The sequence below is a fragment of the Nematostella vectensis genome, chromosome 10 (assembly GCF_932526225.1).
Source record: "Nematostella vectensis chromosome 10, jaNemVect1.1, whole genome shotgun sequence".
In the NCBI taxonomy this organism is placed as follows: Eukaryota; Metazoa; Cnidaria; class Anthozoa; order Actiniaria; family Edwardsiidae; genus Nematostella; species Nematostella vectensis.
The window spans coordinates 1,507,804-1,629,998 of record NC_064043.1 but is presented as its reverse complement, the minus strand read 5'-3'; the positions used below and the strand labels follow the sequence as shown (position 1 = coordinate 1,629,998).

The 122,195-nt window shown below is 40.5% G+C and overlaps 9 protein-coding genes and 1 long non-coding RNA gene across 11 annotated transcripts; 7 read left to right on the top strand and 3 right to left on the bottom strand.

Annotated features, from left to right (window-relative positions):
- The first annotated feature begins 1,248 nt into the window (after positions 1–1,248).
- Positions 1,249–29,863, top strand: LOC116618159 (coiled-coil domain-containing protein 138). Of its 2 annotated transcripts, XM_032381564.2 has the most exons (18): positions 1,249–1,385; positions 2,335–2,569; positions 2,841–2,911; positions 3,133–3,207; positions 22,480–22,632; positions 22,721–22,840; positions 23,321–23,398; positions 23,559–23,664; positions 23,767–23,801; positions 24,090–24,251; positions 24,707–24,832; positions 25,322–25,378; positions 25,872–26,010; positions 26,263–26,318; positions 27,241–27,309; positions 27,414–27,465; positions 27,778–27,916; positions 28,490–29,863. In XM_032381564.2, the coding sequence occupies exons 2-18, from the start codon at positions 2,335–2,337 to the stop codon at positions 28,623–28,625; spliced, it is 1,809 nt and encodes a 602-aa protein (XP_032237455.2). In that variant the 5' UTR covers positions 1,249–1,385; the 3' UTR covers positions 28,626–29,863. The 2 variants fall into 2 exon arrangements, with proteins under 2 accessions (XP_032237455.2, XP_032237456.2); XM_032381565.2 differs by lacking the exon at positions 2,335–2,569 and having other exon boundaries at positions 1,255–1,385.
- Positions 29,864–31,155: 1,292 nt separating this feature from the next.
- LOC5512183 (dachshund homolog 1-like) lies at positions 31,156–43,841 on the top strand. The gene is made up of 8 exons (XM_032381566.2): positions 31,156–32,846; positions 38,634–39,273; positions 39,436–39,550; positions 39,908–39,991; positions 40,642–40,707; positions 42,331–42,405; positions 42,751–42,816; positions 43,040–43,841. Exons 1-8 carry the CDS (start codon positions 32,440–32,442, stop codon positions 43,177–43,179), a joined length of 1,593 nt encoding a protein of 530 aa, XP_032237457.2. The 5' UTR covers positions 31,156–32,439; the 3' UTR covers positions 43,180–43,841.
- Positions 43,842–44,903: 1,062 nt separating this feature from the next.
- Positions 44,904–54,317, top strand: LOC5512150 (transmembrane protein 33). Its single transcript, XM_032381574.2, has 9 exons — positions 44,904–45,193; positions 45,714–45,808; positions 51,163–51,247; positions 51,575–51,677; positions 51,985–52,052; positions 52,233–52,273; positions 52,365–52,475; positions 53,016–53,099; positions 53,588–54,317. Exons 1-9 carry the CDS (start codon positions 45,080–45,082, stop codon positions 53,742–53,744), a joined length of 858 nt encoding a protein of 285 aa, XP_032237465.1. The 5' UTR covers positions 44,904–45,079; the 3' UTR covers positions 53,745–54,317.
- A 1,452-nt stretch (positions 54,318–55,769) lies between these two features.
- On the bottom strand, positions 55,770–57,262 carry LOC5512149 (polymerase delta-interacting protein 3). The gene has a single exon (XM_032381573.2). It carries the CDS (start codon positions 57,168–57,170, stop codon positions 56,130–56,132), a length of 1,041 nt encoding a protein of 346 aa, XP_032237464.1. The 5' UTR covers positions 57,171–57,262; the 3' UTR covers positions 55,770–56,129.
- A 3,421-nt stretch (positions 57,263–60,683) lies between these two features.
- On the bottom strand, positions 60,684–67,888 carry LOC5512141 (myosin-1). Its single transcript, XM_032381588.2, has 5 exons — positions 67,619–67,888; positions 63,036–63,156; positions 61,991–62,135; positions 61,541–61,676; positions 60,684–61,383 (listed from the first exon to the last, which is right to left on the bottom strand). Exons 1-5 carry the CDS (start codon positions 67,784–67,786, stop codon positions 61,294–61,296), a joined length of 660 nt encoding a protein of 219 aa, XP_032237479.2. The 5' UTR covers positions 67,787–67,888; the 3' UTR covers positions 60,684–61,293.
- A 2,548-nt stretch (positions 67,889–70,436) lies between these two features.
- LOC125573306 lies at positions 70,437–71,091 on the bottom strand. Its single transcript, XR_007314062.1, has 2 exons — positions 70,992–71,091; positions 70,437–70,724 (listed from the first exon to the last, which is right to left on the bottom strand). It is a non-coding gene; the product is annotated as an uncharacterized LOC125573306 (long non-coding RNA).
- Positions 71,092–74,128: 3,037 nt separating this feature from the next.
- On the top strand, positions 74,129–81,300 carry LOC116618169. Its single transcript, XM_032381610.2, has 6 exons — positions 74,129–74,222; positions 75,292–75,513; positions 76,606–76,778; positions 78,448–78,554; positions 79,304–79,459; positions 80,389–81,300. Exons 2-6 carry the CDS (start codon positions 75,317–75,319, stop codon positions 80,605–80,607), a joined length of 852 nt encoding a protein of 283 aa, XP_032237501.2. The 5' UTR covers positions 74,129–74,222; positions 75,292–75,316; the 3' UTR covers positions 80,608–81,300.
- A 2,847-nt stretch (positions 81,301–84,147) lies between these two features.
- LOC5512127 (E3 ubiquitin-protein ligase UHRF1) lies at positions 84,148–115,045 on the top strand. Its single transcript, XM_001632478.3, has 24 exons — positions 84,148–84,253; positions 86,764–86,930; positions 87,255–87,437; positions 87,515–87,571; positions 87,682–87,806; positions 90,994–91,174; positions 91,446–91,513; positions 92,662–92,747; positions 92,818–92,874; positions 92,984–93,057; positions 93,163–93,275; positions 93,368–93,401; positions 94,190–94,279; positions 94,645–94,752; positions 95,153–95,257; positions 95,749–95,855; positions 96,198–96,285; positions 106,941–107,015; positions 107,221–107,295; positions 107,624–107,686; positions 108,781–108,877; positions 109,234–109,379; positions 109,860–109,958; positions 114,621–115,045. The coding sequence occupies exons 2-24, from the start codon at positions 86,778–86,780 to the stop codon at positions 114,765–114,767; spliced, it is 2,331 nt and encodes a 776-aa protein (XP_001632528.2). The 5' UTR covers positions 84,148–84,253; positions 86,764–86,777; the 3' UTR covers positions 114,768–115,045.
- Positions 115,046–117,187: 2,142 nt separating this feature from the next.
- On the top strand, positions 117,188–118,198 carry LOC5512126 (melanocortin receptor 3). The gene has a single exon (XM_032381551.2). The coding sequence runs from the start codon at positions 117,188–117,190 to the stop codon at positions 118,196–118,198; it is 1,011 nt and encodes a 336-aa protein (XP_032237442.2).
- A 226-nt stretch (positions 118,199–118,424) lies between these two features.
- On the top strand, positions 118,425–120,885 carry LOC5512133 (alpha-1D adrenergic receptor). Its single transcript, XM_001632476.3, has 2 exons — positions 118,425–119,249; positions 119,685–120,885. Exon 2 carries the CDS (start codon positions 119,707–119,709, stop codon positions 120,883–120,885), a length of 1,179 nt encoding a protein of 392 aa, XP_001632526.2. The 5' UTR covers positions 118,425–119,249; positions 119,685–119,706.
- Positions 120,886–122,195: the final 1,310 nt, after the last annotated feature.

Here is a 122,195-nt window from a genome sequence, read left to right as displayed (position 1 = left end):
CTTAAGGGACCATTCAACCCCAAGGCGCCCAAATAGACCGGTTTTGATGTCCTGTACACAATAAAAGACAATGCGCCCGTGCGTTACGATGCCACGCACCGACATAGGCAGCCCCCAATTGACCCAAGACGCCCAAATAGACCTGAATTTTTTTTCATCCTATATCTAAGCAAACTGTGCGTGGCGTAACCGTATTACAGGCCTGGGATCCTGGTTATTGCCTCCCCATTTATGTGCGGTTTGGAATACCTTGCAAGAGTGTTGTACAGCATATTCGCCGGAAATATCGGTGCTTGTGGCCTTCGGGTTCTTTACAGCCTTCCGTAAAAGGCCATGACCTTTTTTTCAATTATTTTTTCCCAATTATTGCTTTTTTTTTTTAGCTTTCTAGCGACCACCCTATTAAATTGCACAAACAATCTAAAATGAAATATTCACACATTCAAAAGTTTTTTTAAAAATACTACAGTATTTAAAAATACTGTAGTTACAGATTTCTACGGGTTATTGCCTACTCTTTGCATTAAGCTAGCAAGAATTTTCAAATAAGTGGTAGGCGCGTACTAAGGGGGGGTGCTCAGGGTACGCGCACACCCCCCCCCCCCCCACCCCCCACCTTGGCGGCCAAAAAGTGGGTCTATTTTTCGTAATAGTTATGATCACATAATAATAATGCTCTAGTCATTTCGTCTATCCCTCTGAGACTACAAAAACGTAGGAAGAAACCACCGGACAGCCTCTATCTGCTGGTGTGCGTCGGACCTTGTGGTCTGCGTCGACAGTTGATTAATTAATAAAACCTTTAAAAAAAAAGTCGACAACAACGCAGATTTATGTTTTTTAGAACGATATTTCGGCAGGCCAATACCTGCCTTCCTCAGGTTATAAATGAGTTACAATGGCATGTTAAACTAGTATATGTACAAAGTTCATTGATGATTAACTAACAAAAGGTAAAAATAGTAATTGAGTAAGGAGTGACTTATGGAAGATGGTAAATAGGGTGGTGTGGATTACTAAGTAGCTAAACGGTTTCTTCACGCCGGTTAAGGCCACCGGGTTCAAGAGTGCCAGCGCGAGCTATCAGTGTGGCTTCTCTTGCTTTGCGGATGGAGTCGCGGTTATTTCTTATTTTTTCAATAGGTATGAGCTCTATGTCAGAAGCGGAGTGGTTAGGTTTTAGGAAGTGTTCAGCGGCGTGGGTTGGTATGAGACTGAGACTGACAGGCGTTCTTTGCTTTGAAGGCTCGGTAGCTCAGCTTCCATTTTAGCGCCATCTTTGATTTCCTTGACCTAAAATTTGGTGTTTCTAACCATTTGGGCTGAATTATGTTGGAGCTTAACATCATGTATTCCTGAAGTGATGAAGGAGTAGCTTTTCAAAGGTAGGGTAGTATTGCTATTTTATTTATAAGGCTGAAAAAAATATTGCACACAAAAAAGATCACTAACTTAACTTTTTAGATGGGTACAAGTTTACATTTTTCGTGGTAACAGACTTCTTTCATATTCTTTAAATAAATGTCATGGGTGAAATAGAATCATTCTCCTATTTTTTTCTAGTAAGATTCTTCTGTTTACAGAGTAGTTTAAATTATTGGCAAAAATTAAGTTAAAGAAGACAGCTTAGAGTCCAGATATCAGCATATCAGCATGATACAAATAAATACAAAAAGCCCAAATAGTCGTGTTCGTGAACCAGAAGAATGAATACAATACATCATGATATATCATGATATGATGATACAGATACACCTATTTCAAAAGAAGGTTGCACCTGATAAATTTTCCGTAAATTTTCAGTACGCGTTTATAAGCTTACAACTTTTCCTGATGTATAAACCTATTTCAAATAAGGTTGGACCCAAGAATCCATGTATCGTAGCCCGCAGTGGTTCATGGGTAGTGTATAAACAGCTGAATCCTTGGAAGTCATGTGAATAATCATAAGAACATAAAAATAAATTCTACATAAATTCTACCTGTATTTGTATTTTATTAACGCTTATTTGCTTTTCTACTTGATACCCATGAAGCAATGCGGATTACGATGCACAAATTCTCAGAGTGCAACCTTATTTGAAATAGGTGTATACATAAGGAAAAGTTGTAAGCTTATAAACTCTTACTGAAAATATGAATTTCCTTCGGTTTTGTTAAAATCCATGATTCTTTGTCAATAAATGACAATTATCCTAAACCTAAAATAAATGTTGGGGGAGAGGAATGCCTTACTGTGTAGTTACCTTAAAGCAAAGCTGTTTTTTACTCATTTGTAGCTGTTTGTGTCACTTAAAAAGCATGTAAAGATCAGGAATGTATTAATATTCCTAGATGGATGGAATAGGAGCCAGCTCACCACCATCAGTGTCACCATGGAGACAGATGAATACTTCCAACATCTCTGATGTTGATGGGTTGTCTAGTGTTGAGAGGCAGCAATACAACAAGGCATTAAAGGCCATGTATCAGATCGTCCGACTGGGTGTAGGAAGACGGGATGCGTCTCAGATAGATAAAGAAATTATTAGCGAGACTACAGAGTCCTCAGATGAGGTCGCAGATCCAAGTACTTAAACTATTCCCTGCCTTCTTTTGTAAATTTGTTCTTTCTAGTTTTTGGATGAATCAATTGTTTCCCTGGGGAATTTGGAGTACAGTAGAATTTTTTTAACTGGACAACCATCCGATTTTTAGTTCAAAATTCTTCTAGGGCTACCTTCCCTTCATCTCTCATGCTTTGCACTGAAGTTATAACTCCATAAGTTCCGAGTTATTTGTGACCATTAACAATATAATCATTTGAACTAAATGCAAATGTTTTCTTTTCTTTTTCATAGTTGATTCTAGAATTGCTGAATTGGCTTCAATGAAGTTTGGTAACTCTAAGTCTCGGAAGAGTTTTCATGAGGTATGTAATGTGGGGAATCCAATCATCATGAGTTTTGGTTAAGTTATCGACATTTATTCCATTATTCAAGAAGCAAAATAATAATTTATTTACTGTAATGTAATTTCTTTTCAAATAATTAAAATAGAAAGGAAGCTGAATAAAAAATCTTATTTGAATGTCCCAAATTAATACAGGTAATCATAATCATTTGTTTTTGTTGTTGTCATGATTTGTGATAGATGTACCCTTCCGCCAGTGATGTGGATGTGAAGAAGATATACAGAGAACTTATGCAAATCAATAGCAAACTACAGGTAAAATATAGACAAGGGTCATCCAGCAGGTTATTGTGAGTTTTGAGGTGGTTGACCAAGACAATCACTTACAAAACAAAAATAATATATTTTCTGTCTGGATCCAAATAAGGCGGTTTTGTTGAGCCCGTAGCCGGCTGGTTTTGAGAACATCATCCAGGAGAGGAAGGGGGGGGGGGGGGTGGACAAGTTGTCTGTAATAGTGGGAAGTTCTTAGTACCAGGGTGTGTGTAATAGTAGGGTGTTCTTGATACCAGTGTGTGTATAATGATAGGGTGTTCTTGATACCAGGGTGTGTATAATAGTAGGGTGTTCTTGATACCAGGGTGTGTGTAATAGTAGGGTGTTCTTGATACAAGGGTGGTATAATAGTAGGGTGTTCTTGATACCATTGTGGTATAATAGTAGGGTGTTCTTGATACCAGGGTGTGTGTAAAAGTAGGGTGTTCTTGATACCAGGGTGTGTGTAATAGTAGGGTGTTCTTGATACCTGGGTGGTATAATAGTAGGGTGTTCTTTATACCAGGGTGTGTGTAATAGTAGGGTGTTCTTTATACCAGGGTGTGTGTAATAGTAGGGTGTTCTTGATACCAGGGTGTGTATAATAGTGTGGTGTTCTTGATACCAGGGTGTGTATAATAGTAGGGTGTTCTTGATACCAGGGTGTGTGTAATAGTAGGGTGTTCTTGATACAAGGGTGGTATAATAGTGGGGTGTTTTTGATACCAGGGTGTGTGTAAAAGTAGGGTGTCCTTGATACCAGGGTGCTATAACAGTAGGGTGTCCTTGATAGCAGGGTGTATAATAGTAGGGTGTTCTTTATACCAGGGTGTGTGTAATAGTGGGGTGTCCTTGATACCAGGGTGCTATAACAGTAGGGTGTCCTTGATAGCAGGGTGTTCTTGATAGCAGGGTGTGTAATAGAAGGGTGTTCTTGATACCAGGGTGTGTGTAATAGTAGGGTGTTCTTGATACCAGGGTGTGTAAAAGTAGGGTGTTTTTGAGACCAGGGTGTGTGTAATAGTAGGGTGTTCTTGAGACCAGGGTGTGTGTAATAGTAGGGTGTTCTTGATACCAGGGTGTTTATAATAGTAGGGTGTTCTTGATACCAGGGTGTTTGTAATAGTAGGGTGTTCTTGATACCAGGGTGGTATAATAGTAGGGTGCTCTTGATACAAGGGTGTGTGTAATAGTAGGGTGTTCTTGATACCAGGGTGTGTGTAATAGTAGGGTGTTCTTGATAACCAGGGTGTGTATAATAGTAGGGTGTTCTTGATATCAGGGTGTGTGTAATAGTAGGGTGTTCTTGATACCAGGGTGTGTGTAATAGTAGGGTGTTCTCGATACCAGGGTGTGTGTAATAGTAGGGTGTTCTCGATACCAGGGTGTGTGTAATAGTAGGGTGTTCTTGATACCAGGGTGTGTGTAATAGTAGGGTGTACTTGATACCAGGGTGTGTATAATAGTAGGGTGTTCTTGATACCAGGGTGTGTATAATAGTAGGGTGTTCTTGATACCAGGGTGTGTGTAATAGTAGGGTGTTCTCGATACCAGGGTGTGTGTAATAGTAGGGTGTTCTTGATACCAGGGTGTGTGTAATAGTAGGGTGTACTTGATACCAGGGTGTGTATAATAGTAGGGTGTTCTTGATAACCAGGGTGTGTATAATAGTAGGGTGTTCTTGATACCAGGGTGTGTATAATAGTAGGGTGTTCTTGATACCAGGGTCTGTGTAATAGTAGGATGTTTTTGATACCAGGGTGTGTATAATAGTAGGGTGTTCTTGATACCAGGGTGTGTGTAATAGTAGGGTGTTCTTGATACAAGGGTGGTATAATAGTGGGGTGTTTTTGATACCAGGGTGTGTGTAAAAGTAGGGTGTCCTTGATACCAGGGTGCTATAACAGTAGGGTGTCCTTGATAGCAGGGTGTATAATAGTAGGGTGTTCTTTATACCAGGGTGTGTGTAATAGTGGGGTGTCCTTGATACCAGGGTGCTATAACAGTAGGGTGTCCTTGATAGCAGGGTGTTCTTGATAGCAGGGTGTGTAATAGAAGGGTGTTCTTGATACCAGGGTGTGTGTAATAGTAGGGTGTTCTTGATACCAGGGTGTGTAAAAGTAGGGTGTTTTTGAGACCAGGGTGTGTGTAATAGTAGGGTGTTCTTGAGACCAGGGTGTGTGTAATAGTAGGGTGTTCTTGATACCAGGGTGTTTATAATAGTAGGGTGTTCTTGATACCAGGGTGTTTGCAATAGTAGGGTGTTCTTGATACCAGGGTGGTATAATAGTAAGGTGCTCTTGATACAAGGGTGTGTGTAATAGTAGGGTGTTCTTGATACCAGGGTGTGTAAAAGTAGGGTGTTTTTGAGACCAGGGTGTGTGTAATAGTAGGGTGTTCTTGATACTAGGGTGGTATAATAGTAGGGTGTTCTTGATACCAGGGTGTGTGTAATAGTAGGGTGTTCTTGAGACCAGGGTGTGTGTAATAGTAGGGTGTTCTTGATACCAGGGTGTGTATAATAGTAGGGTGTTCTTGAGACCAGGGTGTGTATAATAGTACGGTGTTCTTGATATCAGGGTGTGTATAATAGTAGGGTGTTCTTGATACCAGGGTGTGTGTAATAGTAGGGTGTTCTTGATACCAGGGTGTGTATAATAGTAGAGTATTCTTGATACCAGGGTGTGTGTAATAGTAGGGTGTTCTTGATACCAGGGTGTGTGTAATAGTAGGGTGTTCTTGATACAAGGGTGTGTGTAATAGTAGGGTGTCCTAGATACCAGGGTGGTATAATAGTAGGGTGTACTTGATACCAAGGTGTGTGTAATAGTAGGGTGTTCTTGATACCAGGGTGTGTGTAATAGTAGGGTGTCCTAGATACCAGGGTGTTATAATAGTAGGGTGTTCTTGATACCAGGGTGTGTGTAATAGTAGGGTGTTCTTGATACCAGGGTGTGTGTAATAGTAGGGTGTTCTCGATACAAGGGTGTGTGTAATAGTAGGGTGTCCTTGATACCAGGGTGTGTGTAATAGGAGGGTGTTTAGATACCAGGGTGTGTGTAATAGTAGGGTGTTCTTGATACCAGGGTGCGTATAATAGTAGGGTGTTCTTGATACCAGGGTGTGTGTAATAGTAGGGTGTCCTTGATACTTGGGTGTGTATAATAGTGGGGTGTTTTTGATACCAGGGTGTGTGTAAAAGTAGGGTGTCCTAGATACCAGGGTGTTATAATAGTAGGGCGTTCTTGATACCAGGGTGTGTGTAATAGTAGGGTGTCCTTGATACCAGGGTGTGTATGATAGTAGGGTGTTCTTGATACCAGGGTGTGTGTAATAGTAGGGTGTTCTTGATACCAGGGTGGTATAATAGTAGGGTGTTTTTGATACCAGGGTGTGTGTAATAGTAGGGTGTCCTTGATACCAGGGTGTGTATAATAGTAGGGTGTTCTTGATACCAGGGTGTGTATAATAGTAGGGTGTTCTTGATACCAGGATGTGTGTGATAGTAGGGTGTTCTTGATACCAGGGTGGTATAATAGTAGGGTGTTCTCGATACCAGGGTGTGTGTAATAGTAGGGTGTTCTTGTTACCAGGGTGTGTGTAATAGTAGGGTGTTCTTGATACCAGGGTGGTATAATAGTGTGGTGTTTTTGATACCAGGGTGTGTATAATAGTAGGGTGTTCTTGATACCAGGGTGGTATAATAGTGTGGTGTTTTTGATACCAGGGTGTGTATAATAGTAGGGTGTCCTTGATACCAGGGTGTGTGTAATATTAGGGTGTTTTTGATACCAGGGTGTGTGTAATAGAAGGGTGTTCTTGATACCAGGATGTGTGTGATAGTAGGGTGTTCTTGATAGCAGGGTGTGTGTAATAGTAGGGTGTTTTTGATACCAGGGTGTGTGTAATAGAAGGGTGTTCTTGATACCAGGATGTGTGTGATAGTAGGGTGTTCTTGATAGCAGGGTGTGTGTAATAGTAGGGTGTTCTTGATACAAGGGTGGTATAATAGTTGGTTGTCCTTGATACCAGGGTGTGTATAATAGTAGGGTGTTCTTAATAACCAGGGTGTGTATAATAGTAGGGTGTTCTTGAGACGAGGGTGTGTGTAATAGTAGGGTGTTCTTGATACCAGGGTGTGTGTAATAGTAGGGTGTTCTTGATACCAGGGTGTGTGTAATAGTAGGGTGTTCTTGATACCAGGGTGTGTGTAATTGTAGGGTGTTCTTGATACCAGGGTGTGTGTAATAGTAGGGTGTTCTTGATACAAGGGTGGTATAATAGTAGGGTGTTCTTGATACCATTGTGGTATAATAGTAGGGTGTTCTTGATACCAGGGTGGTATAATAGTAGGGTGTTCTTGATACCAGGGTGTGTGTAATAGAAGGGTGTTCTTGATACCAGGGTGTGTGTAATAGTAGGGTGTTCTTGATACCAGGGTGTGTGTAATAGTAGGGTGTCCTTGATACCAGGGTGTGTATGATAGTAGGGTGTTCTTGATACCAGGGTGTGTGTAATAGTAGGGTGTTCTTGATACCAGGGTGGTATAATAGTAGGGTGTTTTTGATACCAGGGTGTGTGTAATAGTAGGGTGTCCTTGATACCAGGGTGTGTATAATAGTAGGGTGTTCTTGATACCAGGGTGTGTATAATAGTAGGGTGTTCTTGATACCAGGATGTGTGTGATAGTAGGGTGTTTTTGATACCAGGGTGGTATAATAGTAGGGTGTTCTCGATACCAGGGTGTGTGTAATAGTAGGGTGTTCTTGATACCAGGGTGTGTGTAATAGTAGGGTGTTCTTGATACCAGGGTGGTATAATAGTGTGGTGTTTTTGATACCAGGGTGTGTATAATAGTAGGGTGTTCTTGATACCAGGGTGGTATAATAGTGTGGTGTTTTTGATACCAGGGTGTGTGTAATAGTAGGGTGTCCTTGATACCAGGGTGTGTGTAATATTAGGGTGTTTTTGATACCAGGCTGTGTGTAATAGAAGGGTGTTCTTGATACCAGGATGTGTGTGATAGTAGGGTGTTCTTGATAGCAGGGTGTGTGTAATAGTAGGGTGTTTTTGATACCAGGGTGTGTGTAATAGAAGGGTGTTCTTGATACCAGGATGTGTGTGATAGTAGGGTGTTCTTGATAGCAGGGTGTGTGTAATAGTAGGGTGTTCTTGATACAAGGGTGGTATAATAGTAGGTTGTCCTTGATACCAGGGTGTGTATAATAGTAGGGTGTTCTTAATAACCAGGGTGTGTGTAATAGTAGGGTGTTCTTGAGACCAGGGTGTGTGTAATAGTAGGGTGTTCTCGATACCAGGGTGTGTGTAATAGTAGGGTGTTCTTAATAACCAGGGTGTGTGTAATAGTAGGGTGTTCTTGATACCAGGGTGTGTGTAATTGTAGGGTGTTCTTGATACCAGGGTGTGTGTAATAGTAGGGTGTTCTTGATACAAGGGTGGTATAATAGTGGGGTGTTTTTGATACCAGGTTGTGTGTAAAAGTAGGGTGTCCTTGATACCAGGGTGCTATAACAGTAGGGTGTCCTTGATAGCAGGGTGTATAATAGTAGGGTGTTCTTTATACCAGGGTGTGTGTAATAGTGGGGTGTCCTTGATACCAGGGTGCTATAACAGTAGGGTGTCCTTGATAGCAGGGTGTTCTTTATATCAGGGTGTTTGTAATAGTGGGGTGTTTTTGATACCAGGGAGTGTGTAATAGTAGGGTGTTTTTGATACCAAAGTGTGTGTAATAGTAGGGTGTTCTTGAGACCAGGTTGTTTATAATAGTAGGGTGTTCTTGATACCAGGGTGGTATAATAGTAGGATGTTCTTGATACAAGGGTGTGTGTAATAGTAGGGTGTTCTTGATACCAGGGTGTGTATAATAGTGGGGTGTTTTTGATACCAGGGTGTGTGTAAAAGTAGGGTGTCCTAGATACCAGGGTGTTATAATAGTAGGGTGTTCTTGATACCAGGGTGTGTGTAATAGTAGGGTGTCCTTGATACCAGGGTGTGTATGATAGTAGGGTGTTCTTGATACCAGGGTGTGTGTAATAGTAGGGTGTTCTTGATACCAGGGTGGTATAATAGTAGGGTGTTTTTGATACCAGGGTGTGTGTAATAGTAGGGTGTCCTTGATACCAGGGTGTGTATAATAGTAGGGTGTTCTTGATACCAGGGTGTGTATAATAGTAGGGTGTTCTTGATACCAGGATGTGTGTGATAGTAGGGTGTTCTTGATACCAGGGTGGTATAATAGTAGGGTGTTCTCGATACCAGGGTGTGTGTAATAGTAGGGTGTTCTTGATACCAGGGTGTGTGTAATAGTAGGGTGTTCTTGATACCAGGGTGGTATAATAGTGTGGTGTTTTTGATACCAGGGTGTGTATAATAGTAGTGTGTTCTTGATACCAGGGTGGTATAATAGTGTGGTGTTTTTGATACCAGGGTGTGTGTAATAGTAGGGTGTCCTTGATACCAGGGTGTGTGTAATATTAGGGTGTTTTTGATACCAGGGTGTGTGTAATAGAAGGGTGTTCTTGATACCAGGATGTGTGTGATAGTAGGGTGTTCTTGATAGCAGGGTGTGTGTAATAGTAGGGTGTTTTTGATACCAGGGTGTGTGTAATAGAAGGGTGTTCTTGATACCAGGATGTGTGTGATAGTAGGGTGTTCTTGATAGCAGGGTGTGTGTAATAGTAGGGTGTTCTTGATACAAGGGTGGTATAATAGTAGGTTGTCCTTGATACCAGGGTGTGTATAATAGTAGGGTGTTCTTAATAACCAGGGTGTGTGTAATAGTAGGGTGTTCTTGATACCAGGGTGTGTATAATAGTAGGGTTTTCTTGATACCAGGGTGTGTGTAATAGTAGGGTGTTCTTGAGACCAGGGTTTGTGTAATAGTAGGGTGTTCTCGATACCAGGGTGTGTGTAATAGTAGGGTGTTCTTGATACCAGGGTGTGTGTAATAGTAGGGTGTTCTTGATACCAGGGTGTGTGTAATTGTAGGGTGTTCTTGATACCAGGGTGTGTGTAATTGTAGGGTGTTCTTGATACCAGGGTGTGTGTAATAGTAGGGTGTTCTTGATACAAGGGTGGTATAATAGTGGGGTGTTTTTGATACCAGGTTGTGTGTAAAAGTAGGGTGTCCTTGATACCAGGGTGCTATAACAGTAGGGTGTCCTTGATAGCAGGGTGTATAATAGTAGGGTGTTCTTTATACCAGGGTGTGTGTAATAGTGGGGTGTCCTTGATACCAGGGTGCTATAACAGTAGGGTGTCCTTGATAGCAGGGTGTTCTTTATATCAGGGTGTTTGTAATAGTGGGGTGTTTTTGATACCAGGGAGTGTGTAATAGTAGGGTGTTTTTGATACCAAAGTGTGTGTAATAGTAGGGTGTTCTTGAGACCAGGTTGTTTATAATAGTAGGGTGTTCTTGATACCAGGGTGGTATAATAGTAGGATGTTCTTGATACAAGGGTGTGTGTAATAGTAGGGTGTTCTTGATACCAGGGTGTGTATAATAGTGGGGTGTTTTTGATACCAGGGTGTGTGTAAAAGTAGGGTGTCCTAGATACCAGGGTGTTATAATAGTAGGGTGTTCTTGATACCAGGGTGTGTGTAATAGTAGGGTGTCCTTGATACCAGGGTGTGTATGATAGTAGGGTGTTCTTGATACCAGGGTGTGTGTAATAGTAGGGTGTTCTTGATACCAGGGTGGTATAATAGTAGGGTGTTTTTGATACCAGGGTGTGTGTAATAGTAGGGTGTCCTTGATACCAGGGTGTGTATAATAGTAGGGTGTTCTTGATACCAGGGTGTGTATAATAGTAGGGTGTTCTTGATACCAGGATGTGTGTGATAGTAGGGTGTTCTTGATACCAGGGTGGTATAATAGTAGGGTGTTCTCGATACCAGGGTGTGTGTAATAGTAGGGTGTTCTTGATACCAGGGTGTGTGTAATAGTAGGGTGTTCTTGATACCAGGGTGGTATAATAGTGTGGTGTTTTTGATACCAGGGTGTGTATAATAGTAGTGTGTTCTTGATACCAGGGTGGTATAATAGTGTGGTGTTTTTGATACCAGGGTGTGTGTAATAGTAGGGTGTCCTTGATACCAGGGTGTGTGTAATATTAGGGTGTTTTTGATACCAGGGTGTGTGTAATAGAAGGGTGTTCTTGATACCAGGATGTGTGTGATAGTAGGGTGTTCTTGATAGCAGGGTGTGTGTAATAGTAGGGTGTTTTTGATACCAGGGTGTGTGTAATAGAAGGGTGTTCTTGATACCAGGATGTGTGTGATAGTAGGGTGTTCTTGATAGCAGGGTGTGTGTAATAGTAGGGTGTTCTTGATACAAGGGTGGTATAATAGTAGGTTGTCCTTGATACCAGGGTGTGTATAATAGTAGGGTGTTCTTAATAACCAGGGTGTGTGTAATAGTAGGGTGTTCTTGATACCAGGGTGTGTATAATAGTAGGGTTTTCTTGATACCAGGGTGTGTGTAATAGTAGGGTGTTCTTGAGACCAGGGTTTGTGTAATAGTAGGGTGTTCTCGATACCAGGGTGTGTGTAATAGTAGGGTGTTCTTGATACCAGGGTGTGTGTAATAGTAGGGTGTTCTTGATACCAGGGTGTGTGTAATTGTAGGGTGTTCTTGATACCAGGGTGTGTGTAATAGTAGGGTGTTCTTGATACAAGGGTGGTATAATAGTATGGTGTTCTTGATACCATTGTGGTATAATAGTAGGGTGTTCTTGATACCAGGGTGGTATAATAGTAGGGTGTTCTTGATACCAGGGTGTGTATAATAGTAGGGTGTTCTTGATACCAGGGTGTGTGTAATAGTAGGGTGTTCTTGATACCAGGGTGTGTGTAATAGTAGGGTGTTCTTGATACCAGGGTGTGTGTAATAGTAGGGTGTTCTTGATACCAGGGTGTGTGTAATTGTAGGGTGTTGTTGATACCAGGGTGTGTGTAATAGTAGGGTGTTCTTGATACAAGGGTGGTATAATAGTATGGTGTTCTTGATACCATTGTGGTATAATAGTAGGGTGTTCTTGATACCAGGGTTGTATAATAGTAGGGTGTTCTTGATACCAGGGTGTGTATAATAGTAGGGTGTTCTTGATACCAGGGTGTGTGTAATAGTAGGGTGTTCTTGATACAAGGGTGGTATAATAGTGGGGTGTTTTTGATACCAGGTTGTGTGTTAAAGTAGGGTGTCCTTGATACCAGGGTGCTATAACATTAGGGTGTCCTTGATAGCAGGGTGTATAATAGTAGGGTGTTCTTTATACCAGGGTGTGTGTAATAGTGGGGTGTCCTTGATACCAGGGTGCTATAACAGTAGGGTGTCCTTGATAGCAGGGTGTTCTTTATATCAGGGTGTTTGTAATAGTGGGGTGTTTTTGATACCAGGGAGTGTGTAATAGTAGGGTGTTTTTGATACCAAAGTGTGTGTAATAGTAGGGTGTTCTTGAGACCAGGGAGTTTATAATAGTAGGGTGTTCTTGATACCAGGGTGGTATAATAGTAGGATGTTCTTGATACAAGGGTGTGTTTAATAGTAGGGTGTTCTTGATACCAGGGTGTGTATAATAGTAGGGTGTTCTTGATAGCAGGGTGTGTAATAGAAGGGTGTTCTTGATACCAGGGTGTGTGTAATAGTAGGGTGTTCTTGATACCAGGGTGTGTAATAGAAGGGTGTTCTTGATAACCAGGGTGTGTGTAATAGTAGGGTGTTCTTGATATCAGGGTGTGTGTAATAGTAGGGTATTCTTGATACCAGGGTGTGTATAATAGTAGGGTGTCCTTGATACCAGGGTGTGTATAATAGTAGGGTGTTCTTGAGACCAGGGTGTGTATAATAGTAGGGTGTTCTTGAGACCAGGGTGTGTATAATAGTAGGGTGTTCTTGATACCAGGGTGTGTATGATAGTAGGGTGTCCTTGATACCAGGGTGTGTGTAATAGTAGGGTGTTCTTGATACAAGGGTGTGTATAATAGTAGGGTGTCCTAGATACCAGGGTGTGTATAATAGTAGGGTGTTCTTAATAACCAGGGTGTGTGTAATAGTAGGGTGTTCTTGAGACCAGGGTGTGTGTAATAGTAGGGTGTTCTTGATACCAGGGTGTGTGTAATAGTAGGTGTTCTTGATACCAGGTTGTGTGTAATAGTAGGGTGTTCTTGATACCAGGGTGTGTGTAATAGTAGGGTGTTCTTGATACAAGGGTGGTATAATAGTAGGGTGTTCTTGATACCAGGGTGTGTGTAATAGTAGGGTGTTCTTGATACCAGGGTGTGTGTAATAGTAGGGTGTTCTTGATACCAGGGTGTGTATAACAGTAGGGTGTTCTTGATACCAGGGTGTGTGTAATAGTAGGGTGTTCTTGATACCAGGGTGGTATAATAGTAGAGTGTTCTTGATACCAGGGTGGTATAATAGTAGGATGTTCTTGATACCAGGGTGTGTATAATAGTAGGGTGTCCTTGATACCAGGGTGGTATAATAGTGGGGTGTTTTTGATACCAGGGTGTGTGTAAAAGTAGGGTGTCCTTGATACCAGGGTGCTATAACAGTAGGGTGTCCTTGATAGCAGGGTGTATAATAGTAGGGTGTTCTTTATACCAGGGTGTGTGTAATAGTGGGGTGTCCTAGATACCAGGGTGTGTATAATAGTAGGGTGTTCTTAATAACCAGGGTGTGTGTAATAGTAGGGTGTTCTTGAGACCAGGGTGTGTGTAATAGTAGGGTGTTCTTGATACCAGGGTGTGTGTAATAGTAGGGTGTTCTTGATACCAGGGTGTGTGTAATAGTAGGGTGTTCTTGATACCAGGGTGTGTGTAATAGTAGGGTGTTCTTGATACAAGGGTGGTATAATAGTAGGGTGTTCTTGATACCAGGGTGTGTGTAATAGTAGGGTGTTCTTGATACCAGGGTGTGTGTAATAGTAGGGTGTTCTTGATACCAGGGTGTGTGTAATAGTAGGGTGTTCTTGATACCAGGGTGTGTGTAATAGTAGGGTGTTCTTGATACCAGGGTGTGTATAATAGTAGGGTGTTCTTGATAACCAGGGTGTGTGTAATAGTAGGGTGTTCTTGATACCAGGGTGTGTGTAATAGTAGGGTGTTCTTGATACCAGGGTGTGTGTAATAGTAGGGTGTTGTTGATACCAGGGTGTGTGTAATTGTAGGGTGTTCTTGATACCAGGGTGTGTGTAATAGTAGGGTGTTCTTGATACAAGGGTGGTATAATAGTAGGGTGTTCTTGATACCATTGTGGTATAATAGTAGGGTGTTTTTGATACCAGGGTGGTATAATAGTAGGGTGTTCTTGATACCAGGGTGTGTATAACAGTAGGGTGTTCTTGATACCAGGGTGTGTGTAATAGTAGGGTGTTCTTGATACAAGGGTGGTATAATAGTGGGGTGTTTTTGATACCAGGGTGTGTGTAAAAGTAGGGTGTCCTTGATACCAGGGTGCTATAACAGTAGGGTGTCCTTGATAGCAGGGTGTATAATAGTAGGGTGTTCTTTATAACAGGGTGTGTGTAATAGTGGGGTGTCCTTGATACCAGGGTGCTATAACAGTAGGGTGTCCTTGATAGCAGGGTGTTCTTGATAGCAGGGTGTGTAATAGAAGGGTGTTCTTGATACCAGGGTGTGTGTAATAGTAGGGTGTTCTTGATATCAGGGTGTGTAAAAGTAGGGTGTTTTTGAGACCAGGGTGTGTGTAATAGTAGGGTGTTCTTGATACCAGGGTGGTATAATAGTAGGGTGTTCTTGATACCAGGTTGTGTGTAATAGTAGGGTGTTCTTGATACCAGGGTGGTATAATAGTAGGGTGTTCTTGATACCAGGGTGTGTATAATAGTAGGGTGTTCTTGATACCAGGGTGTGTGTAATAGTAGGGTGTTCTTGATACCAGGGTGTGTGTAATAGTAGGGTGTTCTTGATACCAGGGTGTGTGTAATAGTAGGGTGTTCTTGAGACCAGGGTGTTTATAATAGTAGGGTGTTCTTGATACCAGGGTGTTTGTAATAGTAGGGTGTTCTTGATACCAGGGTGGTATAATAGTAGGGTGCTCTTGATACAAGGGTGTGTGTAATAGTAGGGTGTTCTTGATACCAGGGTGTGTAAAAGTAGGGTGTTTTTGAGACCAGTGTGTATGTAATAGTAGGGTGTTCTTGATACCAGGGTGTGTATAATAGTAGGGTGTTCTTGAGACCAGGGTGTGTATAATAGTAGGGTGTTCTTGATATCAGGGTGTGTGTAATAGTAGGGTGTTCTTGATACCAGGGTGGTATAATAGTAGGGTGTTCTTGATAGCAGGGTGTGTGTAATAGTAGGGTGTTCTTGATACAAGGGTGGTATAATAGTAGAGTGTTTTTGATACCAGGGTGTGTGTAATAGTAGGATGTTCTTGATACCAGGGTGTGTGTAATAGTAGGGTGTTCTTGATACCAGGGTGCGTATAATAGTAGGGTGTTCTTGACACCAGGGTGTGTGTAATAGTAGGGTGTTCTTGATACCAGGGTGTGTTTAATAGTAGGGTGTTCTTGATACGAGGGTGTGTATAATAGTAGGGTGTTCTTGATACCAGGGTGTGTGTAATAGTAGGGTGTTCTTGATATCAGGGTGTGTGTAATAGTAGGGTGTTTTTGATACCAGGGTGTGTGTAATATTAGGGTGTTCTTAATACAAGGGTGGTATAATAGTAGGGTGTTCTTGATACTAGGGTGTGTGTAATAGTAGGGTGTTCTTGATACCAGGGTGCTATAATAGTAGGGTGTTCTTGATACCAGGGTGTATGTAATAGTAGGGTGTTCTTGATACCAGGGTGTATGTAATAGTAGGGTGTTCTTGATACAAGGGTGGTATAATAGTAGGGTTTTCTTGATACCAGGGTGTGTGTAATAGTAGGGTGTTCTTGATACAAGGGTGGTATAATAGTAGGGTGTTTTTGATACCAGGGTGTGTGTAATAGTAGGATGTTCTTGATACCAGGGTGTGTGTAATAGTAGGGTGTTCTTGATCCCAGGGTGTGTGTAATAGTAGAGTGTTCTTGAGACCAGGGTGTTTATAATAGTAGGGTGTTCTTGATACCAGGGTGTGTGTAATAGTAGGGTGTTCTTGATACCAGGGTGTGTGTAATAGGAGGGTGTTTTTGATACCAGGGTGTGTGTAATAGTAGGGTGTTCTCGATACCAGGGTGTTCTTGATACCAGGGTGTGTTTAATAGTAGGGTGTTCTTGATACGAGGGTGTGTATAATAGTAGGGTGTTCTTGATACCAGGGTGTGTGTAATAGTAGGGTGTTCTTGATATCAGGGTGTGTGTAATAGTAGGGTGTTTTTGATACCAGGGTGTGTGTAATATTAGGGTGTTCTTAATACAAGGGTGGTATAATAGTAGGGTGTTCTTGATACTAGGGTGTGTGTAATAGTAGGGTGTTCTTGATACCAGGGTGCTATAATAGTAGGGTGTTCTTGATACCAGGGTGTATGTAATAGTAGGGTGTTCTTGATACCAGGGTGTATGTAATAGTAGGGTGTTCTTGATACAAGGGTGGTATAATAGTAGGGTTTTCTTGATACCAGGGTGTGTGTAATAGTAGGGTGTTCTTGATACAAGGGTGGTATAATAGTAGGGTGTTTTTGATACCAGGGTGTGTGTAATAGTAGGATGTTCTTGATACCAGGGTGTGTGTAATAGTAGGGTGTTCTTGATCCCAGGGTGTGTGTAATAGTAGAGTGTTCTTGAGACCAGGGTGTTTATAATAGTAGGGTGTTCTTGATACCAGGGTGTGTGTAATAGTAGGGTGTTCTTGATACCAGGGTGTGTGTAATAGGAGGGTGTTTTTGATACCAGGGTGTGTGTAATAGTAGGGTGTTCTCGATACCAGGGTGTTCTTGATACCAGGGTGTGTGTAATAGTAGGGTGTTGTTGATACCAGGGTGTGTGTAATAGTAGGGTGTTCTTGATACCAGGGTGTGTGTAATAGGAGGGTGTTTTCGATACCAGGGTGTGTGTAATAGTAGGGTGTTCTTGATCCCAGGGTGTGTGTAATAGTAGGGTGTTCTTGAGACCAGGGTGTTTATAATAGTAGGGTGTTCTTGATACCAGGGTGTGTGTAATAGTAGGGTGTTCTTGATACCAGGGTGTGTGTAATAGGAGGGTGTTTTTGATACCAGGGTGTGTGTAATAGTAGGGTGTTCTCGATACCAGGGTGTTCTTGATACCAGGGTGTGTGTAATAGTAGGGTGTTGTTGATACCAGGGTGTGTGTAATAGTAGGGTGTTCTTGATACCAGGGTGTGTGTAATAGGAGGGTGATTTTGATACCAGGGTGTGTATAATAGTAGGGTGTTCTTGATACCAGGGTGTGTGTAATAGTAGGATGTTTTTGATACAAGGGTGTGTATAATAGTAGGGTGTTCTTGATACCAGGGTGTGTGTAATAGTAGGGTGTTTTTTATACCAGGGTGTGTGTAATAGTAGGGTGTTCTTGAGACCAGGGTGTGTATAATAGTAGGGTGTTCTTGAGACCAAGGTGTGTGTAATAGTAGGGTGTTCTTGATACCAGGGTGTGTGTAATAGTAGGGTGTTGTTGATACCAGGGTGTGTGTAATAGTAGGGTGTTCTCGATACCAGGGTGTTCTTGATACCAGGGTGTGTGTAATAGTAGGGTGTTCTTGATACCAGGGTGTGTGTAATAGTAGGGTGTTCTTGATACCAGGGTGTGTGTAATAGTAGGGTGTTCTTGATACCAGGGTGTGTATAATAGTAGGGTGTTCTTGATAACCAGGGTGTGTGTAATAGTAGGGTGTTCTTGATACCAGGGTGTGTGTAATAGTAGGGTGTTCTTGATACCAGGGTGTGTGTAATAGTAGGGTGTTGTTGATACCAGGGTGTGTGTAATTGTAGGGTGTTCTTGATACCAGGGTGTGTGTAATAGTAGGGTGTTCTTGATACAAGGGTGGTATAATAGTAGGGTGTTCTTGATACCATTGTGGTATAATAGTAGGGTGTTTTTGATACCAGGGTGGTATAATAGTAGGGTGTTCTTGATACCAGGGTGTGTATAACAGTAGGGTGTTCTTGATACCAGGGTGTGTGTAATAGTAGGGTGTTCTTGATACGAGGGTGGTATAATAGTGGGGTGTTTTTGATACCAGGGTGTGTGTAAAAGTAGGGTGTCCTTGATACCAGGGTGCTATAACAGTAGGGTGTCCTTGATAGCAGGGTGTATAATAGTAGGGTGTTCTTTATAACAGGGTGTGTGTAATAGTGGGGTGTCCTTGATACCAGGGTGCTATAACAGTAGGGTGTCCTTGATAGCAGGGTGTTCTTGATAGCAGGGTGTGTAATAGAAGGGTGTTCTTGATACCAGGGTGTGTGTAATAGTAGGGTGTTCTTGATATCAGGGTGTGTAAAAGTAGGGTGTTTTTGAGACCAGGGTGTGTGTAATAGTAGGGTGTTCTTGATACCAGGGTGGTATAATAGTAGGGTGTTCTTGATACCAGGTTGTGTGTAATAGTAGGGTGTTCTTGATACCAGGGTGGTATAATAGTAGGGTGTTCTTGATACCAGGGTGTGTATAATAGTAGGGTGTTCTTGATACCAGGGTGTGTGTAATAGTAGGGTGTTCTTGATACCAGGGTGTGTGTAATAGTAGGGTGTTCTTGATACCAGGGTGTGTGTAATAGTAGGGTGTTCTTGAGACCAGGGTGTTTATAATAGTAGGGTGTTCTTGATACCAGGGTGTTTGTAATAGTAGGGTGTTCTTGATACCAGGGTGGTATAATAGTAGGGTGCTCTTGATACAAGGGTGTGTGTAATAGTAGGGTGTTCTTGATACCAGGGTGTGTAAAAGTAGGGTGTTTTTGAGACCAGTGTGTATGTAATAGTAGGGTGTTCTTGATACCAGGGTGTGTATAATAGTAGGGTGTTCTTGAGACCAGGGTGTGTATAATAGTAGGGTGTTCTTGATATCAGGGTGTGTGTAATAGTAGGGTGTTCTTGATACCAGGGTGGTATAATAGTAGGGTGTTCTTGATAGCAGGGTGTGTGTAATAGTAGGGTGTTCTTGATACAAGGGTGGTATAATAGTAGAGTGTTTTTGATACCAGGGTGTGTGTAATAGTAGGATGTTCTTGATACCAGGGTGTGTGTAATAGTAGGGTGTTCTTGATACCAGGGTGCGTATAATAGTAGGGTGTTCTTGACACCAGGGTGTGTGTAATAGTAGGGTGTTCTTGATACCAGGGTGTGTTTAATAGTAGGGTGTTCTTGATACGAGGGTGTGTATAATAGTAGGGTGTTCTTGATACCAGGGTGTGTGTAATAGTAGGGTGTTCTTGATATCAGGGTGTGTGTAATAGTAGGGTGTTTTTGATACCAGGGTGTGTGTAATATTAGGGTGTTCTTAATACAAGGGTGGTATAATAGTAGGGTGTTCTTGATACTAGGGTGTGTGTAATAGTAGGGTGTTCTTGATACCAGGGTGCTATAATAGTAGGGTGTTCTTGATACCAGGGTGTATGTAATAGTAGGGTGTTCTTGATACCAGGGTGTATGTAATAGTAGGGTATTCTTGATACAAGGGTGGTATAATAGTAGGGTTTTCTTGATACCAGGGTGTGTGTAATAGTAGGGTGTTCTTGATACAAGGGTGGTATAATAGTAGGGTGTTTTTGATACCAGGGTGTGTGTAATAGTAGGATGTTCTTGATACCAGGGTGTGTGTAATAGTAGGGTGTTCTTGATCCCAGGGTGTGTGTAATAGTAGAGTGTTCTTGAGACCAGGGTGTTTATAATAGTAGGGTGTTCTTGATACCAGGGTGTGTGTAATAGTAGGGTGTTCTTGATACCAGGGTGTGTGTAATAGGAGGGTGTTTTTGATACCAGGGTGTGTGTAATAGTAGGGTGTTCTCGATACCAGGGTGTTCTTGATACCAGGGTGTGTGTAATAGTAGGGTGTTGTTGATACCAGGGTGTGTGTAATAGTAGGGTGTTCTTGATACCAGGGTGTGTGTAATAGGAGGGTGTTTTTGATACCAGGGTGTGTGTAATAGTAGGGTGTTCTTGATCCCAGGGTGTGTGTAATAGTAGGGTGTTCTTGAGACCAGGGTGTTTATAATAGTAGGGTGTTCTTGATACCAGGGTGTGTGTAATAGTAGGGTGTTCTTGATACCAGGGTGTGTGTAATAGGAGGGTGTTTTTGATACCAGGGTGTGTGTAATAGTAGGGTGTTCTCGATACCAGGGTGTTCTTGATACCAGGGTGTGTGTAATAGTAGGGTGTTGTTGATACCAGGGTGTGTGTAATAGTAGGGTGTTCTTGATACCAGGGTGTGTGTAATAGGAGGGTGATTTTGATACCAGGGTGTGTATAATAGTAGGGTGTTCTTGATACCAGGGTGTGTGTAATAGTAGGATGTTTTTGATACAAGGGTGTGTATAATAGTAGGGTGTTCTTGATACCAGGGTGTGTGTAATAGTAGGGTGTTTTTTATACCAGGGTGTGTGTAATAGTAGGGTGTTCTTGAGACCAGGGTGTGTATAATAGTAGGGTGTTCTTGAGACCAGGGTGTGTATAATAGTAGGGTGTTCTTGATATCAGGGTGTGTGTAATAGTAGGGTGTTTTTAATACCAGGGTGTGTGTAATATTAGGGTGTTCTTGATACAAGGGTGGTATAATAGTAGGGTGTTCTTGATACTAGGGTGTGTGTAATAGTAGGGTGTTCTTGATACCAGGGTGCTATAATAGTAGGGTGTTCTTGATACCAGGGTGTATGTAATAGTAGGGTGTTCTTGATACCAGGGTGTATGTAATAGTAGGGTGTTCTTGTTACAAGGGTGGTATAATAGTAGGGTTTTCTTGATACCAGGGTGTGTGTAATAGTACGGTGTTCTTGATACCAGGGTGTGTGTAATAGGAGGGTGTTTTTGATACCAGGGTGTGTGTAATAGTAGGGTGTTCTCGATACCAGGGTGTGTGTAATAGTAGGGTGTTCTTGATACCAGGGTGTGTGTAATAGTAGGATGTTTTTGATACCAGGGTGGTATAATAGTAGGGTGTTCTTGATCCCAGGGTGGTATAATAGTAGGGTGTTCTTGATACCAGGGTGTGTGTAATAGTAGGGTGTTCTTGAGACCAGGGTGTGTATAATAGTAGGGTGTTCTTGATACCAGGGTGTGTGTAATAGTAGGGTGTTGTTGATACCAGGGTGTGTGTAATAGTAGGGTGTTCTTGATACCAGGGTGTGTGTAATAGTAGGGTGTTTTTGATACAAGGGTGGTATAATAGTAGGGTGTTCTTGATAACCAGGGTGTGTATAATAGTAGGGTGTTCTTGATACAAGGGTGTGTATATTAGTAGGGTGTCCTTGATACCAGGGTGTGTATAATAGTAGGGTGTTCTTGATAACCAGGGTGTGTATAATAGTAGGGTGTTCTTGATACAAGGGTGTGTATATTAGTAGGGTGTCCTTGATACCAGGGTGTGTATAATAGTAGGGTATTCTTAATAACCAGGGTGTGTGTAATAGTAGGGTGTTCTTGAGACCAGGGTGTGTATAATAGTAGGGTGTTCTTGAGACCAGGGTGTGTATAATAGTAGGGTGTTCTTGAGACCAGGGTGTGTATAATAGTAGGGTGTTCTTGATATCAGGGTGTGTGTAATAGTAGGGTGTTCTTGAGACCAGGGTGTTTATAATAGTAGGGTGTTCTTGAGACCAGGGTGTGTATAATAGTAGGTTGTCCTTGATACCAGTGTGTGTATAATAGTAGGGTGTTTTTGATACCAGGGTGTGTGTAATAGTAGGGTGTTCTTGAGACCAGGGTGGTATAATAGTAGGGTGTTCTTGAGACCAGGGTGTGTATAATAGTAGGGTGTTCTTGATATCAGGGTGTGTGTAATAGTAGGGTGTTCTTGAGACCAGGGTGTGTATAATAGTAGGGTGTTCTTGATACCAGGGTGTGTGTAATAGTAGGGTGTTCTTGATACCAGGGTGTGTATAATAGTAGGATGTTCTTGATACCAGGGTGTGTGTAATAGTAGGATGTTCTTGATACCAGGGTGTGTGTAATAGTAGGGTGTTCTTGATACAAGGGTGTGTGTAATAGTAGGGTGTTCTTGATACCAGGGTGTGTAATAGAACGGTGTTCTTCTAGGGTAGGGTGGTCTCAGTTGTTTGTCAACACATTTGATTGGGAGAAAATTATTCAACTATCATTTTTTTATGCAATTTACTATGCCCTGTTTTCCTCAGAGGGAAAATGCAGCTCTCCAAGAGCGTGAGCAGCGGCTGCGAGAAAGAGAGAGAAACCTAAGAGAAGCGGAACAACTTAGTGAGACCACAGATGTTGTGATTGATAAGATCGTGGACAACGAAGTGGAGGCAAGAGTCAGGGAGATCACACAGGTAATACCTTATTTACCTATGGATATGGATAGAGTACTCCCCTGCTAATGTCTTTGCTTTTGCTAGTAAAGTTTACTTTTCATCACAGAGTTATGATGATCAGATTTTCGTTCTGGAGGAGGAGCTCAAAGGCAGAACTGTAGAGTTGAAGAGAGTGAGAGATTCCTTTAACACTATCAAGACAGCAAATGACAACCTAAAGAAACAGGTCAGAGGCTTACAGCGAAGATAGTATGCTCTTTTGTATAGCATACATTAGCCCTGAAGAGACAGGTAGAGGCTTACAGCGAAGATGCTATGCATTTTTGTATAGAATACGCTAGCAACTAACATAGGCCCAGCTATACTTTGCTTTTCCTAGGTTCCCCAAAACAGATTGTCTGGTATAACCCTCCTTGCCCAAGAGGCCCAGCTATACTTTGCTTTTCCTAGGTTCCCCAAAACAGATTCTCTGGTAAAATCCTCCTTGCCCAAGGGGCCCAGGGCTTTCCTAAATATAGGCAGGAGGGTGCGTTTTTTAAGGATTCCGAGAAGCCACTTTTCCACATAGCATAATCTTAAGTTGCTCTTGCCTTGGCTTGAGTCGTCAACAACATCGCATCCATCACCCCCACCCCCCCCCCCCCACCCTCCCACCAGCCTACATATAATAATTTCTTGGAACTGAAATAAATTGAAATTAATTTAGCTGACAGAGTTACAGGAACAGAACAGAGTACTTGAGGCACAGGCAATCAGTGTACAGCACCGCTTGGCCAATCTTCAGGTAAAAATTGAGAGCAATAATTTTTTTATCGGCCCATAATTCAGTATAAGAAAAAAGAAATTTAAAAAAATCATTGCAACTATAATGTCTTTTTCTCCTGTTTTGAAAATTAGAATTTGGCTTGAAGTAAGAAAAAAAATGTTTGACATAATTTTTTTAGAGGAAAAGCGAGTTTGCCTCCCGCCAGGTGACGAGCGAGGAGAAACAGATACAACAAGATAGATACAACAAAGATACAACAAAGAGCAGACCAGCTTCAAGGCCTGGTAAGTCTCAAAGCTTGTAATTACAAATATTGGATGGCTGTGGTAATGGATATATGGAAATCGCTTTACCACTAAAGCAAAATATTTGTATTTGTGTTTCAGATAGTAACAAAGCAGTGTCGTTCACACTCAATAAGGTATTTCCTGTCTAATGGCCAACATCTTCCTAATGATACCTTGCCTGGTGACTTGAAAATTGTGTTTTATGATTAAGGTCATTCAAGTCACCTGCCAGTCGTCCTGGTCTCTGTCACGCAATGTGCCCGAGCTCAAGAGCCTTGCGTGACAGAGACCAGGACGACTGCATAGAAGTCTAGGGTGACTCTTGGTTCAAGTTACTTCGAGAGCGCCACACCCATAGTGCCTTTGCCTTGTAGTTCAACTTGTCTGGTACGCTTGATGTCCTTGCTGTCTTTGCCTTGTAGTTCAACTTCTCTGGTACGCTTGATGTCCTCGCTGTCTTACTGGAATGGATAGCAGAAGCACACTTGAGGTCACCACCCACTTTCCAGGAAACTCTAGAGGGTAGTTTACAGGAACAAGTACTGGACTTCACCTCTGCACTGGTTCATGAGAAGTGCCTGAAGGTTTGAGCAATAGCCTTTTCTTCTCAGGATGGGTTTTGGGATTGTATAATCTTTTAATGAGACCCGTGAGTTGCGTTTAGATCCGTTCAGCCCCTTGTTTGTCGCAAGCCTTTAACAGCAAGCGTTAGTGTGTACGCCCATGTCACGGCGATCTTGACTAACACGTTTACCAAGCTCAAGCTTGTCTTGTAAAACTTTGAGTAAAGACATTCTGTTTCTAAGACTTGCACTAAGAAATCACGTGGCTCTTTGCCTAGCAAACTCGCACGCGCTCCAAAATAACAACAAAAAGCAACTTATTCAACACTTACTTGTCAGAAAGGGCCTATTCTATGCTAGAAAGGGTCTATTCTATGCTAGAAAGAGCCAATTCTATGTCAGAAAGGGCCTTTTTTTTGTCGCTCTCTGGCTTGACGGCAGTCATTTTTTAATGCAAGTCGCCCTTTTATGTTTAGATTCTTCCCGCTATGGCGGATATCTTGACCTACCTCCCCGCAGTAAACCTTCGAGTTCAGGAACCCTGTTTACAGTTTACCTACTGGTGTATACTATACATGGAAAAGTCTGTTACCGGATCTCAGGTATCGTATTGTCGCTTCGATCTTACGGTTACAACGCCTGTCTTCGGTATACCTATTGATCATACTATACTAGGGAAAGTCTGTCACTATCTTATTGTCGCTAGGATCGTACGGTTACAACCCCTGTTTTCGGAATACCTATTGATCATACTATACCAGGGAAGGTCTGACACTGTATCTCAGGTGTCGTATTATCGCTGCGATCTTACGAGTGAAACCCATGTCTTCTTTATTTTTATGTCTTCGTTTTCTCTGTTGGCGTTTACTAGTCAGTATGAGGCATACAGTCGCACTTTTAACCTAGATTGCCTCTGTCATACTTGATATTGCACCGCCACTGTCCTTCTTATTACCTGTAGGCAAAGAGCACCTCAAAAAAACTAAGCTCATTATTAATATCAGGCATTTTCAAGTGCCGATTTTATTTATATGGATGTAAAATGATTTATTAGGATGTAGGAATATTTATGTCAGTTGTGATAATTTCAGAGGACGACGTTGGCATCGACCTTCCGTCACATCGGCGAGAACCTGTACAAACCCCAGGTATGAGACATAAGACTCGCAAAAACAACCCGATAAATCCTACGTATGGAAGACATTATACTCGCAAAAAAAGAAACTTAACAAACGCAAGTGCTTCGGCTTGGGTGCACCAGTCTTGAACATTTCATACTTATGAAAAAGATTGGAGTTGTAGAGTTTTATCTTTGCATGTAACCCTTCTATTCTTACACCTCCCTAAACTACACTAATTGCAACCAGCTGGCTCAGTGCCCAGGAAAAACCTGAGATGTTTGATGCAATTTTCGTATGAATGTTGAAATCAAATCTCAGCGTCCCATGTGCTACTACTCATGCACCGGCTTCTAGATTAGTGAAAAATATTTATAATATAGATGTTTGATATTCTTAGCAAACGAGGACTGCCTGGTTATCGTTATCGCTCATAGTATAAAATCGCACCCTGAATAAGCTAATACTGACTATCAACATCCCACAATATCTTGTTCAACAATGTGTAATTGTTTCTACTCAGCCAATCAGGTTTACCGAGGACGGCCTAGTGACAGGTCTGTCCCGCACTGATAGAGGGAAGAGCGACCTTTACTTCCACAGCCCTAACCTCGGCGTCAGACTGTTGTCTTCACTTATCATTCTCAAGACGCTTTCACAAGGTAAGATGAACAAGTGTACACCTTTCAAATAAATGCGTATTGCCAGCTTCCATACGATGCAAGCAAGCGCGTTCCCAGGTTGGAGCTTCAGAATACCCTGCTTCCATTATTCTACTAAGGAACTTCACAACTTTTGGGGTTTTCGGGGTTCACCCTACGTAGCCCCTGTTTACGCGCCTTGCAATATTAACACTATTACAGACAACCTAATGAAATACGGTATTCCGTACTCCGTCGTTTATTCTCTTTCAGTCGACCACCTTGCTCATGTATTTGATGTCCTCAAAAATGACTTGCGTGATGACATGGTAAGTCACACTTGACTCTATATAGTCACGCTGGACTCGCCTCGCGTGACCTTATGATGTCACGATTCACACCACTCAGCTATGCTACACTCCACGTCACACCAGACGCTACCCGGTCACGCTAGAATGCACTTGTCTTACTAGACTAGACAGACTCTTACCAGTGACTGTAGACTCCATATGTCACCCTAAACACATGTTGCGTGACGGAGATATGTGACATTCGACTTAGCCATGCTACACTCTCCTGTCACGCTAGACTCTACCTTGGTTACCTATATACAGTATTACTCTATTGAGCCACGTTCAACTTGCGTGACGACGTTGAGCACTCTCTCTAGTTGTCACGCTAATTTCTCGCTAGACTTAAACACGAGGTTCCGCTATAAAAGGGAAAGCTCCTCCCACCCCCGGGCTCAAAAACAATCAGTTATCAATCAGCCGTAAATGAGTCACTATGTCAGGACAATTGCTCTGAGCGCTAAATTCAAATTTCATATTCAAAACCAAAATAAATATCATTCATAGAGTTGTCCATCTAAAAATGTTTCTATCTATCATAAAATAATGCTATACCAAGCTGTGTGCGCTCTAAATACGAGCATTTCTATCACAGCGCGAGAATAATTTATGCAGGTGCGCTAGATAATGGATAGCGCAAAATGTAAAATTTTGCACCGAAAACGTGAGTGGACAGCAAATAACTAATTTATCAATCTCTTAAGACAACTGTCTTGTTACCAGTGCAAAATGTTATCCCATCCGACTTAGACTCAGAGATAATCAATTTTACAGGAGACTTGGAATTTGTGACAGCTAGCGTGGCCGTATTCTGATTATAATTGCAAATTTGAGCCAGGGGATGGGAGGAGCTTTCCCTTTTATAGCGGAACCTCCTGCATATGTTTATGTCGCTTTTCAGGGTAAACAGCTTTTCCTGACATTCGAAGGAGTCAATGTCATCCTCCCCTACATGAAACCGGCACAAAAGGTGACTTCATTTTCCCGTTTTCGTCCTTATTCTTCCTAGCCAAACGTCAAATGCGATTTGTTAATTTTCATTATGATATGTTGTCTATGTGCACTCTTCCTCAGGCATTGCTGAATAGCAGCATAGATGTCATGTTACAAATGTCGATGGACTCACGTAAGTTATCCCAGTGTTCTGTCCATCTTTCAACACCACGAGACTTTACACAGACACCGAGGTCAAGCACGTGACCCGTTCACATTCACTTAATGTGAGATGAACATACTGCAATATTATATTTATCTTACAGATTAACTCATTTATCTAACCTGAATGGCTATTTTGATTGATTGATATGATCTCAACTGCGTTTTTTAAAGCTTTTCTTTCGACAGTATAAATTACTCGCCTCCCTATATTTCTACACACCTTTTTGTATCATTACTTCTTTACATTTTTCCATTTACGCGATTATTGCTTCTATTTTAGCATTTCTCCAGGCGTTTCTGGAGAGCTGTTGTAACGAGCCTTGGTTCCGCGCATGCGTGGCTCTGCTGCAGTTCAAAGGGACAGGAGTCAAGGCCATCGAGAAGCTGAGCATTGTACTTCAGCGACTTTCCAAGAACAAGTATGTATCAGAGTATCTAGTAAGAACTAGTATATATCAGTTTGTGTATGTATAATGTTGCCATGTATATGTATAAGGTATGTCAGACCTTTCCAAGAACAAAAATGTATCAGTATGTGTATGCATAGGGTTTCTCAGACCTTTCCAAGAACAAGTATGTATCAGTATGTGTATGTATAAGGTTTCTCAGACCTTTCCAAGAACAAGTATGTATCCATACATATTGATAACCATTTCTATTGCAGGGGTATAACCATTGATGACCATTCCTATTGCAGGGGTATAACCATTGATAACCATTCCTATTGCAGGGGTATAACCATTGATAACCATTTCTATTGCAGGGGTATAACCATTGATGACCATTCCTATTGCAGGGGTGTAACCATTGATAACCATTCCTATTGCAGGGGTATAACCATTGATAACCATTTCTATTGCAGGGGTATAACCATTGATAACCATTTCTATTGCAGGGGTATAACCATTGATAACCATTCCTATTGCAGGTGTATAACCATTAATAACCATTCCTTTTGCAGGGGTAACCATTGATAACCATTCCTATTGCAGGGGTAACCGCCGATATTTCGAAGCGTTCCAGATCCAACCGATAATCCAAGAGCTACTGCGTAACAGTGACCCCGGCAACGCCTTCCTCGCACTCAACCTGCGCTCAATCGTGTTTAACCTTGGCGGTAAAACATGAGGAGGAGCTACAATCTGTATCAGGCATAAAGGTCAGGACCTCGATCTAAAATATGGTATCTCTTGAAAGGAGAACAACTGGTAATCATTCGTGTTTTACCAAGGAAAACCTGACTAACACTACCGTCACATAACAAGAAGAGGAATATCCTGCCGTCAATCGTGTTTAATCTAGAAAAGCCTGTTTTATGTCTACGATTTATTTGGAGCCATCAGGATCACGATTACAAGGAGGTTATAATTAAAGGAATACTGCAGCCAATCGTGCTTACTGTGCCGTGAATTCTGATGGAGCAACATGTTCTGGAAGACTATTCGTGAAAAAGAGGTTTTAAATCAATTGAAGATGAAGGTTGATCCTGCTCGAACATCAATCTCAGGATCAAGAATAATTTGTAGGTTGTTTTTTTAAACCATCAGCAATAAAGCCTCCTCGGGTTCGGGAAAGCACGATTCGTTATAAGGTTGCATAACAATCGGTTTGATCCATCGGCACCTTTATAAAAATCCGTTTCACCTCTACGATAGGAGATACACTTATTTCAAGTAAGGTTAAACTCGGAGAATCTGTGTATCGTAACCCGCAGTACTCCATGGGTACGAAATAACTAATGAAATAAGCGTAAATAAAATACAAATGCAGGTTTTAAAAGCTGTAGATTTCTTGTTCATGTTCTTATGAACATTCACATAGCTTTCACATACAAGGATTTAGTCGTTGATACGCTACCCATGAACCACCGTGGGCTACGACACATGGATTCTCGACGGTGCAACCTTATTCGAAAAGTCATGACATCTATCGAGAATTGACAATTTCAGCGGGCATTGTTTTTCCTATGGCGCCTTCCTGAAGTTTATGTTGAAAACATAAATTGTTAAGAGATAGAAAATCAAAGTATGTCTATATAGTATTGTATATAAAAAAACTATATCGTTTCTGCATTTCCTCAAAACGATGTATTAACATCTAAATCAGTTAACTTAGAATTGGAGAAGTTTATAGTACGCGTATTGTTAAAAAAACGTATTTTCGACTTACACTTGAGAAACAAAAAAATGTCAAACTGTCAAACGATGTTAATGTATATTGATATGCTATTGGTTTATTCTTGAAATCATTGCTTAAACCACCTGTTAGAAAAAAAAGCATATTAGGCTTTCAAATTCATCAAGTCTAAAAAGCGTCCATGTTTTAGATAAAAGCTGTTTGTTATGAAGTAAAATAACACCACAAAAGATACGCCATTTGTTTCTCCAAGGAGGAAAAGCGTCTTGGTTTCTGTAAGTTCCTATTTTGTGCTTATTAGAAACCTAAATGTTTCTTTGAATTTTTACCCTAAAAGATAAGATTTGCATCGAACCTAACAGTATTTTTTTTTCTCGGACCCCCAACTCACCAAACCTCTAGGCGCAAAAGTGACCGTGGCGTGCGGGTGTGATAATGCTTTAAACGTATGATTCCTGAGTTCGAAAATGGTCATGACGTTTCACGATAAATGAGCGTATGCTAGACCAGGAAAAATCTATACGCGGAATTCACAATACGGTGATGTTTAAGGGTGCACATCACGATGCTTCCTTGCCATCGTCAGCATTTCCTACATCGTCATCTATTTTGGTCATAAATAACAGAGTAACTCAGTTATATAAAATAACATGTGCTGTCATAAAATAACATGTGCCGTCATTAGTCTAAGTATGTCTTAATCTCTTCAATGGGTGCAAGTTCACAGGTTCACAGTTAATTTTAGCGTTATTTTAACAAGGTTACGCAGAAATTTCTGGATTAATCAAAAAGGCAACGAAGTCTAGAAAGGCTCGCAAAACTCGAATTTCATATTTGCAGAAAAATAAAAACACAAGAATTGAAACCTCATACTGAATTACAGGTACGCTGAAATTTCTATGCGAAAAATGTTCGCGTTTATAAATACTAGTATTTGTTGTCTTGTTCATTTTTCGACTCTTTTGCCATCGGATATTGAGCTCATAATATAACACTGTGTCCAAAGTCCATTATTTAATTGCTGAATTGTTCATTATCAGTTCACTTACTAAACCAGCTTTTGTACGAGTTGACATTTGAGAACAGAATGCAGTGAAAATAATAAGATTCAAGATTTACTCTTAATCCGACACGTCAAACATCAACATATCGGAATGTCTCTTGTAGATATACACTAATTTTTATAAGAACGTTTTTATGAACATGCTAAGGACATGATATATGCTATTGATTATCTGTGTAATTCTCTTCCTGATGTTTAATTTAATTTAAAATTATTTAAATGTTAAGAATATTTTGGGACTTAAAATATTCCAAAAATAAGGAATGGCCCTGCCTCATTGAAAATTAGACGTTCTTATAAAAGAATGAGTGCAGACTCCCCGGAAACCGTAATAAAACGCATCAAGACCAAAGAAAGACATTTTATAAATAGAAATGGAATGAAAAAGAATTTTGGTTTTAGCTATGACAAACGTACTTCCTGTTATCAACTGTGCTTAAAGTAGGTCCTTTTTTGCCAGGCTGAGTAAACAGCAATATATAATCCTAAATTGTGAAAAGTGTAATGGTATTTTTTTATTTATTAATTGCCACTGAGCATTTGTTCGCTGAAAATCTTACACAAAGATTAAAAGCTGTTAAACCTGGTTGGTTGGACAGCTTAGATTTAGCTTATCGCTTGAGGCCGTCTGCGAGCCAGAAATAACACCTCTCTAATAGAAAACAAAATAAACTTTGTTGAAAGAGCCAAGAGTTGAAGAGCTGATGAATATCGGATTTCAAGTTTTCCTTGTAGGCTATAAATCTATACTGGCTACACTCTGACAAACATTGGTTAACTGACTAACCAAGAAACTCACTTAGTTGAACGCATAATGTGGTCATTATACAAGATACAGTTATCATCTTTATCAAATTAGTTTCGTGAAAGCCGTGCTCTTTTTATTATCTGTTCTATTTGTCGGATGGTCGAGTGACACTGTAATATCGGAATGCTTTGTAGGCAAACAAAGCGATTTCCACTATCCAATCAATCATGCGCCTGAAAGCAACACAAGAGGAATATTCATTTAATGCTAACAGAAAGTGATTAATACCTTTGTAAACTAGAGACGAAAGAACATTCCTTCACATCTCGCGCGGATACAACATCACAATGCTATATTATTATCATTATTATTATGCTTTGTACCGGTGGTAGTAAGACAAAAAGAGTGAAGCATTTAAAGCGCATTGTGTTAATATTAAATATCGGCTTTGCAGTAATTTTATTTTATGAAACAGTATAGTTTTTAAGTTTCGAAATTGTGTGACCTAGATTAAATTTCGGAAAATTTGTTATGTTGGTATTAACTGTGTAATTAAATCTAATCTTTGTGACTGTTTTTGATCAAAGGATAGTTTTGAATTAGGATCCCTTGCTGAGACAATTCGTTTTCAAGCTGGTATCCTCATTTCCTGCAAACTAATAAAGAAGATTGCCTTACAGTATCCGAAGCCGCGAGCGAAATGCTGGCTATCAGCGAAAACGCGGCATTCTCAAGGACTCAATCCCCTCTCTTCAAAAGCCTGAAACGTAATTAACAATCTTCATATTTTTTGATTGACTCCGAGATATACGTCACGATGTAGCCAATGAGAAGCGCGGAATTGACGATGGGGAGTGGCCTCTTACTACAAATGGGCAATGGAAGATTAACACCAGGTCCCACGTGGTCAATAACATTGTCAAAATTTAACAACCTTGTTGATTTTTGAAGTTTGTTATTTGAAGTTTTGCATTTCAAACAGAGTCTAATCCAACATGGAGTCGCCTACTGCAGTGTACTCGCCTCCTCCTCACCATCCACAAACTCCACAAACTTCTGACTACAGCTTCATCGAGCACGACACACCTTCGTTACCCCTCGGAAAAGAGTACAAGCTAAAGACAGTCACCGTGAATGGCATTGATATTGCCGCGTTTAACGTCGATGGCGAAGACTTGTTGTGTTTCCCGCAAGTCTATGAATACTTTCTCAAAGATCTGGTATCTGGAATGCACACAGTGTACACGAAACTCAAGCGCATGAATATCCAGGGAAGGAATTGTAACGTTGAGCAAGTAAGAATGATGCGAAGTGTTGGAGCAATCGGACAAGTGGTGAATCGATGCAAGCTCATCTCCAAAGAAGACTTTAATAAAATCTACGAAGACTGCATTCTCTATAGGTATGCAAACATCACTATCTCGTACTCACCAAAACCCCACGAATTCATCCAATATCCTTAAGACTTCTAAGCACATTCTTGGTTTAATGGTAATACTTGGCGTGGCTAATTAATTTCCCCTGGTCCCGGAGATAATGAACATTTTAGGAATTTCTTTAGTTACAAAGTTGACCCCCAAACCCCGACAATGTTAATTGCAGTTTGAGAATCAGCCATTGTTGAGATTACTTCCCGATCAGATTTCCTTGCTGACATTCTCAACATCACAAAAAAAAATCACTTAGGTTTACTAGCTAAACATAGTTTTACACATTTCTATATATATATTTTTTTTTTACAAAAAAATCAGACTTTTAAAAACTCCAAATGTTAATGTGTCGGTTGCTCCTTATGAATTTTGGTATTGTTTACATTTCAATAAAGAAAATCTAAATTTCGCGTCGCGGTTTATGTAAATGATTTTAATCTCTCCAAACGCGTAGACGTCTTCAAGTCCAATTGTGCTATCGGCCAAACACGCGCATTTCATTATCCTTAAAAAGTGTGTGCCGATGGTAAAAATATTTGTCATTTTTAGGCTGATTTACCGAAAAGAAAATGAGTATTTGAACACTATTCTTTGAAGGTAAAAGTTGAAGTATTTGAGACAATGGATCAATTAAGTAAAATGAGTTTATTACTCATTTTCGCAGCGCTACTATCTTGGAGTCGTGAAATTGTGCCAAATGCTGCTTGGAAGTACTGTGTGTCGGTTGACCTTTCACAGAAAACAAAAACCTGTTAAGGCATTGGCTATTTCTTACTATAAAGAAAATGTTTGGCGTTCTTTAAGATTGTAGTTTGAATCACATTGATTCGGTGATCCTTTCGGTGATTAAGTTTCGTAATTTTTTATTGCGTAGAAAAGCTCGCCTTTGACCAGTACTTGAAGTTATTTCCGGTGAAGCGACAGGAAGAAAATATTTATCGCCGAAAAGACAAAATATTACATTGGGCCAAAGAAACATGTGTGCAAAAACACACGTGCTAGACATGAAAAAAAAAACGTTCTTTGGTTTGCACCCAGCTTTATGAATAAAACGTTGTCGTGTGACCAAACAATCTTTTTTTTATCGCCGATCGCCCTGGTTTTGGGCGTTTTAAAACAGTACGATATAGTTACACTGTTTCTTTTTATCAAAATTCCAATAGCACGAATCTACAAGAGAAATAAGGGAAAGAGAACGAACAATGATGTGTTTATACACCTTTTTTCAAAATAAATGCAAACGGCGAATAAAAACAAAACGATTGGTTGCGAGACAACCTGGAAATTCGTTTTTCTATGTTCGGGATTTTTATTTTAGTGTTTTTCGGTAGTACGATTTCTGCATGTTTACGATGGAGATAAAGACTATATAACATGAGTTCCTGACGTCTCCCATTTTTTGTCGGTAATCGGTTATTTTATATTAGTTATTAGTCTGTAGTACGATTTCTGCATGTTTACGATGGAGATAAAGACTATACAATACGATTACCGGCGTCTTCCATTTTTTTCGGTAGTCGGTTATTTTTGCTCAAAGGGAGCGCAGCGACCTAATCTTGGTATCGCATATGATTTTTCGTGTCCACACCACAGGCTTCCCAGTCGGTTGATTTGTATTTTTATTTCATGCAGATCAGCGGTCTTTTTAGCGCATGCGCGAGTTTCATATAGTGTATGAGATTTTTCGTGTCCACACCAAAGGTTTCCCAGTCGGCTGATTTGTATATTGATTTCATCAGGGGCTCATAAGTAGGGGCAATCAACTTCCCCACATTCTGGTACTATATAGGTGTCACGGCGTTTCCTAGGATCAGGCTATTTTTAGACGCGCGGATTAGCCAATCAGATGACAGGGCGGAAAAAATGACTTTGTCTCAAGGAATCCAAAATGGCGGCCGAGAAGGGGTAAAACGACGCTTGCTTTTCAAAGTCTACCTACGTCGTCATATGCCTTCTTATTTCTGAATCCTTTTTGTCGCAGAGAAAGAAACATTCTGTTACTAGCCTTGGACTATTTATTTCTCCATAAGTGGACTCAAACGTTGTTACGAGGACATTTTTTCTTGCTCTTGCAAAAAATAAGTGATCATTTGTATCGATCTCGAAATTCTGTCGCTGAGAGGCGATATTATCATCCATAAGGTTTTTGATACTAACTAACAATAGTGTAAGAAGTCGTTTTCCCCCTTCTCGTCCGCCATTTTGGATTCCTTGAGACAAAGTCAATTTTTCCGCCCTGCCATCTGATTGGCTAATCCGTGCGTCTAAAAATAGCCTGATCCTAGGAAACGCCGTGACACTTATATAATACAGATGATTACCCCTACTTATGAGCCCCTGATGATACAGATGATTGCCCCTACTTATGAGCCCCTGTTTCATATCGATCAGCGTTGTTTTAACGCATGCGCGAGTTTCATGTAGTGGATAACCTGAGTATCAGGCCCTCTAGTCGGGTCGCTTAGCGCACAAAAAGAGCTCAATCTATACACAGCGGACAAAAGCACCGAACTTGGTATAATTATAGTCTATGAGATGGTAATTAATATTGTGACCGGTGCCCACCGGTACTATTAGCGGATCCATAGATAAAGAGCAATTCTTTTTTTTAGAAATCTGGTGTTGCGGGCACCCTGTGGTCAGATTTTCATACCTTTTCATGAGGCAAAAAAAGATAAAAATGCACATATTTGAAAACGATTTCTATCATTTAAGCTGTACTCTATCGAATTCCGAACAAAAAAAAACGCTATAAAAAATAGCTATAAAAAGCTACATTTGAGGAAGAAGGAAATCTACTGGAACCCAGGCTCCGCGCGGCCTTTTTTTACATCCCTCTTGCCAACATATAAATATAATAATATGACTGATTTCCGTCCATCAAATAAGCACAATAGGTGGTACACATGCATTTCACCAGAAATTTTCTTTCAACGAGCTGTCTAAGCATTATATTAAGAAAACCTTTAAAAGAAAAAGTCGACAACAACGCAGATTTATGTTTTTTAGAACGATGTTTCGGCAGGCCAATACCTGCCTTCTTCAGGTTATAAATGAGTTACAATGGCATGTTACAGCTAGTATATGTACAAAGTTCATTGATGATTAACTAACAAAAGGTAAAAATAGTAATTGAGTAAGGAGTGACTTATGGTAAATAGGGTGGTGTGGATTACTAAGAAGCTAAACGGTTTCTTCACGCCGGTTGAGGCCACCGGGTTCAAGAGTGCCAGCGCGAGCTATCAGTGTGGCTTCTCTTGCTTTGCGGATGGAGTCGCGGTTATTTCTTATTTTTTCAATAGGTATGAGCTCTGTGTCAGAAGCGGAGTGGTTAGGTTTTAGGAAGTGTTCAGCGGCGTGTGTTGGTATGGACCGAGCTTGGGAGTCTACAGTTCTGCGGTGGTCATTAAAGCGTTCTTTCAATTTGCGTTTAGTTTCCCCAATATATTGAAGATTACAGCGGTTACATTGAATCATATAAATATCGTTTTTAGTATTGCAGGTTATGTGGGAGGTTTTAAGGGTTTTATTAATTAATCAACTGTCGACGCAGACCACAAGGTCCGACGCACACCAGCAGATAGAGATAGAGGCTGTCCGGTGGTTTCTTCCTACGTTTTTGTTAATTATATTAAGGGTTACAGAGCTTTGATTCAACCAGCGCGGCTGTAATTAATAGGCCAGTCACCAGGAAAAAAATCAGCTACCGATGAGGGAGATTTTTCATAGGCTGTTGTGCGTTGATAAAATATGCCATGACAACTCGGATCATTTGTTTATCTTTCCATTACGGCCCTATGTTATTTTTTAAATCAAATTATCACAATTGTTACCGAGGCGAGAGCCTCGCTCTACCCCATGCTAGTTACGGGCCAAAGCGGCCAGTATATAAATCGGCAGGGTTGGCTGGCGTTTACGGGTATGGCGCTCAAAACCATCTGATCGTTTATAACTTACATAGAATAATTCTGGCTTACGTCAGGTTTGGGCCTAAACGTGTCCTCCTAAGGTTGACGCTAGTACCGTTGACACTAGAGTTTTTGTACACTTGTTTATAGCACGTCGAAGAAAAAATCTTCTGTTTGGAAAAGAAATCCCAGCAGACCCTGCACACAAGCTAGCGTACGTGCATCATTCTGAAAAGTCTCTTTCAGTTTGTTTCAGAATAACTTTCTCCCCTTTATTACAATAACGGTCCGCCGATCACTGATCGTGCGCCTTAGAAAAAGCCTCTAAAAATCTGTCCTTTAGTAAAAATCGGTTAAACGTTAAAGGATTTCTCATTCCCGAAATCTCCCAAGCGTGTCTCATGCGCATTGTGGAGCTTGGACATCACAAAAAAGGTACGTACCATTTTCAACAGCTTCCACTTATATATTCTGATAATATATTATATTCTATGAGCCTGACAAAAGCTGTACACTTTTTTTATCATCCTCCCTCGCTTCCTGGAGACCTTTCCTTTACTTATGCTCCACGGCTTTTTCCATCCCAGAGGTCATCATTATAACATCGTCCTCTATTGCTGCGGCGATTCGTTGGAGGTTGGTTGCTATCCTGTTTTTTTTTTTTTCGCAGTTCCTCTTCTAGTCACCTTTTTTCGTTCTTAAAGGCTTTCGAGCATTGATACCGCAAATTTATGATAATTCCTGTGCCATTTTGCACTATTTGCGACAAAGAGTTTCTATAGATGTTTCTTTTGCAGAACATCTAAATCCTTTAATATTCTCAAGAAAAGATTCACAAACTAATTACTTTGATTGAGAAGGCATATCTAAAGCATCTCGTTGTTCTGTGGTGTCTAGTTGACATACATTTACAACGCCCCCTATAAAATCCAGCTCTACCTCTTTTTAGCCAACGTCAAAATACCCGATAATTGCGATAATCGAAGATTTAGGAGGAAAGACATTTACATTCAAGACAAAAGTTCATATTTGGTAGGTTATTGACATTTTAAGTCCTTAATAAATAGAGTATGGGCCTTTTTTCACCTAAAATACGCGATTTTATGAGGTACTTACAGCGTATACTATGCCAATATAAGCCGCCATCTTGGATGGTGAGGGGAATTGGGTCTAGCCTTGAAAACTTTTTCTCTTAGATAAAGCGTTTTAATGCAGCCGACGACAGTTTTATCTTGAAATATTAACAAATAGCGTTATATTTCCCCTACTAGAATAAAACAATTAGATATTTCGCCTTAGTTTTGGAAATGCAAGGTTTTTTATATTTCACCACAGGAAGCCCGTGATGGACTCTTTTTTCTAATTTTTATTCCGTTATTACACAAAATCCTCAAGTGGTACCGGTGGGCACCGGTCTCAATATTAATTAGCAACCTCTTAGCTATCTTTGTGCCAAGTTTGGTGCTTTTGTCCGCTATGTATAGATTGAAACACTAAGCGACCGGACTACTCCTATGTTTCTATCGCGCCAGCGAGAAACTTTTGAAAAATAAAATCGCCAGATACTCAGGCTATGTAGTGGATGCAATTTTTCGTGTCCACACCACAGGCTTCCCAGTTGGCTGATTTGTATTTTGATATCATGCTGATTAGCGGTCTTTTTCGAGAACCCCTGTACTGAAACATGTTCGTCCCGTCCTCTATTAGACTTTCTATTAGAAACTTCTAGTTATTAGTTATTAGTCGGTATTTTAGGCTGTTTGTCGCTAGTCGGTTATCCCTATTCAGACTCTATCGTCATCACCTACGTCATCACTATAAACTTGGTCACCACCCGATTTTCTTCCACAGGGGGCCCGGAAGACGTAAAAAGAACCCTGACATTCCCCCTGAGCTGATGAACTACCCGTTCAAACACTTCAAGGTCGACCCTGAACGTCAACCATCCGACCACATCTCCATGGAGACTGGTGACGTCAAATCCACAAATCACGCCTCCAAGGACGACACACGTGATAATAATAACAATGGCGAGAGCGTGACACCCTTCAAGATGCCATTGAGCCAGCACGTGACTTCACCCCGTTACCATGGTAATACGCACGTGTCTTCACTTACGTCACGCAATTCAACATCACCCGTCATGAATGGCACGGGAACCGGAAGTCGAGGCTCGCCCTCAGGCAACCCGCTTTCGTTCTCATTCAGCGCGAGGCCTTCATCGCTGTCCAACCTACCTACTATGGTGAACATACGCGGACATATGCCGCACCCAAACCCAAGCCCCGCTCTATCCCTTTCTTCACAGGGAGCTCGCAGCCCTGTAATACAGCCTACCCATAGTCCCGTGCGATGCTCATCTGGGGGTGACTTAGTCATAGTCGAGCCGTCGGTGCAGCATGTCAGCAGTACTGGCACAATGGAGCATGCAGAACAGCGAGTAACAAGTGACGCCGGCTCTGATACTTCAATCCGAATTATGTCACGAGAGGTAATGCATTTTTCCACAAATATAGACAGTGTGTAGAGTAAAGGCAATCTAATCCGAGTCCGGGTTGCGTTATGGCGGATGAGTCGAGACTACTATAAGGAATATCCATTGATTACTTGATTATGGTAGTTGATTGGTTTGCTTTCGTGGTGTTATTGGCAGATGGAGGCACGAGAGGGCGGGTCTATCGAGACTCTACTGAGGAACATACAGGGGCTACTAAACGTGGCTGCGGAGAATGCACGGCAGCAACAGCGCCAAGCACTGACCGAGAAAGGTAGAGTGACATGTAATCATATAAAAGCCCTGAGCGAGAAAGGTAGAGTGACATGTAATCATATACAAGCCCTGAACGAGAAAGGTAGAGTGACATGCAATCATATACAAGCCCTGAACGAGAAAGGTATAATCATATACTTTTAAGCTGACGCGAGGTCGACACTTGGAGCGTGAGCATCCCCCTTCTCCTCCCCTGTCCCCCCCCCCCCCACCTCCGGATTTTACACCTTATGGTATATTACCCATGTCTGCGCACCCCTCTCAGTGAATCTGTCACGAAACGCTACCTCTTTGAGATGATAGTCAACTCAAATAACTAATTTTACAAACGGTTTTGTGTGTTTTGTCTGTGTAGAGGAGCTGAGAAGACAGCTGATGAGGGAGAGAGAAGCTCTTCAGAGGTCTGAGCGACTTTGTGCATCATTACAGCGAGGCAAAAGTATGGTTCACTGCCAGCACTATCATTATGACCTGCCAGCACTATCATTATGGCCTGCCAGCACTATCATTATGACCTGCCAGAACTATCATTATGGCCTGCCAGCACTATCATTATGACCTGCCAGCACTATCATTATGACCTGCCAGCACTATCATTATGGCCTGCCAGCACTATCATTATGACCTGCCAGCACTATCATTATGACCTGCCAGCACTATCATTATGACCTGCCAGAACTATCATTATGACCTGCAAGCACTATCATTATGACCTGCCAGAACTATCATTATGGCCTGCCAGCACTATCATTATGACCTGCCAGCACTATCATTATGGCCTGCCAGCACTATCATTATGACCTGCCAGCACTATCATTATGACCTGTACAACAACTTAACCAAACACCATAACCACTATCACATTCCTCGCCATGATCTATATTGTTAACATTGGCATGATCGTTATGGATAATGTCATCATCCATCATCATCACCATCACTACCACAAATATAAGCATTTTTATTTTCTTTGTTAGGTTAGTCATTATTATTGTAGTCGTTATCATATTAAACATCATCACGAATCGTCATCAGCAGCATATCGTCGTCATCCTAATCAATATCTCACTTGCCTCTTCTCCTTGCTAGCATTTTTGCAGAAGAAGCTCAAACGTGAGAAGAAAGCAAAACGAAAGTTGAACGAGAAGTTCGTCGGTGAGTGTTTTTGAGATCGAGGTGACGTTTTTATGGTATAATTACACCATGAATAATATGGTATACCGTAATGATTACGCCATGAATAATATGGTATAATTACGCCCTGGATAATATGGTATAATCACACCATGGATAATATGGTTTGATTACGCAATGGATAATATGTTATAATGACGCCATGGATAATATGGTATGATCACGCCATGGATAATATGGTATGATCACGCCATGGATAATATGGTATGATTAAGCCATTGATAATATGGTATAATTACGCCATGGATAATATGGCATGATTACGCCATGGATAATATGGTATGATTACGCCCTGGATAATATGGTATAATCACACCATGGATAATATGGTTTGATTACGCAATGGATAATATGTTATAATGACGCCATGGATAATATGGTATGATTACGCCATGGATAATATGGTATGATTACGCCATGGATAATATGGTATGATTACGCCATTGATAATATGGTATAATTACGCCATGGATAATATGGCATGATTACGCCATGGATAATATGGCATGATTACGCCATGGATAATATGGTATGATTACGCCATGGATAATATAGCATGATTACGCCATGGATAATATGGTATGATTACGCCATGGATAATATGGTATGATTACGCCATTGATAATATGGTATAATTACGCCATGGATAATATGGCATGATTACGCCATGGATAATATGGCATGATTACGCCATGGATAATATGGTATGATTACGCCATGGATAATATAGCATGATTACGCCATGGATAATATTGCATGATTACGCCATGGATAATATGGCATGATTACGCCATTGATAATATGGTATGATTACGCCATGGATAATATAGCATGGTTACGCCATGGATAATATAGCATGATTACGCCATGGATAATATAGCATGGTTACGCCATGGATAATATAGCATGGTTACGCCATGGATAATATGGTATGATTACGCCATGGATAATATAGCATGATTACGCCATGGATAATATAGCATGATTACGCCATGGATAATATAGCATGATTACGCCATGGATAATATGGTATAATTACGCCATGGATAATATGGCATGATTACGCCATGGATAATATAGTATAATTACGCCATGGATAATATGGTATAATTACGCCATGGATAATATGGTATGATTACGCCATGGATAATATGGTATGATTACGCCATTGATAATATGGTATAATTACGCCATGGATAATATGGCATGATTACGCCATGGATAATATGGCATGATTACGCCATGGATAATATGGTATGATTACGCCATGGATAATATAGCATGATTACGCCATGGATAATATTGCATGATTACGCCATGGATAATATGGCATGATTACGCCATGGATAATATAGCATGATTACGCCATGGATAATATAGCATGATTACGCCATGGATAATATAGCATGGTTACGCCATGGATAATATAGCACGATTACGCCATGGATAATATAGCATGGTTACGCCATGGATAATATGGTATGATTACGCCATTGATAATATGGCATGATTACGCCATGGATAATATAGCATGGTTACGCCATGGATAATATTGCTAATCACGTTTCTGATTCATACTGTCAGAGGAGCAGCAGCGCTGTGTTATGCTTCAGCAGGAAATGAGCGGAACCTCTCAGGAAGCAATGAAGCAGTTGAACGGTACATGCCAAATATTTGGTCAAAGCCACTGCATTGCCTACCCACCCACCCACCCACCATCCCTACCCTACCCTACCCTACCCTACCCTACCCTACCCTACCCTACCCTACCCTACCCTACCCTACCCTACCCTACCCTACCCTACCCTACCCTACCCTACCCTACCCTACCCTACCCTACCCTACCCTATCCTACCCTACCCTACCCTACCCTACCCTACCCTACCCTAAAAAGAATTAGCCAGCAATGCTGGTTGGCGCTGGCGCAGTTTGCACGGGGCTTAACACATTCTACAAACTTTTTGATAGAATGAATATCTAATATACCCTTTCTTTTTTTCATAGAATCATTGATCGAAGAGTTGGACCGAGAAAGAGCTGGCAAGGACGAGGCGGAGCGCAAGCTTAAAGGTAGGAGTCTGGGTACAAGTCCGAAGTCATACGCTTTCGGTCGCTGAAATGGGGGAAAATAAATCGGTTGACGAGGCAGGTGTGCAAAGGGTTTGTTTTTTTGGTGCGCAATGCTTCCTTGGAAGGACGGTCACCATAATCCTTTGCGCGCCTGGTTGTGGGGCAAAACAAAAGCTCACTTTTAAACTTATCTTTCTCTGAACTACATCTTATTTGTCATCAGAGGCAAGAGGCGAGATTCAGAACTTCATGCAAAACTTCTTGGAAAATCCGACCACCGTCCAACCGCAGCCGCCCAGGGACGAAATTATTATCGAGCAAGAACACAACGTCAAGGAAGAACAGCTGATGAACATCAACTAGGCACGCGGGCTAACAACAGGGAGCCAATAATCAACAATTAGGCACGTGGACTCAAATAGGGGAGCTAATGAACATCATTAACGCACGTGAACTCAAATAAGGGAGCCAATAAACATCATTAAGGCACGTGAACTCAAATAGGGGAGCCAATGAACATCAATAAGGCACGTGAACTCAAATAGGGGAGCCAATGAACATCAATAAGGCACGTGAACTCAAATAGGGGAGGCAATGAACATCAATAAGGCACGTGAACTCAAATAGGGAAGCCAATGAACATCAATAAGGCACGTGAACGTTCAAGGAGAACTAGTTTGCCTTAACTGAAATAAATTAATTTGATATATCATATAATTTTGGGTAAACGTTCTATTTTGGAAGGTAGTGATATTATTTTTAAGTATTCCTTAATTTGCTAGCTATGCTTTTTATTCTTTCTTCGACGTTGTTGCAGATTTTTGTGCGCGGCTACAACCTACGTGACATAGTATGTTTGACATACCACATGGATGCATACGCCTGTACGCAACAACTCTGTTGTTTAATACTTTGTATATAATTTATACCTTGATTGTATAACATATACTATTTTTGTAGCTGATAAACTTATTGGAGAATATTTTGAATAATATATATTGAAAATAAATTGCCTATTTTTGCAAGTACGTCTCTTTCCATATCCTCATGTTGAGGTACATCGGAGAGTCAAACTTGTGTACCTCCCCCATCGTAAAAAATGATGATAATATAATGGTAACCTCAACCACGCCCCCATTACAAGCACTCGCTTTCCTTCCTTGGCCGTAAAAAAAAATCACGCTGAAAATTTGGCCTTAAACCCTTAGATATCGATCACCAGTTCTCTCGGGTAAACCCTCTATTTAAGTAGGATTTCTTTATGACTGGCTGAATGTTGAAACTTAATTTTCATTTTATAACTATTCATGAATAGATCTAGAAAATATATCTTAGGCTAAAGGCCCTGCTGTAACACTTAGATTTTTCGGCTGAAACTTGTCTCGCAATGAAATTGTTGCAGGTCGCACGCACCATGTCACACGTGAAGTTTTTCCTGCGACTTGAAGCAATTTGTTTCAGAAAGTAGAAGAGCGTTCTACTTTTCGTGCGACTTTGAGAAATGCAAAACAAGTTGCAAAGGGGGTGTCACACGCAAAAAAAACCGTGCGACTTGCAATTATTTTTTTTTTGCGCGACAGGTCACTGAGGGCACGCGTTCCCCCCCCCCCCCCCCCAAATATTTTCAAAAATTTTAAGGAAATGACCAGTAAGGGTGTGGCTGGCCCCCAATGTTTTACGATTTCTCCCCGTCCAATTCCTCCCCCAATAATCCGAGCGCCTCACCTGAGAGGGAAGATATGAATAAGCGAGTCGATTAAGCGTGTTGCACAATAGACCTCGAAGACGTTAGAAAGGAAAACAAAAAACAACAAAGCGGACAGTTTTTTTTTAAACATTGAAAGACCGTTTTGTTATGCGTTTATGGAATATTTTAATCCTTGTACTCCTTGAGCGTTAAAAAAAAGACTAGATAAAACGGACTTTGAAATTAGCTCCTCCACGAATATGCGCCTTCTTTGGGTCATGAACAAATAAATAAGAGCCGAGTCGCTTACTAATTATGGTAGTTTGTCCATGAAAGTCTCCTATTTGTTTCGAGGTTAGAACTCCGAGAGACTAGGGTCTAGCTGAGCCTCATTGTCAGGGCCATTGTCAGCGGAAGGTTTCATCATCATCACCTGCGATGTTGTAAACTGCCATCTTGAAGACAGACACACAAAAATCGGTTATAACGTGTACGATTGAGCCCAAATAATTGCAGCATCCAAACTAGCATAATCGGTTATTATTCTATTTATTCCTTACTGTGAAATCTCATAAAATGCCGCCTCACGAAAGCACAGAAGGAGCACATGACACTACTGGGCCGACGGTGCCTCCAAATAGCGCCGGAGACGAAGGGGCGACGACTACGACAAACTGGACCGCTTTACGGGTAAGGAGAGCTTTCAGATTATTAACAAAGTAGGCCAGTACCGAGGGTCATGATCTATGAGTTTAACGTCGATGATAGGTTGCTCTACTTTGATAATATAGCCGAGAATTAGCTATTCAAATCTGGAATAAGCAAGCGAATCCATCGCAAACTGTATAAAACTTAAGCTTATATAGCGATTGTCATAATAGATTTATTTTATTTAAACAATCAATGTTTTATTTCTTCTTTTGTATTTGTGTGAAATACTTATCTCTCCGGGGAATTTATTTGAGGAATCAAATGTAGTATTTTATTTTGTTTACGTTTTAAGTTTTCATTTACCTAAGTACTTACATTAGAAAGGGAAAACCTATTGTAACTTAATACCAAAGTTCTATATTTATTGACGAGTTTTCATTCATCAGTGTCTCCTAGAAGAACAGCAATTTACTCTATTTATTGTGTGTTTTTAAGTAATTGAAAAAATACTAATCATCTTTTAGTTTCTTATATTATTGTGGTTGCCATTATTATGCAGAATCATCTCACAGAGAAAAAGATCGATACTGCTTTGTGGTTCACTCGAGTCTTCACCATAATCAACTCTTTACTCTTCCTTCTTCCTCTATTTAGGTGAGTTATACCTAACTCTAATATTGTCTTATAGAGACCTCAAGTAAATGTTATGACAATTAGAACATGAAAAGTGCTGAATATTTCATGGTTATTTGATAATCATATTGATTATGTTGTTGCTGATTATGATTATTTTTGTTTGTATCAATTTCCATTGCCTGGTTTAGCAAACCTGGTTATATCTCCTTGCTGCCATTGGCTAACAACTTATAAGATCATCTAACATAGATTACAGTGGTTTATCAAAGTCATACTATTAGCCTGAGCATCGATGAGTTAAAGTGCATCTAAAGAAATAAAAGCAATATCCTCCGAAACGGTTCATCCATCGATATCTAATATCTGCTATGATGGAAAAATCTTTATTACCAAAAATCCCAGATTTCCCATAATCCCCGATTTTTCACAGCCTTTTGAATATACCAGTCTGTAAAACACCTACTTGCCCAGTCCCCTCACGGATAAAGCTCGAGTTGGCGCAAAATGATCACCATATAAGGAGAAGCATGGGTGGCCTAGTGTGTTAGCGCATCGGCCTCTCACCGCTGTGGCCCAGGTTCGAATCCTGGCTCAAACTGGGGATTTTTCTGGGTTCCTGCCTTGAATCGAATTTGTCACAAGTGAGTTGAAGTTATTCTCCCGTGTTTCCAGTCTTCTCGGATAAGGATACTAAACCGGAGGTCCCGTCTCTTCAAGCTGCACTACATTAACCTGAACCGAAGGGACGTAAAAGAACCACTGGGGACGCAATAAACCCTCTGGCAGTGACCACCCCCAGTGACAGTGCTTACTAACCGAGGGCCATATGTTAGAAAACTGTATATTCGGTTAAATATGCTACCCTCGATAAACAAAGATTACAAAGTACAAAGAATTGCGAGAGCTTGCGTGAATGTGCGTGAGAGAAAACAATTTTGGCTACATGGGGCGTCTTTACCTTGCAACTTTATTACACGTGGAAATAAAAGGCTTTTCCTCTTGGTAGCTGGTTTAAATGTAAATATAACCTTATACACATATAAAACCTATATCCTGCTTGTATTTTAAGGTAGCCACTTATTGATAATTTAAATGATTTGCAACTTTGAGGCCATTTACTTTGCATTACTTGACTCAAAGTGGTGCCATTGCCGCTATCATAGTTTACCAAAGTAGTTGTACGAAATGCTGATTATCTCGCTAAAAGATGGGTCCTTTAGATATCGATTTAGCTTACATATAATTTAGATAATGTATAACCCCCAAATCCTGGATGGAATGCTAAAGGACACACATTTTTTTGCACAAACAGTAATATAATTTGCTTTGATATTTTTGCTGTGTAGGATGTAGAGATTTAGTTATCGCTAAATCCTTCTTTTAGTCTTTGTCCTCTCAGTGCTCTGACTAAATATCAATATAAAGCATTCAATATGCATTTTTTAGACTAGTCGTAAATGAAAATGAAGACCCTTTGAACAGTCTTATTTTTTCTAACCAATTAATCTCATCGTACTGGCGTGACAAAGACACAGCACCATTTTGGTGTGGGTAACAGGAATTCCACCTCAGACTAAATGCTTGCTATCTTGCTCAAAGTTGGGTCCTTGAGGTATTCGTATAGATCACATATAATTTCAATGATACGCGATCCTCAAAACCTAGATGAAATGCTAAAGGACCCATATTTTTTCCCACAAACAGTGATCATATTTTCTGTCTTGTGTAGGACATCGTATTTTGTGAGCTGTGCGCTCTCTGCCTTTTAAAATGTAAACATTGCTGAACTCCATGACAAAAGAATGCAAAAAGGCATTTGTTATATACAGTATGTATGTGCCTTTCCAAGGGTACTAGATTTTCAATCGGGGTGGTTTGAGTAACTTTTTTTGCCAATCTCATAGCATCATTTGCTTTGGCCACAAAAAGTTCAATTTCACCTCGCACAAAATGCTTTATATCTTGCTCAATGTAGGGTACTTTATGTATTCGTATAGGTCACTGATAATTTCAGTGATATACGATCCTCAAAACCTAGGTAAAAAGCTAAAGGATCCACATATAAGATTTGCTTATAAATTTTCATTTTTTTGTAAGTGCTCATATAAACATCTTACATTACAAAATACTCATGTCAAGTCAGAAAAAGACGAGTGACAAAAACGGCAAACAGTTAAATCGTTTAATTTTATGTCAGGGTTGTTTATCCAACATTTTAGAGACGGTATCTAAATGTAAAACTTGCTGTGTTCAAACAAAACAAACAAAAAAAGGAGCGTAGAATCGAAGACCGAAGCGAACAAGTTCTTAAAAAAATTCTCAAAAACAACAAAATATAGCGACCACTTGTACTCACATGATGTAACCATGAAATAAGACAACAATAAACTTTATGATGTAAGTTAACGGATATAATTCCTTTTGTTCGTATCTACAGATATCACTCACGATTCTACTGTTGTCAAACCATTTAGATGGCTGACAAGCTTCTCCTCCAGTTACCTTCCTGTATTTTTCGATAATTCGACATCCATGTATCATTTGTCTGCAAATGCCTCGTCTTGGTATGGCAAAAATATGTTGCTGTGTTGTTGTTGAGTCGCTTTCTCTGTCTCGATGTCACTGGCATCGCTTTCTCACTCAGCAGAGCTTGTTGATTAACAGGGAGAAGCACTCATTTTCGTGAATGAAGATGCAGACTTTGCGCGAGCTGACAAGTTTGATTTTCGTGTCACGCGCCCGCAATAGGTTTGTCGGTCAGGGACAAAGGTGTTTTACAGACTGGTATATTGAAAGGGCTGTAAAAAAATCGTGGAATATGGGAAATCAGGGATTTTTGTTAATGAAGATTCTTTTAGCACAGGAGATGTTAGATATCAATGATTGAGTTGTTTTGAAGGATATCGCTTTTATTCCTTCAGATGCACTTTAAATAGTGAAAATATTTGAGCAATATGGCACATGTTTGAAGAAATAACACCTATAATAAAGAAGGCTAATCTGAAAATCCATGTGTTTCCATCCAGAGTGCTTTATGGGTATAAATGCATTAAAAAATATACCATTTTTTATCTGCCTTCTACTGTTCTCAGCATTCAGAGATATTGATGTATTACCCTTGAACCACTGAAGCTTAAGACACATGGATTCTCAATTGCAACCTTGCTTGAAATAGGTGTATATTATCTTTTTGCTTGAATATAATATAAAATTTTTGATGGCGTCCATAGAAGGTACATATTCAATACCCTTTTTGTTGAAGGAAGGGGGCTGGTGGTACCCCTCTTATTGAAGGGAGGGGGTCGGTGATGCCCCTCTTATTGAAGGAAGGGGGCTTGTGGTATCCCTCTTATTGAAGGAAGGGGGCTGGTGGTACCCCTCTTATTGAAGGGAGGGGGTCGGTGATGCCTCTCTTATTGAAGGAAGGGGGCTGGTTGTATACCTCTTTTAGGAGGAAGGGGGCCGGTGATACCCCTCTTTTTGTAGGGAGGGGGTTGGTGATACCCCTCTCATTGAAGGGAGGGGGTCGTTGATGCCCCTCTCATTGAAGGGAGGGGGCTGGTGGTACCCCTCTTATTGAAGGGAGGGGGTCGGTGATGCCCCTCTTATTGAAGGAAGGGGGCTGGTTGTATACCTCTTATTGAAGGGGGGGGGCTGGTGGTACCCCTCTTATTGAAGGGAGGGGGTCGGTAATACCCCTCTTATTGAAGGGAGGGGGTCGGTGATACCCCTCTTATTGAAGGGAGGGAGCTGGTGGTACCCCTCTTATTGAAGGGAGGGGGTCGGTGATACCCCTCTTATTGAAGGGCGGGGGTCGGTGATGCCCCTCTTATTGAAGGGAGGGGGCTGGTGGTACCCCTCTTATTGAAGGGAGGGGGTCGGTGATACCCCTCTTATTGAAGGGAGGGGGCTGGTGGTACCCCTCTTATTGAAGGGAGGGGGTCGGTGATACCCCTCTTATTGAAGGGAGGGGGCTGGTGGTATCCCTCTTATTGAAGAAAGGGGGCTGGCGATACCCCTCTTATTGAAGGAAGGGGGCTGGTGGTATCCCTCTTATTGAAGGAAGGAGGTTAGTGGTATCCCTCTTATTGAAGGGAGGGGGCTGGTGGTACCCCTCTTATTGAAGGGAGGGGGTCGGTGATACCCCTCTTATTGAAGGGAGGGGGCTGGTGGTATCCCTCTTATTGAAGAAAGGGGGCTGGTGATACCCCTCTTATTGAAGGAAGGGGGCTGGTGGTATCCCTCTTATTGAAGGAAGGGGGTTGGTGGTATCCCTCTTATTGAAGGAAGGGGGTTGGTGGTATCCCTCTTATTGAAGGAAGGGGGCTGGTGGTATCCCTCTTATTGAAGGAAGGGGGCTGGTGATACCCCTCTTATTGAAGGAAGGGGGCTGGTGGTGTCCCTCTTATTGAAGGAGGGGGGCTGGTGATACCCCTCTTATTGAAGGAAGGGGGCTGGTGATACCCCACTTATTGAAGGAAGGGGGCTGGTGATACCCCCCTTATTGAAGGAAGGGGGCTGGTGATACCCCTCTTATTGAAGGAAGGGGGCTGGTGGTATCCCACTTATTGAAGGAAGGGGGCTGGTGATACCCCTCTTATTGAAGGAAGGGGGCTGGTGATACCCCTCTTATTGAAGGATGGGGGCTGGTGATACCCCTCTTATTGAAGGAAGGGGGCTGGTGATACCCCTCTTATTGAAGGAAGGGGGCTGGTAGTATCCCTCTTATTGAAGGAAGGGGGCTGGTGGTATCCCTCTTATTGAAGGAAGGGGGCTGGTGATACCCCTCTTATTGAAGGAAGGGGCTGGTAGTATCCCTCTTATTGAAGGAAGGGGGCTGGTGGTATCCCTCTTATTGAAGGAAGGGGGCTGGTGATTCCCCCTTTTATTGAAGGAAGGGGGCTGGTGGTATCCCTCTTGTTGAAGGAAGGGGGCTGGTGGTATCCCTCTTATTGAAGGAAGGGGGCTGGTGGTATCCCTCTTATTGAAGGAAGGGGGCTGGTGATACCCCTCTTATTGTAGGGAGGGGGTTGGTGATACCCCTCTCATTGAAGGGAGGGGGTCATTGATACCCCTCTCATTGAAGGGAGGGGGTCGGTGATACTCCTCTTATTGAAGGGAGGGGGTCGGTGATACTCCTCTTATTGAAGGGAGGGGGTTGGTGATACTCCTCTTATTGAAGGGAGGGGGTCTGTGATATCCCTCTTATTGAAGAGAGGGGGCTGGTGATACCCCTCTTATTGAAGGGAGGGGGCTGGTGATACCCCTCTGATTGAAGGAAGGGTGCCGAGATGGCATCCACAAGATGCTTTATGGTTATGATTCATGTTATAATTCATCATTCTGATTATTTATTTATTTATTTTTTGCAGTCCCCAGTTTAGTTATAGCTGTTATAAAAGAGCATTAATCAGCTCAGCTGCAACATCTGCTCTGCGTCTGCATCAAAGACTACCAGTAAGTGTATAATCCAAGCAAGAATTATTTTTCCAAATATATCTTTTTTAGACTTGATTCCTGTCTGGGAAAAATGTTTTTCCACAAATTGTGGTTTTCCTTCCCTAAAAGAACTAAAAAGGAAACTAAAAGGGTTATTTATAATGCTAAATTTGTATGCCTGATTGAGTCAGAATGTGTTTCAAACTTTTTAGTTAAAACTATTTTGATCCTATGGTAAGAGCTTCACTTTGAATGGACTTTTTCATCTGCTTCACCTGGTTAGGCTTGAAGAACTTCCCTGAACATTTGTTGTGTCCCTGACTTTTTTCTTTTCTTTTTTTTCAGCGTTTCCAGTTCAGCAGGGAATTTATGGCTCAGCTTTTCTTGGAAGATAGTTGCCATTATCTGATCTTCAGTGTGATGTTTATCAACTCTTACCCAGTGACAAGTATCCTTTTCTAGCTTTTAAACTTACTCATCCCCATACTGACCTAGGCAGGACTTGAGATGTTCTGTAGCCACGAGAGGTACAAGCCAAAAATGTAAAAGAAACACCACAAAAATCACATAACTCAATCATCATTCTAATGGATATGCCCATCAGTCTAAGGAATATGCCCTTACAAAATACTTAAAGAGCAATATAAAAAATAAATAAAGAGAATTGTATGTTTAGGTATTCTCTTCAAATCAATTTTATCAAAGCTACCTTTACACTAACTATATAGAATCTTTTGACCTTGACATTTGTCTAGTGATTCTAATTCCTGTTGTCCTCTTTGCCATCCTTCATACTGTCTCATTTACTAAGAAACTTCTTGATGTAAGTGCCTAAATTAAACTACTCAACAGAAAGACAGGTAGACAGCACAGAGCTTGACAGAAAGACAGACAGAAACATTATTAAGCATGTTTATGTATTTTATGCTGCATTTTATGTCTTTGTTTTTTGTATGCACAAGTTCATATGCATATATTTATTGAGTTCCCTGTTTTTCTACAGATTCTCGGATCAGGGGGCATGCTGGCAATGTCGCTAGTGAGGTACAGTAAAACCATCAGAACAATCAATATTTATATCTTTATTGACCCTCTGTTTGCACAGCACTTTATCTTTGTTTGTGAACCTATGCAGGTCTGCGCGTCAGGCCATCTGCAAGGTTGAACTTTATCAGCAGGGTCTATTACGTTTCATCGCATGCACAGAGATTATGCTGATGCCTGCTATCATCCTCATGACCTTAAGGTATGGCAACTTGAACAACTAATAAAAAGCTTTACTTTGTAAATAAGATTTGTTGCTTCTCTATAGCACAAGTATCTGAAATTCACAGTACTACAACTGACTATAGAAATGATCACCCATTAGCATATACCTACCACTCCACACAGTTCACCATCATGGGTGTGTTGAGCATTGCTACTTGAAATCCACAGGCCCTCCCAATACAGGTCAATGCAGTGTGTTAAGAGATAAAGGATTCCCAGCCACCAATGTAGTGTTTAACGTTTCTAACACAAGCTATCTTATGACCACAGACTGAAACTGGGTCCTCTGGCTTGAGAAATGAAGTTTTATCAATGAGCTATTTATTATACACAATAGATGGATATGTAGTATTACTTTGTGCCTCTCTACATAATGTGTAATTGAGTTGTAAACATGATCAATTGGCTTGCTCCTATATACGTCCAGACTAAAATATGGTCACAGTAGTCCTCTCTAGTAGACTCTCCCTGTGATGTTGATAAATGATTATATTATTATGCCCAATTTGTTTTATAGTGGACAAGCTGGCATCGTCATCCCATTTGTGTATTACAGGTTTTTAAGCCTAAGATATTCTTCCAGAAGAAACCCATATTGCAGGTACAATACTACAATATGCTTTGTGGTAAACTGAAGTTGATTATTTAAAGTCCAATGAATAATCCATACGTACTTGTCCCCTCTATTGAACCACTTTTTTTTTGTTTATATACTTTTTGTGGTGGAACAAGACGACTGGTTACACCTGGATTCAAGTTAGGGATGGAGTGTTAGATGTTTGGGGATGATGGTGGTTTTTTTATGGCTAAAAGTGATGCCCATGTTTTTAATCACCTGTTTTTTTTTTTGTTTGTTAGTTTTTTGGAGAGGCAGGGGTATTTTCCTCAGTATTCTTGGTACTAGTGTTCACACCCCTGGCAGGGGAGGAAGGGCTTTTAATCTCAGCTGAGCCACTGAGCCTTTTTATTCAATGTACATTGATCCAGCGGTTTTGTGAGGGCTCAAGGCCATTAATTGTGCTCCAGTATATCTGAATATTTATTATTTTCTTTAAAAATGACAATGTCAAGTTATGTCTTTGTTCTCAGACTTCTGTTTGCTGAGCTGAGACAAGGAATACAGGGCTTGGCCTACCACCAGCGCTGCCCTGTTTTTGTACGCTCCTTTGTTCTCAGTGCCATCAATTTCATTTCCCGCCTTGCTCCGACAATAGAACCTCCCACTGCCCAGTCTGGATCTTCTTGAAGTGGACAATATCTTCTCACTTCCATATTTTTCTAAAGCTATTGAAAAGGAACAATATAACAAAGATGTTTAAAGCACCCAATTTACAATACTTGGAATGGATTTATTGTTTATGGAATTATTGTGATGCAATCACAGTTTGTTATATATTCACTAATATGTCTTGCAAAAAGACAGAACTATTATGTTATTAAAGCATTTACATGCTTTTTCTTTACGTTGTTTGTTAATGTTCTAAAAATATGTCTATAAAGTGTATCATCTGCTTGCCCTAAAGCAAGGCAGTAAAATGAAATGTGCACTTTAGCTGTATGCTTTAATGAATGCTATAATCAGAATAGCTTTGCCAAGATATTAACATGTGTTTTGTTAAATACCTCTGCAAGTTTAGGAAGATAAAAGTTGTGTGCAATTTAAAATGGGCTACATTTATTATACAAACCTGTTTTTATCATCTCATCTCATTTATCTTATGGAAAATTTTACATTATTCATGTAACAGGGAAACAGTTATGCTTCTCCTTGTATGTATTACATTGCAGGCTGTTACAAATTAAAATACTTATGCATCCATTTTCTCACAATTAATATGTTTGACATGTCTAGCTCTCTCCCTGCATTTTTTTTTATGTTTGTCCTCAGCCCCCAATTTGAACAAATTGTGTTTTTAAGGGTTCCCTTGCTCCCCCCTTTATCACAACCTTTATCAAATATCACAAATAAGCTTAACCAAGTTTATTACCTTATCATAGACCAATTTGTACCATGATACAGTGCAATGTGACTGGATATTCTATGGTAGTGAGGACTTAAATCACAGAGACCTTTAGGAAGAGAAACAAATTAACAATTATACAAGGTAATACCACAGACAGTGTCAATAAACTAAAGTGATGTTTCCAGCCGCTTTCAGCCCCCGCAGTAGTGAAGGAGTTAAAGGAAAGGCAGTCCTAGAATCTTGCTACCTTAGAAAACCTTTTTTGTATAACCTAGCCTACACAGTATGGATTATCATTAAGGGGTACGGTTCTGCTAGCTCAATCAATCAAGATGAAGAATCTGTTATTGTTTGCTTAAAAAAATGAAACAAACCCTTTAGACAATTAGATTTGCCTCTAGTCTATGCAAAAATAACAATCAAGCTATTTAATGTCCTTATCGGAGAAGTCAAGGATTTCACAGTCCCCAATGTATTGAGCCAGGTTTAAACATTTCAGAAAAAATACCAAGTTAATCTAGCCTGGGTTCAAACCCTTTTCCTCTTGTTTGGGAAGCCTGTCCCTCTGCGCAATGGAGCCTTATGCTTTTTATGCTTCCCTTGGTACATACTGCAGATAAAAAGCCTATTATTGAGTTGAAAACGTTGAGTTGATGACTAAATATCAAAAAGAACCAGAATAATATGCCGTAGACTTATGTGCAACTCTACTGGAAATCCCACAGGCTTACCATCCTTCCATTGTTATCATCAGAATTATTTCCCTTAAACAATTACAAAATAAAGGTCCAATGAAATCTCATTAAGTTGCCATTGATGTCAATAAATTGTAAAAAATTGAAATCTTATGGATTTCAAGGGAAAGGGGGGAGAAGAGAGAAAGAGTCTGATTCTGATGATAACAACGGAGGGATGGTAAGCCTGTTGCTATCCTCTGCTTTTCTATTGTTAAGTCAACAGTGGACAACAGAGAACTCGTATATACATCAGTTAGCTGATATGTAAAGTAACTCATATATACATCAGTTAGCTGATATGTAAAGTAACTCGTATGTAAAGTAACTCATATATACATCAGTTAGCTGATATGTAAAGTAACTCGTATGTAAAGTAACTCATACGTAAAGTACTCTCCTGCACACAGCTTTTTGTGTTGCTCTTTTTACTTTGCTCCACACCCAGTGGAGGGAAGTAAACGAGCGACACAGAGAGGTTGCTGATATTTAAAGTAGCTGATATGCAAGGTAGTTCATATATAAGATAGCTTTCATTCCTACTAGATAACAACAGCAAGATGAAGAGCACACTGATCTGTGAACTTTTTATTCATTTCTAAAATGTTCTTTTGAATATAGCACAACAAAACTTGTATGCATACCAGTATTCCAACTGTGGGTCCTGATACAATAGTACCAAGTATATAAGCTAACATATATACAGCAGTGTATACAATCTGTCCAATGTCTTTAACTGCACTTTGCTTTTATGGTGCAAATAATTTACACTGTATGACTAACTATTAGTCCTACAATACTAAAAGAAATTATACTGCAGTTCAATAAAACCATTTTTTCTAGATAATTCCTGGAGCACTGTTATTTGTTGTATAGAAAAAGGTATGTTATTTCAATGCTTTCAGAACAAGTTCCCATGAATCCATCATAACTTTAAATCTTAACTTTGAAAACCACTGGGCGTGATGGCTTTGCACTTGGCATTCCGATCTGAGGAATGTATGGTTCTTGTTTGACAACAGGTTGGTATTTAGGGACCGCTGGGCGGAGCGGAGGTAGCGGCATGGCACTGGGAGGGGTGTATACTGCGGAGGATGGCATGACAGACAGCTTACACTGCATCGGCTGTCCATCCAGGTTCCTATTATGATAACGAGCATAAGCTGTGACAGCATCCTCTTTAGTGGTATACACTACCTCGGCCATACCAGCTCGCAGCATCTTGCAACTCTTCAACACCCCAATGGCACCAAACAACTCCTCAATATCTTGCCGTGAAACTGCAGGGTGAAGATTGGATATTGTAACTCTAGTTGAGGTCTGCGGCGTTGTGGAAGGTACCTCATAAGTATCTAACCTGTCAAATGGTGTAGAAGTTACAGGTCGTATAGGGGAAAGCTCTATGATGTTTTCTGCTGGTGTATAGGGCTTATTGACTTGAAGTTTGATCTCCTTTCTCCTGGCATTCTGGCCTCTTCGGCTGCTTCTAGGAGTTTCGCGTTGGTTCCTAGAAGTAGGAGTTCTAGATGTAGGGGTAGTTGTCGTCTTTGATTTGGTTTTAGTCGCAATTGCAGTAATCTGGATGGATTGTCCAGCGAACTGGGCAGACCTACTTGGCGGTACGTTCTGTTTTGCTGTAATTCTAATTGATTCTCCATCTAACGTCAGAGAACGATTTTTGGCAATTATGTCCGATCTCGACTCTTTCCTGCGAGCATCCATATGTAGGCTAGTTTTCTTGGGCAGCTCTTCAACAGATCTGTTACTCAAAATCTTCTCCCGAGCGTCAAACTTCGTAGTCCTGTTTTGTGACTTCAAGCCGACTTTCTTTTCAAGATTTTGTCTCAAATCTTTCTTCTTAAAGCTACCTTCTCTCGCGGCTTTTCTATTTCTTAGATGGAAAGTAGTAAGTCCAACAGTTCGTTGCTGTGTCTGGCCATGAAATGGCTTTTTTTTGCCAATTCTTCTATCCATTTTAAGCCAATTTCCGACAGAAAGTCGACGTCGAAACTACACAAACTATCACGTTTACCACATCGCAGGGTGACGCTGGTGCATCACGGTTATATCTTTATAAACAGTTATTCCATTGGCTACTAGTAAATTGACCAATGAAAAAGCGTTTTAGTTTTGAAAACCCAACAGAAACAAGGGCAGTAGGAACAGACATTTTGGACCATCAGGTACCAAACATTTGATATTCGACGACTCAACACGGAAACCCTTCCCGAACATTGACGCAAAGGCTCAGCGAAAGAGTATTAGAAGAATACTATCGAGCAACATAGCGCCGAGAAAATAAAGGAGCGTACAGGAACAATTATTACTTTTCCCCATTTTATTTTAGCACTCGTGTAGCGAGAGAACGTCTGTATGTAGCATATAAATTTCCGCGTTTTACTTTTCTTTTGTTTTGAGAAATAGAACAAATCCTAAGCTCGGCATTAAACATGGTGGTCACGAGGTATATGGAGGGGAGGATTGTTGGGGGGGGGGGGGCAAGTGTAGCGGGTGGGGCACTAATAGTGGACGTGTGGTGTCGGCCGTGGGATTGGAGTTTTTATATCAAGTTTTTATGTAACTCCCATGCAACTCGGGAATTGATATAGAAAATCCTTAAAAATATTGTCGTCGTCCGGGTCCAGAATTTGTGCCGCATGCAACTTTTTATTTTAAGGCTTTACTTTAAGTCTTTCTCTGAAAAACCTCCAGAATCAGGTGAGTTTTGCGGCTTTTGCGCTTTTCTATAACAAGAAATGGCAAGAGATAGGTATACAGTCATACTACAGCGAAAAATTAGATAAAAAATCGGGAAACCCTTTCACTGGGCTTAAAAGTGTCGCAATAGTGCTTCTGGTTGGAGGAATAATTTTAGTGTCGCGACATATTACACGTTCTTTCTAAAAAAATAATAAATAATAAAAAAGCATGATTATGAGCTCGTTTCGTGATCTGTGATATAGTTTCAAAGCTTAATCCTGGAGATGGGAAGAAAATAAAAATAAAGGATAAAACCGCCCGTCCGCAGAGAATTCGCGGCCAGAAACGATTTTTATGCGGCCTTACTGTATTTACCTTGAATAACCAAAGTCGCGATTATAGGGGCAGGAATCAGGTGCAATAATCAACAGGAATAAGACAACTACGGCTAAAGCACCAAGGGCTTTACTTACTTGAGGAGGTTCTAGACTTGCTCATATCCAAGCCGCTCTCGCGGAGTAAACATAAATCACTTCTCGATAGCTGGAGCAGAGCATCCTTGGGAACCCAGGGCGTCGAGGTCACAGGCCGATGACATGACGGAACAAGGCCGGCAGAGTGGGAGGGAGGTAGGGGGCGGGAGATGAGAGAAAGGAGCGAGAAGACAAACAGACTCCCAGGGCATCTTCTCCCTCCTTTCTCTTTTCTCCGTCCCCTCCCCCCTCCTGACCTCGACGCCCTGGGTACCTTTTCATTTTCAGTTTTAATGCTCGGTTAAGGCTAGTGTGAGTTGCATTATATTAAAATAAATAAATAAATATAATTAAAGAAGACAAAAACAGTACATTTTTACATTGTTAATAATTTACACAGCACTATTTCGAGACTAAGGTCTTAAATGAAAACTTATAAACATCTGTACGGCGGGGGGGCAAGAACATCATGTTTAAAAGGGTGATTACAACGAGTGACGGACGAACAACAACTAAGATGGTCAGGGAGAGATATGGTAAAAGGCTACTTACCCGGGGGGGGGGGGGGGGGGGGACTTCGAGAAAAACAGACGGGGGTGCTCAACAGCAAAATCAATTTTGACAATAAAGAATAGCACTATTATTATTATGTTACCGACCATACAGTCGGAAGTATCAACCGATCAATTGACTTGTAGTTTATTGTAAAATACGTTTCGAGCGATTGGGCCACCATTTAGCGTGAGACACCTTTAAAGATAGCAGAATCGGAAAAATCCTCCTCCCGGGCGTGAAAACCCCTAAAAGATAGCAGAATCGGGGGGGAAGGGGGGGGGGAACACCCTCTAAGAGATAGCAGCTGGTAAGAATTTTATACCTAAAAGATAGGTCGAGCACCCCGTCTTCTTTTCTGGAGGGGATAGTTACTATATACAAAACGGGCTGCGCGCCTAGCTCTGGAACATTTCGATCTTGTGTTTATATTTTTCTGAGTGTACGGATCCCATACAAGTGGACGCGTAGGACAACGTGGGGCGCACTAAGGAACAGTAGGCGGCGGGCTTTTACTTCTTTCGAACAACTATATAAGTTCCGTCTAACTAGGTTAAGAGTGCGAGGACAGTTTCATTTGAGAACTGCACACCGAGGTAGGGATGACTCTCTCGCTCCTCTAGTTTGGACCCGTACAGGAATTAATATGCGTAGATGGTAGATCTTTTGTTTGTTATGCGCAGAACCCAGCACTTTTAGGGATTAAAGTCCATCTTCCAAGTTTTGGACCAAGCGGCGAGTTTGTTCAAGTCTTGATGAAGGTGGGAGGGAAATTCATCGGATGTCAGGTGGAGGTTTAGGACACAGTCATCAGCAAAGAGTCTTATTTTGCCGTCAATTGAGGCGCGCCTGGGGTTACAATGGCAGGCGAAGAGTGCTCCCAACATTAACAACTGATTGTGTCCGGTTCTTGAGGAAATCCTCCAGCCAGTAGTACACTTGACCAGAAATCCCATAGTGTTGAAGCTTTATTAAGACCCGAGGATGGGAGTAGAGGAGGAGTTTCGAGTTAACGATGATTCGGCGTACAGGCTTGTTCATCGGGTTTGCTGTGGTGAGGTCATATGTCTCAGATCTCGCGGTGTACCAAATCAAAATGGCGCATGAAGATGTCGTTGTTGTGCAGAAAAGACCAAAGAAATAGGAAAGGCTCTGGACAGACGAAATAGAGCGTTCGATTGTGTCTTACGAATATAGGAAATGTCTATGGGACATATCCAACAAACAAGAGATATTATCAAGTTCGGAATGATGTCTTGAACAATATAATAGTGCAAAGACAACAAAATTGTCAATTTTCTCTGGTAACTTGACAGATAAGAAATAAAGAATGGAGCAATTTTTATGCAAAAATGTTTTCATGTTTCGTTATTTTCACGCGCGCGCTAAAGAATAGCGTCATTTCAAATGAGCGCGCGCTGTTTTTGAATTTTATTTCCAATCACATTTTTTTATCGTTGTTGCCGTAGAAAACTACTCCCAAGAAGCTCGCGTGATTGCCTTGTGTATACAGAACATTATTTTCAACATAGAATTGATCAAAGTTAATCTACGGGTCTGCCTTTTCGATATTTACGGAGCTCTGTACTTGACGTGGCAGTGCGCGTGGCGCTGCAGATGAAACATGTTTCCCGATGTTTCGTGTCCGTTTGGCCACCCGCGGAAACATTTAGGAAACATGTTTCCTCAATGTTTCCGGCAACATGTGTCCTCGTTTGGCCAGGGCCTAAGCCTTTTAAGGGTTACGTTTAAAAACTCTGAATTATTTAAATCCCAACTTTATTATGTATATTTTGCAAACCAATCATAGTGGTTTCATTTATATAAACTCTCTTAAATTACTTGCTTGAATAGATCTCACTTTTGAACTTATCAAATAAGTAAGTTAACTGAACATGCCTAAAACCCAAGAAACGTCATCTTACGGTAACATTGGGGGTTTCACTCTGTTTTCCGCGCTCTTTGAATATCCCCTCACTTTTGCCTACAGTCACTGCGTGTGGTTAAAGATATTACTAGAGACCACCAGAGACAAATAAATAGGTTTGTGATTGCTGCCAGTGGTGTCATAATTTGGTCTCCATATATCTAAGCTTACTCCTTTTTTGCAGCAAAGATATTTGTCTGACGAATACTAACGTCAGGCCCTTTCACCTTTCGTTCTGTACCACAGTTACAGTGAACTGAAGTCATAACCACCCAAACCAGAAATTTCCAGATTCATCATATATCACACCATGTCAATGTTCTGCATTATGAAAAGGTGGTTTTCAGTCTTCATCACGCTTTTAACCACCAACATTTTATCATGACAGCCCTACATAAAATTCATCTGGGCGCAGTATAATAGCATATCGGAAAGCCTGGGGTGATCAGCTAGCTGTCTGAGGTTTTGCCTTTCGTAGGTTGATTTTCATGAATTCTGGCTTTTTTTCCTCAATTTGCTTTCGATGTTCCTCCTCCTAAATGTGACAAAATAACATAATTACAGTTTAATCAATCTTAATAATGCTTAAAATTCTCAGTGTTTTGTATTTTTAGTTTGAAAAGGTATAAAAAGACATTTTTGGCAATAAACAGGGTATTGATAATTAGATTCAAAATTCTCTCTCTACTAACCTCAAGCTTTTTTGATATTGTCTTAAGTTTTGCAGATAATTCTGACTCATTTAATGACTCCATCTCCTTTGCTGTCTTTTTGCTTTCAAATTTTTCCCAAGTTTTGACGAGCTCAGGTCTCCCAAGGTTGATTCCTCTGAAAAATGGTAAAATATTAATAATATTTTCTGCATACATATTACACATGATCATGACCAAACAATGGACAAATTCAAGATTCCATAATTTCCTGTACAGCCAAAGCAAACAAGGAAAACAAGAGATCTGTTATTCAGGGTGTTGAAAGAATGCTTATCCCAAAGTGCTGCACTGTTTCTGGGAAAGCCTTACACAGGTGTTTGGTCTGGCTGATCAACCAATGAGAGGGTGCATAGGCATGCTCTAGCTGTGTAACAATACTGCTAATGAACTTGTTTACAAGAGGAGGCTACATGTGCAATAGCTAGTTACCTCTGTTGGTTGAATTTTAAGTCTTTCTGTAATTTTGTTTGTTCTGTTGACTTCATCATGGGTTTTATTGCTGTTCGTACGGGTGGCGGACTCTCATTCTCTTGTCTATTATAGTCCTCCGGTGGGTAGCCTGGGTGGTTACGCCCTGTTGAAATGAAGCAAAACACAGCCAGCAATTAGCTTATATTTAAGGGTAAGATTAAAGATAAAGACCTGTGTATAGCAAGATAACAGGCCTGGCTGTTACTGGCTCAGGCCCATAGCTAAGAATTGACGGGGGAGGAGGGACATTCATTTACCCATTTAGTGGATCATCCCTACACCCCCACCCTCTCCTCCCTGGCTATGGGCATGTGACTTTCTCATTAACTTGCTCTGGTCTATGGCACACCGCTGTACAAAGCAGGCTTTAAATTTTGCCATAAGCTAAATTACTCTCAAATCATCAGCTGACTTGCAATGGTAAATTCTAAAGGCTTTGCATTGGGCAGTAAGTGTGGCGCAAATTAGGAAATTCAAATTACATGATGTAAAATGTATCCATGACTACCATTACATACAGACAAAATAATGCTAAGTGAACTATTAAAATGTCTTAAGTAATTGCCTTGAGGCAAAAGAATTGTGAACAGAAATGTAGAAATACCTGAAATCATTCACACATAAACATATTCATATTTCATTACACATCACACATCAAATAGAAAATATACTTCAGGTGTTATCTTTTAGATATTTGCATAAAGAACCACTAATAAAAAATGCATTCAAAAAAATAAGAGGATAAAATTCGGACTCTGGGTGTTTAATCAATGCTCAAAACAAACCATGTTACATATAAAAAAGTACTAAAATATTCCTTTTCTAAAGGCCATTTTATTTTAAAGAAATACTATAAACTAAGGGAAAAAATAAAAATATATATATATTTCCTTACATCTACAATTCAGTCAAAATTATAGAGAAATTTAATTCTATAAAATTTAGTAGAAAATACTTGATTAGAGGAGCAAAATCCTTGAATTAGTTTAAATTAGATGCTTACCAAGTCCAGGGGACTGCTGTGTCTTTGCTGTTAATTCACATAATCTGTCCATTTTAATTTTCTCTGGCTCTGGCAGACTTTCCATACACTCTAAGGTTTCAGGATGGACTAGAGCTAGAAACTAAAAGGCACATAGATCAGATTAGTCTTGTTATACATAGTGGTTCACACTACTTTAGGGTGTTCCCAAATACCACCTGATCTAATTTCCATTCTAATATTATGAAATTTCATTATGGTGGTCATATTAACCAAACAATTGTGAGCTCTCAAAAAAGTCAACATAATTTTTTTGAATTCATTTCCTGGTGCAGATAAAAAAGAGTAAAACGAAATAGATACATTTTCTCTGAAAAATTACATTGTCCATGGATAGATCTAGTCTTACCCAATAAAACTAGATTCTATAGGATTTACTGCCTGTTAGTCAGCAGATTTCTAGAACAAGGACACTATGTATTATAAAATAATACTTTATAGCCTCCTGGATATTAACATTCACTCATTCATTTCCTGCCTGAAAAGCTTTTTCACTGCTACAACGCTTTGATGTTAATAAACATTTTGGAACCAAGGATAATATCTTTAGCTACATAGTAGTACCTACCTCTGCATATCATTTGATTACCAAAGAAGAAATATTATTGGAACAAAAACTGATTGTGCCAAGTCCTAGTTTATCGCTTCAACACTGTAAAACTGTCTGTACAAATAAGGCAGGTTTATATAGCAGGCACAGGCAAATTATTGCTGGGTCAAGTGCTTAAGAGGCTTGTGCCCACACAAAATTCCTATGGTGTACATATTGGATCAAATAACTCTCTACAATATACATTTACCTAAAATCACCTAAGGGTATCAAAACAATTATAAATTTACTATCCCACTATCATCATCCTAGGTAAACCAAAGTACAAATGATGTTGAAAAAGTGAAATCCATTGTCTTATTGGAAAAAATATATATTTTTTCTCGTCCTATCAAAACAGAATAGTAGACTTGTGTAATTGATATGACTTTTGCTATTATGGACACATTAACACTTGCTCCTTTAGGTTTGATTGACTTTCCTGTTGTAGATCCAATGATGGAATATCCCTGAAGTTAAGTAGGTATACATTTGTCAATGAAAATGCTGATGAGATAAAGTGCATCTTTGGGATTTTGTACATTTTTTTGCTATTAATTGAATAACTGCCTTGTACAGGGAGGTCACAAAACAATCTACCAAAAAAGAATGCTAAATTTTGAGGTACTGATGATAGATTGTTTTGATAACAATAAAAACAGAAAAAAATGTGTCAACATGAGACATTATGTTTGATCTTGTTTTCATTGGTTGGTTTGCTGTAAAATATTAATCAATCCATGATGTTTAACCTTGCTTTCATTTCCATTATGTCCATCAACCTGTAAATTTAGCTATTTCATTTGACGAAGTCCATCATTATGACATTAGGAAAATCTTCTGTAAGTTAAATTGGTAAAAATGGAAGGGATTTGTTGTTACCACAGACGCTGTAGTATCCTCTACATATTTCTGCTGCAGAGCTTCTATATCAACATCATTAAAAGCATGCAAGGCAATAATTTTGTACCTTGAGGTACAGGACTAAACCCCACTCAGAGAAACATTCTGATGCAAACTTAGTTTGTTGCGATCTGTTAGATAAGAAATCTATTATCCAATTAACTAATACTTGCTTATCCAGTTAATAATAGCTGGCAGATTACGGTGGCTACATAACTTTCTAACGAGTATACTGTGGTCTATAAGGTCAAACGCTTTATTATAGTCTTGTTGACCTGTGATGTAGCATGTTGTTCAGGGCCATTGTAGTTGATGATTGTGGAATAGCCCCATACTGACTACCATCAAGAATAAGTTTGGAGAGTTGGGGTCAAAATGCTGCCATCAGCCAATCAGAACAAGGCTGGCTGCTTCAGCAAATATTGTGCCTTTATACAAACTTATTTAGACAAAACAAGGTTTCCAATTACATCAAGTAAATAAAATAACTTGGCTTGGCTTTTCTTTAGCAAATTTTGCATGGAATAATTATTTTTAGAAATATATGTATGTTATTTCCATGTTTTGATGCTTCAGGCAAGGACATGATTGATTGCATTTTTCCTAGTGTAAGTTTCTATATCATTTACAAATGACAATAACGCAAAATTTCACGATACTTTAGGCCGAAATACTTGGTTTGTAATATCAGTTCCAAAAGAATTTCAAATGTTCCAAGACTTTTCAGACATTGAACAGCAACAAGTAAAATATGAAGACAATGTTGGGACGAATATTAATCAAATCAGTTTTAGGGATGACGCGTAAACTTATTTACAAACTGTGTCGTCAAATGTGTTTGTACGATCCTAATGAATAAATTGACAAATGCTAGCTTAGAAAGTAGAATGAATATTTTACAAATGTTTTAGTTGAAACGTGACAGACATGATTTAAATTAAGTTATTTTACGCTTGGATTTTTAGGATTGTTCGAAATTTACAAGGAGATTTTAAGTTATACACAAAAGAACAGGTAAAAATATTCATTCCCTAATCGATATAGCAGACCTTTTCAGGTTTTTCGTGTCCTTAGCACGTTTGAAAATTATAGGCAACGTCCATACAACATCAGATTTCGAGCAACGTCCTAGACATTCTATTTCACACATTCTACAATTTTAACAACTGTCGGAAAACCCTTCAAACAGCCTAATCTAGTCTTATAGCGCTTAATCTGGGTTTAAAACTGCTACCTTACTGCGTCGGAAGCAAACGAGCCGAGAATCCAAATATACTGTAATCTAAACGGAGCTTTATGCTTCGACAGAAAACGGAAATAACATTTAGAACGGTTTCTTTGAATCTAAGGGTGCTACCTAACGAAAGAATAGATTAACTGCACAGAGCACTTACTTTCGTGAACAACACGACGAGAAATCGAATGTTTTGAAGCTACGCAGCTATCGTTGAATGCGGAACATGTTATTTTGGAGAGCGGGGTAATTAAACCGTGCAACGCTATTGTTGGGCAATCTACAGCCGAGAACGAAGAACAATGGAGCTATCCATATATGGACATACCCACGGAGTCCCATTCTGTTGTCAGTTTAGCGCCGTATGCAAATTTATTAAAATCACACACGTGTGAACTTTCGAGTGTGAAAAGGTAAACATTAGTTTAATACCTGTCAAAAAACAAGGTCCGAACATTCACAGCTGATGGGTAGGGTGTTCTTATAGAAGATGCCAATGCTCTGGAGTATAGTGGAAATTTCACTTATAAATACTATGCATAAAATAGCCCCTCGAGGGAAAAGAAAATTAGCAACTAACGTTGGTAAAAGTCCACAATTGCATGAAATTTGATATGCGTATTGTACAAATGGGTGAAATCTGTCATAATAGTCTTTTCTTTTTTACTTAATAAGAGTATGTATCGATTTTCGCTACATTTGGTCTAAAATATTTAGTTGTTGTCTTCCTACCAAACTGGCACCATTGGCCATCCTTGAGAATAACAAATTAAAATCCTCCTAGCCACAAATAAATAATAAATTACCTTTCAACATAACATGCAATCTACTTGGATAATTATACAATCCCGTTTTATATTTTTTCGCAAATATTTCATGAAATTCTCATAAGCATTTGTCACTTGGTATGTGATAATGATAGTGAAACCCTAGTGAAATCATTTTGTTTATTTTTTATCTTCAATGAAATTCATATAAGTGTTGATGCCCCGTTATTTGAATTTTTATAAAGTCAAACTATTTCAATATTCACCATAACAGTATATTTTTGTTTTACAAAAAAGAAAAAATAACTCAAAAAAGCATACTCATACTGAATGTCTCCTACTTTATCAAATTGTTGAAAATTTGTGCTAAATTTTACCATAATGGCTAGACTGTGTTCTATTTCAAAGGACTTCTGCCGATTGAAGCTGAAAGAAAGATTTCAATGTTCATGTCAAATGGTGGCACTATGTCATGTGTGCCCTAGAGATTTTTAAAATGTTGATGGCAATTCAAGGTCACAGGTAATAATTTTACAGGTGAGCAGAGATGAGTGCAAACGTTTTTCCTGGAGAAGATCCTGTTTTTACATACTTATAAAGGTTAATCGTGTTACAAGCCCGATATCACGAAAACCTGTGGAATATCAAGGAAACCCGTTTAATATCAAGGAATGTAAATCTAGTAGATATTTTTTCTGGTGATTCTAACCGCTGATATTTGTGGCCCTACAGAGCACGAGTTGCTCACATCGATGGTGTTTTTGTTCCAAAGTCACTTGACAACCTTGTAGTCCTACTCCAGAAAAAAAGAAAAAAAAACAACGAGCTTGCAAACCGGAAAATGCTCTGAGGATAATTCCCGCTGTGAAAGTACCTAGGACATGCTATAAAAGGCCGCTATAAAATATTCTCTTCTGTATACACGACCTCAAGTAATTTCCTGAGCCGTAGAATAACATTGAGCGCAGTGTTGAACTGACATGTCTAAATACTCGCTCAGAGTGGATGCACTACGCTTGTTTACCGAATGTATAAAGATAATCTTACATACTTCGACATACGCTGATGGGATATAGCCCAACTCATTGCTTTTCAAGTTTCTCGCAGCCCACCAACCAGTGTCGGTCTTCTGTGTGATGTAAAATGTATCTCCTTTCTTAAAATCCAAAGAAGTTTCGCAGTTATCCTGAAAGTCGTAGCACGCCTTGTAAATTTCCATGGCGCATGGGATAAAAAAAGTCGAGGTCCTTCTTTCTCGATGGACGATTTTACCTCGACTTCCTTGATGTGTTACAGCGTTTTGTGATGCGTATTATTGACATTTTGTTGTCGGTTTGATCACTATTGTGACGTCATTTAAGGTCAGGATTCGGCCAATTGTGAGTTGTGTTTTGGAGTAGAAGAATGATCCGGCTGATTACCATGCCACATGATACGTCTATCAAATCTCTAAGGAAAAAAAAAGGTTTTGACAGCCAGTCTTTCGTTCCTAGAAGAATTTTAGAGGTTTCCTTTCCAGGTAATCAACCCAATTACGTAACAAAATATATCTCTGTTATAGAACTTATTAACGCACATGGTTGTTTCCCTTCGGGAGTTTCTGCCATTTTTAGAAGTCGTAGCGTGGGTGCTGATCCGTGATGTTCAAAATTGATCGATTGTTTTTCTTATCGATATCTCGTATCGTAAATAACGACGCTTCACGTTCAAAGATCGGCCTGAAACTCCTTTAAAGGGAAACCATATAAATAGCAAATCACGGAGCTCCCTGTTGCTCATGGGCGCCCCGCTATTTACAACAAAGGGCCTCTATCAGGTAAAACAATGAAATGACTAAAACCTAAGAACCTCGCTATCACCGATACTGCGGGCACTTTATTTCTATTGAAGTCGATCGTTGCTTAGATACAAACTGATGCCATTTCGATGACAACTCTCTACGATAGTTTTCGAAAGTGTTTCTTTTCGAAACGTACAGTATTTTGTTTCTTCTCAGTGGGAACACTTATTTGCCATCCTTGCTACAAACCCTTTTTCTTTTTCTGTTTTTCTTCTCTATTCCAATTCTTTTGTGTAGCACTGTTGAAATTCTCTTATGACGAACCGCTTTCACCATGGAGACTCGTGAATAATATGAAAATCAGATAACCCGGTCAAGTCAATCGTTAAAAATCGATATCGATAAAAAAAGACTGCGGAAATCGATAATATAGATTTTTTTATTTACCGAATTTTAGCGGAAACTTAGAAAAACGTTTTTATCCACGAGAGAAGGGCCAAAAAGGCAAACTAACCAAATGACGAGGGAGACATGAGAACCTAGAAACCTTTAAACCTTTAGCCAGTAGTGCAGTCGTTTACCCGGCAAAAAAAAAAAAAAAAGAAAAAAAGAAAAAACAGCCTCGAGCGTTTAATAGCCGCCATCTTGGACTTAAAACAAAAATCAGAAACGGGGGGAGGGGGCGGAAAAGGTGATAAAGACAACAGGTAAACGCCTCTATTGTCATTTTCTGTAAAATTATATTACTTCTAGGGTGGAGGAGTGAATGTGCCCCTTTACCAAGTAGAAAGCATTTTCCCTAAGAAGGCAGCTATGTGAAGCGGGCAGTGGCAAGCGTTCACAACTGGGCACTTCTCCATGATCTATTTGGAGTTTATAATCAGTTGACTGGCTGATCTCGACCACGCGAAAGACATCAATGATAAGGGAGCGGTCATTAATTACTGGGGGGGTCTGCAAATCCCTGGGCTCAAAAATCGTGACCCCCCTCAAATCCCCTCAATTGGGAACAATATGGGACTAGATATACAATAGTAGGGAACATTGTGAAATGAATAAAATTAACATTTAAACAATGACTATCTTGCTCAGTGTTATATTAAAACCAGACTTAAATTGGGCGCCCCCAAAAAGATAACCCCCCTTTGGTGGACTTTAAAAACACACTAGCATACACACATTGGCACCAGTCGGGCCAAGACGGGACGCTAGCACAGTCTATTACCCGTGCAGTTCGGCAACCATGGACAGATGTTTCGTCCTTATTAGGACTGGTCAGCATGGCAGAGCCGGTGTGTGTATGCTAGTGTGCTTCTAAAGTCCCCCTTTGGTGACAGCCCCCAAAAATGTCCTCCCCTTAATCGGCGCCAAAAAATGTAGCCCCCCCTACATATTTGGGCTAAACTGCAGAATACCCGTCCACTTATTTGCATTTTCCTTGCCAGCCCCCCCCCCCCCCCCCCCCCCGTTCCCTAAGTTGTAAAGAAACTTGATTATCTATTTTGAGTTTATTATCGGTTGACTGGTTGGTCTCCGGTTACCACGCGAAAGGCACGAATTTGACCAGATGTAAAGAAAATACAATTACGAGAAACTGCTGTCGTAAATGTTTTATCTGACCGTTAAATGTCCCAAAACGTTTGAATTATAAGAAAACGTGATATTCAGGCAAAAACACGGGGCTGTGGGGAACACGGGGCTGTGGGGGTAGTGTCGATTACTTCCGGTCAATTCTCGCAGTAAAAATACTAGATAACACAAGCATGAGTTTGGCACAATGAGAAGTTTATTGAAAGATAATACATTAAAAATGGTGAAAGCTGTACTGAAAACAACCAATAGACTTCTCAGCCCACTGTTAGGGTGGGAGGGTGGGAGAGGAATATAGACTATAATATATAGACGCGTTAACTCAAAGTCCGTTCGCTAGCACTAGCTGGAACATAAAATACAATATCCGATTACAGTGTGAATAGTACAGTACCAGGTACCAGTCTCACTGCCATAAAAGGAAGCGCGAATTAAAGATTTTAATCTGGTTATCAAAATAGCCCAATTCTCGCAGTAAAAATACTAGACAACACAAGCATGAGTTTGGCACAATGAGAGGTTTATTGAAAGATAATACACTAAAAATGGTGAAAGCTGTACTGAATACAACCAATAGACTTCTCAGCGCTCCAAACTACAGCCAAACTAAGGCTAGGAATGTAGGCACTAACGCCCTGAAAAATAACTACACATCTGATCAGCCACTGACAGTTTGCACGGCATAGAGAATTCCAGATACCCTCTGTATGCGTCCTAGGCCCAATCCCCGAATACCTGAATGAATTCACCAGGAATCCCTAAATGAAAGCCCCAAGTTGTAGCACCCCTACGAAACGAATGACCTCTGTAAGAATGGGCATGAGGGACCCCTACCGCTGCGAGACGTCGCCGCAGTTCCGACACGAAATGAGTCTTGGTGAGGGGGTACAAACGCCTTGCCCTATCAGACAGAGCGAAGGCGGGGCTATGAGGCGGGGCAGGAATCCGAACGCGCATAAGTCTAAACAGAAAAACCGGGCATAACCGTGACCCCGGGATGTGCAACAACGGAAGTGCAAGTGCCCGCTTACCAAACTGAATAGCGACTGTTTACCTATTCTTCGCCGTCTCTCTGAGTGCTCGTCGTCCGACGTTTCGTCGCTCGAGTCGCTTGAGCAACCTCTGCTATCTGCGCCTTCCCGCGCCATATCACGCCTCTCTTTTTTCTCAATGTTCGCTACTGAACGCAGGTCCTTGATCGTGAAGTCGGACTTGACCGCTCTCCTTTCCTTCCGCGCGGAGCGCGAAGATGGCGATGTCCTCTTCTCCTCAAGCAGGCTCTCGACCTGCCGGGAAAGCTCCAGGATGTCGCTCTGTGTCACCTTGGGCTTTTTACTCCCACCAACGGCCGGGGTCTTCGGTCTAGCGCCTTGTTCTGTGGTCTTTGCTTTAAGAGTCCTAGGCTCCTTGCCGACCCGCCCCCCGAATTCAAAATCTAAATCATCTAAACCAGCGTCCAAAGCCGCGTAATTGACCGGAGCGAGGTCACGGAGTCCGCTTCTTCTAGATGTGGCACCACTTTCTGAATTACTCATAGTAAAGAAAAGGAAAATAGACTATAATATAATAGACGCGTTAACTCAAAGTCCAATCGCTAGCACTAGCTGGAACTTAAAAGACTAAAAGTGTGAATAGTCAGTACAGTACCAGCCTCACTGCCATAAAAGGAAGCGCGAATTATAGATTTTAATCTGGTTATCAAAATAGCCCAATTACGTAACGGTATCCGACGATTTTTAACAGAAAACGCGACAAATATTTCACAATTGTAGAAGCTTCGAGGATGTAATTTTTAGAGCGGCAAGGAGTGGGTTGTATTCGATTCTTGTCTCCCGTCGGTTGAGGTTTCCGTCTGCCCGCCGAAAGTAAACTGATGCGATTGCCGCGATGAGACTTCTTACGACTGATGCGATGAGACTTCTTACGACTGATGCGATGAGACTTCTTACGACTGATGCGATGAGACTTCTTACGACTGATGCGATGAGACTTCTTACGACTGATGCGATGAGACTTCTTACGACTGATGCGATGAGACTTCTTACGACTGATGCGATGAGACTTCTTACGACTGATGCGATGAGACTTCTTACGACTGATGCGATGAGACTTCTTACGACTGATGCGATGAGACTTCTTACGACTGATGCGATGAGACTTCTTACGACTGATGCGATGAGACTTCTTACGACTGATGCGATGAGACTTCTTACGACTGATGCGATGAGACTTCTTACGACTGATGCGATGAGACTTCTTACGACTGATGCGATGAGACTTCTTACGACTGATGCGATGAGACTTCTTACGACTGATGCGATGAGACTTCTTACGACTGATGCGATGAGACTTCTTATGACTGATGCGATGAGACTTCTTATGACTGATGCGATGAGACTTCTTACGACTGATGCGATGAGACTTCTTACGACTGATGCGATGAGACTTCTTATGACTGATGCGATGAGACTTCTTATGACTGATGCGATGAGACTTCTTACGACTGATGCGATGAGACTTCTTACATTCGAGGCAAACTGTCACTGTCCCAAACCTGTCAGCCTCTATACTTGCGTATCTCTGATCTTTTTCTTCCCAGAGGGACTCCAACTTGGGAATGATTTTTGGTACAATAACACACAGACAATCAGTCAATCATGTCTATTCCACTTTGGCCTCAAACACGCCGTATTTCCTATCGCTGATGTAACTCAACGTGTCACGAAAGAGGACCTGCCACTTGTCACGGAAGAGGACCTGTTACGTGTCACGAAATAGGACCTGTCACGTGTCACAAAATAGGACCTGTCACGTGTCATGGAAGAGGACCTGTCACGTGTTACGGAAGAGGACCTGTCACGTGTCACGGAAGAGGACCTGTCACCTACTCGCGCCAGTCTACAAGAGGTAAGACTGCATGGGATTCTGTTTGGGTTCAAGAGTCGTATAGTCGGAAAGTTTGTGTGCAGGCGTTGCATACCCAGTTGATGAGTGAGGGGATGTAGGGGTTAGTCAAAACTTCTTGTTCTCGCCATTTGAAAAGCTGAGAGGGGAGGGAGGGGATGTAGGTGTTGGTCAAAACTTCTTGTTCTCGCCATTTGAAAAGCTGGGAGGGGAGGGAAGGGATGTAGGGGTTAGTCAAAACTTCTTGTTCTAGCCATTTGAAAAGCTGAGAGGGGAGGGAGGGGATGTAGGTGTTGGTCAAAACTTCTTGTTCTCGCCATTTGAAAAGCTGGGAGGGGAGGGAAGGGATGTAGGGGTTAGTCAAAACTTCTTGTTCTAGCCATTTGAAAAGCTGGGAGGGGAGGGAGGGGATGTAGGGGTTAGTCAAAACTTCTTGTTCTCGCCATTTGAAAAGCTGGTAGGGGAGGGAAGGGATGTAGGGGTTAGTCAAAACTTCTTGTTCTCGCCATTTGAAAAGCTGGGAGGGGAGGGAGGGGATGTAGGGGTTAGTCAAAACTTCTTGTTCTAGCCATTTGAAAAGCTGGGAGGGGAGGGAAAGGGTGTAGGGTTAGTCAAAACTTCTTGTTCTTGCCATTTGAAAAGCTGGGAGGGGAGGGAAGGGATGTAGGGGTTAGTCAAAACTTCTTGCTATTTCCATTTGAATATTAACCGGAACAGGAAATGCAAAAACCCGTTTAAATCATGAACAATGTGAAAAAGGAACCGGCATTAGAGCATTTTAGAAAAGTCGAGACTACAACTATAGGCGGCAGGTTTGCCAATTGATGTAAAAGAGGCCGCCTTAATTGTCTCCCTTTTATTTTGTTTTGTTTTGGTATGAAACTCATCCAAGTACCAGCGTAATTAAACTCGAGAAATTTAAAGATAAGTGATGGATGTTTATAAGAATTTGCCAAGTTATTTGGTTAGACCTTTTTGTTATTCTAAGATAAATGCGTACTGAAGAATAATGAAAAAATGAGGAGGGGAGGGGGGTTGTTGGAAGGGGAGAGTGGATTCAAGACAAGCGAAATACAATTGCTTTCCTCAACCCATCGGAAGTTCTCTCATAACAAGTAAAGTGCCTCTGCGCGCGAGCGAGGGAACCTAGGGCCGGCCCACTAAATGAGTCAGCGAGCTCCCGCTAACAGTCCTGGCTGAGTGCCGGCATGTTGTAGTGAAAAAATATTCCAAATGAGTTTTGTTAACGTAAGTTGAATGGGGTGGTATAGTTAATTATTTATCAAGTACTAATTATTTTTCTGGACCCGTCCAGTAATGACACAGACAGATTTTTAACACATTGACTTGTGAAATCCTTAGATAGGACTTTCCTAAACAGGTGAGTAACTTTGTGAAACTTAGCTACAACGGTAACAACAGAGCAAAATTACGTTAAGGAAAGTATTAATCAATTTAAACGAAAAAAAAACGATAAAAGACCCCCAACTTTTTTTTATTTTTGGTTTTCACTAGATCGTTTTTTTTTTCTTAAATTGCCGTTTAATCTCCTTTCTAGTTTATTCTTTTTCTTATTTATTTGTTGTTGCAATTTTGAAATTCAAATTTTAGTGGCAAATGTGAATTATACAATACACTTGGCCCATGAAAAATCCCACGACCTGGAAATACTGCAATAAATAAAACTCAAACACAAGGAAGAATTCGTGGAAGAATTGCACTTATAGAAATTTTTTATTCTCCTAAGGAGAATTATCATACTGCCAAATAGAGACCGTTTTTGTGTGTGGAAAATTAAAATGCTTTTTATGGCGCCTAATAATAATAATAATAGTTTATTTCAACTACCACTATCGCAGGTGAAACTGAATTACAGTGGTATGGTCATAACACATGACGAAGTTATTTGCCATAAACATCACTGGTAACGAACGGTTACAAACTCATTAAGCCTAGAGGTCATTCCTTGAAATGTATCAGTTCTCTGTGTACCCGGTCTCAGAGAGTAGCCATGGCTTATTGTATCGCCTCTAGGAAAAACATAGCTCAGAGGAGGAGACGTTCTAGCTTTGGTCGCAAATGAGCGACATAGGCAATCCCGGCGTTCAGCAAGGGACCCGAGTCCAGAGCTGTGAAGGGCGGTGATATACCCGACCTAAAACAGGAAATAAATTCCTAATTTTTGGATTCATCTATTAGACTTTTTTATATGGATAAACCGGCGATAGGCCAGTTTGAGTTTTTGCTTAAAGCATTTTCGTATCATGTTGGAAAGGTGGGCAATGATTTGATATTTTGCGCCATGGGGAAGAAGGGGTTCTTATTGAAAACTCGGTGCTAGATCAACCATTTACGGTCTGAAATGTGTAGAGTGTATGTGTTTTTTTTATTTATCTTATTTGCCCCGGCTCCTCTGGTTATTTTTCTGTGCTGAATCTTTTTTTTTTCAGAAACAAAAAATTGCTGTCAGCCAGGATGGCCTTGCTAATGGCCATCCTAGTGTTGACGTTGCCATGGCAACTTGCCTGTGCCAATCAGTGCACTAGATATTTCGAGATGCCAGGATTTGCTCTGTTTGGTCACGTGATCGAAAGACTAAGCATGCGCAATGCGGAAGAATGTCACAGGGCATGCGCATCCGCCAATGGTTGTGTCAGCATCAACCACTATGGGTGAGTTTTATTGCAAGGCCGGTGAATTTCAGGGCCGCCGTATCAGGGGGTGGGGCACTACACCCCCCTCCCCAATATTGACCAGAAGGGGCGTGGCTGTGCCCCCCAATATTTTCTTAGTGTTTCTGCATTGTGCCCCCCCAATGTTTTCGAACATTATAAGGAAATGACCAGAAGGGGCGTGGCTGTGCCCCCCAATATTTTCTTAGTGTTTCTGCATTGTGCCCCCCCAATATTTTCGAATATTTTAAGGAAATGAGCAGAAGGGCGTGGCTGTGCCCTCCAATATTTTCTTAGTGTTTCTCTATTGTGCCCCCCAATATTTTTAAAAATTATAAGGAAATGACCAGAAGGGCGTGGCTGTGCCCCCCAATATTTTCCTAGTATTTCTGTATTGTGCCCCCCCCAAATATTTTCGAACATTATAAGGAAATGACCAGAAGGGGCGTGGCTGTGCCCCCCGATATTTTCTTAGTGTTTCTGTATTGTGCCCCCCCAATATTTCCGAACATTATAAGGAAATGACCAGAAGGGCGTGGCTGTGTCCCCCAATATTTTCTTAGTGTTTCTGTATTGTGCCCCCCCCAATATTTTCGAATATTATAAGGATATGACCAGAAGGGGCGTGGCTGTGCTCCCCAATATTTTCTTAGTGTTTCTGTATTGTGTCCCTCCAATATTTTGAAAAATTATAAGGAAATGACCAGAACGGGCGTGGCTGTGCCCCCCAATATTTTCTTAGTGTTTCTGTATTGTGCCCCCCCTCCCAAATCTTACGTGGCCTGATACGGCCCTGGAATATAATAATCTGAGAGATTTCTTATTCCAGGTGGTGTTGGTTTAGTATCGTAATTTGGTGCTGAATGCGCTTTGTTTATAGCGGGGTTTGTTTCGAACATTCGAGATGTTAAAAAATCTGTAAAAAATTACTGCCTAGTGTCGTCGAGACAAAAAAAAGTTTGCCTTTAACCAACGATTAGACAGGCGAATAGCTGACGTACCTCCTGTTCCAGGGGTGGAGGGAGACGTGCTGTTGGAGGTGGATGATTTTATCGCAGCGCTTTGACTTACACTTACCATTGATTTCCGCAGCGCAACATGTGAGCTTAACAGCAAGTCTCAGTTTACGGCACCCCAATCCTTCGGTACTCGTCCTGGTTCCCATTTTAAAGTCGTCAAACGCGAGCAAAGCTGCTCTAATCAGCTCTGTTCCACCGGCAAGGAATGCGTGATGGACGGGTCTGGCCGGACCTACTCGTGCAAAAGTAAGTTGCTATTAAAAAGGAATACATAACTAATCGTGGTCAAGTGTATGCGCTGGCCATGAAAGGAATACTTAACTAATCGTGGTCAAGTGTATGCGCTGGCTGCCTGTTTGGGTGTCCTGTGACTGATGATGTGACAACGCCCAAAGCCCGCTCATTAGATCTCCCTAGTCCAGACCTGGGACTCTCTTTGCGCTCGACATTCTGGCTCGCGTGAAAGAGGGTCCAGTATTTATTGCATGCGCATGCGCGAAAATACACCGCATATATGCGGTGTGGCCTGGTTGCTTAGTTCAAGATGGCTGCGAAAGGGACGAGCGAGGGTTTATTTAAAAATAATACCCTGATTTTGGTCGTGGGTAAATACTTGATTGTCAATCTTTTCTGAGAACAGGACAGATGATAATTAGAGTCTGGAAAATGTATCAATCAAAGAGCTTTTCCGTTTTCGTTATTTTCACGCGCGCGCTTTAGGCAATAGCGTCATTTCAGACGAGCGCGCGCTTTTTTGAATTTGATTTTCAATCACACTTTATCGCGTTTTTATAGAAAACAAATCCCAAGCAGTTCGCTGATATTCCTTCACATGTACAAAACATTCTTTTCAACTAAGCGATGATCTATTTTCGGAGCTCTGCGCTCGACAAAGTCTAGCGGGAATCGACCCTCCTTTGGCACGTCCGTTATTGCGCGCGCTCGTATTTCAACTTTTGCCGTGAAGGTCGCTGATTGGTACATGTTCGCGCATGCGCATGCAATAAAAACTGGACCTTCTTTCACGCGAGCCAGAAGGTCGAGCGCAAAGAGAATCCCAGGTCTGGACTATGGATCTCCCTTGTTGTCTCGCGCTCATTGTTTTGGGTCCCCTTTGTTGCCTCGCACTCATTTCATTGGATCTCCCTTTTTGCGTCTCGCTCATTTCATTGATCTCCCTTGTTGCCTCGCGCTCATTTCATTGGATCTCCCTTGTTGCGTCGCGCTCATTTCATTGGATCTCCCTTGTTGCCTCGCGCTCATTTCATTGGATCTCCCTTGTTGCCTCACGCTCATTTCATTGGATCTCCCTTTTTGCCTCGCGCTCATTTCATTGGATCTCCCTTGTTACCTCGTGCTCATTTCATTGGATCTCCCTTGTTGCCTCGCGCTCATTTCATTGGATCTCCCTTGTTGCCTCGCGCTCATTTCATTGGATCTCCCTTTTTGCCTCGCGCCTATTTCATTGGATCTCCCTTGTTGCCTCGCGCTCATTTCATTGGATCTCCCTTTTTGCCTCGCGCTCATTTCATTGGATCTCCATTGTTGCCTCGCGGTAGGCCAAATAAATCCCGAAAAGGACGCAAGAAACTATTTATCCGCAATGTTTTATTGTATAATAACAAGTTTTGCATAAATCAAACCAATCACCCGCCATGTTTTTTTGTATAATAAAAAGTTTTGCATAATTCAAACTAATCACCCGCCATGTTTTTTTGTATAATAAAAAGTTTTGCATTATTCAAACACTGCTATTTTTTTAATGCTCTTAACAATTCTTTTTAGCAAAGTAAAGATCTAAACGAGGATTCAATAGTGTTCTACGTAGTCGCTCCTCTGTCATAGATTGCGCTTTTTATGACATCGTTGAGAGCAGCTGGGTTAAGAAACTAGTAAGTTAAGTGTCTCTTTACAGACATCGTGACGGTGTTTGTGAAGTCCGAGGGGCCCGAGGCCCCAGGTCGTACCGGACAGAACGGGACTGCTTTTATTCAAGCGCACCAACAAGAGCTGAGTCCAAAGGTAATCATCATATTCAACATTACCAGCGCCATCATAAGCAATGCTATTACCATCAGGACCATCATCATCATCATCATCGTCGTCGTCGTCATCATCATCATCAGCAGCAGCAGTAGCAGCAGCACTACAATTACCATCTGGACTAACACATCATCACCATCATCATCATCATCAGCAGCAGAAGCAGCAGCAGCATCATCAGCAATATCAGCATCATCATCATAAGTAATGCAATTACCGCAGGCGCGTACCCAGGGGGGTGCACAGGGTGTGAGTGCACCCCCCTTGAAGGCCAAAAAGTGGGTCATTTCTTATTAAGGAATCTTCAAATACCCTTCTATTTCCATATGATATCTATGACTGCGCACCCCCCTCCCACCCTTCAGCTAATCCTGGGTACGCGCCTGTACCGTCTTCACCAGCATCATCATTACCGCCACTATCACGTGCGCCAAAATTGTATGTAATAGTTTTGTACTTTTATGATTGTCACAAAGTGACTGGTCCTTTCTTGTAACAGTAAAATGTGCACATAAGAATAATGATCACCCCACTACCATCGTCAACGCCATCATTACCCATAATCCACCAATTTGCCAGTCATTATTATTTGAGTCGGTTGGTTGTATTTAGCTTTTGTTTGATTTATCCATGACTTTTAACTATTATAATAGGATTGTCTTCCAGTTTCCATAAACATTTTAAGGCATTATACAGGCACTACATGATTTAACTTTCTGCATGTTCAGAAACCTGGTTTTAATATTGTGGCGATTCACCTTGGAAACGGGTCCATTCATTCGGCGAGGAATTTTGATATTTTGTATGGCGTGGGCGAAGACGTGGCCATGGAAAGTTACATGACATCTCTTCCGGATAACGTGATAGTGCTCGTTGCTGTACAGGTAATCTTACACCAAGATTCCCCATACTGATCTTCTGTTGACTAATATGACAACAGATGATCTATGTTCAAGCAAGTCCTTACCAAAACACCCCACCCCTATCCTTATCTTCTATAGACCAATATGTTGCAAAGATAAGAGATGATCCATGTTTAAACACGTTCTTACCAAAACACCCCACCCCTATTCTATTCTTCTATAGACTAATATTTTGCAAAGACAACGGATGATCCATGTTAAAAAAATCCTGACAAAAACACCCAGCCCCTATTCTATTCTTCTATAGACTAATATATTGCAAAGACAACAGATGATTCATGTCCAAACAAGTCCTTACTAACCACCCCACCCCTATTCTATTCTAAGGCTAATATGTTGCAAAGATGAGAGACGATCCATGTTAAAACAAGTCCCAGGTCCGTACCCAGGGGGGGTGCAGAGGGTACGAACTCACCCCCCCCCCCCCCCCTCACAACTGCCAAAGGTCCACTTTCGGTTCTCAATAGACGTGCTTTTATTTGTAGACAAAACTATTAAGCATCAGCTAGATCACTCTGGTATGTTGCCAAATCCGACAATAAACGTCCCGTGGAGGTACTACAATGGCATGGTCAGATTTTTATTAGAGAAATCTCTTTCCCCCCCCCCCCGGAAAAATAAGGTCCACTCCTTCGGATTTCGAGAAAAATCCTGGGTACGGGCCTGAATCCTTACGCAAACACAATACCCCTATATTGTTCTTCTATTGTTCTTCTACAGACTAGTGGGCATTCTATTAAAAAAGCAATCTTCCACACACCACTTCTGTTTCACTATGACTGAAGTATTCGGAGAAAACGAGGGCCCTTTCCGTCCTTCCACCGACTGACGCCTTGTAGTAAGTCATAATCCATGACACTATAGTCAACTTATCTGTCCCTGTTTTACAGGAAAGCGCAGTGCAGGAGAACAAATCACCAAGCAACGCTACAATCAACGCCCTCAAGAATGTGGTGTCCTTTGCAAACTCTGATATGCCCGGCTACCGGCAGCCCTGGGTCCTAATCGGTAGTAAAAATGGTGACATTGGTCCTACTAGTTTATACATATCTACAGGAATTGCTGGCACTGGGTCAGTATCTAAGAGCTTAGTCATCTCTCACAACTAGCCAGGGCCCCCTACAACCCACACTACGCCCCCTGGACTACTAGGGTCATTACAGAAGAGATCCACTTTCCCTACACCAACCCCTGAATTTCTATTCCCTGGTGGCCACACTTCCCTCCCCCAGAATTTCTATCCCCTGGTGGCCACACTTTCCTCTCCCTGAATTTCTATTCCCTGGTGGCCACACTCTCCTTTCCCTGAATTTCTTCCAAACGCTGGCCACACTTTCCTCTTCCTGAATTTCTATTCCCTGGTGGCCACACTCTCCTTTCCCTGAATTTCTATCCCCTGGTGGCCACACTACCCTTCCCCTGAATTTTTTCCAAACGCTGGCCACACTTTCCTCTCCCTGAATTTCTATTCCCTGGTGGCCACACTTCCCTCCCCTAGCAAGGCGAAATACAGGGTGGAAAAGCAGTCCCCTCCCCAAGCCTCTTGTGGCCAAAATACAGTTTGAAAACACATGGTGTGGACCTTTTCGGGAACACACATTCCACGTTATCTCATTCAGAATAATAATTACCGTATTTGCTCGAAAAAGCGTGCTTTGATTTTACATGCCAAGGAGAGCCTTAGGGTAACTGTACAGGACTTACTGTACCATAACATAAACTTAGAAGATTGTGTAGGGGCCTCACCATTTTACAAATGGCGAGGCATCATCCAAGTATGAAAATAAACTAGTATTATGCAACGACTCGTGTGTTTGTTTCCCTGTTTCCTGTACTATTTTGGGGGTACTAACGCATTTGGATACATTCAACACTCCACAGTGTTGATGCAGATTCGAGCCAATGTTATCATGCTTGCTGTGTAAGCTCACTGAGATTGTTTGCTCAGGGCCTCAGCAGACCTCGAAATATTGGGGGGACACGGTACAGAAACATTAAGAAAATATTGGGGGCACAGCCACGCCCCTCCTGGTCATTTTCTTATAATGTTTAAACTTATTGGGGGGGGGGGGGCAAGTACCCCCAGTGCCCCACCCCCTGCTACGGCCCTGAGCATCACTCACATCATAGAGCATCACTACATCACTCTCTAAAAAATTTAAGCACCGCTCGGTACTTGTGCAAAATATACATGGCTGCATCAAGTAATTTTTTTAGATTTGTGCCCGAATAAGCGTAATTATTAATGTTTTCTTGTACGTACGCATGTGCGGTTGGTTTGTGCATGTTTGTGATCACGTGACAGGGTCTTTTAACATCTGAGAGCGCCTAAGTCCTTTGAAGTTCGCCGGGTTTCACTCTCCAATACTGACTTAGGTTCTAAGGGCAAACGCGTTTCCCCTACCCCTCCCCCGGAGCGCATTAAATGACATCTGGATGCCTTACCAGCAAAAGAGAGATTTTCCCTTTGGGAAGTTGCTCGTCTTGAACAATTACCTTATCAGTCGGTTTGTTTCTTATGATGAAATTGGTGCAAAAAAATAGCATATCAATCAATGGCTGTCGTTTTTCTAAATGGTCTAAAAAGCCTGGGACGAGTGCGCGGGAGACCTGTGATATTCTAAAACGTTAGGGACTAGGCTCCATATCCAAGATGGCTGCCAGCAAAATCGTAGTAAGGGAGCGGTCATTTATTACTGGGGGGGGGGGGGGGGGGGTGGCCAGCAATTTTGCAAAACCCTGGGCTAAAAAATTCCCCCCCTCAAATCCAACCCCCAAAAATCATGACCATTATATTCAATAAAACCACAGAGACTTGATATATATACTGAGTGTAGCTGAATATAACCTTTACTAGAATATAGATCAGCTAGCATGGCAATTTTGTCCTATGTTAATTAAAGTATAAACCTTCACTTTCGCTAGTTAAGAGTGGTACAGAGGTAAACAACAAATACTGGTGTCGCTAGAAAACGACTGCGTCGTCGACAATTTTAACACGGATATTTGAGTCTAGGTTTTGCAACATTTTAAAGTATTCGTTTTGTTCAACTGATTTGAACGGGCAGTTTTGTCTGTCAACCATGAGAGGGTTTCTCAAAATTTATTTTTATAAAGACAAGATTGGTACCTGACAAGATACCATGATGTAAGAGAACGAATCCCCCGTATTAGGGTATGTCCCAATGATGACGTCCGTGAAAGCTATTTTTATAAAAAGCAGTTATTTTTTGATACGCCTCTGATTGGTTAGCGCTCACGTTTCCTAGCAACATGAGTGTTACGCGCGATCACATCTTGAGCAATGTGATCCGGCAAAGGATGTTTTGGAAATCTTTTTGACCGAAAATACCTCCCTTTTTTACGAACGCTGTAAGAATGATCTTCCATAGAGTACGTTGGATCCAATCAACCGTTTCTGGGACATTGAAATACATTAAGTGCGTGATTTTAGGCTCTGGGATAAACTTCCCCAGTAAAAGTTTTAACAATCAATCATAAATCTGTGTTTACAAAACACAATTCTCTTCCAATTCCCTTTTAATGAAAAAGATACATCCAGAACTTAATACCATTATATTCACACCGATATTACAAATAAAGGATTTCAAGTCTTTATAATGAAGTTGATCCTATTCCAGTGACAATGGTTTCTTGAGTGACATGATTTCTGAACATTTGCGTGAAAAATTGAAGTTCATTCATTGAAAAATGTTATAAATCAAAGAAAAATAAAGGCCTTCTTGTATTAAAATACATAACATAGACTCTGAGAAGGCCTAGGTATTCCATCTCACCGAGTTGAAGAGAAAAATAACTTTTTAGGAGTCTGCACGATGCATCTTGAATGAACCCCAAATTCACCGCCTCCCCGACGTCTTCCCGTTCAATTATTTATATAACATTTAGATAACTGAACATTAGATAACTTAACAGATAACAGGACACCACCCCATGAGTAGCATTGTGATCATGAGCCTTGAAGAGAAGCTAAAAGGATAAAAACAGGTAGCAAACGAAGTAAATAAGATCAGAGGGAAAAAATTTGGTGTGAAATTGTACTAGCTCGTGGTGCCCATAACCAAATATGGCGCGACGAACCATGTATGGATGCTATGATTGACAAGCTCGCGCAATCTAAAAATAGCTTTCTTGGACGTTATCATGGGCCACGGGGATTCGTTCTCTTATATCATGGTCTCTTGTACCTGAACAATATGGAACTAGATATACTATAGTAGGAAACATTGTAAACTGAATACAATTTTCTTTTCAACAATGACCCTCTTGCTCAGTATATTAAAACCAGACTTCGACGCCCAAAAAATGTGACCCCCTTTTAATGACAGCCCAAAAAATGTGACCCCGCTAAATCAGCGCCCAAAAAAACTTAGCCCGCCCTACATATTCCCCCCCCCCCACCCCCCCAGTAATTAATGACCGCTCCCTAAACAAGCCCTAGTGCGAGAGAAAAAAGCGAACTAATGATTAGGGCGAGCTCCCAAATATGGTATGTAATGCCTAACAAGAAAATGACCGAGCGAGCTAAGATTGAACGATATGCAAAATCGTCAAAAAGAGCAACTGATTGATTCCGCAATCACGTGGTTTTAGATTTCCCGCCAAAGACTCTCGCACCAGTTTCCCCGCGTCTGAGACTAACAACACACAAGTCGAAATCTGCCTCCAAAGCTCTCTTTACAATAGCTTGATAAACTTCTTTGCCAAGATAATTGAGTGTTCAAACGGCCTAAGGTGAGTCGTGCAAGCTCAAAAGGGTGGACTCACATCCTCTCCGATTGTGAGCAACCAAAATTTAACTAGTCTTCTCTCGATTTCATTAAACGTTTTGCATTTCTTTGACCATCGTCCAAATTGGTCAATTATTCACGTAACTTAACTTATAGTACTTAGACTTAGAATGGGTTCCTTGTTTGTCGCTAGACTTACAGTAACCTACTGATCTCGTAAGATAGAGTTAAGTTAAAGAGAATATTATTCTCAAGGTGTAACCATATCGAGTTTGTATGTAAGATGGCAAAGTTTGAATCGAAGTAAGCACGCGACTGCATACTTGCGTGTTAGTCAAGCTTCCCTTACAAAACTCATCGTCCATAATATTTTCTCAGCGACTGAACAATTTTGAGTACATCTACAACCCGATTGTTTGTAACAATTGATAACCGTTCACAGTTCTCGATAATAAGCATTCTTACTGATGAATTACTTGACATGCGTCTATGATGTAGAAGCAGAGGAGGGGTACTTGTATTGAATCACTAGATACCATCTTCTGGTGCTTTCCTAATGACCTCAAGATATCAGTATCTTAAACTCAGACTTGAGTAACTTTCAAATGTATGGCGTCACCACCACACAGATATTTTATTTCAGGCGCATTACACTACTAGTGATAATAAATCATGCTGCATTCAGTATGACCAAGGGGGGGGGGGGGGGCTACTCATGCATTGCTAATGAGTTTTATTATTAACTGCTTTGCCAACCCCCCCCCACGAACACATCGATTGATCATGGATTCCGTAGAGAACAACCTCTGCAAGGGGACTAGCAGAAACATTCATTTTGCATTTAATCCAACTAAACTAGATTAAATGTTTGCTGTTGTAATAGGCGTTTCAACACCAAAATCTACGCAGTAAACATAAACAGTATTTGACTTTTCGAAGACCCCTTGCAGAAGTTGTTTCCCTATGGCGTCTATGAACAACTGACATGTTCGCGGGGAGCAAAGCCATTGATAATATAGTTCATTAGCAATGCATGCCAGGAAGAGGTGACCTCTCCCCCATGTGATAGGCCATCGGGCTATAGCATTTTGTTGGTCTGCTAGCCTTGTGATAGGCCACCAGGCTATAGCATTTTGTTGGTCTGCTAGCCTTGTAATAGGCCATCGGGCTATAGCATTTTGTTGGTCTGCTATCCTTGTGATAGGCCACCAGGCTATAGCATTTTGTTGGTCTGCTAGCCTTGTAATAGGCCAACGGGCTATAGCATTTTGTTGGTCTGCTAGCCTTGTGATAGGCCATCGGGCTATAGCATTTTGTTGGTCTGCTAGCCTTGTGATAGGCCATCAGGCTATAGCATTTTGTTGGTCTGCTAGCCTTGTGATAGGCCATCGGGCTATAGCATTTTGTTGGTCTGCTAGCCTTGTGATAGGCCATCAGGCTATAGCATTTTGTTGGTCTGCTAGCCTTGTGATAGGCCATGGGCTATAGCATTTTGTTGATTTGCTATCCTTGTGATAGGCCACGGGCTATAGCATTTTGTTGGTCTGCTAGCCTTGTGATAGGCCATCGGGCTATAGCATTTTGGTCTGCTAGCCTTGTGATGGGCCATCGGGCTATTGCATTTTGTTGGTCTGCTATCCTTGTGATAGGCCATTGGGCTATAGCATTTTGTTGATCTGCTATCCTTGTGATAGGCCACCAGGCTATTGCATTTTGTTGGTTTTTGGTAGAAAGTAGCGAGTGATAGATATACACGTTGATAGATGGACATCAGTATTCTTTCACTTTGTAACAAGATAACCAACACAAGTTTAAATCACATTTGTCACCTTTATCCCCCCAATACATTATGAAACCTCATAATTACGAAATTATATTTATTTCTGTGTGATTTCATTAACACGATTACGATTGGTGAGACAAAACACCAGCTTTGGTACAAGAAGTCTAGTCCATCCTTTACCTAGACTTATGTATGTTCATTAGGGTGTCCCCTTAAAAATGTAACAACTAAAGATCAATACATTTGCGGCTATTACATGTTATTTATAAGATACAACCCACAAGTTTTCAAGGCACATTTTTGGCCAAATAACGAAAAACTCAGATATTTGATTTTATCGTAGATGTTTTTGTTTTTTGGCATAAAAGCAATTATGTCAAAACCAGTTAATGGTTCCTGCTATAAGCAGACTTGGCTACATAATGTACAAAGCCATGCCATTCTAACACAGAGAATGATTTACTTCCTTATCTGGGAGAGAGTACCTTGCTAACCAACCTGTTAAGAACCACTGAAGAAGGCAGAGTCCATCTTCAGTGTTTTTACTTGGCCGCATAACCAAAAGGGGCATTAACACACTAATAGTCTCTTATCCATGTAAACTGCGCGGCAGTGCAGTGCGTCTTATATAGCAGTCTGAATAAGACCCTGTGTAATGTAAATCCAGAGCGATCCAGCCTATGACAGCAATTCTGGATTAAGTCAGCCCAGCTTTCTTTCCTTTCCTTCAGCATTAACAGGCAGCATGTGGATTCAAGTGCGAACATTTGACGGCAAGCAGGAGCAACAGATCAACAATCTTAGCAAGCAAACAAAGATTGAAGATTTAAAGGAAAGGATTGCTGAAGCCTTTTTAGTGGATACTACTCAGGAGAGATTGTTTTTCCGTGGAAAGCAGGTGTGTTCATTCTTCTGTAATCATTATTACTTGGGAAATAGGCTACTAAGTTATATATTATCAGCCTTAGTATAGCAAATGTAGTGTCTGGGCTACCTGTGTTGTGACCGAGCTCTGTGTTAGGAGTATATTATGAGATGTTTGTTAATTATAAAGCAGATGGTTGAGACATGTAATGAACAGCTGTGTTTACAAATGAGGTCCAAATCACACTGACAGCCTAGTATATTCTTAGGTGTCTCTAGTTGTAATTTTTCTAGTAATACTCTACTTGTAGTAGGTTCTTGGCTCCAGGGCTAATAACCTCTTTTCTTTTTTCTCCAGCTTGAAGATGGACACACCTTGTTTGACTACAATGTTGGCCTGAATGAGATAGTCCAGCTGATGATTAAAGCCCCTCCCCCTACTAATGACAACAATAATAATGATGATAAGAAAAGCAATAATGAAGAGTCTGAAGCCCTTGTCAATGGTAGTGTTGAAAATGGTCACTCTTCTATGGATGAGGTAACAGCTTTCCTGAAAAACATATTGTTTAACAATAGTAGAGTTATATATATTATATTTTATTATCCTGTGTTAAGGACTCAGTAGAGAATAATTCTTCTAAAGACAAGTCTGTTATCAAGTCAATATATAAGGTAACTACCGAAAGTACTCTGTTTTACTCTCATTGAGTTCTACCTCAATTTCGTTGATCCCTTTTGTAAGCATCTAACTTTGTTTGAAAGAAGTCTCTTCTATTTGGCAGAAAGGAGAGTTTATTGACGCCAAGGACCCAAGCATGGGAGCGTGGTTTGAGGCAGAAATAGTGGATATTAGTCTAAAAGATGAAAGTGATCCAGAATCAGTTTTATACCACGTCAAATATGATGGGTAAGCTACATCAGCACCAACATTATCACCACCTTTTTCAACACCTGCAACACCATTATCTTTATCATCCACCTCATTGCCATCATCATCATCCACCTCATCGTCGTCATCATCATCCACCTCATTGCCATCATCATCATCCACCTCATTGTCATCATCAGCATCCACCTCATTGCCATCATCATCGTCCACCTTATTGTCATCATCAGCATCCACCTCATTGTCATCATCAGCATCCATCTCATCGTCATCATCAGCATCCACCTCATTGCCATCATCAGCATCCACAACATTGCCATCATCAGCATCCACCTTATTGTCATCATCATCATCATCCACCTCATTGCCATCATCAGCATTCACCTCATTGCCATCATCAGCATCCACCTTATTGTCATCATCATCATCCACCTCATTGTCATCATCATCATCCACCTCATTGCCATCATCAGCATCCACCTCATTGCCATCGTCATCCACCTCATTGCCATCATCAGCATCCACCTTATTGTCATCATCATCATCCACCTCATTGTCATCATCAGCATCCACCTCATTGTCATCATCATCATCCACCTCATTGTCATCATCAGCATCCACCTCATTGTCATCATCATCATCCACCTCATTGTCATCATCAGCATCCACCTCATTGTCATCATCAGCATCCACCTCATTGTCATCATCAGCATCCACCTCATAATCATCATCAGCATCCACCTCATTCCCATCATCATCGTTGTTATTTTCCACCTCATCATCGTCATCATCAGCATCCACCTCATTGTCATCATCAGCAACCACCTCATTGTCATCATCAGCATCCACCTCATTGTCATCATCATCATCGTCCACCTCATTGTCATCATCATCAACATCCACCTCATCGTCATCATCAGCATCTACCTCATTGTCATCATCACCATCATCCACCTTATTGTCATAATCATCGTCGTCAGCATCCACCTCATCGTTATCATCATCATTCACCTCATTGTCATCATCAGCATCCACCTCATTGTCATCATCAGCATCCACCTCATTGTCATCATGAGCATTCACCTCATTGCCATCATCAGCAGCATTCACCACATTGTCATCAGCAGCATTAACCACATGTCTTCAGCAGCATCCACCTCATTGTCATCATCATCATCAACCTCATTGTCATCATCATCATCCACCTCATCATCATCAGCAGCATCCACCTCATCATCATCATCAGCATCCACCTCATTGCCATCATCATCATCCACCTCATTGCCATCATCAGTAGCATCCACCTCATCGTCATCATCAGCATCCACCTCATTGTCATCATCATCATCCACCTCATTGTCATCATCATCATCCACCTCATTGTCATCATCAGCATCCATCTCTTAGCCATCATCATCATCATCATCCACCTCATTGTCATCATCAGTAGCATCCACCTCATTGTCATCATCAGTAGCATCCACCACATTGTCATCATCAGCAGCATCCACCACATTGTCATCAGCAGCATTCACCTCATCGTCATCATCAGCATTCACCACATTGTCATCATCATCATCCACCTCATTGTCACCAGCAGCATTCACCACATTGTGATCAGCAGCATTCACCACATTGTCATCGGCAGCATTCACCACATTGTCATCAGCAGCATTCACCACATTGTCATCATCAGCAGCATTCACCTCATTGTCATCATCAGTAGCATCCACCACATTGTCATCAGCAGCATTCACCTCATCGTCATCATCAGCATTCACCACATTGTCATCATCAGTAGCATCCACCACATTGTCATCAGCAGCATTCACCTCATCGTCATCATCAGTACAATTCACCACATTGTCATCAGCAGCATTCACCACATTGTCATCAGCAGCATTTACCACATTGTCATCATCAGCATTCACCACATTGTCATCATCAGCAGCATTCACCACATTGTCATCAGCAGCATCCACCACATTGTCATCAGCAGCATTCACCACATTGTCATCAGCAGCATTCACCACATTGTCATCAGCAGCATTCACCACATTGTCATCAGCAGCATTCACCACATTGTCATCAGTAGCATTCACCACATTGTCATCATCAGTAGCATCCACGACATTGTCATCATCAGTAGCATTCACCTCATTGTCATCATCAGTAGCATCCACCACATTGTCATCAGCAGCATTCACCACATTGTCATCAGCAGCAGCATTCACCTCATTGTCATCATCAGTAGCATCCACCACATTGTCATCAGCAGCATTCACCACATTGTCATCAGCAGCATTCACCACATTGTCATCATCAGTAGCATCCACGACATTGTCATCAGTAGCATCCACCACATTGTCATCAGCAGCATTCACCACATTGTCATCATCAGTAGCATCCACGACATTGTCATCAGTAGCATCCACCACATTGTCATCAGTAGCATCCACCACATTGTCATCAGCAGCATTCACCTCATCGTCATCATCAGTAGAATCCACCACATTGTCATCAGCAGCATTCACCACATTGTCATTGGCAGCATTCACCACATTGTCATCATCAGTAGCATCCACCACATTGTCATCAGCAGCATTCACCTCATCGTCATCATCAGTAGAATCCACCACATTGTCATCAGCAGCATTCACCACATTGTCATTGGCAGCATTCACCACATTGTCATCATCAGTAGAATCCACCACATTGTCATCATCAGTAGCATCCACCACATTGTCATCAGCAGCATTCACCACATTGTCATCAGCAGCATTCACCACATTGTCATCAGCAGCATTCACCACATTGTCATCAGTAGCATCCACCACATTGTCATCAGAAGCATCCACCACATTGTCATCAGCAGCATTCACCTCATCGTCATCATCAGTAGAATCCACCACATTGTCATCAGCAGCATTCACCACATTGTCATCAGCAGCATTTACCACATTGTCATCAGCAGCATTCACCTCATTGTCATCATCAGCATTCACCTCATTGTCATCATCATCATCATCATCCACCTAATTGTCTTCATCAGCAACAATGGTCTTAATTGAGAGAGCTGGATTTAAAATGTTTAATTACTGTAACTACTAACAAACTGAATTTACCCATTAGTAATCAAGGTTACCTCGGGTTAGCATTGTGAGTGCTAGAAATGTTCCTGTCATCATCCTCTTTACTGTCATTCCAGCTATGAGGAAGATGAGATCAACAAACTTCCAGGAAGAGACATCAGACCAAGAGCCCGCAAACGGCTGCAGTGGGACCAGCTTTCTGTTGGCCAGGTTGTCATGGCAAACTACTGCCCAGATGAACCAAAGGAAAGAGGCTTTTGGTACGATGTGCAGATTACAAAAAAACATTCAAAACAGGTAAAAAATACAAAATGTACTTTGTCTAAAAACTATTTTTTTATTTGCTTTGGGGAGCCTGTGGTACAGGCAGCAAAATGTGTGCTGCTCTGTTGTGTCCCCGTCTCTCACCACTTGGTACCTAGTTCCACTCCTGTACTGTATAAGCAATACACATATTATAAAAATAATATATTTACAATGCTGCAGTACCATACAGTTTATTGATCATTGATACTGAACTTTAAAATGCAGATATTTTCATATCATGTTTGTTGCTTGGCTAATTCAGATTACTCAAGGTGGGGCTGAATCAAGGAGTGGCAGCGGGAGGGAGCTCTACGCGAAATTAATATTAAGGTAAATACTGATCTCTGGGTGTGGGGTCATATTACTCATTTACTAATATTAAGGTAAATACTGATCTCTTGGTGTGGGTTCATATTCTTCATTTACTAATATTAAGGTAAATACTGATTTCTGGGTGCGGGGTCATATTCTTCATTTACTAATATTAAGGTAACTACTGATCTCTGGGTGCCAGGTCATATTCTTCATTTACTGATATTAAGGTAAATACTGATTTCTGGGTGCGGGGTCATATTCTTCATTTACTAATATTAAGGTAAATACTGATCTCTGGGTGCTGGGTCATATTACTCATTTACTAATATTAAGGTAAATACTGATTTCTGGGTGCCCGGTCATATTACTCATTTACTAATATTAAGGTAGATACTGATCTCTTGGTGCCCGGTCATATTCTTAATTTACTAATATTAAGGTAAATACTGATATCTGGGTGCCAGGTCATATTCTTCATTTACTAATATTAAGGGTAAATACTGATTTCTGGGTTCGGGGTCATATTCTTCATTTACTAATATTAAGGTAAATACTGATCTCTGGGTGCCAGGTCATATTCTTCATTTACTAATATTAAGGTAACTACTGATCTCTGGGTGCCAGGTCATATTCTTCATTTACTAATATTAAGGTAAATACTGATTTCTGGGTGCGGGGTCATATTCTTCATTTACTAATATTAAGGTAAATACTGATCTCTGGGTGCTGGGTCATATTCTTCATTTACTAATATTAAGGTAAATACTGACCTTTTGGTGCCAGGTCATATTCTTCATTTACTAATATTAAGATAAATGCTGATCTCTGGGTGTGGGGTCATATTCTTCATTTACTCCAATGACTCCTTTAAAGGGTGCTTGTACTGTTGAAGAAACAATGTTGTGGAAACAAGCAGCATTTTTTTGGTATTTGTTGTGTAGATGACGTATAATTTACCATGGGCTTACAACCAATTAAACAAATACTATCAAGTGTTGTAGAAATAATGCCACACTATATGATGCTTATTGGATGTCAGATTTTTCCACACTTATGAAATGTTGCTAAGGGCTTTATATTTTTTTAACAATTGACTACTGTGTCAACAATCCTGAATGACCCATTTTTTTGACTTTGTGATGTGTTCTTGCTTTCTATTTCAGTAATGAAGAAGACAGCCATGCCCCTGTGGCCCAGGAATGCAGGCTAATTTTCCTTGATGAGATTTTTAAGATTGAGGCTCCTCCTGGTTAGTATAGAATTGTGCTTAGATCATGTCTTTTTCCCTATATTTAAACAGTGTCGTTTGTTGCTGTTAGCGTATGATGAAAATGGTGAAAGAATACAGTCAAGCAATGATGGCCCCTCTGTAAAACGTAGGTCCTTCTGCTTTGAGCATCATCTGAAAATTTTGAGTTGTATTACAAATCATTCTTGGTAAACTTTGAAAGTCATGGTCCTTTTGTTTCCATGGTCATGTTGTAGGTCAGAATAAACCAGATTGTAGATTCTGCAAAGATGACAAGATGAAAAAATGCAAGCAATGTGCATGCCACCAGGTGAAGCAAAGTCACAACACTGCCAACATTGTTGACATAAGCTGTACGGCAGCTTTGTTGCACCAAAAATCACTAAGAGAAAATACATGTTTTGTTGTTGTGCAGTGTGGAGGTAAGGAAGACCCTGATAAGCAGCTGCTGTGTGACGAGTGCGACATGGCATACCATATCTACTGCCTGGACCCACCTTTGGAGTCCATACCAGACGATGAAGATTGGTATTTTTCCCATTAGAATGATGTTTGTTTTTTTTATACTTTGGGTATGTGTATTATAGAATGTGTATCTTATTGTCATCTTTTCCCCTAAGGTATTGCCCCTTGTGTAAAACAGATGCATCAGAGGTATGTTATAAAGAAAAGATGATTTCAGCTTTATCATAATTGGAAAACGCTTACCTCAAAACACACTTATGTTAAGGTCTCGATAAAGGTAAACGACCTGTCCGTGAAAAAAATATTGTCGCGCCGCAATTTTCACTACATGTACAAACTATATATCAAATAAAAGGTTGAATTATCTCCTGCGAGTTTTATTTTTGCAATAGCTACTGTAATTTTGTGTCCTCATTTCTGGCAAAATTTGGACACGAAAAGTGCTATAAAAGCGATCTCTAGTCGAAAATCGAAAATTCCTCACACTTTATGACATGATATAATTATCTATCAGATCCTGAAAATTTGAAGGATATCTTAAAACCCTTTGCGAGGTTATGTCCGACAAGCTTGAGTTCTCACCTCAAAATAATACGCTAGAAAAGTCAAATATTTTAGCATCAATTCACGGTCAACAGGTCACAGGAAACAGCCCATTTTAGCTGTCTTAGAATGTGATTTATGGAAAAAATGTTTTTGCAAAAATAAAGTTTAAGAACTATTGATACAGGTTTTACAAAAACCACAAAAACAGTGGTGTCAAATTTACCTTTATTAAGACCTTAAGTAATTCCCATGGAAAAGAGAATAGCTCTATCTGTGTACTATTTAAGGATAGGTGTTTTATGTCATGTGAGCAACTCTTCTGAACTCCAGTCTAAAAAACTCAGGATCTACTGTAGTGAACCCATTTAAACTACCTTGGTCATCTTAGGATCATAATTTTTGACATCTATTCATATCAATTTTTACTACAGGTGGTGCAAGCTGGGGAGAAGCTTAAAGCCAGTAAAAAGAAATCAAAAATGGCTTCTGCTAACTCTACATCTAACAGGGACTGGGGAAAGGTACTTTTCTAATGGCAATTATTATAGATTGATGAATGTAAGACATTGTAATAGTGCTGTATCAAGGTTCAATCAGGGTTATTTAATTGGTGGCTATAGTTACAGCAATTTTTGGTTGTAATGGGTCTTTTATACTAAAGGTTAAAGTAAATAGTGAATTAAATCCAGGTTTTGCACTATATCTCTCAGAGTAATTGAAACATGGGTGACTATATGTCACAGAAATGTATGGTGGCTATAGGTCTGTCACTCACAAATCCTAAAACAAGTTAGTAAATCATGGTTTTCCCTTCTCTGCCAGGGTAATTTGTAGGTTTATGAGAATAGGTAGCTGCAGCATGTTTGAATGAACTTTCTCTTTTTAGGGAATGGCCTGCGTTGGACGCTCTAAGGTGTGCTCGATCGTCCCACCCAACCACTTTGGGCCGATTCCAGGAGTTCCTGTTGGCTCAGCTTGGAAGTTTAGAGTTCAGGTTTGTAGTGATAAAAATATGCTTTCTTGCTTAGCACTCAATGATAAAGTAGCTTTAATAAAATAAACTTGTTCTTATACTCCCAAAAAGTATAAACAAATTGGAACCTTCATATATCAAACAATGATGATCAATATGTAGTTTTTTTTTTTTCAATGCACATTTTCCTGTCCTCGCAGGATCATGACACTTGGAGTTGCCTGGAGAACAGCTGATATGTATTAGGCAATTTCAAGTCTGGCTCTGAATTTTTTATTTTTTGTTGTCATGTTCACATTCCCGTCATCTTTGCTTAAGTTCTCCAAAGGCCTATTTGTGACTTGAGTGCAATTGCACAGTATATAGCTCACTGATTACAAAAATGTTTAAGTTGTTAATCAATGCTGCTAATTTGTCTTAGGCAAGTGAGTCTGGGATTCATCGGCCACATGTCAGTGGTATCCACGGGCGGGACTCAGAAGGGGCCTACTCAATTGTGCTTGCAGGGGGCTACGAGGATGACCTGGTATGGCTTCTAATTACACACAGAAGAGCTACTGGACATAGACATGTAGATGGAAGAAAAGATTGGTAGACCGAAAGACATGCAAGTAGACAGACAAGCAGAGACAGGGGGGTGGGAGGGACAGACAGAAACAGGCTAGCAGATAAGAAAACAGACAGACATAATCAACCAGGCAGAGAAAAATGGGAAAATAGACAGCCAACCAGTCAGAAAGGTGTGAGCGAAGAGGGCTGTCCAATTCACTGACAAATTTGGCATTATCTGAAACAATTGAGGCCACTGAAGTGTATTAAAGAACAAGGTAAAACAATGGAAGGGAAGAATGCCATGTATATATTTGGCAAAGTATAGGACTTGTATGTGGCAAACAAAAAGACAGAGACAAGAAGGGCAGAGATCTGTAGAGTTACAGGGGTACATAAAGATAGTGGTATAACAAAGATATAACAGCCTAGAAATCTTCTGTCTAACATACCCTGAACCTTTGTCAGGATAGTGGAGAGGAGTTCATCTATACTGGCAGCGGAGGGCGTGACTTATCTGGCAACAAGAGGACAGCTGAACAGTCATGTGATCAGAAGCTCACAAAGATGAACAGGTAGAGCATCACACACTTAAATTACATGGTTGGATTTATAGGGTTGGATTTACAAACCTTCTCACAAGCCTTTGTGGCTGAAGAAAAAAAAACATGGAATACTGAAACATAGGGTGTCCATCTCTACCATGAAATGTGATAAAATTGCCTAGAAAAAAACTCTTTGTATAAATTTCATATGATGGCAACATATGCATACAAGCCTTTCTCAACTCCTTTCTGTCAATAGCCTTTGATTTTTGGTCATTTGAGTTTGGTAACTGTAGATATGTAAATTCTCTCTTTGCTTATTACCGCCTTGCTTGTTTATTACTCTCTAAACCCTTCTGCCTGTCTCCACAGGGCACTTGCAAGAAACTGTGCCGCACCTCTCAATGACAAAGAAGGTGCTGAGGCAGAAGATTGGAAAAAGGGCAAGCCTGTTAGGGTTGTAAGTGAACTTGATGCATGATAATTCTAGTTGTTACTGCTCTGTTAGGGTTGTAAGTGAACTTGATGCAAGAAAATTCTAGTTGTTACTGCTCTGTCAGGGTTGTAAGTGAACTTGATGCATGATAATTCTAGTTGTTACTGCTCTGTTAGGGTTGTAAGTGAACTTAATGCATGATAATTCTAGTAGATACTGCTTTGTTAGGGTTGTAAGTGAACTTGATGCATGATAATTCTAGTTGTTACTGCTCTGTTAGGGTTGTAAGTGAACTTAATGCATGATAATTCTAGTAGATACTGCTCTGTCAGGGTTGTAAGTGAACTTGATGCATGATAATTCTAGTAGATACTGCTCTGTTAGGGTTGTAAGTGAACTTGATGCATGATAATTCTAGTAGATACTGCTCTGTTAGGGTTGTAAGTGAACTTGATGCATGATAATTCTAGTAGATACTGCTCTGTCAGGGTTGTAAGTGAACTTGATGCATGATAATTCTAGTAGATACTGCTCTGTTAGGGTTGTAAGTGAACTTAATGCATGATAATTCTAGTTGTTACTGCTTTGTTAGGGTTGTAAGTGAACTTGATGCATGATAATTCTAGTAGATGCTGCTTTGTTAGGGTTGTAAGTGAACTTAATGCATGATAATTCTAGTAGATACTGCTCTGTTAGGGTTGTAAGTGAACTTGATGCATGATAATTCTAGTAGATACTGCTCTGTCAGGGTTGTAAGTGAACTTGATGCATGATAATTCTAGTTGTTACTGCTTTGTTAGGGTTGTAAGTGAACTTGATGCAAGAAAATTCTAGTTGTTACTGCTCTGTTAGGGTTGTAAGTGAACTTAATGCATGATAATTCTAGTAGATACTGCTTTGTTAGGGTTGTAAGTGAACTTGATGCATGATAATTCTAGTAGATACTGCTCTGTTAGGGTTGTAAGTGAACTTAATGCATGATAATTCTAGTTGTTACTGCTTTGTTAGGGTTGTAAGTGAACTTGATGCAAGAAAATTCTAGTAGATACTGCTCTGTTAGGGTTGTAAGTGAACTTAATGCATGATAATTCTAGTTGTTACTGCTTTGTTAGGGTTGTAAGTGAACTTGATGCAAGAAAATTCTAGTAGATACTGCTCTGTTAGGGTTGTAAGTGAACTTCATGCATGATAATTCTAGTAGATACTGCTCTGTTAGGGTTGTAAGTGAACTTGATGCATGATAATTCTAGTAGATACTGCTCTGCCAGGGTTGTAAGTGAACTTAATGCATGATAATTCTAGTAGATACTGCTCTGTTAGGGTTGTAAGTGAACTTGATGCATGATAATTCTAGTAGATACTGCTTTGTTAGGGTTGTAAGTGAACTTGATGCATGATAATTCTAGTTGTTACTGCTTTGTTAGGGTTGTAAGTGAACTTGATGCATGATAATTCTAGTAGATACTGCTCTGTTAGGGTTGTAAGTGAACTTGATGCATGATAATTCTAGTTGTTACTGCTTTGTTAGGGTTGTAAGTGAACTTGATGCATGATAATTCTAGTAGATACTGCTTTGTTAGGGTTGTAAGTGAACTTGATGCATGATAATTCTAGTAGATACTGCTCTGTTAGGGTTGTAAGTGAACTTGATGAAAGAAAATTCTAGTTGTTACTGCTCTGTCAGGGTTGTAAGTGAACTTGATGCATGATAATTCTAGTTGTTACTGCTCTGTTAGGGTTGTAAGTGAACTTGATGCATGATAATTCTAGTAGATACTGCTTTGTTAGGGTTGTAAATGAACTTGATGCATGATAATTCTAGTTGTTACTGCTTTGTTAGGGTTGTAAGTGAACTTGATGCATGATAATTCTAGTAGATACTGCTTTGTTAGGGTTGTAAGTGAACTTGATGCATGATAATTCTAGTTGTTACTGCTTTGTTAGGGTTGTAAGTGAACTTGATGCATGATAATTCTAGTAGATACTGCTTTGTTAGGGTTGTAAGTGAACTTGATGCATGATAATTCTAGTAGATACTGCTCTGTTAGGGTTGTAAGTGAACTTGATGCATGATAATTCTAGTAGATACTGCTCTGTTAGGGTTGTAAGTGAACTTGATGCATGATAATTCTAGTAGATACTGCTTTGTTAGGGTTGTAAGTGAACTTGATGCATGATAATTCTAGTAGATACTGCTCTGTTAGGGTTGTAAGTGAACTTAATGCATGATAATTCTAGTTGTTACTGCTCTGTCAGGGTTGTAAGTGAACTTGATGCATGATAATTCTAGTTGATACTGCTCTGTTAGGGTTGTAAGTGAACTTGATGCATGATAATTCTAGTTGTTACTGCTTTGTTAGGGTTGTAAGTGAACTTGATGCATGATAATTCTAGTAGATACTGCTTTGTTAGGGTTGTAAGTGAACTTGATGCATGATAATTCTAGTAGATACTGCTTTGTTAGGGTTGTAAGTGAACTTGATGCATGATAATTCTAGTTGTTACTGCTCTGTCAGGGTTGTAAGTGAACTTGATGCATGATAATTCTAGTTGATACTGCTCTGTTAGGGTTGTAAGTGAACTTGATGCATGATAATTCTAGTAGATACTTCTGTTAGGGTTGTAAGTGAACTTGATGCATGATAATTCTAGTTGTTACTGCTCTGTTAGGGTTGTAAGTGAACTTAATGCATGATAATTCTAGTAGATACTGCTCTGTCAGGGTTGTAAGTGAACTTGATGCATGATAATTCTAGTAGATACTGCTCTGTTAGGGTTGTAAGTGAACTTGATGCATGATAATTCTAGTAGATACTGCTCTGTCAGGGTTGTAAGTGAACTTGATGCATGATAATTCTAGTAGATACTGCTCTGTTAGGGTTGTAAGTGAACTTAATGCATGATAATTCTAGTAGATACTGCTTTGTTAGGGTTGTAAGTGAACTTGATGCAAGAAAATTCTAGTAGATACTGCTCTGTTAGGGTTGTAAGTGAACTTAATGCATGATAATTCTAGTAGATACTGCTTTGTTAGGGTTGTAAGTGAACTTGATGCATGATAATTCTAGTAGATACTGCTCTGTTAGGGTTGTAAGTGAACTTGATGCATGATAATTCTAGTTGTTACTGCTTTGTTAGGGTTGTAAGTGAACTTGATGCAAGAAAATTCTAGTAGATACTGCTCTGTTAGGGTTGTAAGTGAACTTGATGCATGATAATTCTAGTAGATACTGCTCTGTCAGGGTTGTAAGTGAACTTAATGCATGATAATTCTAGTAGATACTGCTCTGTTAGGGTTGTAAGTGAACTTGATGCATGATAATTCTAGTAGATACTGCTTTGTTAGGGTTGTAAGTGAACTTGATGCATGATAATTCTAGTTGTTACTGCTTTGTTAGGGTTGTAAGTGAACTTGATGCATGATAATTCTAGTAGATACTGCTCTGTTAGGGTTGTAAGTGAACTTGATGCATGATAATTCTAGTTGTTACTGCTTTGTTAGGGTTGTAAGTGAACTTGATGCATGATAATTCTAGTAGATACTGCTTTGTTAGGGTTGTAAGTGAACTTGATGCATGATAATTCTAGTAGATACTGCTCTGTTAGGGTTGTAAGTGAACTTGATGCAAGAAAATTCTAGTTGTTACTGCTCTGTCAGGGTTGTAAGTGAACTTGATGCATGATAATTCTAGTTGTTACTGCTTTGTTAGGGTTGTAAGTGAACTTGATGCATGATAATTCTAGTAGATACTGCTCTGTTAGGGTTGTAAGTGAACTTGATGCATGATAATTCTAGTTGTTACTGCTCTGTTAGGGTTGTAAGTGAACTTGATGCATGATAATTCTAGTAGATACTGCTTTGTTAGGGTTGTAAGTGAACTTGATGCATGATAATTCTAGTAGATACTGCTCTGTTAGGGTTGTAAGTGAACTTAATGCATGATAATTCTAGTAGATACTTCTGTTAGGGTTGTAAGTGAACTTGATGCATGATAATTCTAGTAGATACTGCTCTGTTAGGGTTGTAAGTGAACTTGATGCATGATAATTCTAGTAGATGCTGCTCTGTTAGGGTTGTAAGTGAACTTAATGCATGATAATTCTAGTTGTTACTGCTTTGTTAGGGTTGTAAGTGAACTTGATGCATGATAATTCTAGTTGTTACTGCTTTGTTAGGGTTGTAAGTGAACTTGATGCATGATAATTCTAGTTGTTACTGCTTTGTTAGGGTTGTAAGTGAACTTGATGCATGATAATTCTAGTTGTTACTGCTTTGTTAGGGTTGTAAGTGAACTTGATGCATGATAATTCTAGTTGTTACTGCTTTGTTAGGGTTGTAAGTGAACTTGATGCATGATAATTCTAGTAGATACTTCTGTTAGGGTTGTAAGTGAACTTAATGCATGATAATTCTAGTAGATACTGCTCTGTTAGGGTTGTAAGTGAACTTGATGCATGATAATTCTAGTAGATACTGCTCTGTCAGGGTTGTAAGTGAACTTGATGCATGATAATTCTAGTAGATACTGCTCTGTCAGGGTTGTAAGTGAACTTGATGCATGATAATTCTAGTAGATACTTCTGTTAGGGTTGTAAGTGAACTTAATGCATGATAATTCTAGTAGATACTGCTCTGTCAGGGTTGTAAGTGAACTTAATGCATGATAATTCTAGTAGATACTGCTCTGTCAGGGTTGTAAGTGAACTTAATGCATGATAATTCTAGTAGATACTGCTCTGTCAGGGTTGTAAGTGAACTTGATGCATGATAATTCTAGTAGATACTGCTCTGTTAGGGTTGTAAGTGAACTTGATGCATGATAATTCTAGTAGATACTGCTCTGTTAGGGTTGTAAGTGAACTTAATGCATGATAATTCTAGTTGTTACTGCTTTGTTAGGGTTGTAAGTGAACTTGATGCAAGAAAATTCTAGTAGATACTGCTCTGTTAGGGTTGTAAGTGAACTTAATGCATGATAATTCTAGTTGTTACTGCTTTGTTAGGGTTGTAAGTGAACTTGATGCAAGAAAATTCTAGTAGATACTGCTCTGTTAGGGTTGTAAGTGAACTTGATGCATGATAATTCTAGTAGATACTGCTCTGTCAGGGTTGTAAGTGAACTTAATGCATGATAATTCTAGTAGATACTGCTCTGTTAGGGTTGTAAGTGAACTTGATGCATGATAATTCTAGTAGATACTGCTTTGTTAGGGTTGTAAGTGAACTTGATGCATGATAATTCTAGTTGTTACTGCTTTGTTAGGGTTGTAAGTGAACTTGATGCATGATAATTCTAGTAGATACTGCTCTGTTAGGGTTGTAAGTGAACTTGATGCATGATAATTCTAGTTGTTACTGCTTTGTTAGGGTTGTAAGTGAACTTGATGCATGATAATTCTAGTAGATACTGCTCTGTTAGGGTTGTAAGTGAACTTGATGCAAGAAAATTCTAGTAGATACTGCTCTGTTAGGGTTGTAAGTGAACTTGATGCATGATAATTCTAGTAGATACTGCTCTGTTAGGGTTGTAAGTGAACTTGATGCAAGATAATTCTAGTAGATACTGCTCTGTTAGGGTTGTAAGTGAACTTGATGCATGATAATTCTAGTAGATACTGCTCTGTTAGGGTTGTAAGTGAACTTGATGCAAGAAAATTCTAGTAGATACTGCTCTGTTAGGGTTGTAAGTGAACTTGATGCAAGAAAATTCTAGTAGATACTGCTCTGTTAGGGTTGTAAGTGAACTTGATGCATGATAATTCTAGTAGATACTGCTTTGTTAGGGTTGTAAATGAACTTGATGCATGATAATTCTAGTTGTTACTGCTCTGTCAGGGTTGTAAGTGAACTTGATGCATGATAATTCTAGTTGTTACTGCTCTGTTAGGGTTGTAAGTGAACTTGATGCATGATAATTCTAGTAGATACTGCTTTGTTAGGGTTGTAAGTGAACTTGATGCATGATAATTCTAGTTGTTACTGCTCTGTCAGGGTTGTAAGTGAACTTGATGCATGATAATTCTAGTAGATACTGCTCTGTTAGGGTTGTAAGTGAACTTAATGCATGATAATTCTAGTAGATACTGCTTTGTTAGGGTTGTAAGTGAACTTGATGCATGATAATTCTAGTAGATACTGCTCTGTCAGGGTTGTAAGTGAACTTGATGCATGATAATTCTAGTAGATACTGCTCTGTTAGGGTTGTAAGTGAACTTGATGCATGATAATTCTAGTAGATACTGCTCTGTTAGGGTTGTAAGTGAACTTGATGCATGATAATTCTAGTTGTTACTGCTCTGTTAGGGTTGTAAGTGAACTTGATGCATGATAATTCTAGTAGATACTGCTCTGTCAGGGTTGTAAGTGAACTTGATGCATGATAATTCTAGTAGATACTGCTCTGTTAGGGTTGTAAGTGAACTTGATGCATGATAATTCTAGTAGATACTGCTCTGTCAGGGTTGTAAGTGAACTTGATGCATGATAATTCTAGTTGTTACTGCTCTGTCAGGGTTGTAAGTGAACTTGATGCATGATAATTCTAGTAGATACTGCTCTGTTAGGGTTGTAAGTGAACTTGATGCATGATAATTCTAGTTGTTACTGCTTTGTTAGGGTTGTAAGTGAACTTGATGCAAGAAAATTCTAGTAGATACTGCTCTGTTAGGGTTGTAAGTGAACTTGATGCATGATAATTCTAGTAGATACTGCTTTGTTAGGGTTGTAAGTGAACTTGATGCATGATAATTCTAGTTGTTACTGCTTTGTTAGGGTTGTAAGTGAACTTGATGCATGATAATTCTAGTTGTTACTGCTTTGTTAGGGTTGTAAGTGAACTTGATGCATGATAATTCTAGTTGTTACTGCTTTGTTAGGGTTGTAAGTGAACTTGATGCAAGAAAATTCTAGTAGATACTGCTTTGTTAGTGTTGTAAGTGAACTTGATGCATGATAATTCTAGTAGATACTGCTCTGTTAGGGTTGTAAGTGAACTTAATGCATGATAATTCTAGTAGATACTGCTCTGTCAGGGTTGTAAGTGAACTTGATGCATGATAATTCTAGTTGTTACTGCTTTGTTAGGGTTGTAAGTGAACTTGATGCATGATAATTCTAGTTGATACTGCTCTGTTAGGGTTGTAAGTGAACTTGATGCAAGAAAATTCTAGTTGTTACTGCTCTGTCAGGGTTGTAAGTGAACTTGATGCATGATAATTCTAGTTGTTACTGCTCTGTTAGGGTTGTAAGTGAACTTAATGCATGATAATTCTAGTAGATACTGCTCTGTTAGGGTTGTAAGTGAACTTGATGCATGATAATTCTAGTAGATACTTCTGTTAGGGTTGTAAGTGAACTTGATGCATGATAATTCTAGTAGATACTGCTCTGTCAGGGTTGTAAGTGAACTTGATGCATGATAATTCTAGTAGATACTGCTCTGTTAGGGTTGTAAGTGAACTTGATGCATGATAATTCTAGTTGTTACTGCTCTGTCAGGGTTGTAAGTGAACTTGATGCATGATAATTCTAGTTGTTACTGCTCTGTCAGGGTTGTAAGTGAACTTGATGCATGATAATTCTAGTTGTTACTGCTCTGTCAGGGTTGTAAGTGAACTTGATGCATGACAATTCTAGTTGTTACTGCTTTGTTAGGGTTGTAAGTGAACTTAATGCATGATAATTCTAGTAGATACTGCTCTGTCAGGGTTGTAAGTGAACTTGATGCATGATAATTCTAGTTGTTACTGCTTTGTTAGGGTTGTAAGTGAACTTGATGCATGATAATTCTAGTAGATACTGCTCTGTTAGGGTTGTAAGTGAACTTAATGCATGATAATTCTAGTTGTTACTGCTCTGTTAGGGTTGTAAGTGAACTTGATGCATGATAATTCTAGTAGATACTGCTTTGTTAGGGTTGTAAGTGAACTTGATGCATGATAATTCTAGTAGATACTGCTCTGTTAGGGTTGTAAGTGAACTTAATGCATGATAATTCTAGTTGTTACTGCTTTGTTAGGGTTGTAAGTGAACTTGATGCATGATAATTCTAGTTGTTACTGCTTTGTTAGGGTTGTAAGTGAACTTGATGCATGATAATTCTAGTTGTTACTGCTTTGTTAGGGTTGTAAGTGAACTTGATGCATGATAATTCTAGTTGTTACTGCTTTGTTAGGGTTGTAAGTGAACTTGATGCATGATAATTCTATTAGATACTGCTTTGTTAGGGTTGTAAGTGAACTTGATGCATGATAATTCTAGTAGATACTTCTGTTAGGGTTGTAAGTGAACTTAATGCATGATAATTCTAGTTGTTACTGCTTTGTTAGGGTTGTAAGTGAACTTGATGCATGATAATTCTAGTTGTTACTGCTTTGTTAGGGTTGTAAGTGAACTTGATGCATGATAATTCTAGTTGTTACTGCTTTGTTAGGGTTGTAAGTGAACTTGATGCATGATAATTCTAGTAGATACTGCTTTGTTAGGGTTGTAAGTGAACTTGATGCATGATAATTCTAGTTGTTACTGCTTTGTTAGGGTTGTAAGTGAACTTGATGCATGATAATTCTAGTAGATACTGCTCTGTTAGGGTTGTAAGTGAACTTAATGCATGATAATTCTAGTAGATACTGCTCTGTCAGGGTTGTAAGTGAACTTGATGCATGATAATTCTAGTAGATACTGCTCTGTTAGGGTTGTAAGTGAACTTGATGCATGATAATTCTAGTAGATACTGCTCTGTTAGGGTTGTAAGTGAACTTGATGCATGATAATTCTAGTAGATACTGCTTTGTTAGGGTTGTAAGTGAACTTGATGCAAGAAAATTCTAGTAGATACTGCTCTGTTAGGGTTGTAAGTGAACTTAATGCATGATAATTCTAGTAGATACTGCTTTGTTAGGGTTGTAAGTGAACTTGATGCATGATAATTCTAGTTGTTACTGCTTTGTTAGGGTTGTAAGTGAACTTGATGCATGATAATTCTAGTTGTTACTGCTTTGTTAGGGTTGTAAGTGAACTTGATGCATGATAATTCTAGTAGATACTGCTCTGTTAGGGTTGTAAGTGAACTTGATGCATGATAATTCTAGTAGATACTGCTCTGTTAGGGTTGTAAGTGAACTTGATGCATGATAATTCTAGTAGATACTGCTCTGTCAGGGTTGTAAGTGAACTTAATGCATGATAATTCTAGTTGTTACTGCTTTGTTAGGGTTGTAAGTGAACTTGATGCATGATAATTCTAGTTGTTACTGCTTTGTTAGGGTTGTAAGTGAACTTGATGCATGATAATTCTAGTTGTTACTGCTTTGTTAGGGTTGTAAGTGAACTTGATGCATGATAATTCTAGTTGTTACTGCTTTGTTAGGGTTGTAAGTGAACTTGATGCATGATAATTCTATTAGATACTGCTTTGTTAGGGTTGTAAGTGAACTTGATGCATGATAATTCTAGTAGATACTTCTGTTAGGGTTGTAAGTGAACTTAATGCATGATAATTCTAGTTGTTACTGCTTTGTTAGGGTTGTAAGTGAACTTGATGCATGATAATTCTAGTTGTTACTGCTTTGTTAGGGTTGTAAGTGAACTTGATGCATGATAATTCTAGTTGTTACTGCTTTGTTAGGGTTGTAAGTGAACTTGATGCATGATAATTCTAGTAGATACTGCTTTGTTAGGGTTGTAAGTGAACTTGATGCATGATAATTCTAGTTGTTACTGCTTTGTTAGGGTTGTAAGTGAACTTGATGCATGATAATTCTAGTAGATACTGCTCTGTTAGGGTTGTAAGTGAACTTAATGCATGATAATTCTAGTAGATACTGCTCTGTCAGGGTTGTAAGTGAACTTGATGCATGATAATTCTAGTAGATACTGCTCTGTTAGGGTTGTAAGTGAACTTGATGCATGATAATTCTAGTAGATACTGCTCTGTTAGGGTTGTAAGTGAACTTGATGCATGATAATTCTAGTAGATACTGCTTTGTTAGGGTTGTAAGTGAACTTGATGCAAGAAAATTCTAGTAGATACTGCTCTGTTAGGGTTGTAAGTGAACTTAATGCATGATAATTCTAGTAGATACTGCTTTGTTAGGGTTGTAAGTGAACTTGATGCATGATAATTCTAGTTGTTACTGCTTTGTTAGGGTTGTAAGTGAACTTGATGCATGATAATTCTAGTTGTTACTGCTTTGTTAGGGTTGTAAGTGAACTTGATGCATGATAATTCTAGTAGATACTGCTCTGTTAGGGTTGTAAGTGAACTTGATGCATGATAATTCTAGTAGATACTGCTCTGTTAGGGTTGTAAGTGAACTTGATGCATGATAATTCTAGTAGATACTGCTCTGTCAGGGTTGTAAGTGAACTTAATGCATGATAATTCTAGTTGTTACTGCTTTGTTAGGGTTGTAAGTGAACTTGATGCATGATAATTCTAGTTGTTACTGCTTTGTTAGGGTTGTAAATGAACTTGATGCATGATAATTCTAGTAGATACTGCTTTGTTAGGGTTGTAAGTGAACTTGATGCATGATAATTCTAGTAGATACTTCTGTTAGGGTTGTAAGTGAACTTGATGCATGACAATTCTAGTAGATACTGCTCAATCAGGGTTGTAAGTGAACTTGATGCATGATAATTCTAGTAGATAAGCTGTCCTGACAGTATTTTATTCTAGATTCGTAGCAGTAAACTTCGTAAACACTCCGAATATGCTCCAGAGGATGGAAACAGATATGATGGCATCTACAAGGTGATGAAAGCTATTCATCTTTTGATTTCTAACAAATAAGACATAAACCTACAATACTCGCCTTTACACCAGTTAAACACAGCCTTAGTAGAGTCCCAACTAGATCTATTGATGGTTAGTTCACTGGTCTAACTGTAGTGGTGTGATGTTTTTCTCGTTGCATTTCAAAGGTCCAGTATGTTCCTTACAGTATGTTTCCATATAGGTTGTCAAGTATTGGCCCGCAAAGGGAAAATCTGGGTTTATTGTTTGGAGATATCTATTCAAGCGTGATGATAAGGTTAGTAGTTTTGTGAACGTAATGCTGTGAAAAGAATGCTGCTGATGATGTTAGACAAGGAGGAGGACATAGTCACTATTTGACACTGATGTTGAGAGGTGATGTTGATGATTAGGAGGGGAATAATGATGATTGTGGTAGCGATTGTGATGTCGATGGTGATCATACTTATGAGTGTGATGGTAATTTGATGCTAGACAGGATAATGGATATTATTTTGTGCAGTGTGTTGATTCACATAGAGATCTTGTAATGGGCATGCTAGACAGGATAGTGAAATTATTTTGTGCAGTGTTTTGATTCACATAGAGATCTTGCTCTTCTCCAGAGTCCGGCACCATGGACAAAAGAAGGAAAGAAGAATATCGAGTCCCTTGGTCTGACAATGGTGGTAAGTATACTACACAAATCCAGATGGCCATGGTCTGAGTATGTGTAGTAAAACAATGCAATATCAAAGTCATTACTTTAAGCATTTCCTAATTTCTGAATAGACAAATGCCTTTAAATATTCTGTGATCTCATTGTTAAAGTCAAGCTCATGTGGAATGCAGATACCAATCGGTTAGATGAAAGTAGGTAGCCTACAGTGAATACAGGGTTTTATGGAAGGGGGGCATTTATCCCGTGAAATCAGCATTTAAAGACCCCCCATACCTGGAATCGAGAAGGTGGTCTAGGCCTTGAACCATGTTACATGAAATGAGTCATACTTATGGTAATCCAAGGTGGTCTAGGCCTTGAACCATGTTACATGAAATGTGTCATACTTATGGTAATCCAAGGTGGTCTAGGCCTTGAACCATGTTACATGAAATGTGTCATACTTATGGTAATCCAAGGTGGTCTAGGCCTTGAACCATGTTACATGAAATGTGTCATACTTATGGTAATCCAAGGTGGTCTAGGCCTTGAACCATGTTACATGAAAGGTGTCATACTTATGGTAATCCAAGGTGGTCTAGGCCTTGAACCATGTTACATGAAATGTGTCATACTTATGGTAATCCAAGGTGGTCTAGGCCTTGAACCATGTTACATGAAATGTATCATACTTATGGTAATCCAAGGTGGTCTAGGCCTTGAACCATGTTACATGAAATGTGTCATACTTATGGTAATCCAAGGTGGTCTAGGCCTTGAACCATGTTACATGAAATGTGTCATACTTATGGTAATCCAAGGTGGTCTAGGCCTTGAACCACGTTACATGAAATGTGTCATACTTATGGTAATTCAAGGTGGTCTAGGCCTTGAACCATGTTACATGAAATGTGTCATACTTATGGTAATCCAAGGTGGTCTAGGCCTTGAACCATGTTACATGAAATGTGTCATACTTATGGTAATCCAAGGTGGTCTAGGCCTTGAACCATGTTACATGAAATGTGTCATACTTATGGTAATCCAAGGTGGTCTAGGCCTTGAACCATGTTACATGAAATGTGTCATACTTATGGTAATTCAAGTGTCTCTTGAGTGTAGTACCCCGAAGGATTCCTTGAAGCCCAGGCCAAGAAACAGGAGGAGAGTGCAGAGAATGGCAAGAACAAGGGTAAAGGGAAGCGCAAGAGAGATGAAGGTAGGACTTTAAAGAGCCAACTCCAACTTGCCCATAATGCCTTGCATTGTTATCATTTGCATCATGGATGAGACACCCTTACCAGCTCATAGTGATGGGGGAGAGGAGAGGTGATATCAAATATCACAGTAGCTTGTGATTTGGTATGAGATCACAGATTAGGACAATCACAATTGGAGGTCCAAAAAAAATCCATGTTCATCTACTCTAGATAAATGAGAATACAAAAATTTTTATTCATCCGACAGACAAAAGCTCATTGGGCAACGTGGGTGTTTATTTCATTAGTTTTTCATCATTAGTTTTCCATGTTTCTTCAGCTCATCAAGTGAATCGCATCACATTCTTTTTCTTAGAAGTTCCAAGTCCGTCCAAATCCCCAGTGAAGAAAAAGAAGGCGTCTCAGATCTTATCAGACGAACAGAAGGGTCTCATCGCTGAGGATAAAGAAAACGTGAAGCTTTGGGAGGAATTGCTCACTGACACCACCCTTGATTACACGGTCAGTAATGGATTGCAATTTAATGAGAGAGGGGAGAAGAAAAAACTTGACTTTTTTGCCCATACATCTATACACCCAGATCCAAACTTTGGAGCTTTTAAACTGTATTTTACGCACATGTCATATAACTTTCTTCAACGAAAAGGTCTTCACCTTTTAGTGTTTCTATAGCTTAGTATTGCTAGGGTCTTTACCTTATCGCTAGCTTTGTATTGCTAGCGTCTTTACCTTATCGCTAGCTTTGTATTGCTAGGGTCTTTACCTTATCTCTAGCTTTGTATTGCTAGGGTCTTTACCTTATCTCTAGCCTTGTATTGATAGGGGCTTTACCTTAGAGTGTTCCTATAGCTTTGTATTGCTAATCAAAGTTTTCATGCTCACATTCATCATTGCAAACTGTGCAGAATATTCTGCCTTTGGTGGTATGATTGTATTGTGATTCTTTAAAATGTTTATCTGATCTACTTCTCTTTAATGCAGGCATTTCATCAAAAAGTCGAGGAATTGTTCGCCTGCGTCTGCTGTCAAGATCTCGTGCTTTACCCTGTCACTACAAAGTGCCTTCACAATATTTGCAAGGTATTTAGCCCAGCTTTCGAGCTTTTGGGGTAGGTCATTCGCTAAAAGCCTTTTGGGTTTTTCTGAGCTTCCTTGCCATTAATGGCTATTTAGTTTATTTATTATATATAAAACAAATCTATATATGATACGCTAAGAAATGAAAGTGTGCCCCACCACTCACAGAAAAACAAAAGAACTAGAAAAACTACAGAACCACACCATTGACAATCCTTTGGGTGTACCGGGAATGGTTTGGCTTGATATGGCCATGCTTGACATGGCTGATTGATAAGTCCAAGAGAAGCTGTAATCCTAAAATTTTTTCTTAGCTAGAGACACTCACAAAAAACAGGTCAATTCAACCAGGTCAACCAGCCAAGTTCATTTGATTATTTGACAAGAAGTTTCCATTCTTGAAACAAGTATTTGAAATTTTTAATGGACTCACTTCTCTTTCTTGATCTTTCGGTTTGTCGCATGCTGTATAAAAACTTGACAAATAGGCGAAAATTCGAGCCACTGATTCCTAGCCAAGCCGAGAGATTACGAAAGGTTTGTATGCATTGATAACAGGGGTAAATACCTCTCTATTTGCATATAAAATGACGACAAATTCAGAATTACCAAGCTTTGCTCTAGGGGGGGGGGCACGCACGTTTGCCTGTAGCTCTCCACAGAGACCCAAACAGTATCTATATCTCACGGCCGATAGCACCACTGACGTTCAGAACTTCATGGTTTTCTAACAAATCACGATAATTGTTTAGGCATAAAAGGAATAAAACACAATGCTTTTAAGATATAACTTTTTAAAGACTTTTGTCTGCTTCCGCACTGCACGAAACCCATCAAGAGCATGCGCATTTTGAAAAAAATAAATTCAAAGCGGTTCTTACAACAATAATATTTGAAATATTGCAGTTAACTACTTTTAACTATCAATTTGGTTGTTAGATCCAGTTCTGATCTCCTGTCAGGTTCACTTAAAAATAGATATGATAATACAAATAACTTGGCCGTCAATTTTCTCTTTTAAAACATAAAGCCACACACCTTCTTATCACATTTCGCACAAAAAAGTATTAAAGACCTGGCCGATGAAGCGGTGCTTCATGCATCTTCAATGGACCATACTACAAACGCTACAAGTGCATTGAAAAGATGGATTTGATTTGACTGCTTGACTGGTAAACAAGGACACAGGGGTACCAATATGGACAAGTGAAGGAAAATATTTGAGGCGAAGTTTTCTTTTATAGAGTAACATATACAGTGTCTCATCATCGTACTTCTATAGTTTTACGAGAGAATGTTGGGGGGGGGGGGGGGTGTCTAAAGAGGGACAATTGATTGTACTTGAAAATGTTTTCTCGCTACGTCCCTGAGAAGGGAGAAAACATGCGAAATGTGAAATTTTTATGGGTGCCTCCTAGTATAAACCAAATGGCAGAATAAATAAATGAATGAAAAAATCTGTCAGTAACAATATTAGCAAATGTATGATATAAGTCTGCAAACAGCTTAGTATGATTATCAATCGCCACCGAAACCGTGCAACATTGCGAAACAACTGTCCACCACGCCTCCCACAAAGGTGGGGGGGGGGGCACCACACCTTTATTGAGTGAAGGGACGGGGTTGATTTAACCCCCTTATCTTACCTAAATTAGTCCCCATCTGCACATAACTAAGGACCTAAATTAGTCCCCATCTGTACATAACTAAGGACCTAAATTAGTCCCCATCTGCACATAACTAAGGACCTAAATTAGTCCCCATCTGTACATAACTAAGGACCTAAATTAGTCCCCATCTGTACATAACTAAGGACCTAAATTAGTCCCCATCTGTACATAACTAAGGACCTAAATTAGTCCCCATCTATACATAACTAAGGACCTAAATTAGTCCCCATCTGTACATAACTAAAGACCTAAAGTAGTCCCCATCTGTACATAACTAAGGACCTAAATTAGCCCCATCTGTACATAACTAAGGACCTAAATTAGCCCCATCTGTACATAACTAAGGACCTAAATTAGTCCCCATCTGTACATAACTAAGGACCTAAATTAGTCCCCATCTGTACATAACTAAGGACCTAAATTAGTCCCCATCTATACATAACTAAGGACCTAAATTAGTCCCCATCTGTACATAACTAAAGACCTAAATTAGTCCCCATCTGTACATAACTAAGGACCTAAATTAGTCCCCATCTGTATATAACTAAGGACCTAAATTAGCCCCCATCTGTATATAACTAAGGACCTAAATTAGTCCCCATCTGTACATAACTAAGGACCTAAATTAGCCCCCATCTGCACATAACTAAGGACCTAAATTAGTCCCCATCTGCACATAACTAAGGACCTAAATTAGCCCCCATCTGCACATAACTAAGGACCTAAATTAGTCCCCATCTGTACATAACTAAGGACCTAAGTTAGCCCCCATCTGGACATAACTAAGGACCTAAATTAGTCCCCATCTGTACATAACTAAGGACCTAAATTAGCCCCCATCTATACATAACTAAGTACCTAAATTAGTCCCCATCTGTACATAACTAAGGACCTAAATTAGTCCCCATCTGCACATAACTAAGGACCTAAATTAGCCCCCATCTGCACATAACTAAGGACCTAAATTAGTCCCCATCTGCACATAACTAAGGACCTAAATTAGCCCCCATCTGCACATAACTAAGGACCTAAATTAGTCCCCATCTGCACATAACTAAGGACCTAAATTAGTCCCCATCTGTACATAACTAAGGACCTAAATTAGTCCCCATCTGTACATAACTAAGGACCTAAATTAGTCCCCATCTGTACATAACTAAGTACCTAAATTAGTCCCCATCTGTACATAACTAAGGACCTAAATTAGCCCCCATCTATACATAACTAAGTACCTAAATTAGTCCCCATCTGTACATAACTAAGGACCTAAATTAGTCCCCATCTGTACATAACTAAGGACCTAAATTAGTCCCCATCTGTACATAACTAAGGACCTAAATTAGTCCCCATCTGCACATAACTAAGGACCTAAATTAGTCCCCATCTGTACATAACTAAAGACCTAAATTAGTCCCCATCTGCACATAACTAAGGACCTAAATTAGTCCCCATCTGCACATAACTAAGGACCTAAATTAGTCCCCATCTGCACATAACTAAGGACCTAAATTAGCCCCCATCTGCACATAACTAAGGACCTAAATTAGTCCCCATCTGTACATAACTAAGGACCTAAATTAGTCCCCATCTATACATAACTAAGGACCTAAATTAGCCCCCATCTGCACATAACTAAGGACCTAAATTAGTCCCCATCTGCACATAACTAAGGACCTAAATTAGTCCCCATCTGTACATAACTAAGGACCTAAATTAGTCCCCATCTGTACATAACTAAGGACCTAAATTAGTCCCCATCTGTACATAACTAAGTACCTAAATTAGTCCCCATCTGTACATAACTAAGGACCTAAATTAGCCCCCATCTATACATAACTAAGTACCTAAATTAGTCCCCATCTGTACATAACTAAAGACCTAAATTAGTCCCCATCTGTACATAACTAAGGACCTAAATTAGTCCCCATCTGTATATAACTAAGGACCTAAATTAGCCCCCATCTGTATATAACTAAGGACCTAAATTAGTCCCCATCTGTACATAACTAAGGACCTAAATTAGCCCCCATCTGCACATAACTAAGGACCTAAATTAGTCCCCATCTGCACATAACTAAGGACCTAAATTAGCCCCCATCTGCACATAACTAAGGACCTAAATTAGTCCCCATCTGTACATAACTAAGGACCTAAGTTAGCCCCCATCTGGACATAACTAAGAACCTAAATTAGTCCCCATCTGTACATAACTAAGGACCTAAATTAGCCCCCATCTATACATAACTAAGTACCTAAATTAGTCCCCATCTGTACATAACTAAGGACCTAAATTAGTCCCCATCTGCACATAACTAAGGACCTAAATTAGCCCCCATCTGCACATAACTAAGGACCTAAATTAGTCCCCATCTGCACATAACTAAGGACCTAAATTAGCCCCCATCTGCACATAACTAAGGACCTAAATTAGTCCCCATCTGCACATAACTAAGGACCTAAATTAGTCCCCATCTGTACATAACTAAGGACCTAAATTAGTCCCCATCTGTACATAAATAAGGACCTAAATTAGTCCCCATCTGTACATAACTAAGTACCTAAATTAGTCCCCATCTGTACATAACTAAGGACCTAAATTAGCCCCCATCTATACATAACTAAGTACCTAAATTAGTCCCCATCTGTACATAACTAAGGACCTAAATTAGTCCCCATCTGTACATAACTAAGGACCTAAATTAGTCCCCATCTGTACATAACTAAGGACCTAAATTAGTCCCCATCTGCACATAACTAAGGACCTAAATTAGTCCCCATCTGTACATAACTAAAGACCTAAATTAGTCCCCATCTGCACATAACTAAGGACCTAAATTAGCCCCCATCTGTACATAACTAAGGACCTAAATTAGTCCCCATCTGTACATAACTAAGGACCTAAAATAGGCCCCATCTGTACATAACTAAGGACCTAAATTAGTCCCCATCTGTACATAACTAAGCTAGATTTCATGTGCGCCCGTCTTTATTCCAGGGATGTCTACAGCGTTCGTTTAAGGCCGAGGTATTCACGTGCCCGTATTGCCGCACAGATCTTGGCAAGACTTACAAACTGAGCGTGAACTCCGCTCTAGATGCCATCCTCAATGACTTGTTCCCAGGATACTCAAAAGGCCGGTAATACACGTGTTAACAAGATTCGGGACTGCCTGTAGTATACCGTCAGGTGCCGTAAGAGCATTATATATAAGTATTGTAAATTTAGCCCAACATTTATATGATTCATAGCCTAACAATTGACGTGGAAATTTTCGCGGGCTTATATTTTGCGCACTGTCATTAAATCTCCTTTTTACTACGCGCTTTTATTAACACTCTGGCTTTCATTTTTTTGTAATATTTACAGGGATCTTTTTCTTTTCTTTTCTCGCAATGCAAATTCAACGCGAAATTAAAAATTAAAAAAACGCGCGAAAGTTTCGACATAACAGAAAAATAGTAAGATTAAGTCGACAACTGGAGAAGAATTATCGTAAGATTAAGTCGACAACTGGAGAAGAATTCTCGTAAGATTAAGTCGACAGCTGGAGAAGAATTCTCGTAAGATTAAGTCGACAACTGGAGAAGAATTCTCGTAAGATTAAGTCGACAACTGGAGAAGAATTCTCGTAAGATTAAGTCGACAACTGGAGAAGAATTCTCTACTGGACGTGTCACTTTAGACACCCTAGACGTCCGGTCTAAATTTGAGAACGTCCTCTCGTCCATTGTGAGATAAGCCTTTCGTAGGGCTCAATGAACTTGCCTTTCTTGTCCATATTCTAGCACTACCATTAGTTCTAAATGTCAACCAGTGTTTAGCTCCCATGGAGCCCTGTGTCATGTTATAATCAAAAGGGTTTTAAGAGATGTGATTCAAGAGGTTAGATGGTTTGGAATAGGAAGGTGGAAGGCATATTATTAATTGCTGTATTTTTATGCCAATTTGAACATTTTATAACTGCGGTATAATCTTTGCTAATGCGTCCAATAAATTAATTTAGCTCTGCCCTTCCACAATACACTTGCTCTATCAGTATAAGCTCCACCAAGCCTCTATCCCCCCTCTATTAAGTTCCTTCCCTTCCTTGAGAAGTATAGCAAATGCAATGTGCACATTTCCAAGAGTATAAGCTCCATCAAGCCTCTATCCCCCCTCTCTATTAAGTTCCTTCCCTTCCTTGAGAAGTATAGCAAATGCAATGTGCACATTTCCAAGAGTATAAGCTCCATCAAGCCTCTATCCCCCTCTCTATTAAGTTCCTTCCCTTTCTTGAGAAGTATAGCAAATGCAATGTAACTAAGTGCCTATTCTCGTTTGATTAACCCTTTCACTCCTGGGTACTTCTGAGCAAAATTGTAAGAAAAACAGACTGAAAAAAGAAACCTTCACCCCCCTATTTCAAGTCCAACACTACCAGTTAAAATAAGCTACCACTGACCCAAAACGGTATCCCTTGAAGTTTCCAACAATGCACCGGCATTGGGTGCCACTAGTGGCCAATATCCCACAATATCCACCAAATGTGAGTCTTTAAGCTGTCGCTTATGAGATGAAAATAAACTTAGATAACAAGAAGCATTCCGTGATTTCTAGAAAATTCTGAGAATACTTTAGTCATGGCGACTCTGAAACACAACGATTTAGAATAAACCAAAACATACAAATAAAATAACATAACAAAGCATCGGAATTGCTCATTGATTATGAATTACCAAGTTTGTTTGTTGATATCAATAATTTTTTTAGAAACAAAGAGAACACCTCTAGCTATCTCCTAACTATATTTTACCACTTTAACCACAAACGAAAAAAAATATCATCGAATGTATTTAAGTCTATGAAATGGTTCGTGAACTATCAAAACAATTTTCTCCAAAAAGGCAATCAGATCTTTTATTTGCCTCAAGGGGAGTTTTGTTTCTGTTTTTCTAATTTATGAAATTGCGGCCGCTTTGTCCACCCATTCTCTCCAAAGCATTTTATCGCTTTCGTGGTTAAATGCCAGCGTTGATTATCAGCCATTCGTTGGGAGATAATGACTGTTAAGCTATTAGGATTTGTATTGTGGAATAATTTCTGGTGTGCGCTGTGGCAATGTTTAAGTTTAACGCGTTGTGTGCTAGCGAAAGTAGTTGAGTCCGGAGATTTTACTCTTTCCCGCCGCGTTTTAATTGATGACCAGACGGGTGGTCTTAGCACCCTCGGTCTCGTTGAGGTAAACAGCAATCGCTAATGAGAAGGAATTCAGAGACTCTGAGCAGAGAGCAGCTGGCCGCCTCGAGAAGATTGAAAAAAGCACCCGACGACGAATCACAATTGCCGTATTCCCTGGGGATACTTTTGAGACAAATTTTTGAGACTTTAATGCGAGATTCTATCATTCTATATCGTACTTGAATGCAAAATTGTACATAGATTCAAGATCGAAACACTAGCAGAAGATTGTTCTATAGAACTAAGGTTTGAGCGGAGATGCAGAGTTTATCATAGCTCTAAAGTTTTATTTAAGACGAAGAAGAGTCGTTAAGGTGGTGAATCCACTTAGTCCGCCAAACAAGATGAGTCATCGCACGAATCATTCCCAGGGAAGCTGTTTCTTTGCACCTCCTTTCATCACAAATGTTACTCCTCCTGTCTATATCACCAATATCGTATCAGTCGTCTTGAATCTCATTTTCTCCGTCTTAGCCGTCACTGAGAATGCAGTGGTGATCTTTGTTATATCGAAATCGCGTCACCTACGGAGCTCACCGTCCAACATCTTGCTCTGCTCGCTGGCTATTTCCGACCTTGTTATTGGCTCTGTTTGCCAGACGTTCTACGTGGTTTACAAGGTAAGCGAGCTGTATGAATGGCCTGGTGTTTACTGCGTGGCACGCTTAGTCGCCGTCAGCTTTGGATGGGTGTGTGCGGGTGTGTCCCTGATGACGATCAGTTCTATCATTGTGGATCGCTACCTCGCGTTACTCCTCCACATGCGCTACAACGCACTGATCACCACCAGTAAAGTCTACAGGCTTGTTCTCGTCTACTGGATCGCCTGTGCAGGGATAGTCTCTCTCCGCTTCATGCCGGAAGTTGAGAAAAGCTGGATCCTACTTCCTCTCGTCCTCCTTGCTGGGTTCCTATTGGTCACGCTCGTCGCTTACTTTCGCATGTTTAGGATGGTGCGGCGCATTCATTCCGATGTACTGGACGCTCGGTCTTCGAGACGCGATCTACCAAACTCAACAAGTCTCTCTCGCTACAAATGTCTCGCAGCTACTATGTTTTACGTGCTTCTGCTATTTCTAGGCTGCTATGTGCCCTTTCTAGTTATCATGGCAACCGAGGCAGTTCTGGGATATACTGTTGAAGTGATGATCGCATATGACTACGCTGTGACGATCGTGTTCGTCAGCTCGTCTATAAACCCTATGGTTTACTGTTTCCGGATCAGGGAGATTCGCCAGGCTGTGATCAATACGTTGCCGAAGAGGTTTAGACCTGGAAGAGCAGTAGATAAAGACATGGCCTGGATCACGACGTTTTCGAAACAGCCCATTAATATCAGTGTAATACGAAACTAGTGTATAGCGTACAACTAGCATGAAAGCAGGAAAGTATATATCTTTACGTACCAGAAGTATGACTTGACAATGAAAACGAAAGAAAAAGAGATGAAGAAGGAAGAATAAGTAAAACAGAGGAGACTAAGATGTCTGTCAAACAGAGATGATCGACATGTCTCATCTCAGATGATTGAAGTGTTTATCACGATCAATATTATGACAGACGAATGACCTGTCTGTCATAATATTGATTGATATGTATGTCAAGGGTGTTGATTGACGTGTCAGTCATAGTATTGATTGACGTGTCTTTCAGTGTTGATTGACGTGTCGTTCATAAAAATGCAGGCTGTTTTGTAGAAAATGCCCTCGTTCTCTGCATCTTCTGATTAGTAACAAAATATATAATTTTACTGAGAAGACATTGCATTTTATCTTTTTTCGACATTTTCCTAGGCTTTCTCCAAACTAGCTTGGTGTACAAACCAAGGTACTTGATTTTCTACACATTATTTCTCCTAACAATAAAAGAAAATGCTAATATTGTATAGTCAAGATGTTTGTCTTTTTTTTCGCGTTAGTATTTAAAATGCCAAACATTGCAAAAAAAGTAGAAAACCCATTATTTTATCCTGACTTTTTTATTGAGATTCCTGTGGAGGAGAACTGTAGTTTTGAAAGTCTATTTTACCTCTAATCCGCTCCTATTTAAAAAAAAAAGCTGTCTTGTAGTTTGTCAAGCCCTCTGCAGGATTACAACGTAATGCGTAAGGACTGGGACTCGTAACCATAGCGTAGTTCCCATGATGATTCAATAGCACTAAACAAAGCTTTCCTGATATAACAGTGGATTCTATTAATTAATAATGTATTCCTAACATCATCTCTCGTTATTTGCCTTAACAAAACTTCTATTTTCAACAGAAAGAATTACTTTCTTTCGAGGAATAGTTTGAGAATTTTAAACGCTTTCAAATGCGAGAAATAGTTTGAAAATTTAAGACGCTACAAAATACTCGTCTGTCTTGGAAAGTTTGAGAGACATACCGACGAAAGACTCACCTACAAGGTACGGTTTCTACACAAGTCATCTAATTTATCTTTACCCTAAAAAGATTATCGATTGACTTCTTAAAGATTTAAATTTTGGTCTACGTTGTGCGCATAAAGTCTTCTTAGCCAGAGTATTGATTAGAGTTTTATTAATAGTTGAAAATAGTCTTCGAGAAACTCCCAATCAATCTTTTATAATATTTCATTTCTCCTTTTAAAATAGGTATTCGAGTTTCGCTCTTCTATCTTTTAAAAAATGTAAATCGTATCGTAAATGAAGATCGTATATCTTCGCTAACTTGCCATGAATAATTGATCATGTTTACTTAGTTTAACGCTTAGTTTAAACTTAGTTTCACCCTCGAATGGAAGCCGATTGAGTGAAAAAAAGCAACAAAAACTCACGTGACTTCGCACCTGGCACTAACGTGATTTCAAATGTTTGTTAAAGTGCTAGTGTTGCTGAAGTGACGATGACGGTTATGGAGGAGCAGCTGACGTCACGAAGCGTGGAGATGGTGGTGACAGAGACAGCCATCGCGGGGGGTCTTGCCCTCGCTTCCTTTATCGGAAACGCCCTGGTCCTACTCTCTGTTCTACTGAACGCTAGACTACGCAAGCAGCAATATCTGTACATCGCCAACTACGCCTTCATTGACCTTCTTGTCGCTTGCGCGGTGCTCCCTCTCTCGATCTACGCTCTTGCTTTTGGCTCTTGGCCCGTTGGAGCAACAATTTGTACACTTCAAGGTCATGTGGTCATGGTATTGCCCGCGATCACGAATATCACCATGGCGATATCAGCGGTAGATCGTGCATTTGCGACGTCAAAGCCCATAAGCCATGCCACGTTTTTCACGCGTCGTTACACGAGTATTCTAATCACCCTGTGCTGGCTCGTCGTGCTAGCACTTCCGGCCTCCTTCTTCATTAACAACAGGAAGTTTGTCTTTCATCCGGGGTACGCGTTATGTAAAACAGATGAGGGGTATATGGATACTGGGACTGTAGAGTTCTTCTATGCCGTCGTGCCTTTTATTATCACCGGAATCAGTTACGTTAACATCAAGATAGGACTGAGGAAGAATGCTCACGCGCTTGTGAAAATGCGACATCACGCGCAATGGGAGTTCCTCAGCTCATGGCGGGCGGAGGATGCCGTGACGGCACTGTACGCGGCGTTAGCCATTGCTGTTCTTCTATGCGCGCTACCCGGGTACGCATTCAACGCTGCGTTGGGATCGAGAATCTTCTTCGATCCTGTCACCTTGCCCCGCTCCCTATACCTTGCGGGCACATATGCCCTCGCTCTCGGGAGTGCTGTTAAACCTATGATTATAGTATCGAAGGATAAGGACTTTGCGGCTGCGTTGCGGCGGATTCTGAGGTGCAGCAAGCGAAGTTCTGCCAAGGTTGGAGACATTCCGCGGATTTATGGCGGCGCTGAAAGTGTTTTACAAAGTGACTGCGGTGCTGGGGTTAGGCAATTTTTATCGGCTTATGGTGGTACTGAGCGCGCAGAGCCTTGTGGGAGATCAACTCGTGCGTCGTCTGGCAGGAAGAACGGGTGGGCTGAGCATGAGGAGGTGAATGAGGAGGGGAATGAGGGTGGGAATAAGGAGGTGAATGAGGAGGAGAATGAGGGGGAATGAGGAGGAAAATGAGGAGGAGAATGAGAAGGGGATGAGGAGGAAAATTAGGAGGGGAATGAGGGGGGATGAGGAGGAGAAAGAGGATGAGAATGAGGAGAAGAATGAGGGGAAATGAGGAGGGGAATGAGAAGGGGAATTAGGAGGAGAATGAGGAGGGGAAAGAGGAGGGGAATGAAGAGGAGAATGAGGAGGAGAATGAGGAGGGGAAAGAGGAGGGGAATGAGGAGGGAAATGAGGAGGAGAATGAAGAGGAGAATGAAGAGGAGAATGAGGAGGGGAATGAGGAGAGAATGAGGGGAATGAGGGGGGGAATGAGGGGGGGAATGAGGAGGAGAATGAGGAGGGGAATGAGAAGGAAAATGAGGGGGGGAATGAGGAGGGGAATGAGGAGGGGAATGAGGGGGGGGAATGAGGAGGGGAATGAGGGGGGGAATGAGGAGGGGAATGAGGAGGGGAATGAGGAGGAGAATGAAGAGGAGAATGAAGAGGAGAATGAAGAGGAGAATGAGGAGGGGAATGAGGAGAGAATGAGGGGAATGAGGGGGGGAATGAGGGGGGGAATGAGGAGGGGAATGAGGAGGGAAATGAGGGGGGGAATGAGGGGGGGAATGAGGGGGGGGAATGAGGAGGGGAATGAGGAGGGGAATGAGGGGGGGAATGAGGAGGAAAATGAGGAGGGGAATGAGGGGGGGAATGAGGAGGGGAATGAGGAGGAGAATGAGGAGGGGAATGAGGAGGAGAATGAAGAGGGGAATGAGGAGGGGAATGAGGAGGGGAATGAGGAGGAGAATGAGGAGGGGAATGAGGAGGGGAATGAGGAGGAGAATGAGGAGGGGAATGAGAAGGAAAATGAGGGAGGGAATGAGGAGGGGAATGAGGAGGAGAATGAAGAGGGGAATGAGGGGGAGAATGAAGAGGGGAATGAGGAGGGGAATGAGGGGGGGAATGAGGAGGGGAATGAGGAGGGGAATGAGGAGGGGAATGAGGAGGGGAATGAGGAGGGGAATGAGGGGGGGAATGAGGAGGAAAATGAGGAGGGGAATGAGGGGGGGAATGAGGAGGGGAATGAGGGGGGGAATGAGGAGGGGAATGAGGGGGGGAATGAGGAGGGGAATGAGGAGGGGAATGAGGAGGGGAATGAGGAGGGGAATGAGGAGGGGAATGAGGGGGGGAATGAGGGGGGGAATGAGGAGGAGAATGAGGAGGGGAATGAGAAGGAAAATGAGGGGGGGAATGAGGAGGGGAATGAGGAGGAGAATGAAGAGGGGAATGAGGAGGGGATAGAGGAGGGGAATGAGGAGGAGAATGAG

What these genes read in the sequence shown, in the direction of transcription:
- LOC116618159 (XM_032381564.2), top strand. Translation starts at nt 2,335, where the DNA reads ATGGATGGAATAGGAGCCAGCTCACCACCATCAGTGTCACCATGGAGA. An exon ending in AAATCAATAGCAAACTACAG is followed by an intron (nt 3,208 to 22,479) that starts GTAAAATATAGA and finishes TGTTTTCCTCAG; the next exon opens with AGGGAAAATGCAGCTCTCCA. An exon ending in TGTCGTTCACACTCAATAAG is followed by an intron (nt 23,802 to 24,089) that starts GTATTTCCTGTC and finishes TTTGCCTTGTAG; the next exon opens with TTCAACTTCTCTGGTACGCT.
- LOC5512183 (XM_032381566.2), top strand. Translation starts at nt 32,440, where the DNA reads ATGGAGTCGCCTACTGCAGTGTACTCGCCTCCTCCTCACCATCCACAA. An exon ending in TCCGAATTATGTCACGAGAG is followed by an intron (nt 39,274 to 39,435) that starts GTAATGCATTTT and finishes TGTTATTGGCAG; the next exon opens with ATGGAGGCACGAGAGGGCGG. An exon ending in AGCAATGAAGCAGTTGAACG is followed by an intron (nt 42,406 to 42,750) that starts GTACATGCCAAA and finishes TTTTTTTCATAG; the next exon opens with AATCATTGATCGAAGAGTTG.
- LOC5512150 (XM_032381574.2), top strand. Translation starts at nt 45,080, where the DNA reads ATGCCGCCTCACGAAAGCACAGAAGGAGCACATGACACTACTGGGCCG. An exon ending in CTGGCAATGTCGCTAGTGAG is followed by an intron (nt 52,274 to 52,364) that starts GTACAGTAAAAC and finishes GAACCTATGCAG; the next exon opens with GTCTGCGCGTCAGGCCATCT. An exon ending in ATCATCCTCATGACCTTAAG is followed by an intron (nt 52,476 to 53,015) that starts GTATGGCAACTT and finishes TTTGTTTTATAG; the next exon opens with TGGACAAGCTGGCATCGTCA.
- LOC5512149 (XM_032381573.2), bottom strand. Translation starts at nt 57,170, where the DNA reads ATGGATAGAAGAATTGGCAAAAAAAAGCCATTTCATGGCCAGACACAG.
- LOC5512141 (XM_032381588.2), bottom strand. Translation starts at nt 67,786, where the DNA reads ATGGAAATTTACAAGGCGTGCTACGACTTTCAGGATAACTGCGAAACT. An exon ending in TCCCATCAGCGTATGTCGAA is followed by an intron (nt 63,157 to 67,618) that starts GTATGTAAGATT and finishes TGTGCCTTTTAG; the next exon opens with TTTCTAGCTCTAGTCCATCC. An exon ending in CAATATCAAAAAAGCTTGAG is followed by an intron (nt 61,384 to 61,540) that starts GTTAGTAGAGAG and finishes TGTCACATTTAG; the next exon opens with GAGGAGGAACATCGAAAGCA.
- LOC116618169 (XM_032381610.2), top strand. Translation starts at nt 75,317, where the DNA reads ATGGCCTTGCTAATGGCCATCCTAGTGTTGACGTTGCCATGGCAACTT. An exon ending in CCGGACCTACTCGTGCAAAA is followed by an intron (nt 76,779 to 78,447) that starts GTAAGTTGCTAT and finishes GTCTCTTTACAG; the next exon opens with ACATCGTGACGGTGTTTGTG. An exon ending in AACAAGAGCTGAGTCCAAAG is followed by an intron (nt 78,555 to 79,303) that starts GTAATCATCATA and finishes CTGCATGTTCAG; the next exon opens with AAACCTGGTTTTAATATTGT.
- LOC5512127 (XM_001632478.3), top strand. Translation starts at nt 86,778, where the DNA reads ATGTGGATTCAAGTGCGAACATTTGACGGCAAGCAGGAGCAACAGATC. An exon ending in AGGGCAAGCCTGTTAGGGTT is followed by an intron (nt 96,286 to 106,940) that starts GTAAGTGAACTT and finishes ATTTTATTCTAG; the next exon opens with ATTCGTAGCAGTAAACTTCG. An exon ending in GAAGCGCAAGAGAGATGAAG is followed by an intron (nt 108,878 to 109,233) that starts GTAGGACTTTAA and finishes TCTTTTTCTTAG; the next exon opens with AAGTTCCAAGTCCGTCCAAA.
- LOC5512126 (XM_032381551.2), top strand. Translation starts at nt 117,188, where the DNA reads ATGAGTCATCGCACGAATCATTCCCAGGGAAGCTGTTTCTTTGCACCT.
- LOC5512133 (XM_001632476.3), top strand. Translation starts at nt 119,707, where the DNA reads ATGACGGTTATGGAGGAGCAGCTGACGTCACGAAGCGTGGAGATGGTG.